The sequence below is a fragment of the Dipodomys merriami genome, unplaced genomic scaffold (assembly GCF_024711535.1).
Source record: "Dipodomys merriami isolate MVZ:Mamm:240054 unplaced genomic scaffold, mDipMer1.0.p SCAF_134, whole genome shotgun sequence".
NCBI classification, from domain to species: domain Eukaryota; kingdom Metazoa; phylum Chordata; class Mammalia; order Rodentia; family Heteromyidae; genus Dipodomys; species Dipodomys merriami.
In genome coordinates this window covers 3,359,282-3,482,196 of record NW_027202649.1, presented here as the reverse complement: position 1 = coordinate 3,482,196, position 122,915 = coordinate 3,359,282, and the positions used below count along the sequence as shown (strand labels likewise).

At 53.1% G+C, this 122,915-nt stretch overlaps 8 protein-coding genes and 2 long non-coding RNA genes across 15 annotated transcripts; 6 read left to right on the top strand and 4 right to left on the bottom strand.

Annotated features, from left to right (window-relative positions):
- Positions 1 to 3,837: 3,837 nt before the first annotated feature.
- LOC138825112 (uncharacterized) lies at positions 3,838 to 12,443 on the bottom strand. Its single transcript, XR_011371343.1, has 3 exons — positions 12,345 to 12,443; positions 7,729 to 7,916; positions 3,838 to 4,221 (listed from the first exon to the last, which is right to left on the bottom strand). It is a non-coding gene; the product is annotated as an uncharacterized lncRNA (long non-coding RNA).
- A 5,058-nt stretch (positions 12,444 to 17,501) lies between these two features.
- On the top strand, positions 17,502 to 29,433 carry LOC138825111 (uncharacterized). Of its 2 annotated transcripts, none has more exons than XR_011371342.1 (4): positions 17,502 to 17,593; positions 25,444 to 25,549; positions 26,832 to 26,923; positions 28,309 to 29,433. It is a non-coding gene; the product is annotated as an uncharacterized lncRNA (long non-coding RNA). The 2 variants fall into 2 exon arrangements; XR_011371341.1 differs by having other exon boundaries at positions 27,983 to 29,432.
- Positions 29,434 to 31,151: 1,718 nt separating this feature from the next.
- LOC138825109 (probable D-lactate dehydrogenase, mitochondrial) lies at positions 31,152 to 36,655 on the bottom strand. The gene is made up of 11 exons (XM_070019512.1): positions 36,525 to 36,655; positions 36,321 to 36,433; positions 35,866 to 36,007; positions 35,632 to 35,773; positions 35,362 to 35,521; positions 34,531 to 34,730; positions 34,300 to 34,428; positions 34,096 to 34,223; positions 33,401 to 33,491; positions 33,202 to 33,313; positions 31,152 to 33,112 (listed from the first exon to the last, which is right to left on the bottom strand). Exons 1-11 carry the CDS (start codon positions 36,591 to 36,593, stop codon positions 32,947 to 32,949), a joined length of 1,452 nt encoding a protein of 483 aa, XP_069875613.1. The 5' UTR covers positions 36,594 to 36,655; the 3' UTR covers positions 31,152 to 32,946.
- Positions 36,656 to 41,356: 4,701 nt separating this feature from the next.
- LOC138825108 (zinc finger protein 1 homolog) lies at positions 41,357 to 52,550 on the top strand. Of its 3 annotated transcripts, XM_070019509.1 has the most exons (5): positions 41,357 to 41,454; positions 41,926 to 42,022; positions 43,331 to 43,397; positions 47,389 to 47,515; positions 50,281 to 52,550. In XM_070019509.1, exons 2-5 carry the CDS (start codon positions 41,976 to 41,978, stop codon positions 51,357 to 51,359), a joined length of 1,320 nt encoding a protein of 439 aa, XP_069875610.1. In that variant the 5' UTR covers positions 41,357 to 41,454; positions 41,926 to 41,975; the 3' UTR covers positions 51,360 to 52,550. The 3 variants fall into 3 exon arrangements, with proteins under 3 accessions (XP_069875610.1, XP_069875611.1, XP_069875612.1); XM_070019510.1 differs by lacking the exon at positions 41,926 to 42,022; XM_070019511.1 differs by lacking the exon at positions 41,357 to 41,454 and having other exon boundaries at positions 41,882 to 41,973.
- Positions 52,551 to 57,909: 5,359 nt separating this feature from the next.
- On the bottom strand, positions 57,910 to 62,036 carry LOC138825084 (chymotrypsinogen B). Its single transcript, XM_070019456.1, has 7 exons — positions 61,928 to 62,036; positions 60,099 to 60,202; positions 59,938 to 60,017; positions 59,752 to 59,830; positions 59,424 to 59,604; positions 58,430 to 58,563; positions 57,910 to 58,101 (listed from the first exon to the last, which is right to left on the bottom strand). Exons 1-7 carry the CDS (start codon positions 61,977 to 61,979, stop codon positions 57,940 to 57,942), a joined length of 792 nt encoding a protein of 263 aa, XP_069875557.1. The 5' UTR covers positions 61,980 to 62,036; the 3' UTR covers positions 57,910 to 57,939.
- Positions 62,037 to 67,750: 5,714 nt separating this feature from the next.
- LOC138825083 (chymotrypsinogen B-like) lies at positions 67,751 to 70,633 on the top strand. The gene is made up of 8 exons (XM_070019455.1): positions 67,751 to 67,814; positions 68,789 to 68,872; positions 69,021 to 69,124; positions 69,219 to 69,295; positions 69,375 to 69,453; positions 69,562 to 69,742; positions 69,832 to 69,965; positions 70,420 to 70,633. Exons 1-8 carry the CDS (start codon positions 67,751 to 67,753, stop codon positions 70,579 to 70,581), a joined length of 885 nt encoding a protein of 294 aa, XP_069875556.1. The 3' UTR covers positions 70,582 to 70,633.
- A 4,413-nt stretch (positions 70,634 to 75,046) lies between these two features.
- Positions 75,047 to 77,645, top strand: LOC138825088 (chymotrypsinogen B-like). Its single transcript, XM_070019460.1, has 7 exons — positions 75,047 to 75,263; positions 76,026 to 76,129; positions 76,225 to 76,304; positions 76,391 to 76,469; positions 76,578 to 76,761; positions 76,851 to 76,984; positions 77,442 to 77,645. The coding sequence occupies exons 1-7, from the start codon at positions 75,047 to 75,049 to the stop codon at positions 77,601 to 77,603; spliced, it is 960 nt and encodes a 319-aa protein (XP_069875561.1). The 3' UTR covers positions 77,604 to 77,645.
- Positions 77,646 to 81,357: 3,712 nt separating this feature from the next.
- On the top strand, positions 81,358 to 82,918 carry LOC138825087 (chymotrypsinogen B-like). Its single transcript, XM_070019459.1, has 6 exons — positions 81,358 to 81,372; positions 81,463 to 81,542; positions 81,629 to 81,707; positions 81,816 to 81,993; positions 82,085 to 82,218; positions 82,689 to 82,918. Exons 1-6 carry the CDS (start codon positions 81,358 to 81,360, stop codon positions 82,848 to 82,850), a joined length of 648 nt encoding a protein of 215 aa, XP_069875560.1. The 3' UTR covers positions 82,851 to 82,918.
- Positions 82,919 to 84,951: 2,033 nt separating this feature from the next.
- LOC138825082 (chymotrypsinogen B-like) lies at positions 84,952 to 87,820 on the top strand. The gene is made up of 7 exons (XM_070019454.1): positions 84,952 to 85,015; positions 86,202 to 86,305; positions 86,379 to 86,458; positions 86,544 to 86,619; positions 86,728 to 86,908; positions 87,005 to 87,138; positions 87,592 to 87,820. The coding sequence occupies exons 1-7, from the start codon at positions 84,952 to 84,954 to the stop codon at positions 87,775 to 87,777; spliced, it is 825 nt and encodes a 274-aa protein (XP_069875555.1). The 3' UTR covers positions 87,778 to 87,820.
- Positions 87,821 to 89,078: 1,258 nt separating this feature from the next.
- On the bottom strand, positions 89,079 to 121,876 carry LOC138825107 (breast cancer anti-estrogen resistance protein 1-like). 3 transcript variants are annotated; one of them, XM_070019506.1, is made up of 7 exons: positions 121,719 to 121,876; positions 98,701 to 99,333; positions 93,278 to 93,439; positions 93,062 to 93,178; positions 91,715 to 92,809; positions 91,368 to 91,457; positions 89,079 to 89,961 (listed from the first exon to the last, which is right to left on the bottom strand). In XM_070019506.1, exons 1-7 carry the CDS (start codon positions 121,728 to 121,730, stop codon positions 89,449 to 89,451), a joined length of 2,622 nt encoding a protein of 873 aa, XP_069875607.1. In that variant the 5' UTR covers positions 121,731 to 121,876; the 3' UTR covers positions 89,079 to 89,448. The 3 variants fall into 3 exon arrangements, with proteins under 3 accessions (XP_069875607.1, XP_069875609.1, XP_069875608.1); XM_070019508.1 differs by having other exon boundaries at positions 93,062 to 93,148; XM_070019507.1 differs by lacking the exon at positions 121,719 to 121,876 and adding an exon at positions 107,839 to 107,976.
- Positions 121,877 to 122,915: the final 1,039 nt, after the last annotated feature.

The window sequence follows — 122,915 nt, the reverse complement described above, 5'->3', positions numbered from 1 at the left end:
TATATTTTGTTTTTAGACATGTCTCGCTGTGTAGCCCAGGAAGGCTTAAGTTTGAGATCCTCCTGCTTCAGCCTCCAGAGTGAACGTTGGCATTAGAGGCATGTATGACCATGATCAGCAAAGTCCAAGAGAGTAAAGCCTTTAAAGATTTTTTAAAATCTGTTTTTCTGCCAGGGCCTACCACAATTATTAGGAGATGCTAAAAACACTTGGTAATCAGGGTAAATAATTGTTCAGAGTCAGGTCGACCAGATGTCCCTTCTGGATTTGCAGTCCACCAGATGGCCCATTAGGCAGCCAGCCCAGAGAACCAATAGCATAGGGGACCTTGATGTTTACCAGAGGTTGGCAGGGCAGTGAGGCCTGCTTCTTTCCATTCTTACACCAATAGCCTGAATGGCCACAGCAAACACTTAACAATTCCATAAGCTTTCATGCCCTCCTAGCCACTCCTTAGGCCAGAGTGGGATTTCTAAAATACAAGCCATCAGAATTGTGTAATGTACAATGTTTCTGGAATGATTTATAAACCATCTGTGCGGCTTACCAAGCCCCTACCATATCAGATCCCTGCTTTACCGCTTTCACTTCTATGAGTTTTGCTACTCTAACCTGTCAACATTTCTAAAAAGGAAAAAAGCATTAAAAAAATGGAAATCAAGGCCAGGCTTCTTTTACAATTGTCAGTTTTTTTTAATTATTATTATTATCAATGAGCTTTTATTCCTATTCCCATTATCCTCTGGAACCTCCCTCTAATACATGGAATTGAGTTAATACTGTTTTATTCATGGCATCCTATTGTGTTCTGTCAGGCTGCTCTCCGTTTCATTTTTTTTTTTTTTTTTTTTTGCTGGTAATGGGGCCTAAACTCTGGGCCTGGGTGCTGTCCCTCAGCTCTTCAGCTCAAGGCTAGTGCTCTACCACCTGAGCCATAGCACCACTTCTGGGCTTCAGACATGCAAGGCAAGCAGTCTACCATTGAGTCACTTTCCCAGCCCCTGTGTGTATATATTTTTAAATTAAGTAAGTGACTTCCAATTCTTTTATTTGTTTGTTTTTCTTACTTAACTCTGTTCCTCTTTCCTGTATATAACGTGGTCCATTGCTTATGCCTGCTCCTGGTAGGTGTACTAGGTCCACTGTATTGTTTTATAGTGTACATGCTCTATCTGGAATCTGCCCATTCACCATTTGGACTGCCTGACATGATGCTGAGACAAATGTCTTTTACTGTCTTCTGATTGACCTAGATGAGTTTTTCTTTGGGAAGGAACCTAGATGTGGGGTAGAGTATAGACCAGTGAACTTCCTAAGACCATGTTCCCTGAGGACTAAGATCATATAACTTGTCTTCCCATAAATGTTAAACAGTTGCTTCAGATATACCAGCTTTCAGCCTGGCTCTAGAATTTTATAGTGATACCATTCAGAGAAGAGAGAAAAAGGCTGGGATTTTATTGTTAAATCCTATATTTTATTTGTTTGAAAATTACCATAATAAAAGGGAGTTTTAAAAAGGAAATTTATCAGGCTGCTAAAGCATTCAGAAGTTTCCATTGTCCAGGATATGGCTGTGCGGTTCCCTTCCATTCTGTGTCCTGGGTAGAAAGCGCAGGTCACCCTTCTTCTGGCTGCACTGGGGACACTTCCGGTGGGCTGGGGTGGGGAGCAGTAGATGGAGAGGCCCCACTTGCTATTGTTTGCTGGAGGAATGAGAAACTACAGGTTCTTCTGCCCAGTGTGACTTGATTTAGAATGGGGCAGAGGCTGATCTTTTTCCTGCCCTCCAGTACTGTCAAGTCCTTCCCAGGTGATAACCAAAACAGATCCCTTCACACCCACAACCCAGCCTGGTGGCAGGGGCACTGAGGTCACAGTCTGGGCACATGCACATGTGATTATCTGTACCCTTTATCAAAATCCCAGGTGGCAGGAAGCAGCATGACCACAGTGGATTCTTAACTGCCACTCTGAGCATGCTTCCCTTGTCCTACTTAACCCTCACCAGGGTGTGGCAGTTGCTGAAACCTTGAGTGGTAGAACAGGCAGCCTCTTCAGGGAATGGACTCAAACAGCAGACTGATATAGACTTAATGTGTTTTCTCCCTCCAGTTGTACCGCTAGCCTTTCCCCCACAGTTCCACAAGTATGATATTCATTCATCTAACATGTTTTCAAGAGCCTCAGACATGCCAGGCTCTGGGGGGCAACAGGCAGCAGGTGCAGCAGTGGTAAGAGGAAAATAAAACTGATGGGTGGGAGCTGAGGGTTGAGAGTGGGGGATTTTCTAGATAGGTTGACTAAGCGAGTATCAGAGAGAGGCCAAAAAGCAGGTGTGACATTGGTAGGGAGTGGGCAGGCGGGGGAAAAGGGTCATCTTTCACATGTTGCTGAGTGTTCAAGAGTGACTTTAGCCAGACATGCTATAATCCTGGCTACTCTGGAGGCAGCGATTGGGAGAAGCATGTTTTAAGGCCAGTGTGGGCAAAAAACTAGCAAAACCTTCATCTCAGCAATTTAGGCATGGTGGTTTGTCTGTAACCCCAGCTAGGGGGAGACATAGGTGGAAGAATAGTGGTCTAAGGCAAGCCTAAGCCAAAAATACAAGACTATTTGAGAAATAAAGCAAAAAAGGTTTTGTGAGGGCTGGGATATAGCTTGGTGGCAATAACAAAAAAAAAAGGTTTTCTTTTTAAAGGTTTGTAAGTGTGGCTCAAATGGCAGAGCACTTGCCTAGCAATTACAAGGCCCTGAGTCCAAATTAAATTTAGGATGCTATTATATAGAGGTCACCAATGAATAATGGTGAAGGAGATTTGGAGGATTAGAATAGGTTAAAGAGGGACTGGAAGAAAAGAAGCAAGATGAACAGCAGTGCTTTGGGTGCTTGATTGTAAATGAGGCTAGAGGTGTAGGTGAGATTGAGAGCATAGGTGTAAGGTGGGGAATGGCTCATGTGCACTGATTCCTTAGACAGGGCAATGTGTTTAATGGAACATCTTGTAAATGCCCCTCTTACATGCTTTAGCAAGTATTAAATGACCTTAATTGTGAAAAGTAGGGCCCTAGAGACCTGTTTCAGTGTTCTTCCTTCTTCTGTCAAGGAAAATGTGTTTTAATCTTCTACCTATAATCTTCCTCTCATTATAACACTGGTTCTGGACTTTGGGACTGTAAGCCTCTAGACCTTTTGGACAATCTAAATCTGTGGACCCATACCCCTAAAAAGACATATGTGACTGAGAACTTGACAGTATTTCTGGAGGTTGATCCTGAGTCCATCTCCGGAGGATCCAGGTCAAGAAGCCTGGTATTCATTGCATCACTAGTTAGCTGCTGAAGGCTTTGAAAAGCAAGAAAGAATGAAAGCTCTCTGGCTATTTGTTTCCTCCTCCCTAATGGCTCATTAGTTCACCAAGAGTAAAAGTTATATTTAATGTTTAGACATATTTCATTATCACTTAATAGGTAGAATAAGTATTAATGGACAGACTGACTGAGTTGTTTATCCTACCTGAATGTGGTTACTAGCTACAGTTTCTAGTGGTGCATGCCCTGAGTGATTGACTGTTTGTGCCCCACCTCTAACTCACGTCACAGCCTTGATCCCCAGTGGGACCTTTGGGAGGTAATTGGCTTTAGATATTCTGGTTATGGTGGAGTACCCATAATGGATTGTGCCCTCAAAAGAAGAAATGATAAAAAAAAAAAAGAAGAAATGATAGCACTTTGCACCGATTAAGGACACAGCAGGAAGGCAGTTGTCTGTGTTAGGTTTTTAAAGAGATAGCCGAGTAAGAACAGCACCAGCACTCACGTGGTATTCAGGTAAGGGGTAGGTTTATTCAGTAGACCTGCTGGGACCAGGCAAGGTTGGCACTCCACGTGGCTGGGAAAGGCCTGGGAATGAGAGAGAGCTGGGAAAGAGAGGAAAGAGCTAGAAAAGAGCAGAGAGAACAGAGAGAGAGCAGAGAGAGCTAGAAAAGAGCAGAGAGAGAGCAGAGAGGAACAGAGAGAGCAAGTCTGGGCCTGGGCTAGCCCTTATTTAGGGTATGGGCGGAGAAAGGTGTGGCCAAATCAAATTCAGATGTGACCTCAGCGGATGCAGATGTGACCTCTTCCAGGTGTCCCAGTTGCCTAGGTAACGCAGGTACTGGGTGGATACTTTGCTGCGAGGAGAGTGGAGTCTGCTAGCCATCCAGGAGCGGACCTTACAGTCTGCAAATCAGAAAGAAGATACCACATTTGCCTGCATTTTGGTCTTAGACTTCTCTACCTCCAGGCTGTAAGATGAAAATGTTTTTAAAACAATCTATCTGCAGCCCAAACTGACCAAGATACCTTGGTTCATAATTATTAACAGGACCGAGGAACCTCAACTATTCCTCCTTTTTAACTCTGGTCCTTTGAAAGAATAATTGTATTTCCTGTAACACTTTGTGTTAGTTTTTTCTATTGTTGCTGTAAAAAATGACCACAAATTCAACAGCACATATGTTTTCTTACATTTTGGAGATAAAAAGCCTAAAATAGGTACAGTGGTCCATATGCGTAAATCTAGCTACTCGGGAAGCTAAGATTGGGAGGATCACAACCTGAGACCATTCTAGATGCTAGGTAGATAGGTAAGTAGGTGGATACAAGAGAGAGAGAGAGATTCTCCTCCCGTTTTAAGAGTTTTAATTGGGGTTGGGAAGGTGGCTCAGTGGTAGAGTGCTTACCTTACATGCATGAGGCCCTGGGTTTGATTCTTCAGCACCACACAAGCAGAAAAAGCCGGAAGTGGGGCTGGGCTGACTCTCAAGTGGTAGAGCGCTAGCCTTCAGCTGAAGAGCTGAGGGACAGCGCCCAGGCCCAGCGTTCAGGCCCCACGACCGACCAAAAAAATTTTTTTAATTTATCTGCATAGTCCTTTTTTCTATGTAAGGAGACATGTATAGATTTTGGATATTGGGATATGGACAGTTTGGAAGGAGGGCTTTATTCTGCCTATCACACATTGGTTTAGCTATGTATACACATGGTCTAATTTCATGGTTAGGTTGGTAAAAAATATTCCTGTTTTACAGAGGACAAAATGGAAGGTCAGGATGGTGAAGTGAGTGACTGTCCTTTGGCTTTATTATTCATGACCAGAGAGACAGCACTTGAACACTAGAATTCTGAACTCATTTGTGTGCCATAGTGTTCTATCTGGATACTTATGTTTTAAATTGTTTCCATGCATTTCAGTAAGTGGCATTTGTTGATATTTATGTTCTTTAAGCCAATATTCTGAGAAGTTTATGTGCTGACTTGAAATAGGGAAATATCAAAATCAATGTAAAACTAGTCTTCGTGTGAATGCGGGGAAGACATTTCAAGCATATGTAGTTCTCTTACTTCATAAGCATGTGCTTGTAAGGTCCAGTACAGAGGCTACTTTGGCTTAATGTTTTGTCTACTGACAAATGCTTAATTGATGTCACTCATATCACAAACATTGTGCTTTCTGAGCAGATTACTTATCATTCAGAATCCCTTGACCTTGGATCATTTAAAAACTTTCAAGGTGACCTCAGGGTCCTGCTTCCATGTTAGCTTTCCACCCTCCTTGCTCCCATTTTTACCTACTAGATTCATGTCATCTGAGCCAGAGTGGGGGGAAAGCAATAAAGCAGTATACTTCACCTTAGTAGAGCCTATGCACTATTTTGGGAGCATAGAGTTCATGATCCTTCTTCTTTGTGCTTTGTGTACAGAGAGTCTCCAGGAAATTCCTTTGGACCTTTGAGTCAGTACCTTGTAGCTCTATAGGGTCTTTGCATTTTTTTCTCAGTGATCATCTTAGTTGTAGGTGACAGAAAAGCAAGGCTGAAGCATGGGGGCCTTTTTGCTTCCGCATAGTTCCCTTTGATAGGTTGATCGCTGCCCTGCTGTTGAGCTTTGAAAGCAACTCCAGACTACTCTTTTTTTGGCTTCTTCTTCTTCTTCTTTTTTAGATGCCATTTCAGGCCACAGTTGTGTCCTACAGGACTGTGTCATCTGAGTTCTTGCCTCTACTTCAGTGTTGGAGGTACAACTGTGCAGAGGTTGCTCTGATGTAGAAGAGGCCAGTCTAGATCCAAGCACAAAGCCAAACCTGCAGTGTTGCTGTGTGCCAGGGCCCAAGCTTGAGCTGATAGTTTCTGTGAAATTAATATTGCAGCATGTGCTCTGCAACCTGGGATTGTATATAGTGGGAGCTGTGGACCTCCAGAGACATAAAGGCCGGCATTAATCTTTGACATTAATCTTTGTTTAGTTGTAACATACAGGCCAATCGTTTTATTCCATAAGAGCAGTTGCTTGAATATGAGTGCAGTTGTCCAATTGCTAGTGAATCAGATACTATGCTTAACATAATCTAATAAAGTATTCAAGCATATTCTTTTTCATCAGTGAAAAATTCCAATCAGCTAGTGGGAACTCACAAATGAACTAGTAGTTCTATGTAGTTGTCTTTGTCCCTTTTCTTTTCTAATGCTCCTTTGTTCCTCCAAACTGACATACACACCTGCATGTGTGCGCATGCGTGCACAATATAAAAAAAAGGTCTACATAAAGATTAGGTTTTTTAACTATATTAATAAAGATCCAAGGACTTGGAATACATTTTATATACAGTGGAGAAGCAAGTGTACTGCAGGGCAATTCCTAAGCCAATCCTGTTTCTTTGGGGAATTCTCTTGGGGGGAACCTGCTACGAATGAGGCTCAACCTGCAAGGTGGGTATTCTGCTCCAGCATTTGCCCCACCCTCCCAACTGGGAGAAATGATACTGCTTTCTATTGTAATGAAGAAACAGTCTACAGATATTACAGATCTGATAACTGCATTTTTTGCTCAGAGACCAGTTTTTATTGTTGCCTTGGGTACTTTGTTTTAATTTTTTGAGATGAGCTAGCCATTGGCCCTACTCTTTGCTGCTGATTTTATATGGCATACGCTGGGGAATTGAGCTCATTCTTAAGAGGATTCTCAGACATGGCCCAGACACCAGCACTTGTGAGTTGTGAGTTATGGGGTCCAAAGAGCATAGGTGTGTGGTATGTTGGGGACTGACGTGGGAGGTGGGACGGTCAGGTGAGAGAAGAATGTGGTATCCAGCTGAATAACTGAGCACTTCTGGCCACGCATGTCTATCCTGATTGCCTATCTGTAGGTAATCCCTAATGGCTAAGAACTAGAAGAAATTCTGGCTGGAGATTTGCATACAGTCTTTCTCCTTTAACAGATGTTCTATTCTTTAAATAAGATACCTCCAAAACGCAAGTCAACTGTTCCCCCTGAAGACTTTACAACATACTTTTTGGTGGTAGTTGGAAACCCCTAAACCTGCCTGATCATGGTAGCCAGGTGACAAGGAACTATAAATCAACATTGGGAACTTGATTGACACACTTCCACCTTCTTTTCTAAAATTTTTTAAATTATCTTTAAGTGGTTGCACAAAGAAGTTCCCATTCTACAAAACAGTATATGAGTACAAAGTGTCTGACAACATTGTCACCCATTGTTCCTAACCCACCCCTTCTCTCACTTTTCTTTTCTTCTTCTTCTTTTTTAATCATTTCCATCTTCTTAAACCTGCTTAGGCTCATGCCATCAGATCATCCTGCCCTTGTCCCTACCTCTCATTCTCTCCCTCCTAAGGAACCCCTTGTCCCTGGAAGAAATGGGTTAGAATGTCAAAACGAAAATTACCAATGAGTTGCTTGAGCTCCTGCTGCTGACAGATGCTTTTCTTGTTCTTCACACTGCTGGAATGCTGGACTTGCAGCCTGGACTTGCCATGCAGCAGGGCAGGTTTGAGTAATGGGACTCTTCAGTGCACATGAAGGGTGTATTCCTTCCCTTTGTTCCCAGCTGAAGCAGCTCCCATCGAGCCTGTTCTGGTTTACAGCAAATAAACAGGAATAACTTTATTGGGCATGTGATTGAGTCTGCTCAAGTATGTGTTTTTCTTTTTTTTTTTTTTGGGTCCGGTCGTGGGGCCTGAATTCTGGGCCTGGGTGCTATCCCTCAGCTCTTCAGCTCAAGGCTAGCACTCTACCACTTGAGCCATAGCGCCACTTCTGGCTTTTTTCTTTTTGCTTATGTGGTGCTGAGGAATTGAACCCAGGGCCTCTGGCATGCAAGGCAAGCACTCTACCACTGAGCCACCTTCCCAGCCCCAAGTATGTGTTTTTCATATATTCATTGGTTCTAAGCCATACGCATCTTAGAATTTAACAGCTCAAAAATCTGGATGCAAATGGGCACTGGTGGCTCATACCTGTAATCCTAACTACTCAGGAGGCTGTGATCTTGAGGATCATGGTTTGAAGCCAGCCTAGGCAGGAAAAGTCCATGTGCCTTCTTATCTCCAATTAATTAGCCACTAAAAAAGCCAGAAATGGGACTGTGGCTCAAGTTGTAGAGCACCAAGATTGAGCACAAAAGCTCAGGGACCTTGCCCAGGCCCTGGACTGGCACACAAACTAACACAAAATAGGATGTGCTGCACACAATCACATCTTAAAGTTATTATTAGTAGGTATTTCCCTCCTTTCTCTAAGGTTCATAATGAAGGTTCATAATGGTGCTTCTTACAAGTGATGGCATTTTAGAGTCCAGAGATAGTTTTTCACTTTTTATGTGAAGATACTGGAAATTTCCCTGAATAAACAGATTTACCATCAAGGCTCACTGATTCAAGCAGTATTGATGCAGCCAGTAAGAGGGTCACCCCACATTTTATATGACCGTACCCATTTGTGAATTCATCTTTGGGCTTTAAAGCATTTCTAGGCTAGACAGAGCACTACACAGATACTACTCTACTACATAACATGTGCAAGTCTACTAGAATGACAATACTTTTTTTGTTTTGTTTTTCTGACTCCAGGATTGGCTCCTGGAGTCAGGATCGATTCTTTCAGACCAGGCAGTACAGGATCCACAAACAGCAAAAATAGGTCGGGGGTGGAATCTAGTTTGTTTATAGAGAATGGAGATTGCTCCTGAAAGATTCTGCATAGTAGATAAAAATTTGGAATCCCAACCCCCAAAGGAAGAAAATAACTAAACACAGTATGTTAGATTATCAATATGGAACACAGACATTAAAAATGTGAATTATTGTTGCTCCAAGGAAGTATGTATACTGAAAAAGCAGAACACTGAAGCAGATGAAATTTTGAGATGATAGTGGCTAGAACACATGTCTATCTCTTTGATTCCCAATGCCAACTATTTACTTCTTTTTTTTTTTCTTTTTGGGTCCGGTCCTGGGGCCTGAACTCTGGGCCTGGGCGCTGTCCCTCAGCTCTTCAGCTCAAGGCTAGCGCTCTACCACTTGAGCCACAGCGCTACTTCCGGCTTTTTTCTTTTTGCTTATGTGGTGCTGAGGAATCAAACCCAGGGCTCAGGCATGCAAGGCAAGCGCTCTACCACGGAGCCACCTTCCCAGCCCTATTTACTTCTTTTGAGTTAAGCAGAGGACAGGCAGGCAGGCAGGGCCCAGAGAGAGTTACTCCAGAGCCAGGTAGGTGCTGGTGGCTGATGCCTATAATTCTACCTACTCAAGAGGCTGAGGTCTGAGGGTTGCAATTCAAAGCTAGCCCAGGCAGGAAAGTCTGAGACTTATCTCCAATTAAGCAGTAAAGAGCTGGAAGTGGAGCTTTGATTCAAGTAGTAGCCTTGAATGAAAAAGCTAAGGGATAGCACTCAGGCCCCAGGATCAATGTGTGTGTGTACGCATGCTTGCACACACGCACACACACACACACAGAATGCTAAGAGAAGCTATGGAGAAGAGATACTTGAAATATAAGGAGCTGGGGTACCAGAGGAAGAAAAAGTTAGAGGGAAGGTATCAGACAAAGATAGTCTAGGACTAGGTTATAATGTAGTAATAACACCCCAAAGCTCAAGAGCTTAACTCAGTGCATTTTCCCCATGTTACAGGGGTGACTGCCTACTCTTGACAGTTGTCACTCAGGAATCCAAACTAACAAAAGCTTTTTCTCACCACTTGCTTCCCTAATCACTTGCAGCATTGCAAGTGTAGCCTGGTGACTCACAGCACTGGCTTCTGCTCACATTTAATTGGCTAAAAGCAAATCCCAAATCCATCCTTAACTTCAAAGAGCAAGCAAGCACAGTTGTACTATATACTAGTAGAAGAAAAGCTAGAAATAATTGGTAACAATCATGACAGCATTAGGAGAAATATCAAAACATAAAATGTCTCTAAAGAGGAAGAAGACCTGAGTCTGCATACTGAAAGGTAAAAGTCATCTCTAAGCATATCCTGGTGATATTTCTGAACATTTAGAATGAAGAGAAATATCAGGTTCTCGTGCCAAACAAGTAAATCATTTACAAAGAAAAATAAATCACATTGAACCCAGTTTTCCTATATGTTACCCCAAGAATCTAGAAGATGGTGAAATTTCATCTATGGTCCCCTAAGGATAAAAGAAATGCAAAAAGCAAGGCATCTATATGGCTTTGAGTAGAAGAAAGGTACTTCAGTGTATGTAAGGATTCGAAGTGTGATCTCTCTGACAACTGTTTTTACATTAGCTAGCACCTACTTTCTGCCCACGTCTTCACAACAAGCTCACATCTTGACACAGTCCAGTGTTTCATTAAGAAAATTTCCAGTATTCGCAAAAGTCAAGAGAGTTTGTGTGTTTCAACTCAGCTATCTTTAAAAGCTTCAGCAGTTCAATATTTGTTTCCAGGTTGTTTTTTCTTGGTGAGGATGTTCAGTGAAGCCTCTCTTCTGAAGTTTTTGTTTGATGAATATCACATAGACATGCATATATATAATCTAAACAATCGCCTAGATATAGAACATTTTCATCACCTTAGGAAGTTCTCACGTCACCTCCTTAGTCAATTTGTGCTTCCGATCCCAGCTCCTAGAGACTCTTTTCTGATTTTTCCTACAGTCTATTTGTTTTGCCTTTCCAAGGACTTCCTCTAATTGGAATCCTGCAGTGTGTTCTTTGTGTCCATTTGGTATGCATTTAATGTTCATCCATGTTGCACATGTCCCTAGCTCATTGCCTTTTACTGCTGATTGATTTTATATTCTATGAATGTACCAGTTTCTTTGTCCACCCTGTTAATGGACATTTGGGCTGTTGCCAATTTTTGCTTGCTATAAATAAAGCCATGATAAACAGTCTCGTAAATGTCTACTTGTAAACATGTGTTTTCATTGAAGGGGGTGGCGATAAATATATAGATGAGAAATTGCTTCGGTCATAGGCTAGGTATGATGGTTTTATATGGAACTAACTTGACCTTCTCCCAAATTATGTGAGTTACTTTACAGTTCTGCACTCTCACCAACCCTTGATATTGCCAGTCTTTCACATGTTATTGTTTGGTGTTTTAATGTATAAAGATATTAGTCAGAATTCTTAAAGAAACAAACTCCCGACTAAGATATGACTCAAGTGGTAGATCACCAGCTGGGAGAGAAAAAGCGTAGTGAAGACCATGAGAGGCACCTGAGTTCAAGCCAGAGTACCACCACAAAGAAAAAGAAAAGAAACAAAACTCCATGCATGTATATAAATGTGTTGTAGTTGATTGTAAGGAATTAACACACGTGATTATGGAGGCTGAGAAATCCCACAATGTGTGATAGGAAAGCCAGCGAAATATTAACCACAGTCCGAGTGAAAGCCTGATTAGGATTGATAATAGCATTTTTCTTATTTCAAGGGTAGGAGAAGTCTAGTCTCGGAGTTCAAGCACCAGAGGAAGAATGAAATCTCACTTAGCCTACCTACTTTGGGGAGGGCAGTGTGCTTTGTATGGAATACTAATCCTGGTGGTAATTTTTCTGGAAACACCCTTACAGACACACCCAGAAAAGTATTTAACCAAATAACCTATGATTCCTATCACCCAGTCATAGAACTGCAGGGGCCTTGTCCAAAAAAGAGGTTTTAAAGAAGTTAAAAACCAGAGCTCCTAGACTTTAACCTGGTCCAGAATATTCTCCAGGAGACACTGACTCATACCTTAGATTAGCAGTTGGTAAATTGTATATTGATTTTTAGTTGAGAGAGTCAGATAAGGTAGACAGAATATACCCGTGTCTTTGTGAGTGAAGACTATGATACCTGCAGCACAGAAATGTCGGACTCTGTTAACTCTTAAGACTATTTATAATAAATTCCATGTAGTAAATTCATTGAGTCAACTGGGAACTGACTGGTAGGGATGGAACCACGGTGGTGCTCACCAGACTCCTGGCTACATCACTTTTCTCCCCCTAGACTGGAGGCCCCACCTAGGTGGGAGGTTCCCTTTACCTGGTTACTTCTTTTGATTCCTCCACCTTTAGGTGATCCCAGAGACAGCAGAACTGGGGCAGCCGTTAAAATAGCGCACATTAGCATTGGGAGGGAGGGAAAGGGAGAGCCAGGAGAGAAACTGGAGCAACAGGAAGCTTGTACATGGTCCTGCCCAGGAAATCAGGTCTTAAAGGAGAAGTCTTGCAGTTTTAGCAATTGAGGCATGCATCTGTCCCCAGAGTATGAAAACTCTTAACTTACATTGATAAATGGTGTAGTGGATTGGGAGGGTTCTTATAACTCGATTGCCCCCACCTTCCTGACCTTGTGAGTGGTCCTCTTTGACCTGGACCTGAAAGGTGTCACTGGTAGTGGGTGCAGGCTTGTCTTGTCTTCTCTGGTCTCTGGTGGGCGGCTGAATAACAAAGGATTCTCCACTTAAGCAAGGTTCTTATTAGAAGCCAGGAAGCAGCTAGGCTCTGGCTGTAGAAACAGCTGTACCAACAACAAGAGAAGGGACTGAGGAAAATCCCAAGAGCACAGGTGACTGCTCCCCCTACCTGTGGGTATGTGGGGCAGAATCTGGCCTCAGATGCAGTTGGGGAGAGTCTTGAGAAATCCACCTGTGGCTCTCTCTGGAAAGAAAATCATGCTTCTCTTACCTACTCTGCTCAAGTACTGCTGAGGCCTCTGAGGAAATCATGTGGTCAGGATGATTCTGCAGACCTTTGGTTTATCTTGTTTGCAGAGCTGACTTTTATTTGGTTCAAACTTCTTTCCAAACTGGAAATAAAATTCCCTAGAAATGTTAACCTTCAGGCAGTTCATAAATATCATAGTATTTATAATTCCTTAGGGCTTTTGATGCTCAATAGAGACTGAACAATTTCAAGAAAAGATGGGGACAGTAGAGTAATAGAATCCTTCCTGATCATCGGAAGACCTTTCAGGAAAGGTGGGGGCATCTTACCTCTTGCTCTTTATTTTCCATTTAAAGGTCATTGGCAAACTCAGCACCTTATAACTAGTGCTGTAGAACTCTTGTTGCTTGCTTAAGTTGAAGAAAACTATCCTTTGTTTCCTATGGCATTATCTAGAAACATGGGTTCTGTGGAAGAAATGCTGGGACAAGATAAAAGTTTTGAAATGAGTTTTGTATATGTGTGTGTATGTGTGTACATGAGTGTGCATATGCCAGTCCTGGGGTTTGAACTTAGCCTGGGCACTGTCTCTTTGCTTTTTGCTTAAGACTAGCACCCTTCCACTTGAGCCACAGCTCTACTTCAAGTGTTATTTGACGGTTAATTGGAGGTAAGAGTTTCATGGACTTTCTTGCCTGGGCTAGCTTTGAACCTGGATGTTCAGGACTCTGCCTCCTAAACAGCTTGGATAACAGGCATGAACCAGCAAATATATGTTTTTGGTTGTTTCTTGTTTTTGTCGGTCATGGGCCTGAACTCTGAGCCTGGGTACTGTCCCTCAGCTCTTCAGCTCAAGGCTAGTGCTCTACCATTTGAGCTACAATGCCACTTTCTGCTTTTACTGCTTATGTGGTGCTAAGGAATTGAACCCAGGGCGTCATGCATGAAAGGTAAGCACTCTACCACTGAGCCACCTTCCCAGCCCCAAATATATGTATTTTTAAAAGACCTGTATGTGTGATCTTTTTGCCATGTGCTTCCAGTGCTTGTCAGCTGGTAGCACATGGTTCAGGTTCCCTGATGTCCTGTGCTATCTCTGGCTCCCTTAGCTGCCTTAACTTAAACAACTTACCTGAGCTTTTGAGGGCTTAGTGTCTTTATAATGCTTATGATAATTCCTACCTTGTATTTATATTGTGATCATTGAGAAGGTGTGTAAACACAGTGGCTGCCCATACAAATGAGTCCGTAAATGCAAACTATCTTTTATTATCATTGGCAAGAGGAAATGCTTGCCATGCTTCTAGCCATGCAGTTAGTCATGCACCATGTTCAAAGAAACAGCATGGATTCCAGCAACTATGGCTGCTGGCTACCCCCAACACAATTTGCATGGCCTGAGACTGATGTGCTCATGCTCACAGTCCTATCAGTGTATCCCCCTAATCTTTTGTCCACTTAAGTCCTTCCTGTACCCCTTGTGTTCCTTCCTCCCCGGTGACTACTCCCAAACTCGATGAGTATGCTACCACTTTATTCAGTTCCCTTCATTTCAAGAGTGCTTTCAGCAGGCACCGGTAGCTCATGCCTGTAATCCTAGCTACTCAGGAGGCTGAGATCTGAGGATCATGGTTCAAAGCCAGCCTGGTCTAGAAAGTCCATAAGACTCTTACCTCCAATTAACCACCAGAAAACTGGAAGTGGTGCTGTAGCTCAAATGGTAGAGCACTAGCCTTGAGCTGAAGAGCTGAGGAATAGCACCCAGGCCCAGAGTTCAATCCCCACGACCGACCAGGAAAAAAGTGCTTTCATGTTTCTTATCTCATGTAACCTTTGCAAGAAAGAGTAAGGTTAATTCTCCCTCTTCCTCCCCGCTCCCATTTCAAGTGAGGAACCTGTGGTGCAGGGGTGGGTAACATCCTGCCATCATCTTGCCATTTCTCATTCACTTAATAAATGGCCCCTGAATTATTTTGTGTGAGATTTTACAAAGGAGTGCAAAACAAAGGCAACCAGAGTCACTGACCCTACTTCAGTTCAAATGCAGCTCTCCACTGCCATGGTGCTGTTTCCTCTCCAGAGGTAACAGCTCTTTCTCAGAGCCAACTTTTTCTTCTCTCATGAAAAGGTCTTTAGTCTGGGAGCTGGGAAATTCTGGGCCAGGCCTGGATGCGCGCACGGATGCACGCTAGTCCTAAAGCTTGAACTCAGGACTTGACCTTCTGTTGTTCAGTGATAGTGTTTTGTCATTTGAGCCTTCAGCATTTTCTGTAATTAATAATCTCTTAGACTTTTCGGGCTGGGCTGGTTTCAAACCACAATCCTCAGATCTCAGCCTCCTGAGTAGCCAGAATTACAGTTGTGAGCCACTAGTACCCTGCGGTGACATTTCCTTTCTAGACCTCCTTTTGGGTGGCCTACTTGCCAGCACCTGAGCTGTAACTCAACCCCTTCTGCACTCAAGGAATCCCCTGGGAATTCAAGGGAGTGAATGGTGCTATTATAGGGATAACCTTGAATTTGTTCTGAGTTATCAGGAAAGGTACACACACAGCACAAAAAGTGGAAGGCTTTTTCTGGTAACAGATTACCTGAATATCTTACAGGGAACAAAACATGCTTGAGCTGGAGCTGAACACCTATCTGTACTGCTACAGCCCAGCCCTTGAGTTGAGTATAAGAAAGGAAAAATGGTGTGAATGCACAGGGACTTAGGTTAGACCCAAGAGCAACTTCATTCTTCCAAGAGCAACTTCATTTTTCATCTCTCCATCTTGTGTGGCACTGGATCTGTACATTTCTAAACTGAGCTAGAAAATAATCAGACTGGTGAATTTTAGATCCAGTTATGCCAGACAGTCAAAGATAGAACACCCCACCTCATCCTCAAGTTTCTTTGCAGTCTTCTGGTTTCGTTACTGACAGACTTGTTACAAAGGCCTTTTCTCAAAGTTTGGGCTTCCTGGGCTGAGAATGTAGCTTAGTGGTTGAGTGCTTGCCTAGTACGCATGAAGCCCTGGGTTCGATTCCTCAGTAAACAGAAAAAGCTGGAAGTAGTACTGTGGCTGAAGTGGCATAGTGTTAGCCTTGAGCAAAAGAAGCTCAGGGACAGTGCCCAGGCCCTGAGTTCAAGCCCCAAGACTGGCAAAAAAAAAAAAAAAAAAAAAAAGGTTTTGATTTCCTGGTTTCCAGAGTTGGGACATTTCTAAGACTTTCCAGTTGGGATGTTCAGAGTGCCAAGAATCTTTCAGGAAAGGAGTAGGAGGGAGTGGGGACAATGCCATAGAGCATCTGTCTTTAAACAGGTCCTATGTCTTATGTGTTTGCCCTATAGTTTAAAGCAATATCATTGAGAAAAAGAATTTAAAGACTTTAAGTCATCCAGCCACAGCTTTCCATACAGATTAGCAGGCAGCCACATGCGAGATACTGGGGAAGGTGTGAATGCTTCTGTACCCAGAGTGGCACCAGTGGCCCCTGAACACTTGGCCATTTATCTGTTCCATAAGAAATGTTATGGACCATCATTACTATTGTCAAATAAAACTGTGTCTAGAAAACTTGACGGACAATTTAAAGAGTGAAATCTGCTCAGCAGTCGTTGGATGTTAGGAAGTACAGACCAGGAAGGTAAAAATCATTGCCACAAGAGAAAGCAGCTGTGATATGTACAAAGTGATACAGACAAATCAATAACTTTTTAACAGCCAATAGATCTTTTGGGTAGACTTTATATGGAAAAGAATTGATTTATTTGAAAAATCATCTCAATAAAAACAAAATGGAAAAAATTGATACTAGTTCATTTTGTGTTTATATATATATATGCAAATATATTTTTTAATATATCAAGGGATTAGGTTTGCTTAATAGATTTCAACTCAGAAATTTTTCACTCAGACTCACTAGTCCCGATACAGTGCTGATGAAGCTCTTTGGGTACATGAGTCCAAACCTTTTGGGGGATAAAATGGCAGATCATGAGACCCTGTGTTCTGTTTACCTGGCACCTTGAATCAGCTGTTTCACGTAGTGACTTTTGGGAGCACTCTGGAGGGCCACCAACTGCTCTTAACACTTCTCAAAGACAGCTTCCATAGCCCTTGGGTGAGGGATGAAGGTACTTCCTGGTTTGGTGGATGAGACTCTTGTCTCTAATCAACTACCAAAGCAGCTGGAAGTAGAGCTGTGGCTCAAGTGGTAGAACTCTGGCCTTGAGGGGGGGAAAAAAGAGCTTAAGGATAGTGCACAGGCCCTGAGTTCAAGCCTCAGGACTGAAAAACTCATGTCAGGTATCAGTGCCCTCTAAAGGGGTTATCGGGGGTATGTGGCAAGGAAAGCCTTAGTGAAAGCTGTCCCCCAAATGCAAACAAAGCCTCAAGGACTTATGAAGAGAAGTCAGGTCTAGGTCCGTTCACGTTGCCATTGTGTACAGTGGCTGACTCCACACATGGTCATCAAAGAGTGGGTCGATATTTATGGTGGATATTTGGATTTGGAGAAGATATTTACCGTTTTCCTCTCTTTCAGGTTTCAAGTGCCCCATTTGCTCCAAGTCTGTGGCTTCTGATGAGATGGAAATGCACTTTATAATGTGTCTGAGCAAACCTCGCCTCTCCTACAATGGTAAGGGCTGGGCCTCACCAGCCTCCTGTATCAGTCAAGGGAACCAGCGGGGGGGGGGGGGGCACGACCCTTCACCTGGGGGCAGGACAGGGTACTACAGTATCAGCCACCTTCCATCAGAAGTGTCTGTGTAGTGCGAAGGAACCCGCTATTCCAGGGATCCTGGGAGCTATTCTGAGGAGCACAAGTCAGAATTAGCAGAGACGTGGACCAAGGATCATGTCCACAGAAATGGGAATTCTCTCTGCTACTGAGTCCCTTGCCCAAACCCCTCCTACAGTCCATTTCATGGACTATAGTTTGGAGGTGCCCATTGCCTCATCTGCTACTACAGTAGGCCCAAGATAGCGAGAATAACCCTGTGAGCTGGCAGAGGGGTCCAGGAGGAAGTACCTTCTCCCACACCACTACAGACCCTCTTTGCTCTACAATTCCATGACAGAATTCGAGGGATGGAGTTCAGTCCGTCTTACCCTTTAGGGACTAGGGACTGGAGGCTGCCTCAGACCTGAGCCTTGACTACAGCAGAGGGTAGGGCCTGGGGATTTTGTGACACTCAGACCCCCTAATATGGTGTCTCTGAGGAGAAAATGAATGTCAGCATCTACCTTTTTTTTTTTGTGCCAGTTCTGGGGCTTGAACTCAGGGCCTAGGCACTGTCCCTGAGCTTCATTAGCTCAAGGCTACCACTTGAGTCATAGCGCCACTTATGACTGAGGAATCAAACCCAGAGCTTCATGCATGCTAGGCAAGCACTACTAAGCCACATTCCCAGCCTCTAACTGGTGTCCTTTGAGCAAGGATTTACGAGTCCACTGATCTAAGTTCAAAACCTTCCTCTACCACTCATTGACTATAATCTTAGACAAGTTACTAACCTTAGTAGAGCCTGTTTTCTGATCCACAAAGTGGGAATGGCAATCCCTATGGATAAAACCTTTTAGAGCCTGGCAGTCAGTGCTTATGAAGGGACAGCTGTCCTAGGTCAGGCAAGGCATCAGTAGGCTGCTGGGGTCACTAGTTTCCCATTCTTAGGTTCTTAGATGTTTAAACTTCAAGCTACATTTGTCAAAGAACTGCATCTTCTAAAAGAACAGGCTATGGATCAGAGGGGGTGCTCTCCTGCCCCCAGTACAGGCCCAGCTTCTTGAATTAAAGTCAGAGTGGGACCTAGGAAAAGACTTCCAAGAGACTGAGGACTTATTTCCTGCCCCCATCTTATGATAGACTTCCTGGGGGACACTCTCATGACATTGTATGTGTCCTTTCCACACACAGACTAGGAAGATTTCTGATTCCAGGATGATCCTGGGATTTGACAAGTCTGATCCTCTTGGTTCTCTTAAAAACATACCCTACTACAGATTAAGTATCCCGTATCTGAAATGCTTGGAACCAGAGGTGTAATGATTGTAGAACATTCACATAGGTATTACCAGATAAGCATCTAATTCTAGAATTGAAAATCCAAAATCTGACACTCTTTGAATGTCATGTTACCACTCAAAAAATTTCAGGGGGGCTGGGAAGGTGGCTCAGTGAGGTAGAGCGCTTGCCTTGCATGCCTGAGGCCCTGGGTTCGATTCCTCAGCACCACATAAGCAAAAAGAAAAAAGCCGGAAGTGGCGCTATGGCTCAAGTGGTAGAGCCCTAGCCTTGAGCTGAAGAGTTGAGGGACAGCGCCCAGGCCCCGAGTTCAGGCCCCATGACCGGACCCCCCCAAAAAAATAATAATTTCAGGGGCCAGAAACATAGCTTAGTAGTATAGTGCTTATGTAGTGTGTGTAAGACCCTGGATTTGATCTCCAACACCAAAAAAAAATAGTTGATTTTGAAGTGTTTTAGACTAGAGATGCTCCTTTCATATTTTTGAATCCCTTCCTTACTTTCTTGGCTAAAAGATTCTAGTTGCCAGAAGTCAACTACCTACTTATACTGGTACATACTGTCTGATAACCTTTGCTCAGGTTGGGCAGCTATAGGGCTCACATGGCCCTGTCTGTATTCCAGTGATGCTTTTCCTGTTACATCCTACCTGGTGTCCAGAATCTCCTTTCCTCCCCAGAAGGCAGCCTTTTCTCTTTTCCCGTGGTGTGTGTGGGGGGGGGGGGGGTGGGGATTGATGGCTGCCAGGCCTCTGGACTTGCTGTTACCTGACCCTGGGGATCACATGATCATTGTCCCCACTGACCATCTCTTCTTGGGACCATGGAGAGAGAGAAGTCTCCCTGGTGTCTCATAGCCTCCAATGCTGTATTCACTTCAGCCCTCAATGTGTTGAGACTTTATGAGGCCCTTTTTGTCCTCTGGGTTGCTGGGGAGAGCTCTCTGTAGACACTGCCTTCGCTGTCATAAGAGCACAAAGGAGCTTCAGACGGGACTCGGCCTGAGAGAACTTAGCTCTTGGAGTCATCGGAGAGAAATTTACAGGAGCTGCTGTGGGGGACAAAGTAACCTCAGGGCCACCCTGGGCCAGGAGTCACCCACACCGATATACAGAATGGGAAAGGTGAAGGTCTCCAGCTCTTTTCCCAGAGAACTTCCCATGACAGCCCAAAGTGTCCCCGGGTCCTCTTCCGTACCAACACTTGTGTGTCTGGAGCTGCTGATCCTCCCTACCAGCAGGCCGGGTGAGGGTCCTGTAGAGGAAGGGCAGGCTGGCTATCTGAGATACAGCCATTACTATTGTTGAATTGTTTCTCATTTTCCCCTCAACCTCTGCTTGAAAAGGGGTGGGGTGTTCTAGGTTCTAGCAAAGGCCAGTCTTGGGTTTTTCTTTTATTTTTTGTTTTTGCCTGTCCTGGGGCTTGAACTCTGGGCCTGGGCACTGTCTCAGAGCTTCTTTTGCTCAAGGCAGGTGCTCTGCCACTTGAGCCACAGCACTACTTCCAGCTTTTTTGAGTAGTTTCTTGAAGATATGAGTCTCATGGAGTTTCCTGCCTGGGCTAGCTTTGAGCCACAATCCTCAGATCTCAGCCTCCTGAGAAGCTAGGATTATAGGCATGAGCCACTGGCACCCAGCTTCAAAGGCCAGTCTTTACCACCAGAGGCAGAGAGGCTACTCATCTCCAGTTTTGTTGTGGGTGAAGTTTGTCTTAAAGTGCCTTTAGAATCAATGTCTGGCCCCTCTGTTCACATGATTCATATGGAAAGGAGGCTTTGGTGGTGTGAACTCCTCATAACCAGTTTTCATTTTTGTCTAAAGACACCTAAACCTTCCTAGTAACAGGGCAGCATTTGCCAGCTGGTAGGAGGATACACTCCTGTGGAGTGGAGTCTTCCAGGCAAATCCAGGGTCTGTTCTAGTTCAGATAGAGCACAAGACCCTCTGGGTCACAGGCCAAAGCTTCCAAGTCAGGAGCTTTAGGTTTATTTTGGTTTTTGAGTCTTCTCCTTTTTATTTTTTATTGTTATTATAAAGGTAATCGGGGTTTGTTTTGATTTTGTTAGTAACATGTTCTACCCACAATTCCTCAAGATTCCAACATCGTGGGCTTCACATTACTTTTGTACTTTAAGGGGGGGAAAAAAAAACCTTAACAAAGGCCTGAAGGAAAGTTAATGAAGTCTCTGAGGTATGAGCTCTCAGACTCTGGAAAGAGGACAAGGTGAAGCCTACTCAGATGTTGGGGAGGTTCTGTTTCCTTGTGAAGTCAGTCACTTGAAGGCTAAGGATGTAGCTCATAGTAGAGAACCTGCCTAGAATGTCCAAGGGGCTCAATTCCAGCACCATTAAAAAAACAGTCACTGTAACTTTTGGTCCCTGTGCATGTGTGCATACACATGCACGTGTGCACACACACACATACCTTTCACAATTGCTGGCACCAATTGGAGAAAATTTTAGAAAATGTGTAATGGTTGAATAAGTTGAAATTTAGTTAACCATCAAAGAAAAAAAGTAGAAACTTCCTAAATGAGGCAGATAGAAAGTAGTATTTTTCTTATTATAAGGGCTGGCCTGAGCAGAAGGTTGGAAGGCCTCCAGTAGCTGCCTGCCAGATTTTTTTTCTTTACTTAGAAAAAGCAAGACCGGTTTAACTGGCTCAGCCAATGCAACCAGAGCATGTAGCACTCCCAGACACATACTGGCTAGGAGGCTTGTGGATATGGGGGTGGGGGGAGTTAGACCCAAAGAACTTAACTTTTAGACCCCTTATCCTTCTGACCTTCCTGGCAGCCCTGAACCTAGGACTTCTGAAGGTGAGGGTGCTGTGCTTGTGCAGGAGAGAGGAAAGGAGATGGGCGCCCTCTGGGTAAATGGGTGGATAGCTTCCATGGGCCTTTTACCAACTCTCCCCGTTCAGCATCTCTGTGGCCCTGAGATTCATGGAATTAGCCTTGAAAAATATGCACATAAATTCTGACTGCCCAATTACTTGACTTAGCAGAGTCCTGGGGTGGAGATTTAATCTTTGTTCTGACAGAAGAGACTTCTGACACTATGGGGTTGACAGAAAGTTTAGGGGTGCTGTTCCAAGACTCCTCTGAACTGGGAGAATCTGGTGGGGCTGATGGTTTTCTGCTTCAGGATACCCCCACCCCCTTATCTCTGTTCTAGAGTACAGGTTTATGTCTCGCTTCTTGACTCAAGTTGCCCTCCTTCTCCTCTATGCCAAAGGTAACTGCCTCATCTTCAGGGTTCTGGAAATTCTAAATGTTCTATAAGCTTTAAAGGAAAGGAACCTGGCTTCCTTAACCACAAAAAGCCTCCTGGTAGAGCCAGTCCACCCTGAGCCAGACACCTGGACAAACAAACAGGTCCTCCTGTAGAAGTCCTGTGTCTTTTGCTCTTAGAGCTTTCATGGTTGGGATGGATGTGCCCTCCCTTTCTCAGGCCTGGGTAGCTGAATCTTGGCTGGAGAGTTGGCCCAGCCCCAAGTGGGGCTTTGCCCAGAGCTATTGTTAGCTGCTGGAGCAGTGGCTGAAGTCTGGCAGCTGTGGAGGTGTCTGTCCTAAGTCTCCCTCTACTAAGGGTGAGGGGAGCAACAGGGAGGGGGTCCTTACCCAGGGTTCCTAGCCACTGCTGACCCAACTGTACTTATTGCCAGATTAGCCACCACTGGGTGTGAGGAGTGGGAGGGAGGCCTACAGGGACTCAGTGCCAGTGGTAAAACCAGAAACTGTGGCCAGAGGAGAGGGCACTAGGGTAGCTGTAGGGAGTTGGACAACTCAGGTCCGTGCTTCAGTTGGCAGACCCCTGGGCTGTCCTTATAGCAGCCCAACTCCACAAAACAATTAGATTGCACATCACAGTCTTAGGATGCTGGGATGGGTTACAGCTGGCAGGGGATACCCTCTGCTTAGGATCTCTCCTTTGTCTGGAGAGTAGAGCTCCCCAGCTTTCCTAAGGAGGAAGCCACAAAATCTGGCACTAGTATTGCTGGCTTGTCCTGTCCCCCAGCAGATGCCAGCAGCTTTGTACTTGCTGAAGCGGCGCTCCTCTCTTGCACCTAAGTTGGCCATGAGGCCAGGGACTCCATTGTGTGCTCGGGGTTCTTCTTCCTCTGGCTTCTCTCTTCTCCTTACTGCCACGGGGCCCGAGGGGAATGAATGTGTATGCTCCCACACTTCACTGCCGACTCAGAGCTGGCCGTCAGACTTCCCTCCCAGCCAGTTAGTAGAAGCGTGTCTTTGGGTGCTTCCCCTCGAGTCCTGTGCTACCAGCAGCCCTGCGAGTCCCTAGGGGAATTGGTTATATGAGCTCTCTTGGGGCAACCAGGCCCTGGCATGCCAAACTGCTTCTCAGGCTGCCTTATCCACTCAGCATCTGGGTACCTCCACCTCCACCCCCACAGCCCTGCACGCTTCACAAAAAGGGAACATTTGAAGCAATCTGTGAGATGTGTGGTGGTTTTCAGCCCCAGAGTAAGAAGAGAAGTGAAAGAAGTAGGCAAGGAGTCTATCTGGAAGGAGTCTTGGCCACTTAGCAGCTACATGAGTTTACCCAAAGGCCCCACTCTGGATTTTTAGGATTTCCTGGAACATGTGAAGTTCTTGGCATATCGCTGGCCCAGAGCAATGGGGACGCTGCACCTCTTCTGACAATAGCAGTAGACTGCAGAAGTATGCCCTCACCTCCACCCCAGCTCATCCCAACATCACACTTGAATGAGTCCAGAGGGCTTTGCCTGCTGCCTGGTTGGTCCATAGTCTGGCTAGAGGGACAGACAATGGCACCATCTAGTTTGCACATGCACATACACATACCCCAAGCCAGGCCAGCCCCTCCTCTGGGCAGACATTGATTGTCTTTGCACATAGTATCAAGAAGATTGGAAGCAGCTTGATAAGCAGCAAAAAAAAAAAAGCAGACCCGAAGACTACTTTGATCTACTTTGTTCCTGCATTTCTCATTATCCAGCATTTATTGAGACCCCCTCCCATCCTGGGTTCTGAGCTTGCCAAGGGGTGCTTGAATCCATCTGCAGTGGGGCCTTAACATGTGCTGGCTCAGAGTCCTTGACTTTGTATTTCTCCTTCACCCCTCCAGAGCTTCCTTCTAGCAGTGGGCTCCGCGCCCATGTTAGACGAGGGCGGAAGTCTGATGCATAGCCAGACTCCATATCTAGCCCCCAGATACCTGGGAACTGCTGATTCCCAGAGCTCTGGGAAGGAAGTTTTACTCAGCTCACACCCAGCCCACCTCTTGTTGGCCTTTTGTGGTGGAAGAATGCTGCTTCCTAGGTGCTGGGCTAGATGTGGGCATTGTCGGTTCCCTCACGTGGTCCAACTCCAAGTCTCTCCCACTATACCCGGGGGCCTCCATGTGGCCTTCTGCAGCCTCATTCCCAGTGGATGGTGCTCCCCCCTCATGGCAGGGCAGCTGCACACTTCTTCCCATCAGCATCCTGACCCAGGCTGCTTGGGAAAGCACAGAAAATCACTCGTGAAATGACTAGGAAAGGCTGTGTAACTGACAGGTGTACAAGTCTTGAAGGCCTGGAACTTCTAGGAAAATGACTCACCCTTTTGTCCCCTGCCTCTCCCTGCATTGTGAAGAGAGAGGAGACTTAGGTCTAGTCCTGCTGAGGAAGAAAGCCGCCCTTCAGCTGAATCTCCATTTCTGCCTCCCCTGTCCCCAAATCTGTCGCCTCTGGAGGCCATGGGGGTTGTGGCCGGACAGATAGCCTATGGGGAATGAACACAGCCGGTCAGAGAGGCTGTGCTGTTTGGATCCAGAGGAGTCTTAATGTGTCAGAGGCTCAGAGATGCCTTACCCATTTGTTAGAGGAAAGCGAGGGGAAACCCGGCTCCCCTGCCGCACAGGAAGCTGTTCCCTGTCAATGATGCCGCTGCGCTCTGAGTCCCGAGGGGTGCAGGAAAGAGCACACGGGCTGCAGCCTGTCAGGGTGGGATGCCCAAGACTGAGAGCAAGGACGAAATGACTAAGAATGTCTATAGGTTGACTTCACTCTCAAAACTAGGCCAGCTTTCCTCCTGCTTCTATATTTGATCATGAAAAGTAAAGCAATATTGAAAGCAACGTACGGTAAACATCTACATATCCGCCACCGGCGACCTCCTCATGCCATCTACCAAGAGACCCCTCGTGCCCTTTCAGTGCATTTCGGAGTAAAATGAAAGTTGCAGTCTGCTCTTGCCTCGAGCAGTGTTCCTGGTATATGTATATATTTAGGGGAAAGTCTACATGAAGAAAACTGCTTGCATCGTGCTGCCTTTTTTGGGTCCCATGTGGGGTACATGTATCTTGACTCCATGGGGTAAAGCCAAAGGGTCTTAAGGTGAAGGTCTTTTTCAGGCTTCCATGTCATCCACCTAGTTCCTAGACCTGTGTCTGCTCTGTGTCCCCTCCTGCCTAGTCCTCTTTCCCTGTCTCCCTGTCTCAGATGATGTGCTGACTAAAGATGCGGGTGAATGCGTGATCTGCCTGGAGGAGCTGCTTCAGGGGGACACGATAGCCAGACTGCCCTGCCTGTGCATCTATCACAAAAGGTACGAGGACCTGGCGGGGTGGCACCTCCTAAGGATAGACCTCCGGCGCCAGCCATCTGGTCTCCTCTGACCATAGGATGGCCTCTTAGGGGCACAGTATATCCAACTGTGCTGACAGGGGGTTTAAGCATCCCAAGGGCAAGACATAGGTGAAGCCAGAGGTCCAGCTCTGCTTCATGGAGCCCCACAGGTCGGAGGTCCTCAGGATCCCACCTGGAGCTTGGCTGTTCTTCCTCCATGAGCCCCTTGCTCCAAAGGGTAAGAGAGGCAATGTGGAGGGTGTCCTTGTGTCTTGTTTGCCCTTCTCCCCGGAGGAGCAAGAGGCAGCAAGAGCCGCTACCTGTAGGCACACACTGCTAAAATTAGCAGGGCCAAGATTTGTCCTCGGCCTCCAGGAGGAACCTTGTTCTTGTTCCCAACTGGAAAGAAGACACCTCCTTGCCCGGACAGGAGGACACTCCGTGCTCCTGTGGCCACCACCTGCTCTCTCCTCCTCAAGCTCAGCACTGCTGCCTGGCACCACAGGCTTTTCCCAGCGCAACCTGGGGCCACTGGTCTACAGGACAGTGGCCGTGCCTGGGCACAACTGGTCTAGAGAACTGATTCTTAGTCTGGAGGTGTCCTGGGGGCGGGGGGCACTAACCAGAGATAGGAGAAAAAAAATACCTTGGGCCTGAGGCAACATATGCAGATGATCTGAGTTGATGTTTGAAAATGCCCAGATGTTAGTTTACAAATTCTGGTCTCTGTCTTGGGGCAATTACTGTTCTTTCTCTGGTGCAGACAGTTCTCTTCAAACACTAGGGAGCCGGACTTTACTGCAAGCCCCTCCTTGGCTCACTTACGCAGCAATGTCAGAGCTCAAGGGCCTGGGCACCTTTCACCTGCGTAGCCAAGCGTGGTAGACTCGGAAGGCGTGCCCTGGGAAGGGAGCCATCTAGCTGCTCTCTTAACCCAGGAGGAGGCTTTCATAGGACCCCACAGCCAGGAATCAAACCAGCCTCCCAAGTGCTCACCAACTCCCTCGCTTTCTCCCTAGTAGCGACTGGTTAGCTTCCTGCACAAGGACCTCAAGGCTACTCATCCTTCCTACAGTGCCAGATCCCCCTGAGCCTGTACCGGCCGCCCTCCCCCCTTCTCCCTGCTGCAGAAAGCGGGCAGGGTGGTTTTCCCCTGGGGTCCTTTCAGGAGAGACTTTGAAAACCCTCTCCCAAGTCTGACACTGGAGAGCCCCAGTGGCAGGAGCTAAAGTAGTTCCTCTGGCACCCCTTCTGACCCACAGCTGCATAGACTCATGGTTTGAAGTGAACAGATCTTGTCCGGAACACCCTGCGGACTGACCCTGCCAGGCTTGCTTGCCGACTCCTCTCAAAGGTGAGCCCATACCTGAGCAGACTCAGGCTCGGGGTCAGGTTGCTGAGGGCCTGCTGGTGGGGAAGCGGGGCTGCTCTGACGCGCTTCTCTGAGGGAAAGCAGGAAGAGCAGAGGGAAGGACAGTGATTTATATCCAGAAGTGGAAGGATCTTCTGTGATAGGATAAACATGCCCGCAGAAGAGGTGGAATTAGTTGGGGAAAGACCAGTGTATCCAAACATCTAAAGCAAATCTCCCTGAGGAAGCTTGGGAAGCAGATGAGCCTTTAGCTGGGCACTGGGTTTACAGCCAGATAGGCGCATTCTCCCTCACCTCTCAGAGTCCGCTTCTCTGGATCATTTCCTGTCGCCTTACGGACATGCACTCATTGAATAGCCTGTGGGATCTGTGCGTTGTCCGACACAGAGGCTGGCCAGCACTCATTTCACAGCTGCTTTTTCCCCTGCAGGCCGCCTCCCTCACTCCGCTTGCAGAGGACTCTCAGGCCTCCAAGCCAGACTTGGCCCCTCTGTCCCATAGGACAGGGCCCTGATTGCAGCAGACCAGGCCACACCCTCCTCCCAATCCCGCCATTTCTTCCCAGGGTACTTTTACTGCTGGCGCTGGCTGCACTCTCCTGCCCCTCGCCCTACCTGTTCCTTCTAAGTTCTGGGCTAACATTTTTTTTTTTTTTTTTTTTTTTTTGGTCGGTCATGGGGCTTGAACTCTGGGCCTGGGCGCTGTCCCTCAGCTCTTCAGCTCAAGGCGAGCACTCTACCACTTGAGCTACAGCGCCACTTCCGGTTTTCTGGTGGTTTATTGGAGATAGGAGTCTCACGGTCTTTCCTGCCCGGGCTGGCTTTGAACCGCGATTCTCAGATCTCAGCCTCCTGAGTAGCTAGGATTACAAGCGTGAGCCACCGGCGCCCAGCTTAACATTTTCTTTTTTTAAACAAACACAAGCTCCAGGAAAGGAAAAAAAAAAAAAAAAAAAGCTTATTTCTACCTCCTTATCTCACAACCAAAGGGTTTGGGGGCCTGTTTTCTTTCTGCTCTCTCTATTTTGTTTTCTTTTGTTAGGTTTATTTTATTTATTCCAAGTAAATGCCCAGAACAGCTGATGATGTCAGACAAACCGGGGACACTTGCTCTTTTTACCTTCACCTCAAAATCTGATGGCATGGGGAGAAGAAAAAGCAAGGGCGAGAGTGAGGCAGAGGGAGTGGAGCCTGGCGCATGGCGCGGGCCAAATTCCCAGCATGATGCTTGGCTTCTGGGGGACCTGCCTGGACCGAACCACAGACACCCCGCCAGCCTGCCCTCGGGGGGACGTGCTGCTGCCACCAAGGGATGCAGCAGTGGCCTCAGCCAGACGGAGCACAGCTGACTTCTTCTGACTCATACAGGGACAGACAGCCCCTGTTCCTGGGAGGAGGCTCCTCGGACACTGGACAGAGCTGAGCTTGGGACCCCCAGAAGGAACAGGGCACCCCTTCTGCACTGACTTCCAGAAATCGGTCCTCCTTCCTCCTCGAGGACACCCAGTCAGATGAGAGCGAGTCTGAGAGAAGAGTGAATCTACTGGTATCCTTCCCCTCACCCTCCACCCAGGAGGGAAAAGGGCATTTTCTTTTTTCACCTTTGAAAAGTGTGTGGGTCTGTCTTCAAAGTGTTTACAAAAAAAAAAATTATATAAAAAAAAGTCTAGTGTCGACTGGTGTTTTCCCTCGTGATGTTTACAGATTGCTGTTTGCTGCCCAGCTGTAACCCACTCAGTGACAGATCACACATAGCCATGTCCTCGCTGCCAGCCCGACGGCAGGCGGCACAGTCCCTTCCTTTGCCCAGCGCCCCACTTGGCTCTCTGCATCACCAACCTCTCTACCTTGAGAGTTTGGGGTTGTTTTTTGGTTTTGTTTTTCCATATTTGTTTTCTGGCTTAGTTTTGCACTTTTCTCCCCTAAGAATCCTGATAGCCACATGATTTCATTGCCAAAAACAGAACCAACAGCTGACCAGCCAGGATTTTCTCCCGCCCCCTTCCCACGTCTTCCCCTTTTTTGCCTCCTGGTTCCGGTCAGTTCAGAGGATTTAACAATCACAAGTGTACTGCAAAAATGTCTGAACATTCTTCTTAGGTCCTTACGGATTTTTCCCCCCCAGAAAACTTAAAACAGACAAGCAAAAGACTTTACTAAAGAAACATGTACCACTACCCGTTTTCAGGCTCTCTGAGAACATTCTAGCCATTGATGTTCATACGTGGCATCAGCCCATACAAGATAGGTTTCTGTATTTATATATTAAAACACACAAAAAAAACTTATTATAAAATGTTTAAAAAAATGTTCAAAGCTTGGGAGAAAACCTTCATTAGTCAAGGTGTTTTGATATGGTATTAAAATAATGTCTAACAAAAGATGCACTGTGTGATTTTATTTTAATGTAGTACTGCTATACAAGTGAAAAATGGGGGGCAAGGCCCATGCCCCCTCCCCCCCCCACACCTACCTCCTTAGCATCTTTTCAGCTGCCTGCAAGGTGCAGCAGTACCACTCATCCAGCCGTACCTGGGCAGAAGGAAGCGGTGGTTCAGGTGTGCATCCTACATGCTGACTTAAGCATTGTGGAAGCCACTTGCCATCATCTGTGGAGTGATCATGATGGAACTTTTCTGGAGAGATCTGCAGGGCAAAGAACTTGCCACCACTGGAGAATGTGGGTTCCCCACACACACACCAGGTGCCAGCACAGCCCCTCTCTTGAAGCCTCTGCTTCCTGTGCCATGTTCTGCTCTGCCTGCCTGTTGCTCTGTCAGGCCTTCTCATCCAAGTGCTGACTCATGGGCGGCATGCTTCTCTGAGGCCTAGGAAGAGGCCTGGGTTTGGAGCTGAGCCAGCTCAGAGCCCTTGAACCAGAACCAGCTACTCAAGCTCTCAAAAGTTGGCAAACAGCAGCCTGGGCCAGAAGCTCAGGGCAGGGGGTAGCAGTACATGCCTGGCCTGTCTCAGAGCCAAGCTCCAGAAGCTGCATTCTAGGGCCTCCTACAGAACCAGCTAAGGAAAGCTGAAGGGAGAAGACTCCACACCTCTAGCCTGACCCTTCCCAGGCCTGCTTCTGCTGTGGCCTCGGGGCCCAAGTCCACCAGACCCACAAGTCTGGACTGAGCTGCCACCAGGGCCTCTGGATCTTGAGTCTCTTTCCCACCTCACTTACTCTGTACAAGGGTATTCATTGCAAGCCAGTGGGCAAGGCCGGAGACATGGTCAAAGAACTGAAGAAACAGGTTTGGGGGCCTGGGTGTCGGACCTGCCTGAAGTAAAAACCCAGGAACACTGCTGTCAGAACATGGGCCCCTCTGCGTGTGGACTCTCTGCTTGGAAGAAGGAATGATCCCCGGGGATACAGCTTTATTCATCTGCTTTCAGATTCCACGTGTGTGAAGTGGGGACAAAATCATGCAACCCAGAGGCCATCATGAAGGTCAAGATTGGCCCTGAAGACCTGGCACATGTGCAGTGGGCTTCCTTGGAGCTTTGTCACTGCAAAGGGCACTGTTCTATTCACAGCAACTCCTGCTTCTGCCTAGCAACTGTGTCTCCCTGTTCTATATTTAATTCCACCAGCAAAAGTGGCGGGGCAGGGCCCAGCTCTGAAGGAAATCTCCTTGTCTGACCCTGGGCCTGGAATCCGAGGCTGTGTGCGCCCACCTTGGTAGCAAGGACCTGGCAGTGCCATGGTTGAGCCTAGTGATTGGGAGCTGGGTGGGACAAAGCTGAGGCCCACACTGGGTGCTATTCCAGGCTCTCAGGGACGGTGTTCATCTCCACCCCCGGGGACTTCGGTTCCCACCTGGCACACGACAGCCCTCTGCTGGTTGCTGTCTTCTGAATTCGTATCCAGGTTGCCAAGCGCTGGTATGGGGGTGGGGCAGGGTTTGTCTGGGCTTCCCAAGTGGAGCTGGTATCTGTCACTCCATCCAGAAAGCATCTCTCCAGAATCTTGTGTTCCCTCCCCTCCCCCACCTTTGTGAGAGCGGAGAGACAAAGGTGGGTTCAGCTCCTCCACCAGGGGGCCCAGCATGCTTTCCTGGACACAAGCCCTCTGGAAACCATTCATGTAACAGCCATTTATAAGAGTGTGGAAAGTCATAGAAGAATGCTCTTATTCTAAGGAGATAGTGAATGATTTTGAGACATGTATAATCTGAATCCCAGTTTGTTTCCCCCCAAACAACGCACAAAGCAAGTAAGGCAAAAAATATCTGTTGTTGAACCTTCACAGAACAATGTGCTGGTTATTTCAAATGTTCTGTATGTTTAGAATTTTTCTTAATAAAAGAAACTGTTAGGAAATGGCATTTTCTGAACGAATTCTAGCTGCCAGGTACTGGAAGGCACATCAACTTGGGACAGCCTCTGCTCAGTTGCCATGGTGGGCCGGGGGAAGGGGCTACACTATGCTTGGAAGGGGAAGGGGGCTGTTTACAGGGTGAGGCTGGACCAATAGTTGGATTGTTCATTTCCTGCAGTGGCTTGGGAGAGGGCTGATGATTGCCACCAAAATCCTTGGCATATCCCAGCCTCAAGCACAGGTCACTGTCACTGTTGTCTGAGAGTACCCAGAGATGGGATCCCAGGAACTGAAGTTGGATTGAGAAAGCCACAGGAAGCTGCCTCCCCTCAGAGCCAAAGGGGGAGAGTGGGGAGGGGATTCTAGAGAAAGCCTGGGCTCTCCAGATTCTGGAGGCTGCTGCTGCTCACTTGCTCTGGCTCCCGCATCCCTTGCCTAGCCCCTTTCCTTAGGGGGCAAGAGGCCCAGGGTGGGAGAGAGGAACAGCTCTGTGAGCTCCTGGGACCTGCAAGGGGTGGAGGATTTAGAAGCTGGCCATACACCCCCATCCTGGGAGGTGAGAAGACTAGGGATTGGAGTTACAGGATGTAGACAGAAGAGCTTTGGGCAGCTGTGGCCCAGAGCAGATGGTGTCAGGCGCCCTCTTGTGGGCATAGTAGAAACAACTGCCAAGTTACTCTAGATGGGCTCTGACTTGGGGGATCCCGAGACAGGCAGGCTGCATGGTGGACTGAACTTAACTTTGAGGGCAAAAGCTGGTAATGTCATCCATTGCAACGTGGAGAGGTGTGGCACAAGGAGGAGGATCTCATTTCTATTTCTAATGAAGCAGCAGCTTCCAGAATGCGTTTGATATTCTAAGGCCTCGTGGGGAGGCTGCCAAAAAACAACCAACCAACAAAACCCCACCAAGGGCAGGGGTTCAGCCTGAGACCACCATCTTCCCCAAGCTTGTGTAAATCAGAGGACAAGGCTCAAAACAGTGGGCAAAAGTCAGTACCTGAAGAGGAGAGAGTGGCTATGTAGGTTCTACCTACTGCTCCCCAGACATGACAAGTAGAGTACAGATTAACCTGGGAGAGGGCGGGGGGAAAGGAAGAGCTCCTCATTCCAGGAAAGGAGTATTCCTGTCCAGTGTAGGATGAAGGATCCTGGGCCTAGTGGTGAGGAGGCCGCTGGAGAGGGGTGTGATCTTAGTCTTCAGGTGACATCCCTCCAAGCCAGGACGGGATATGTAAGAGCAGAGAGGAGCTGGGTGTCAGTGGCTCACACCTGTAATCAGAGCTACTCAGGAGGCTGAGATCTGAGGACCATAAAGGCAGCAAAGCCAGTGAGATTTCAATAAATCACCAAAAAGCCAGAAGTGAAGCTGTGGCTCAAGGGATAAAGTGCTAACCTTGAGGGAAAAAACTCAGGGACAGTACGCAGGCCCTGAGTTCAAGCCCTAGTACAGGCAAAAAAAAAAACCAGTTAAGCATCCTGGGCCATCCACTGAACCAAAGATGTCTGAGGGCAGCAAGAGGAGTGGGGAGGGGCTCACTTTGTCTCCCTCTGACTTTAGGCCCTTGCTATACAAGATCAGCTGACAGCATACCCACTGTCCATCCTTTGCAGAATTGGAGGCTTAAAGGAAACTTCCAGAACAAGGGCTCTGTGGTCTGGAGGCTTGTAGGCCAAGCATTTGAAGCTTCTCACAGCACCTTGCCTGGGTTCATGAGGCCGAGGGGGTCCAGGGTAACCTTGAGCTGCCGCATGGTCTCCAGGGCCACAGCACCAACTTCTTCCTGAAGCAGCTGCCGCTTGCCCATGCCAATGCCATGCTCCCCGGTGCATGTCCCGTGGAGTGCCAGTGCCCTCCTGGAATGCCATGAGAGAGGGCTCTCAGCGACCTCATCTCCGACTCCCTTTGCCTTCCCTCCATTCTCCTTCCCCAGCTCAGCCCCTACCTGCCCAGCCCTTCGGCAAAGACTTTGACTCGATGGAGCTCCTCAGCATCATCTGGGTGGATCATCAGGATGCAGTGGAAGTTGCCATCACCCACATGCCCAAGAATGGCTCCTGGGGGCCCAGAGGATAGAGCTGCCATTGGCCCAGGCACTCGGCAGCTCTAGTGCTTCCCTCAGTACAACGGTGAGTGGGCAGAACCTGTGAGTCCTGAGACTTTCAGCTCCTCCTTGGCCTGCACCAGGATCTCAGGCAGCCGGGAAATGGGCACACACACGTCCGTGGAATAGCCCTGAGTCAGAGGACAGCCCAGTGAGTTTCTTCCCATCACCTATTGCCTGCCTGAAGTTAAAGGACCACTGTGATCAAAGTTAAGGATGGGACGGAGGGTCTAGCTTCAGCTCTTGATTTCACAGAAGTAAACAGCCTGCTCTTCTCCAGATGACTGGCCTGGGTGTGTGCCCCATACCTTGCTAGCCCAAGCCTTCAATCTTACCCTGGATCCCCAGCCTCAACCATGTGCAAATCCCCTGCACCCTACACTACTGAATCAGCATGCCCTGCCTGGAGTCCAGCCTTCCTGTCAAGCCTTCCTTTCCAGGTTGTGTGAACTTCTTCTTTTCCACCAAGATTCCTTCCCTGTCTTTCCAATTGCTAAGAGAGCCCAGAGTGAGGCTTTCTGTGAGGACTCCCAAGCATTAGGACAATTCCAATCTCTCTCTAGACAGCATTTGAGAAGCAGCTGGGTAAGGACAATCTGTAGTCTGGATTCTGATGCCCAGCCCAGTTCTAGGGGGCCTCAGCCCACTGTTCTATATATACTGGAGGGTGGTGGGTTGAGGAAAGGGTTTATGGCCCAAGTGCAGACCCCCACTTCATTCCAGTCCCAGGCTTACCTTGCAGCCAGGAGACACAGCCAGGAGTGCATACCAGATATTATGGCGTGCTGTCCAAAGCTGTTTGCGTGCCTCAGCCTCATGGGCCCAGGAGAACTGGGAGCCTCCGTTGTCTTGAGTGATTGCCTCTGCAGTGGGAGGAGACAGGTTGACCTGGGGCTTGACACCAAGGTGAGCCGCACAACCCTACCCTCTCCAGCACACCTGCCCGCTGCCGTTGCTCTTCCAGTGCCTGCTGGGAGCCGTGGAACTCCAGGAAGAGTGTGGGAGCCACAGGATAGTTCAGTTTGCTGTATCTGTTGCAGGCATCCATTGCGACATCATCCAGGAACTCTGAGACCCGGAAAAGGGATGGCCGAGATGAAGCCAGGCCTTGAGACTTGAGACAGGGGCCTCTTCTGTGGACCCCACCTCCACTGCCAGCCCCTGGCTCACCAATGCGGGCCACAGGCACTGCCGCCTGGAGGATCTGCACAGTGCTGTCCACTGCAGCCTGGACACTGGGGAAAGCACAGGTGGCGGCTACCGTGGCCTCAGGGGCAGGATGCAGGCGCAGGGTGGCAGATGTGATGAGGCCCAGTGTCCCCTCAGAGCCCACAAAGAGCCCTGTGAGGTTGTAGCCGGCTGCACTCTTCCTGCACACCAGGGACACAAGGTAGCTGAGTGCCCTGGCCCAAGTCCTGGGAAATGACTGCCCAGAGGTTTGACCCCCAAGGCGCCATGTCTGGGCTGGCCCTTCCCAGACCCCAGTTGCCATCATAGAACTTGCTGTTTCCCAGCCCCTGTCCACCCCACCTAAATCTGTGTGTGTGTGTGTGTGTGTGTGTGTGTGTGTGTGTGTGTGTGTCTGTCTGTGTGTCTGTCTGTCTGTCTGTCTGTGTGTCTGTCTGTGTGTCTGTCTATCTGTCTGTCTGTCCTGCAGATTGAACTCAAGGCCTGGTGCTGTCCTATTTTGTTGTTGTTGTTGTTTGTTCAAGGCCCGCAAAGGCTCTACCACTTGAGCCATGGCTCCACTTTCAGCTTTTGGGTGGTTAATTGGAGATAAAGAGCCTCATGGACTTTCCTGCCTGGGCTGGCTTTGAACTGGGATCCTTAGACTCGGCCTCCTGAGTAGCTAGGATTATAGGCCAGAGGCACCGGCCCAGGCTCCTTATCAGCCTTATGAGGGGTGAGCAAACGCCAGGATCAGCAGTGGCCCCTGGCAAGTATGGCCCATCCATACGGGAGTGGGCTCTGGGAAGCAGGCCCAGGGCAGCGGGCACTCACCGGAAATGGCGCCCTTGCCCCGCAGTGTGGAGCAGCCGGCCATCAGGCAGCACCACCTCCAGGTTGAGCACGTTGTCCCGCATGGTACCATAGCGCACGGCGTTAGTGCCCGAGGCTCCGGTGGCAGCCATGCCGCAGAGAGAGGCATCTGCACCTGGGTCTGGAGGGCAGACCGCTGGGGAGGGCAGCCGGGGGCCCAGCCCAGCCCCCAGCGAGCCCGGGGAGGGTGCGGGGGACCGGGAGACGGGCAGGGAAAGGTAGCCGGCATACCCACGGGGAACCAGAGGCCGGTGTCGCGCAGGTGAGCGTTGAGGGCCTTTCGGGTGACCCCGGGCTCCACCACCACCGAGAAGTCCTCTGGGTTCAGCTCGGTGATCCGGTCCATGTGGGTGAGGTTCACGCACACACCGCCCTGGGGGCAGGCGGGTCGGGATGACTCGGGTCCCAGCCCAGGCCTCAGGAGGGGCGGGCGCCCCCCGGCCCCCCCGACCCCCTCCCCCGTACCTGCACGGCGCAGACGCCCCCCTCCAGGCCGGTGCCCGTGCCGAAAGGGACCATGGGCACGCGCTGGCTGTAGCACAGGGCTGCCAGCCGGCTGACCTGCTCCGCGCTCTGGGGCCACACCACGGCATCGGGGGGTTGGCACCTAGGGGCCGGTACCCAGGTCAGGTCCCCGCAGGGGCACAGAACGCCTGAACTCTGGGCTGGGCGCTGTCCCGCAGCTCTCCAGCTCAAGGCCCGCGCTCCACCGCTTGAGCCACAGCGCCACTTCCAGTTCTCTGGTTTCCCGGACTCTCCTGCCCGGGCTGGCTTTGAACCACGATCCTGACAGATCTCAGCCTCCTGAGTAGCCACCGGCGCACACCTTTCTGCAGGGAGCACCCCAAAACAGCCGCCGAGGGGCGCGGCCCAGGACTGCCCTCGCCGCCCCCAGCCCCGGGTCCCCGGGTCTCGGGTACCTGTGCACAGACTCGTCTTGCCCGTGGTGCTCGCGGACGGCGGCAGCAGTGGACACGTGGGGGTCCCCCACAACTATCTTCAGAGCCTCCACGAAGCTCGGGCTGAGCTGGCCCTGCAGGGGAGAGACGGTGTCACAGGAAGGGGGGCTCCACCCCCGCGGGTCAGGCATCTCAGGACCCTGGGAAACTCGGGACCCGCCCAACCTGCGACCCCCGGGAGCAGTAGCCCCTCCGGGGGAACAGCCCCCAGGTGGCGGCCCGGAGCCAGGCCATGGCCGGTTGGCAGCCGGGTTCGCAGTCCGGCAGCCGGGTTCGCAGTCCGCGGAGGGCCGGTGACCAACACGGCCGCCTGGCTCCGCCCCTGGCTGCGCGCCGGAGCCTGTTTAAGGTGGTGCGAGTTTAAGGTGCCCCCCCCCCCCCCACTCCGCAGACAGATCTCGCTGGGTCAGGGACAGCTGGGACGCCAAGGTCAACACCAGCTTTGGTGGCTGGTGGGGTACGGGGGGGAGTCCTGGGCCGTGTCCCTCTGCAGCTGTTTTGGGGTGCTCCATGAAGAAAGGTGTTCTTTGGCCGGGTGCCTGTAATCCTCGCTACTCAGGAGGCTGAGATCTGAGGATCATGGTTCAAAGCCAGCCTGGGCAGGAAAGTGTGAGACTCTCCAATTAACCAACAGAAAACTAGAAATGGTGCTGTGGCTCCAGTGGCTGGCCTTGAGGGACAGCACTCAGGCTGAGTTCAAGCCTCACGGCCAACAACAACAACAAAAAAGCTCTTAAGAGGCTAAATCTCATATTTAACATAACCACAGTAACTATTTTTCATCTGGTAGAGAAATAAGGTGATGCACAAATCTTTTTTTGTGTGTTGTTGTTGTTGTTGTTGTTTCTGGTGCCAGACCTGGGGCTTGAACTCAGAGCCCTGGCTCTGTCCCTGGGCTTTCTTCCTCGAGGCTAGCACTCTACCACTTGAGCCATACCTCCACTTCCAGTCTTTTTAGGTGCTTAATTTGCAATGAGAGTCTCATAGACTTTCCTGCCCAGGCTGGCTTTGAACAGAGATCCTCAGATCTTAGTCTCCTAAGTAGCTAAGATTATGGGGTGAGCCATATATATATTTTTTAATATTGTTGATTCTTAGGCCCACATCCCTCCTTGAACTCAGTAATGTTTAGATGACCAGCACCTGCTGAAGAAGGATGTCATAATAGTTGTCTGACTTGCGTTAATATATTGTAATATCAAAAACAAATTTACAGCTGGACATAATGGTATACACCCTTATTTCTAGCACTCAGGAGGCAGAGAGAGTAGGATTGTGAGTTCTGGGCTAGCCTGGGCTATACAGGAAAACAATCTCAAAAAAAACTGTATCAGCCATGCACTAGTGGCACATACCTGTAATTCTAGCTACTCAGAAGGCTGAGATCTGAGGATCCCAGCTTCCAGCCCTAGCAGAAAAGTCTGTAAGACTCATCTCCAATTAACCTACAAAAAGCCAGCCAGAAGTGGAGATGTAATTCAAGTGGTATAGCACCAGCCTTAAACAGAAAAAAGCCAAGCAAGAGTGTGAGCCCCTGAGTTCAAGCCCCAGAACCAGCAGAACAAAAAGTGCTATGTCAGCTATTACTTTATTGAAAACAACACAACTCAGTGGCTTGACACTGTAAACATTCACTCTGGTTCATGGGTCCACAGGTCAGATAGATCCTTCCATTCTTGGCTAGATTATTATCCTGCAGGGATAATGTTCACCTGGAGGCCTATATCACTCAGAGAGTTTATACTCACAATGTTATTTATGGAAGCAATGAGTAAAAGGATAAACAGACATGATAAGAGCCATATATTGGAATGTTAGCCTCAGAAGGAAGGGAAATCCTGATGCAAGCTACAACGTGGTGAACTGGTGAACCGTAGGGAGCTTATACTAAGTGAAATAAGCCAGTCACATAAAGGCAAATATACTATATTGGTTCCATTTATGTATGGTACTTAAAGTAGCCAAAAACCATACAGGCCATTGAGTATGATAGTGCCACCTGTAATGCCATCACTCAGAAGGCTAGGCAGCAGGATCCCAAATACCAGGCCAATCTGGACTATGGAAAAAAAGCCAACTGGCTCATGTCTATGATCCTAGCTATTCAGGAAGAAGCTGAGATTTGAGGATTGCAGTTAAAGCCAGATAAATCAGAGACCCTTATCTCCGATTAACCAGCAAAAAGCCAGAAATAGAGGTGTAACTCAAGTGGCAGAGCACCAGGCTTGAGTGAAAAAGTGAAGTGAGAGTGTAAGGCCCTGAATTCAAATTCCAGTACTAGCAAAAAAAAATCCTTTGAAAACTTGATGAAGAGAAGGGAATCACTGCTAGTGGAAAGTAAGCGTGTTCGAAGAGAAGTAACATTCAACATGCTAAGAAAAAGAGCAGACAACCACTAGCGTTCAGTGTAGATGATGGAGAAAAGGGCACTGTGAAATCCTAGTAGAAAAAAAAATAGAAAAAGTAAAAAGGAGCATTTCAGTAAAATACACACTATTTTTCTTTTTAAAAAATATAATTTTAGGGCTGGGAAGGTGGCTCAGTGATAGAGTGCTTGCCTTGCATGCCTGAGGCCCTGGGTTCGATTCCTCAGCACCACATAAGCAAAAAGAAAAAAGCCGGGAGTGGCACTGTGGCTCAAGTGGTAGAGCGCTAGCCTTGAGCTGAAGAGCTGAGGGACAGCGCCCAGGCCCAGAGTTCAGGCCCCACAACCGGACCTCCCCCCCAAAAAATATAATATAATATAATATATATATATATATATAATTTTATTGTTGTTGTTAAGATGCACTGAGGAGCCAGGCACTGGTGGCTCATGCCTGTAATCCTAGCTACTCAGGAGGCTGAGATCTGAGGATCGCAGTTCAAAGCCAGCCCGGGCAGGAAAGTCCGTGAGACTCTTATCTCCAATAAACCACTTGAAAACCGGAAGTGGCGCTGTGGCTCAAGTGGTAGAACACTAGCCTTGAGCTGAAGAGCTGAGGGACAGTGCTCAGGCCCAGAGTTCAAGCCCCATGACTGACAAAAAAAAAAAAAAAAAAAGATGCACAGAGGAGTTACCATTTCAGAGGAGTCATTTCTGCAAGAGGTTCTCCCCCTCCCTCCAAGATTGAGTCTTTCTTTCTTTTAATGGGAAGGTAGTGTTTATGTTTAATTATGTTCATGAGAATGAAAAAGTTCTGGAGATGGATGATTGGGGTGGTTGTGCAGCAAAACACTGTGTTTTAAAAAAATATCTTTTTTTTTTCTTTATTCCTAAGGGAAAGTAATAGAAAATAGCATAGTTTTGAAATTTCGAAAATTCTTTAGAAACACTGTCCACATACAAAGTACTTAATAGTGTTATGCATAAAATGGTTAGAAGAATGTGTGTGTGTGTGTGTGTGTGTGTGTGTGTGTGTGTGTGTGTGTGTGTGTGTGTGTGTGTGTGTGTGTGTGTGCATGTTGTAGGGTTCTCATCTGTACATTTCAGGGCTTAGTCTCTTGAAAATATTCACAGTTTTTACAAAGTAGAGCACACTTTCCATATTTTCATATGTGTGATTTCTATTATTTTCTCAATTAATTAGACCCCTTCCCCCGTGTAGTTAGTAAACATCATTTTCAATGTCTCTTCAGTCTTACACACCTATCATCACATTACTTACCTCTGCTGAAAGCTTCTAAGATGTTTCTAATATTAAGGACTGGGCTGTGGCTCAAGTGGTAGAGTGGCTGCCTTGCCTAGAATATTTCCAGTGTTTTGCCACATAAATGGGTAAGTGAGGTGCATTCTTGTATACATATCTTTTTTTTTAAATGCACTAGGTAGGAAGTGGTGCTGTGGCTCAAGTGGTAAAGTGCTAGCCTTGAGCTGAAGAGCCCAGGGACTGTGCCCAAGCCCAAGGTTCAAACCCCACAACTGAAAAAAAAATTCAGACATATAAATGAGTTGGGTATATACAACAGTGGAAGGAAGATTATGCTGTTCTAAGAAGAAGTGAACTATCAAACCATAAAAAATGATATGGAGAAAACTTAAATGCATATTGAAAGAACATTACTGTCAAAAAATGTCTAAGGTTGGGGATGTGCCTTAGTGGTAGAGTGCTTACCTAGCATGCATGAAGCCCTGGGTTCGATTCCTCAGTACCACATAAACAGAAAAAGCCAGAAGTGGTGCTGTGGCTCAAGTGGTAGAGTGCTCACCTTGAGCTGAAGGACAGCGCCCAGGCCCAGAGTTCAGGCCCCACAACTGACAAAAAGAAAAAAGAAAAAAAAAATTATGTGAGTGACATTGTCTAAAAGAGAAATATATGCATTGCTTTAATTGTGAAATGTTAACCCTTCTGCACAACACTTTAATAAAAACAATGAAATCGTATTAAAAACTAGGAATTACACAATTATGTTCGGAAAGGTAATACTTGCCTTCTTGGGCGTATTTTTTTGTTTTGTTTTGTTTACTTTGGGGGGGGGGGTCCGGTTGTGGGGCCTGAACTCTGGGCCTGGGCGCTGTCCCTCAGCTCTTCAGCTCAAGACTAGCGCTCTACTACTTGAGCCACAGCGCCACTTCCAGCTTTTTTCTTTTTGCTTATGTGGTGCTGAGGAATCGAACCCAGGGCCTCAGGCATGCAAGGCAAGTGCTCTACCACTGAGCCACCTTCCAAGCCCCCTTGGGCGTATTTTCATAACGAATAGATTACTTGTGTGTGTGGGGGTGTGTGGGGGGGGGAGGTTGTTTTTTTTTTTGAGACTCACTTTAGAGAAAGAAATGGGCGGCAATTCACCACCCCTACTGAGAGAAATAAACATTTCGGGCCAAGATGGTCTTTGAGCTCATTCCACCCTCTAGACTTTGTAGAGCGTCCCTAACGGTGCAGCTCGGAGGCTTGTGGGAAATGTAGTTCCGCGGCCAACAGGACGCCGCTGCGAGGACCCTGGGCGCGCAGCCCTGACGTCTGCGCATGTGCGGCGCGCCGAGCGGCGTCTCCCCTCCCTCCCCCCCCACCCCAGGCTGAGAGTGGGTGACGAGACCCCCTCGTCCGCGCGTCCTCGCTGCCCCACGCCGTGGCCCAGAGCCGCGGAACCACGAGCTGAAGCCCTGCCCTTCCAGGTAGGAAAAGATGCTATCAGGAGGCTTGACGTGGCCTGCGGCCCAGGGGCCAGAGATGACGGGTGGGTTCCTGCCCGGGCGGGTGGGAGCCCAAACTTCGGTTGCAACCACGGAGGCGACGTCCGGGGCCGCCCTGGTCCTCCTCCGGGCGGAGCCCACGGGGTGGGCCTCGCGGCGGTACGGGGACGGCGGCGTGGGCGCGGGCGGCGGCCGGGCCTCCCGGCCTCCCTTTGTCAGGAGACGAGCCTGCGACCCACGGTGAGGCTCCGCGGCCGCACGGGAACGAGCCCGGAAGTCCCGGGGCGCGCACGCGGCCGGACCTGCGGGGCGGGGCGGGGCGGGGGCGGGGCCTGCCGCGCTGGGCCCCGCCCCGCGAGCCACCTGCCGCAGCCTGGTGCCTCTCCAGGTTGGAGGGGAAGCCTCCGCAATCCTCCAGAGGCGCAGTGAGCTGGAGCCCCGCTCTGTCCACAGGGTTTCCGGTCGTGTCTTCTAATCTTCACATCCAGCCAGTGTCTTCCGGTATGGTCATCGCTAGAAGGGCTCAGAAGGGGGAAGTGATTCACCTGAGGTCAGCCAGCCAGCTGCCACTTCATGTTACCTGACAGCGAATTGTTTTTCCTTTTGTCTTTTGTCTTGGCCTACTGGTGGTTTTCATACGTTTGAAATTTTCTCCCTGGGTGAATTCGCTGTTTACTCCTTATAGGGCACCCTGAAGACTATAAACAACTTTGTGATTTTACAAGTTTTCCCATGGACTGGGAGTATAGGCAGAGAACTTGCCTAGCATGGAAGAGGCCTTGCGTTTGATGTAGCATGGAAGCCAAGAAGGTTTCCTAGGATTCAAAAGTTTGGAAACTTTGGAACCAATTGCATTCTTTTTAGACGGTTAGCTTATTGTTGTTGTTGTTTTATTATTATTTTGTCAGTTGTGGGCTTGAGAACTCGGCCTGGGCACTGTTCCCAGAGCTCTGTTGCTCAAGGCTCATGCTCTACCACTTTGACCCACAATGCCACTTCTGGTTTATTGAGTGGTTAATTGGAGATTAGAGTCTCATGGGAACTTTTCTGCCCAGGCTGGCTTTGAACTGTGGTCCATAGATCTCAGCCTCCTGAGTAGTTAGGATTATAGTTATGAACCACCTGCACTTGACTGACTGTTAACTTTTATTGTGATTCTATTAATGGTTACATTAAGGGTACTATTAAGTCATTTCAGAGAGGCTGAACTTTAGTCCTGTTCTAGGTGTCAACCCAATAAAAGGCAGTGGGGAAGCATTTTTTTCTCTCTGTGTCTCTGTCTGTCTGTCTGTCTGTGGCAGTGGGGAAGCATTTTCTTCTCTCTGTGTCTCTGTCTGTCTCTCTCTCTCTCTCTCTCTGGCATTTGGCCTGGGGTTTGAGCTCATGAATTGGGTGCTGTCCTTGAGCTGTTTTGCTCACTTGAACTACAGTTTCCACTTTTTTTTGGTGATTAATTGGAGACAAGAGTCTCATGGAGGGCTGGGAAGGTGGCTCAGTGGTAGTGTGCTTGCCTTGTATGCATGAGGCTCTCGGTTTGATTCCTCAGCACCATATAAAGCAGGAAAGGCTGGAAGTGGCACCATGGTTCAAGGGGTAGGGTGCTCGCCTTGAGCTAAAGAGCTGAGGGACAGCGCCAAAAAAAGAAAAAAAGAGTCTCATGGAGTTTCCTGCTTGGGCTGGCTTTGAACTGCAATCCAATCAGCCTCCTGATTAGCGAGGATTAGACATGAGCCCCTAGTGCCCAGTTTAGGAATTATTATTTTGTCAGATAGTATGTAGAGATTTCTAAAACAAACATTGATGAATATGAGGCAGGTCAGTTCTTCAATAACATGCCTTCCTTTTTCTTCTGTTCCAGTTCTGTCTTCATAGTTCTCTGTCTTTACACCCAAACTGCAGAAATGAACAAAATGAGCAAATCCCAGGTGAGTTGTTTATTCCCTCTTTTTTAAAAAATATTGCATTTGTGGAAACTTACGTGGATCAAAAAATGAGGTAGAGGGCTGGGAAGTTGGCTCAGTGGTAGAGCACTTGCCTTGCATGCCTGAGGCCCTGGGTTCGATTCCTCAGCACCACATAAGCAAAAAGAAAAAAGCCGGAAGTGGCGCTGTGGCTCAAGTGGTAGAGCACTAGCCTTGAGCTGAAGAGCTGAGGGACAGTGCTCAGGCCCAGAGTTCAGGCCCCACAACCGGAAAAAAAAAAAATAAAAAAATAAAAAAATGAGGTAGAAAAGTATGAACCAGTTAGACGTAAGGAAAACACTAAAATAAGTGGTTGATGCCAGCCGTTGGGTATCCTTGCTTCTGTCTGTTAGGCCGTTTTCACTGGTGGACGGCAGCGTCTCACTGTGATTTGCAGGACCCTGATAGCCTGTAACGTTGAACATCTTTTCATGATTATTTGCCATCTGTACATCATCTCTGGTGAAGTGTCTGTTCACAATTTTTTGCCCATTACTTAATTGTTTATTTTCTTATTTTGAGCTTTCAGAGTTATTTGTATATTTAGATGCTAATGATTGTTTTTCAAAATTTTTCCCCAGTCTGGGGTTTGTCTTTATAGTCTTTGCTTTGTTGTCTGTGTTGGCCTGGCACCAAGATCCTCCCAATCTCAGTGCCTCAATCTAATGTAGCTGGGATGGTAGGCATGTACCACTACACTTGGCTGTCTGTTGAGAAGGGTCTCACACACTCCAATTGTCAGCCTCCCATGAAGAGAGGATCGCACGCTTGAGCCACCTGGCTTAGGGTATTTTAAATACTTTTTTTCCCCTCAAGTTATAGTAGATGGTATTTTTTTTTTTTTTTTTTTTGGGTCCGGTCATGGGGCCTGAACTCTGGGCCTGGGCGCTATCCCTCAGCTCTTCAGCTCAAGGTTAGCGCTCTACCACTTGAGCCATAGCGCCACTTCCGGCTTTTTTTTATTGCTTATGTGGTGCTGGGGAATCGAACCCAGGGCCTCAGGCATGCAAGGCAAGTGCTTTACCACTGAGCCACCTTCCCAGCCCCAGTAGATGGTATTAGAGAAAAGAAATAACTCAGGTATTGCTGGTGATAGCTTTGCTGGTAGCAATCTGACAATACTTACCAAGCAAACCTAGAGAAGTCTAGCTGTGTCTAAATATTTTTCACATGAGTGTTCAAGTCTCCAGGAGAAGATGAGCAGAGTAAAATCTCTGGTCGTAGTTTAGCTCCAGCTTCCCGAGTTTGCAGCAGCTCATTTGGGGAAGTCATTGGCAAGGTCATAAGAAACATATGGAAACATAAGGCTCAGCACAGTTGGTCCATCTGGCAGGTCAAAGTGTGGCTCGAGTATTGGGTGTCTGACAGGAATGTAATTAGAGGGAGTGGGATGCTCTGTATTTTCTGCTTGGTTTACTGCCACCTCTCAAGAGTGGATGAGAGCAATACACTTTTGTGGGGGGAATGAATATCTTCATCTGCTCCAAGGCAGCCTGTTGTGGTGGGAGACAGATGTGAGCACGGTGTTCAACATAAAGCAACCCGAGTGCAGACAGAATCTGGCTGAGGCTTGCCCCGCATCTGCCCTCGGGTGAGGAGGAGGAGCATAGAGGCAGCAAGTGGCCTTTTCTTTTAACTTTGTGTTCTCGACTCACTTCCTACTTGAACTGATTCTGAAGTTCAGACCCACATGCCACAGACTGTATCATGGTTGTCAGAGGCATTATTTTCTTCCAGTGTTATGACACAGAAAATGCAAATGCACAGCCATTAAAACATGATAGTAAAGTGCACCTTGGTACCACATGAGTGAGCTAAGAGGACTGAATTTGATCTAAAGTGCAGTAACTTCCCACCTGGGAGGGGAACTCAAAGCGAAACCTGGGTGCCTGCCTTCCCAGTGCTCTACATGCCCAACCTACCTGTAAATGTGTCAGGACATTCCCCCCCTCCCCTCCGTACCAGGGTTTGAACTCATGACCTATGCTTGCTTATTAGGCTAGTACTTTACCACTTAGCCACACCTCTAGCCCAGCACTTTACTGGTTATTTTGGAGATGGAGTCTCCCAGACTTTTCTGCCTGAGTTGGCTTTGAATCTCGATCCTCAGATCTCAGCCTCCTGAGTAGCTGTTTCCAGGCTTGAGTCACCAGTGCCCTGTTGTTACAGTGTCTAACTTGGTAACAGACCTCAGATGCCTGCTTTTGAATAACCGTGTTCCAGTTTATGCTAGAAGTAATTTGATGTGATTAGAGAATTACCATTTTTCCTTCTCCTTTTTTTTTTTTTTTTGTCATGGGGCTGAACTCTGGGCCTGGGCTCTGCCCCTCAGCTCTTTAGCTCAAGGCAAGTGCTCTACCACTTGAGCCATAGTGCCACCTCTGGTTTTCTGGTATTTTATTGAGATAAAGAGTCTCACGGGGGGGGCTAGGAAGGTGGCTCAGTGGTAGAGCGCTTGCCTTTCATGCCTGAGGCCCTGAGCACCACATAAGCAAAAAGAAAAAAGCCGGAAGTGGCGCTGTGGTTCAAGTGGTAGAGCTAAGAACTGTGGGACAGCGCCCAGGCCCAGAGTTCAGGCCCCATGACCGGACCCCAAAAAAAAAAAAAGTCTCATGGACTGGCTTTGAACCACGGTCCTCAGATCTCAGTCTCCTTAGTAGCTAGAATTACAGGCGTGAGCCACCGGTGCCCTGCCCATTCTTCCTTCTCTTACACTTTTTATTTTTTACTTTTGGCAGATCCTGGAGCTTGAACTCAGGGCCTGGGCTCTGTCCTTGAGTTTTTGTGCTCAAGGTTAGTGCTTTACCACTTGAGCCACAGCTCCACTTCCAGCTTTTATTGTAGTGTAGTGGAGACAAAGTCTCAGGGACTTTCCTGCTGTGGTTGGCTTCAGACCACAGTCCTCAGATCTCAGTCTCCTGAGTAACTAAGATTACAGACGTGAGCCACTGGCACCTGGCTCTCTTGGAAACTCTTTGTAGGCATTTCTTTTTTTTTTTTTCTTTTTTTTTTTTTTTTTGGTCCGGTAGTGGGGCCTGAACTCTGGGCCTGGGCACTGTCCCTCAGCTCTTCAGCTCAAGGCTAGTGCTCTACCACTTGAGCCACAGCGCCACTTCCGGCTTTTTTCTTTTTGCTTATGTGGTGCTGAGGAATCGAACCCAGGGCCTCAGGCATGCAAGGCAAGTGCTCTACCACTGAGCCACCTTCCCAGCCCTGTAGGCATTTCTTGTAGCTCTCTTATATTAAGTTCTGTTTGCCCTTCTCATGCTGTTGTTCTTTGGAGATTACTGTATTATGGGAGTGCATTAGGTACGTTCTTTCTAACTTTTTATGTGTTTTTCCTACATGTGGTATATACTGAATATTATTCTTTACGGGATTCATACTTGTCCTTCTCCTGCTTCTGCTACTGTGCTGGCTGTTATTTCATGACATGACTAAAATTTGTGACCAGTAAAGCCAGTCTCTCACCTTCGGAGTGAGGAGGGGTTTTGTGGCATCCAATAAGGGAGTCATATTACAAGAATGTTGTTGGAGTTCTATTTAGGTCTTGATCTTTGTCCGTTTCTGACTTCATGTTAAATCGATGGCTCATACTTGTAATCCTAACTACTTAGGAGGCTGAGATCTGAGGATCATGTTTTGAAGCCAGCCGGAGCAGGAAAGTCAGTGAGACTCTTATGTCTAATTAACCACCAAAAAGCCAGAATTGGAGGTGTGGGTCAAGTGGTAGAGTGCTAGCCTTGAGTACAAAAGCCCAGGGACAGTGGCCAGATCCTAAATTCAAGCCCCAGGATCCATGCATGTTAAATTAACTCCTGTAAGATATACATTTGAAGGACTCTAGGTTTCCACTCTCAGCCTCCCGAGTGCTGGGATTACTGGCATGCACTACCATGGCTGCTTTACTGTGTCCTTTCCGCACCACCTCAGATTGAAGCATGTGTCATTTCAGGGCTCGGTTTCGTTCACGGACGTCACTGTGGACTTCAGCCAGGAGGAGTGGGAGCGCCTGGACCCCTCGCAGAGGATCCTCTATATGGATGTGATGTTGGAGAACTACAGCAACTTGCTGTCCGTGGGTAAGCGTGGCCCTGGGCGTCGCTCCCTGTCTGCCAGGCAGCACTCTGTCCTTTCTCAGCTACCAAAAACCAGGAGCTTCAGAATTACTGAGTGTTGGCCTGTGTCTTCGCGTGTTGAGGCTGAGTGAATCCAGCCTCTGGAGTTCTACCTTCTTTATTCACCAACTGCTTAGATAGCAGGAACCAAAGTACGTGTGATTGGAACAACAAAAAGCTGTGGATAGTGTAGTTAAAATGACCAACACAGGCTGGTCCATGGCTCACGCCTTTATCCTAGCTGCTCAGGAGGCTGAGATCTAAGGATCACAGTTCAAAGCCAGCCCAGGCAGGAAACTGTGAGACTCTTATCGCCAGTAAACCACTCAAAACCAGAAGTAGCGCTGTGGCTCAAGTGGTAGTACGCTCACCTTGCGCTGAAGAGCTGAGGGACAGCATCCAGGCCCAGAGTTCAAGCCCCATGAATGATAAAAAAAAAAAAAAAAAAAGAATGATCAGCTCAGAACTTTCTAGGGATGATCTGAAAACAAGGGAAATGAGAGAAACTGTAGAAATGATATCGGATATCACTTAGGAGCAAGTTGGTATCTTCAAAATATTTTCTAGAATGTAGTTTGTGGCAAAGTGTAGTGGTGCATGCCTGTAATCCTAGCTACTCAGGAGGTGGAGGTCAGGAGGACTGCAGTTCAGCCCAGGCAAAACATTAGTGAGAGTGGTGCTGTAGCTCAAGTGGTAGAGCTCTCGCCTTGAGCTGAAGGGCTGAGGGACAGCGCCCAGGCCCAGAGTTCAGGCCCCACGACCGACAAAAAAAAAAAAAAAAAAATTTTACAAATATATATGTTCAGCCGGGCGCTGGTGGCTCACGCCTGTAATCCTAGCTACTCAGGAGGCTGAGATCTGAGGATCACGGTTCAAAGCCAGCCCGGGCAGGAAAGACCGTGAGACTCCTATCTCCAATAAACCACCAGAAAATCGGAAGTGGCGCTGTAGCTCAAGTGGTAGAGTGCTCGCCTTGAGCTGAAGAGCTGAGGGACAACGCCCAGGCCCAGAGTTCAAGCCCCACGACCGACAAAAAAAAAAAAAAAAACATTAGTGAGATCTCATCTCAACAAACAAGGCAGGAGTGATGCTTCACACCTGTATTCCCAGTTACACAGAAGGCTTAGTCATGGTCTCAAGCCAGCCATGGGCAAATGTGAAACTCTACTAGAAAAGTAGAAGCAGGGGCTGGGAAGGTGGCTCAGTGGTACAGCGCTTGCCTTGCATGCCTGAGGCCCTGGGTTCGATTCCTCAGCACCACATAAGCAAAAAGAAAAAAGCCAGAAGTGGCGCTGTGGCTCAAATGGTAGAGCACTAGCCTTGAGCTGAAGAGCTGAGGGACAGTGCCCAGGCCCAGAGTTCAGGCCCCACGACCGGACCCAAAAAAAAAAGTAGAAGCAAAATATGCTCTGTAGAGCACCTGCCTAGCAGGTGTTAAGCTCTGAGTTCAAACTCTAGTACTACAAAATAGAAAAAAATTAGTTTTAAAATCCCAACATCTTCAGAGGCCGCTGAAGACAGAAGGCCTTTGCTGTTCGTGGCCATGCCTCCAAATGTCTGTCTGTCCTTGCTCAACTTTCTTCCCTGCTGCAGATACTTAACTTGGCGTGATGAGATACTCTTTTTTCTTCTCTTTTTTTCTTGCCAGTACTAGGGCTTGAATTCAGGGCCTGGTTGCTCTCCCTGAGCCTCTTTGTGCTCAAGGGTAGTGCTGTACCACTTGAGTCACAGATCCACTTCCAGCTTTTTCTGAGTAGTTTATTTATCCACTTCCCTGGGCTGGCTTCAAATGGTGATCCTCAGATCACAACCTCCTGAGTAGCTAGGATTATAGGCGTGAGCAGTGGCGCCTGGCTTTGTGAGCTGCTCTTTAGTAGTATTTTTTGGCTTGTCAGAATAGTGACTTTCATGTTTTAGCTCATGGGAATTGGTTGAGATGAGCAGAGGTTTAAAAAAGGGGAAAGAGCCAACATATGTGCAATTAACGCGGGTCCCACCACAACGGGGTAGCCCCGCACCAGTCACTAACCCTCACCCGCCCAGCGACTCCCACTTCACATCTCCACTGCTTACTCTCTTGGTCTCTGTGCCGTTCCACGTCCCTGAAGACACCTAAGTCCTGCCATCCCTGGAGTCGCCAGTCTTTCTATGTCCCCGGCCTGCCCAGTTCAACCCAGGGCCTTGCTCATACCCTCAGCCCCTTTTTATTTTTTATTTTTTATTTTTTTTTGGGGTCTGGTCGTGGGGCCTGAATTCTGGGCCTGGGCGCTGTCCCTCAGCTCTTCAGCTCAAGGCTAGCGCTCTACCACCTGAGCCATAGCGCCACTTCCGGCTTTTTTTTGTTTTTGTTTTTGCTTATGTGGTGCTGAGGAATCGAACCCAGGGCCTCAGGCATGCAAGGCAAGCACTCTACCACTGAGCCACCTTCCCAGCCCCCCCTTTTTATTTTTTAATTTTGTTTTTTATCCACTGTAAGGTCGTTTTGTCATCTGGCAATGCTATATATGTCCATTGTCAGTTTCTCCTTTTTTTTTTTTTTTTTTTTTGCCACAACCTTGTATGTTTTTGTCTTTTCAAAGTTTAAGAGCAAGAAAAAGATGGCACCAGGGATGTTTTCGTGGTGGGAGGGAGCTATTCATCTGATAGATCAGAAAGATAGACTGTTCACGGAGACTCCACTGTGAAATGGTGAGGGGCTGACTAGTGCGTTTCTTTGTGCTCCATCCTAGAAGTGTGGAAGGCTGATGAGCAGATGGAGGGGGACCCCAAAACCCCAGACGAGCAGGCAAGGCAGTTTCTAATCCTCAAGAACCAAACCCCAGTGGAAGAAAGGGGTTACCTCTTTGCAAAAACATTTCATCTGAACACGGACAGTGTGTCTTTGAGCCAAGTGCCCTATAAATACAGTGGATATGAAAAGGCTGCGCCGTGTCGCGCGGACCCGCTTCGGGACCGGAGCTATGTGGGCAAGGAGGACGATGAGTGCAGCGGTTTTGGAAAATCACTCCTCCGTCTGAAGCAAGAGAAACCCCAGTCTGCGGCAGAATATGCAGAATATAATAAAAGCACCAAAGCCCTCAGCCCTAAGGAAGTGATTTTTAAGCATCAGAAAATGAAAAACTTGGTTCAGCCGTTCGTTTGCAATTACTGTGACAAGACCTTCTCGTTTAAGTCGCTCCTCGTTAGTCATAAGAGAATCCACACTGGGGAGAAGCCCTATGAGTGCAACGTGTGCCAGAAGACCTTCTCCCACAAGGCGAACCTCATCAAGCACCAGAGAATCCACACCGGGGAGAAGCCCTTCGAGTGCCCCGAGTGTGGAAAGGCGTTCACCCACCAGTCCAACCTCATCGTGCACCAGAGGGCGCACATGGAGAAGAAGCCCTACGGGTGCGGAGAGTGCGGCAAGACCTTCGCCCAGAAGTTCGAGCTCACCACACACCAGAGGATTCACACCGGAGAGCGGCCCTACGAGTGCAGCGAGTGTGCAAAGACCTTCTTCAAGAAGTCCAACCTCATTATCCACCAGAAGATTCACACGGGGGAGAAGCGCTACGAGTGCAGCGAGTGCGGCAAGTCCTTCATCCAGAACTCGCAGCTCATCATCCACACGCGGACTCACACCGGGGAGAAGCCCTACGAGTGCACCGAGTGCGGCAAGACCTTCAGCCAGAGGTCCACCCTGCGGCTGCACCTGCGCATCCACACCGGGGAGAAGCCCTACGAGTGCGCCGACTGCGGCAAGGCCTTCAGCAGGAAGTCCCGCCTCAGCGTCCACCAGAGGCTGCACGCGGGGGACAGACCCTGATGCCGCGGTGGCTCTTCCGGGGGAGGGGCTGGAGGGTCATGGGAGCGCATGCTGGCCGGCAGTCTCCATTGAAAAGACGGGAAGATAGGACCCCGGGAGAACACAGCCTCTTGGGAAGCGAGGAGTGCACGCCACTGCACATCATGCGGACAGCTGCGGAATTGTTCTCTACAGTGCTGGGGATGGACACCAGGGTCCATGTGTGTGTGTGCTCTACCACCGAGCTGCAGCCAGCCCATAGGGAGCTTCTTAAAGTCCCTGAGAAGTAAGTAGCACAAACATGTACAGACAGTACCCTAGAGATCTTTTTTTTTTTTTTTTCCTGCCAGTCCTGGGGCTTGAACTCAGGACCTGAACACTGTCCCTGAGCTGCTTTTGCTCAAGGTGAGTGTACTACCACTTGAGCCACAGTGCCACTTCTGTCTTTTTTGAGTAGTTTATTGTAGGTAAGAAAGAGTCTCATAGAGTTTCCTGCCCAGGCTGGCTTTGAACTACTGTCCTCAGATCTCAGCCTCCTAAATAGCTAGGATTGCAGGCGTGAGCCACCGGCACCCGGTTCTACCCTGGAAATTTATGTGGGAATATTCCACGAAACACACATCATGTTTTAAATTTACGTATGTGAAGTTACTGGGAGTTTGAAACATTTGTCTTGGCAATCATTAGGGCACATCAAACAAGATTTTCCACATTAAACATGACTTTCGGTACCTTTCCCACCTGCTATGCATTCCAAAAGGAATAGATGTAGCAAGGAGCCTGCTCCTCCTGCTCGCTTCTGTGACCATCATCACTGCATGGCCTCTCCACTAAAGAAGTGACAGTTTGGCAGAGTCTCAACCTGCGTCCAGGTTTGAAGATTTTTCTAGAAGATTTATACAAAGATGCAAGTGTGAGGTAAGGAAGAGGAACATGATGGAGGAGGCAATATGAACTGCGTTTCTCGACTCGCACTACAAGATACGAGTGTGCAGTGTAGACAGAACGCCGCATGCGTCATGACCTTGTTCCTGACTTACAGGTGCATGTCTTACCAAAAGATTACGTAGCCCAGAAAATAAACAAAACTATTTTTTGTGGGTTTCCCTGTTTCTTTTCATATTTTGATTGTCTTGTTTAAAAAAAAAATGGTAGAGTGCTCACTGATGTTACATTTCAGAGATATTAAAGAAAAAACTTATTTTAAGGAAACTCAGTATTGCATTTTAAATTTCTATGTGCATAATTCATTTTAGAAATGAGCAGAATCCTGCGGTTTGAAGGAGGTGTTTGGTCCTGCTTGGTGTGTGTCACTCTGTCCTGTACCATCCACACTTCACATGTGGCTGCCTAGAAATGTCCCCAGACCAAGAGAACGACATTACTGTTATTTCTGCACAACTGAAAGATTGCCTTTGTAGACGATGTCAGAAGCACAAATTCTGCTTTTACCTGGCAGCCACAAATAGTGCATTAGTATGATGGTACCTGGCAAGCTACTGGCTTCTTACTGTCAAAGGTCATTGGCGGACTATATGAATGGGAGCCATTTTCTGGGGACATTTTCCAGGGCAGCCACAGCCCACTGGGTCTAAGTTACAGTCTCACCTATTAAAGGAAAACAGCAGTTTCGTACACTGCTGTTGAAGTGTAAATTGTGACAGCCTCCTTAGGAAATACTGTGATTCTGTGTCAACATGAAGAACACAGTCTTCAAACCAGGTGCGTCACTCCTGGGAATCTGTTTCTAAGAAAAAAAAATAATAAAGTGCCAGTACATGAGATTTTATGTTTATCAATGTATATTGTAGTATTTTTGGTAAATACAAAAAAAACCCCAATATTAGAATAATGAACAAATTGTGGTAGAATGTATCACAGCTGAAAGGTATTCTATTGCAAAGAATATAATGTGGAGAGAACGCTCCGTCAAATGGGGAGGCCCTCTGAGAATATACCATTTTTGTAAAATAAATATCTAAACTCCTATGTATCTGTATCTGATTCGTGGGCCGGGGAAACAGTACCTTCTGTGTGTCCCCTCGAACTCACCTCAGCCTCTCAGACCACTCCCGCAGGCCCTCCACCAATCCAGACCAGTGGAAGGACGGAATGGCTGGGAGAGCAAAGGCATGAGCACCCAGAGAAGCTGTCCTGGGAGCCAGACAGGAAGTGCTCCCAGAGCCCTGTGACCACTGACCTCTGGAAAGGTCTGCTAAGACGGCGAAGCCTGGCAGAGAGCTACTATGAAGAACGCGGGACTGAGGTAGGGAAGGAAATGAAAGACAAGCCTCGCCCGCTGCTTTTCAGCACCCAACTTCCAGTGTCGTCCTGAGCCCAGCCACAGGTAAGGGTAGGGGACGAGGGATAAGGCAGGGCCGAGGAGGAGGGAGGAACCACCGGGGGCAGCAGTCAGCACCTCCATCCCGTTCTCACGGACTATGTCATCTCTCCCTCATGTCCATAGTAATGTCTTCACGTGCCCAGAACTACCTATCTGAAACTCAGTGGCTGCAGGCACGGTTCAAGTGGTAGAGATCTTACCCAGCAAGTGTTCAAACCCCAGCTCTAGGAAAAGGAAAAAGACCCTGGAATTTCATTTCCTGTACTACACACACACACACACACACCTGGAATTTCATTTCCTGTATTACACACACACACACACACATGAATAGTGAAAAACCAACCCAAAACCCTATTAGCTAGGTCTCAAAGCACAGTCACAGCTTTGAGAGACTCTTGGATCCCCAACATAATGAGACCCACTTTTGAAAGAAAATGCCACTATTACCCACCCCCCAATTTGAACTGTATTAAATTTGCACCAAAAGTGTCATATTTTAACATATAGATACAGATGAATGTAAACTAAGTAGGTAGGATAATTATTCACAGCCAGTTAACATTAGCAGCCCGCTGTGGCGTGACTCATTTTCGACTGAGTTCACAATTTCCCAGAAATAAAGGGCAACAACCACAGAGGAGCTAATTTGAGAAGACATGCATGCGACTGATAAATCTCCAACATAGACAAACCAAAACAGATTGCTCGACACTGGTGGCTCAGCCTATAATTCTTAACTACTCGGGATACTAAGAGCCTAGAAATCACTTTGAATCCAGTGGTGCCATAGAAGTCTGTGAGATCCTGTAAGCAGGATCTCACAGAGAGAGGCTGGCGGTGTAGCTCAAATGATAGAGCACCCGCCACACAAGCAAGCAAAAGGTTCATGAGACTACATCTCAACCAATAGCTGTACAAAGTTGTTCATTGCCATCATCCCAGATACGTAGAAGCCTAGGGGGAGGAAGAGGGTCTAAGTAAGACAGCTGTGCACAAAGCTAGACTCCATTGTTAAAGCAAAAGGGAGTTGGGGTGCTGCTCAGTGGTGGAGTCCGTGCTAGCAAGGGTGAGGCTCTGAGTTTAAACTTCAATGTGAAACATAGCTAAAATATTTATTAAATATAGAGATAATAATATATTGGGGTAAATACATGAAAACATTTACCTATTTTGCCTATTTGTTCCTGGTTTGACAGTGATGGATTAGAACAAATGGGCTCTGCAGTTTTTATGTAGACCACCAGGTGGCAGTCTTAGCTCAGGACTGCCTGTGGTACCAGGCCCCAGACCCAGAGACATGTCAGCCCTGTGTGTGTTTTAGTCTGTTTAAAAGTGGTTCTCTCCCCCTGAGCTGGGAATTAAAGGACTAAATGCTTAATGTTGGTTTTTCTTTATCTAGTGCTAGGGATGGGACACTGATAAGTGCTTTTTTTTTTTTTTTTTTTTTTTTTTTGGTCATGGGGCTTGAACTCGGCCTGGGCACTGTCCCTCAACTCTTCAGCTCAAGGCTAGTGCTCTACCAGTTGAGCCACAGTGCCATTTCCGGCATTTTCTGCTTATATGGTGCTGAGGGATTGAACCCAGGGCCTCCTGCATGCAAGGCAAGTACTCTACCACTGAGCCACCTTCCCAGCTCATTTATTTCTTCCTCCTCCTCCTCCTCCTCCTCCTCCTCCTCCTCCTCCTCCTCCTCCTCCTCCTCCTCCTCCTCCTCCTCCTCCTCCTCCTCCTCCTCCTCCTCCTCCTCCTCCTCCTCCTCCTCCTCCTTCTTCGCTTTTCAGCTCAAGGCTAGCGCTCTACTACTTAAGTCACAGTATCACTTATGACAAGTGATCTTAAATAACAACTAGTAAAGCTGGGTGCCAATGGCTCACACCTGTAATGTTAGCTGCTCAGGAGGCTGAGATCTGAGAATCAAGGTTCAAAGCCAGCCTGGGCAGGAAAGGTCCATGAAACTCTTATCTCCAATAAACCACCAGAAGGCTGGGCACTGGTGGCTCATGCCTATAGTCCTAGCTACTCAGGAGACTGAGATCTGAGGATTGTGGTTCAAAGCCAGCCCGGGCAGGAAAGACTGTGAGACTCTTATCTCCATTAAACCACTCAGAAAACTGGAAGTGGTACTGTTGCTCAAGTGGTAGAGTGCTAGCCTTGAGCTGAAGAGCTGAGAGACAGCACCCAGGTCCAGAGTTCAAGTCCCACGACCGACATACACACACACCAGAAAATGGCGCTGTGGCTCAAGTGATAGAGCCCTAGCCTTGAGCTGAAGAGCTGAGGGACAACACCCAGGCCCAGAGTTCAAGCCACATGATTGGAAAAAAAAAAAGCAACTAGTAAACAATCCAGTAGCCTATTAAAATGATAAGAATGATTTGTTTATGCAAGGTTGACTCAATCTGAGAAGCTCAATGTAATAATAGAATCAAGGAAGAAAATTGATCATCTCAATTAATGTAAAAGGCTCTTGGTCAAAATCCACCAGCATTTCTTGGAAAAAAGTGCTCAGGGGGCTGGGAAGGTGGCTCAGTGGTAGAGTGCTTGCCTTGCATGCATGAGGCTGTAGGTTCAATTCATCAGCACCACATAAGCAGAAAAAGCTGGAAGTGGCACTGTGGCTCAAGTGGTAGAGTGTTAGCCTTGAGCTGAAGAGCTGAGGGACAGTGCCCAGGCCCAGAGTTTGGGCCCCACAACTGACAAAAAATTTATTAAAATATAAGTAAATTAAATAAATAGTGCCCAGAAGCAGGTGCTGGTGGCTCACTCCTGTATCCTAGCTACTCAGCAGACAGATCCCAGTTCAAAGCCAACCTGGGCAGAAAAGCCCATGAGATTCTGATCTCCAATTAACCACCAAAAAGCCGTAAGTGGAGCTGTGGCACTTAGTCTTGAGCAAAAAAGCTCCCAAGTCCTGAGTTCAAGCCCTAGTACTGGCACCAAACACACACACACACACAAAACCAAAATCTCTTTAAACCTACAATTTAATGATCCTAAAACACAAAAACAAAATGAAGTGAGTCCCTGTTAGACGATGATAGGAACAAAATCATTATCTTAAAAATCGGGAAAGGAAAAAAAATGCTTTCAAAATTAGTTTTTTTTTTTTTGGGGGGGGGTCTGGTCGTGGGACCTGAACTATGGGCTTGGGCGCTGTCCCTCAGCTCTTCAGCTCAAGGCTAGCACTCTACCACTTGAGCCACAGCTCCACTCCTGGCTTTTTTCTTTTTGCTTATGTGGTGCTGAGGAATCGAACCCAGGGCCTCAGGCATGCAAGGCAAGCGCTCTACCACTGAGCCACCTTCCCAGCCTGGCTTTCAAAATTAGTGAAGAGAAAAATCTTCAGCCTGCCTGTTCTCGGTGAGTAGTACCACTGGTATTTAAATGAGAGATTGGTGGGGGGTAGGGGGCATTTGTATGGAAGAGTTTGGCAATGGAAGTATTTGGGAGAACGAGTGAGAATGGACGCCACGTTTGCCATCCTTTAAAGAATTCAGTGCCCCACTGCACAGCAGCACCCCCTGCTGGCTGTAAAAGGGTAGAGGGTGACCAAAGGCAGCCTCGGATCCAGATCCAACTCAGCCATGGCAGAAAGGCCAGAAGAGGGCAGGGTAGAGTGGAGCCGCTGGCAGGTGCTGGCTTGGGGATTTCCAAGTTGGACTGCTACGTGCAAGGCGTGGGGTCTGAGGCTCACCTGGGGCTCTTGGCTGCGGGATGCTAAGGTAGAGCAGGGTGCCCGGAACGTGTGCCTGGAAGGCTGACTTGGGGCTAACTACAGAGCTTGCTGAAGGATTATTGCCTTCCAGAAAGTTCCATGGGTCAAGCTGGCTTTAGCAGGTAGGGCCTGAATTCAGGTCTGGGGTGAAGATAAGAAGCTAAGCTTCCTAGGAAAGATTCTCGGGATCTGCAGCCTGGGAATGACTTTTTATGGGGGGGAGGGCAATCCTGGGGCTTGAACTCGGGGCCTGGGCCCTGTTCTTGTGCTTTTGCTGAAGGCTAGTGCTTTACCACTTGAGCCACAGCGCCACTTCTGGCTTTTTTGTGTGGTTTATATGGTGCTGAGGAATTGAACCCAGGGCTTCATGCATGCTAGGCAAGCACTCTACCATTGAGCCACAGTCCCAGCCCTGGGAACCACAACTCAATAGCTTGGGCCCCAGGTTTTTTGGGGCCACACCAAGAGACACAGGAAGCATTTCTGAATAGATGATTTTTATTGGAGCTTCTCGGAGTGGGGGAGCAGGAGCCACGGACTCAGTTGGCCGCCAGGATCTGCTGCACCCAGGGCATGAGCTCAGTGACCCGTGAATACACGGCGGGGGTGGAGGTGGAGCAGGTGCCGCTGCCCCAGGACACGATGCCCACCAGGGTCCAGGCCCCGTCCTTCTGACACACCAGGGGGCCTCCGGAGTCGCCCTGCGGGGAGAGGGGAGAGGACTCCTCAGGACCCAGGACATCCTGCAGCGCGCAGGGAGGGCGCGGAGCGCTGACAAACGCGGGCCCAGGGACCCGACGTGGGGTCGGTGGCCAGCTCTGCCATCTACCCTGCGGGGACCTGGCCGGTGGCCCTCTCTAAGCCTGGCCGTGGCCTCTGCCCTGCGCAGCCCAGCACCAGGCTGGGACAACTGGTCTCCCTCCCCAGTGAGTGGAGAGGAGTGGGGTCAGGGAGCCCAGGGCTCTGGGGGGCAATGTGGAGATGACCAGGGAAGGGCCAGCCGCGGGTGGGTGGGGCACGCGACCATACCATGCAGGAGGAGACGCCACTGGCGCCTGCGCAGATCATGGAGTCCTTGATCTTGGCGCCCCAGAACTTCTTGCATTCGGCGGTGGACAGGAGGGGCAGGGTGGCCTGCTGCAGCTTTTCGGGGGTCTTGGTGGCTGCAGGGACAGAGGACGGGGTCAGGGCCCCTGTTATTCAGCCCTTCCCGCCCCCCAGTGGAGAAGAGATCAGACCATGCCCGGGGACACCCAACTGTCAGGTCCACCCCCGGGCAGGGTACACTGTACCCACACCTGTCCCCGCAGCCCAGCCCCACGGCCTCTGTGTGGAGCCGGGCCTGGCGGGGGGGGGGGGCGTGGGGAGTGTGGAGAGGGGGCAAGGTGGATGGAGACCAGCCTCCTCCCTCCTTCCCTTTCTGTCTCCATCTGTTAATGAACAGAAAGCTAGAGGCCCCTGAGAGAATCCAGATCGGGAAGAAAATGAGGCGCAAGAAGGTGAGCTGGGCCCCACTTAGGTGCCAAATCAGACGGAGCCCCTGGGCTTAGGGGTGTGCGACCCCCTGGTCCTTCCTGAGGGGGAGACTCCGCCCTGTAGCTGTGCCATCGATAGGCCTTCCTGTGGCGAGTCTGTCCTTAGTCACTCTCGTTTTTCTTTCTTTTTAAATCAGAGCTGAGAATCAAATGGTCAGCAAGTGGGCAGGGCAAGTTGACCCCCTGGTGCTGGAAGGAATGCCACTGCTCCCGGCACACGCCATCATCCCAATGGATCTGGTGGTGGACAAGTACTGTGCCACCAACTTTACATCCTGGACCTTTGGGTTTTTTTTTTCCCTAAGACAAAGGCTTTCTAAGTAGCCCAGGCTGGTCTAGAACTGTGATCCTTCTGCTTGTGCCTCTCTGGTGTTGAGATTCAAGGCCTGGGCCATCACGCCCCACTTCATTTTTAAGAATGTTGAGATTCAGACCAGGCAGCCCAGCCCAACGACCAGCCGGGCTCGGGAAAGGCGGCCACTGCTCACCGCTGTACTTGGTCTTTCCCCAGCCCGTGGTGACGCACTGGGTCCCGGCCGGGAAGTCTTCGTCCTCACTGGGCAGGCACACGGCCGACACGGTGCTGGAGAAGCGGGCGGGTGTGGCCAGCTTCAGCAGCGTGATGTCATTCTGGATGGTGAAGAAGTTGAACTTGGGGTTCTTGAAAACCTGTGGGTAAGGACCAGAGCCCCAGGTTAGGTCGTGTGTGTTTCTGGGGGCCAAGCTCCTTTCCTGAGGCCAGCCCTAGCTCCACGTGTCCTGTGCCTGCTCCCCAACTTCTGGGCTGAGAGCCTGGGTGGGGAGCAGCGCAAATACCTTTGCGATCTTCAGGACCTGGATGTCCTCCTGGTCGGAGCCCTGGTCAAATTCCCCAGCCACCACGAGGTCGGACGTCCTGGGCATCGAGACGGGGGGGGGGGGGTGAGGAGGGGGAGGGGGCTTGCTCCCCTCCCCGACCCCCACTGAGCTGCACGCGGAGCCCCCAGGCTGCCCGGGACTCACTTGACCCCACAGTGGGCAGCGGTGACCACCCAGTCCTCGCTGATCAGGGAGCCCCCGCAGAAGTGGAAGCCATTTGATTGCTGGGGAGGAAGCAGGGGTCAGTCACATCCCCACTTAGCACCCCACGCTGACCGCCCCCCTTCCCAGGAGCTCGCCCTCACCTGCAGGGACACCTGCCAGGGCCAGGAGCCAGGGACAGCGTCCTCCCCATTGACGATCCTGGACAGGCCACTGAGCACCGGGTGGATGGCGGGCACCCCGCAGCCTGGTGGGAGGATTGGGGTGAAGGATGGCTGTCACTCAGAACTGCCACTGCAGAATTCGTGGTCCTACCTCAGACTAGCTCAGCACCCTCCCCCCCACCATAATGATGGGCCACTTCTTCTAGAAGCTTCCCCTGGCTTCCCTCTGCTCTCCAGACTCAAGGCCATCCCACTCACAGCCCGCAGACCCCCGTCATCCTGGGACGCAGAGAAACATGGCCGTCCCCAGCCAGGCCTGCTTCCAAGCTAGCCATTTCTTGGACAGTTCTAATCTTAGGAGCCGTTTGTTGTGTAAAGTCTTGGTGTCTTGTTCATTTAATAAACCAAGACTTTGATTTCACAGCATAAAACCAATAGTGAACCAAGCGAGGCAGGTGACCTGCGCATGCCCAGGACGCTTGCTGACTCAGCAAGCTCTCCTCCCACGTGGTCTTCACAATTGGGCAGCAGGGGTGAGGGGCAGCCCAGCCACTTCCGGGGTCCCTCTCCCCTGCTCCAGGCTCCTCACTGAAAACTGGTGTTGCCAAATGGAGCATTATTTTTTATAATAGCAAAAAATAAAATAGTAGTGTATTCACACTCCCGAGCACACTCAAGCAACATGGATAACGCTAATAAGACGTGAGTGGAAAACAGTGGAAAACTGCAGACATGGAGAGAAGCGTGGGTAGATGGATTTATAAATATGAAGTATATTTGTATAAACAGAGTAGAAATGACATTTAGTGAGCTCAGAACAGGGAAGAGGGCTTTTGTGCTGCGGTCCCCAGATCTCAGCCTCCTGAGTAGCTAAGATTACAGGCATGAGCCCCTGACACCCAGCTTCATGGAGACTTTTATGCCTGGGTTGGCTTTGATCCTTAGATCTCAGTCTCCTGAGTAACTAGATTACAGGTGTGAGCCACCAGGGTCTGGCTTCTTTCCTTCTTTTAAAAAATAGAACATGGACTGGGAAGGTGGCTCAGTGGTAGAATGCTTAAACCACATAAGCAGAAAAAAAAGCCAGAAGTGGCACTGTGGCTCAAGTGGTAGAGTGCCAGCCTTGAGCTGAAGAGCTGAGGGACAGCGTCCAGGCCCAGAGTTCAGTCCCCACGACTGGACCCCCCCCCCAAAAAAAAATAGAACACAAGCCGAGTGCAGGTGGCTCATGCCTGTAATTCTAGCTACTCGGAGACTGAGATCTGATGATCACAGTTCAAAGCCAGCCCTGGCAGGAAAGTCCATGAGACTCTTGTCTCGAATAAACCACTCAGAAAACTGGAAGTGGTGCTACGGTTCAAGTGGTAGAGTGCTCGTCTTGAGCTGAAGAGCTGAGGGACAGCACCCAGGCCCAGAGTTCAAGCCCCACAACCAACAACAAAAAGAATAGAACACAAAATGCTTAGCAGGTGGTCAGCACACACACACACACACACACTCCTGGATCCTGGATGAAGATCTTGGGGAAACCTGCCCCCACTATTCTTACCCTGCCTGCAGTTCCCAACCTCAGACACTTCGGGAACCACCGACCAGGCTTTTCCATGCTCAGAGCAGGGCCTGCAGGCTCAGAAAGTCCTAGAAGGCCTCCTGTCATCTCAGGCAGCCTGTGGCAGGTGATGCCCGGGAGGCAGGGAAAGGGGCTCAGCTCCCACTCAGGACGGGGCCCGTCGGCTCCTCTGATGGGGCCTGGCTTGGGGGGTGGGGGGTCCACAGGGCCCAGCCTCTCCCCAGATGCCAACACTCACCAAAGGCAGCCTCCACAAGGGCAAAGCAGGACAGAAGCCACAGGAATGCCATGGTGTTGTGGTCAGGGAGAATGAGTTGTACCTGCTCTGGGACCCTTTTTATGTCCCAGTGTGTCCCCCAAACCCTGCCCCATTCCTTCTGGCTCTAGCCAACCAGAAAGGCCAAGAGCCACCCTCCCTGTTCCCCAGAGGCCTTGGGAGATAAGTGGCTGCCAGGCCTATAACACCTCAGCCCCCTGGGAAAAGAGCAGCTGCTTGGCCATACCACCAACCGCAAACACTGGCCACACCCAGCACCCCAGGGTACGGTGGGCCAGGCTGGGCCAGGCCGGGCCAGGCCCAGGGTTCGAGCCTGGCCCAGTCCTGCTCAGGCAGCCTTCGCTGGGCATGGGGTGGGGGACCCAGCTTCCTCAAGCCACAGGAGGGTTTTCAGCCCCTGGTTAAAGGCAATCCCACTGCAGGGTGCCAAGGCACCCAGCTGCTGGTGGCTAGGAGCCCCAGAATTCTTCCTGGTGTCGGCTCAGGATCATGAAGGCAGGCTGCAGGTTTTCTGTAAAAAAATGGAGTCAATCTCAAAGCAAAGGTCGCTCAGGCACTGATGATTATCCAGAGCATTGCTGTGCCTTCGTACAAAGCGGAAGTTCCTTATCCACTGGCGCTGTGACTCCAGCCACAAGCTGACGCAGAGAACGCACTCCTTCCACATTCCCTCCATCACCGCGGCCCCATGAAACAAGACGGGTGTGTGGGGTGCGCTGGCAGGAAGTGGAGGCCCAGGGAATTCTCTGCAACCTGCCCAAGGTCCCTCCACTCCCATAGTCAGACACTGCTCCAGGCGGAGACCCCAGCACACAGAGGGCCCCTGGCGCTGGTGACAGATGTGGACACCAAACCAAGAGAATACACACAATGAAGCGCAGGCAGCCTATGGATACCCACAGCAGGGTGTGCTTCTCCACTTCTCCACTAGAGGCGCTGTGAGCCCCCCCCGGGGGCCAGGCCTTGACAGAGAGCCACTGAAGGGGAGCTAGGTCTCCATCAAAGGCTCTGGGCTGGAAAAGGGTCCCAGCGAGCAGAGCCGAGACACTGGGCTTGTTAAAACACAACTGTTGCGTGTGGTACACATACACAATGGGATTTTACTCGCTCATTAGAAAGAATAAGATCCTGTCATTTGTAGGGAAATGGATGGACCTAGAGCAATGTTTAGTGAGGTAAGCCAAGCTCAGAGACACAGGGCGCCTGTATCCCTTACATGTGGAGGCTAGATCTAAAATATCACTGGACCTCAACTCTGTACACCACTCAAGGCATTTGCACACGGACGAAAGGAGGGTACCAGTAGCAGAGGGACCCAAAGGTATAATTCTCCTGAACATACAAAATATTATTTAGCCAAACAAATTCCAGGATATGAAAACATGGGTTATTTTATGTTGGTGGTGGTGGTGGTGTTTGGGATGGGGTGGGCTTTTCCCTTTCTTCCTTCCTGCCTTCCTTCCTGCCTTCCTGCCTTCCTGCCTTCCTTCCCCCCCCCCCCCTCCTCTTTTTGGTCATGGGCTTGAACTCTAGGCCTGGGCACTGTCCTTCAGCCCTTTAGCTCAAGGTGAGTGCTCTACCACTTGAACCACAGCACCACTTCCAGTTTTCTGGTGGTTAATTGGAGATAGGAGTCTTAAGGACTTTCCTGCCTGTGTTAGCTTTGAATCGTGATCCTCAGCTCTCAGCCTCCTTTGTAGCTAGGATTACAGGTGTGTACCACTGGTGCCCTGCTTTCCTGTTTTGTAAGGGAGAACAAGGAGAGGTGTAGAAAGGGAGGGAGGAAGGGTGAACAAATGCGATCATGGGGGGCTGGGAAGGTGGCTCAGTGGTAGAACACTTGCCTTGCATGCATGAGGCCCTGGGTTCAATTCCTCAGCACCACATAAGCAAAAAGAAAAAAGCCGGAAGTGGCGCTGTGGCTCAAGTGGTAGAGCACTAGCCTTGAGCTGAAGAGCTGAGGGACAGTGCCCAGGCCCAGAGTTCAGGCCCCACGACCGGACGCAAAAAAAAGAATTAACTAAGAAATTCGATCATGGTATTCATGATACAGTGGAAAACAAGCTCTGCCACTTGTAGGAGGGACGGGAGGGGAGACATTGTCCAATAAGAGATATGCGTTACCTCACTTAGGAAATGGTAACCTTAGTAATATATAAAATTATATTTTTAAAAACAAACACTCGGAGCTGTGGCTCAAAGCAAAACACTAGGCTTGAGCAAACGAGCTCAGAGACAGCACCCAGGCCCTGAGTTCAAGCCCCATGACCAACCGACCAGCCAACCAACACCCTGATGTTGCCGCATGCTGCTGGCTCATTCCTATCATCGGACCTCCTCGGGAGGCTGAGCCCTGAGGACACTCTTAGGTTGAGCTGGGACGCGGTGCTCCGGTCCCTTCCATGGCCCCCGGGGGAGTGGAGCACCTGCGGGCAGTGGAACAGCCTCTCCAGCTGTGTGCGTTCCCGCAGCTCGGCCCTGCGGCAGCCAGCTGGGGCTTCCCATGGCCACACGTCATGGAGGGAGCGAGGGGCGGGCCACCGCCTCGCACCTGCCGCTTCAGTAACAGACCCGCAACACCTGCCCCGCCGCCTGCAGCCCCGACTTCACTCCTCTCCCTGACTTCACTCCTCTCCCCGACTTCACTCCTCTCCCGTCACAGGGGCCTCCGAAGGGACCTGAGACGCCAGGGCTTGCAGCCGCCTCTTCACCTCCTCCAGAGACGCCTCGGCTGTTCCCAAAGTTCCCTCCCTCCCTCCCTCCCTCCCTCCCTCCCTCCTTTCCATTTTCCCTCTGTCTTCTTTCTTTCTTTTCTTTCTTTTTTTGGATCCAGTCGTGGGGCCTGAACTCTGGGCCTGGGCGCTGTCCCTCAGCTCTTCAGCTCAAGGCTAGCGCTCTACCACTTGAACCACAGTGCCACTTCCAGCTTTTTTTCTTTTTGCTTATGTGGTGCTGAGGAATCGAACCCAGGGCCTCATGCATGCAAGGCAAGCGCTCTATCACTGAGCCACCTTCCCAGCCCCTTCTCTTTCTTTCTTTCTTTCTTTCTTTCTTTCTTTCTTTCTTTCTTTCTTTCTTTCTTTCTTTCTTTCTTTCTTCCTTCCTTCCTTCCTTTTCCTTTCTTTCTTTCTCTTCCTTCCTTTCTTCCTTCCTTCCTCCCTTCCTTCCATTTTCCCCCTTTTTCTTCCTCACTCCCTTGCTACTTTCTTCCTTCTTTCCTTTCTTCTACACTGCCCCCCCCCCCAGTCCCATTGTACAGGTACCTAGAGCCTCTTGTCCTCACTTGGCTGTTTTGCTGAAGGCTGATGCTCAACCAATTGAACCACAGCTCCAAATCTTGCTTTTTTGTATGTTCATTGGAGTCTTGCCACCATTCCTGCCCTGGCTGGCTACAAACCTTCATCCTCCCCTCTCAATCTCCTCAGTACCCGGTATTGGTAATGTCCCCTTAAGAGTGGGCCTCCTGGTCTTGCTGTCCATGATAAGAAATAAATTATTATAACCGAGAGTGAGGGAATGGTGATATTGTCCAAAAAGAAAGGTGATCTTGACTTGACATGTAACTAAATGCTCAGCACATCACCTCTACAATAAAAATTTAAAAATATAACTTCATAGCTGGTGGTGATGTATGTTTGATCTTTTTTTACTTGTTTTTATTTTATTTTTGCTTGCTTGTTTGTTTGCCAGGCTTGGGGCTTGAATTAGGGATCAGGGCACTGTACCAACATGAGCTTTTTCTCCCCAAGGCCAGTGTTCTACCACTTTGAACTACAATGTCATTTCTGGTTTTCTGGTGGTTAATTGGAGATAGGAATCTCACAAACTTTCCTGCCTGGGCTGGCTTTGAACCGTGGTACACAGATCTCAACAGCCTGAGTAGCTAGGATTCTAGGCATAAGTGAACAGAGCCTGGCTTATATTTGATCTTTCTTTCTTTTTTCTTTTCTTTTTTTTTTTTTTTCTGGTTGTGGGACTTGAACTCTGGGCCTGGGTGCTGTCCCTCAGCTCTTCAACTCAGCTCAAGGTGAGCGCTCTACCACTTGAGCCACAGCACCACTTCCAGTTTTCTGGTGGTTAATTGAAGATAAGTTTCTTGACTACTTTTCTGCCCAGGCTGGCTTTGAACTGTGGCGGAGGGGGTGGGCTAAGAAATTGACGAGGTAGGGAGGAAAGGGATGGCAGGGGAAAAACAAAGGAGGGGGTAACAATGCTTGATAGGAAATGGACTCATTACCTTGTCCATGTAACTGTAACCCCTCTGTACAGTATCTTTACAATAAAAAATAGATATTTAAAAAAATTCCCACTCCTTCCTGCAGTGCAGGCTTGCTACATGGGGGGCTGGTGAACTTGGTCTCTTCCAGGAGGGGCCTGGTGAGCGCTGCTTACATGATGAGCTCACTCGTGCAGAGTGGTTTCATTCAGGCAGGACACCGAGTGTTCAGTGCTCTGATTTCCTGCCTAACACATGTGGCCTACTCTCTGTCCTTAGACCATCTTCTAAAATGAGCCAAGGCCAGGAACAGACAAGGAGTTCCAGTAAGACAAATGTCCCCAGGCTCTGGTGGCTCACACCTCTAATTCCAGCTAATCAGGAGCCTGAGCTCTGAGGATCAGGGTTTGAAGCCAGCCAGGGCAAGAAAGTCTGTGAGACTCTTATAGCTCCAACTAACTACTAAAAAGCCACAAGTGGGGCTATGGCTCAAGGAGTAGAATGCTAGCTTTGGGCAAAATAGAACAAAACAAAACGTAGAAACAGTGCCCAGTGTCCAGTCCTCCAGGCCAAGTCTCAGAATTGGAACCAAAAATATGAAAATAAAAAAAGAAAAACAAAAAGAAACATCAGAAAAGGTGAACGGCCCAAGGCTGCGCCACTGTCTGATACTAAAACCTGTGCTCCAACCAGCACATTGTCACCATGAAGGGACAATAAAAGCTGTCAGGGGAGATCAAGCCCATCACCACGGGAGCCTCTCATCCTGCACCTGACAGCAACCCAAATCACTCCCAGTTCCACAACTGCCAGGAAACAACCCACTTTGTCAACCAAAGCAAGAACCAGGTTTGCCTGGACCCCTGCAATCACTTGATCCAGACTCCTTCAGCAATTACAGGTGGATATAACACTTATGGGGTGATAAATCAATCATCAGGTGATATAACAAGACCCCCTGGCTGGTCCATGCACCGCGCTGGGCCCAGGATGCCATGTGCCACAGGGGAAGGGAAGCTGCTCAGCGCAGGAGCCCTTGGCCCTTCCAGCTGCTCTGCCCACACCCACATGGCTACAACACGCCTGGAGCGGAGTCCTCTCTGAGCCTTCTGGGCCTCCATCCTCAGCACTGCCCCCACACCAGGCCTCCCCCCTGAGCCTCTGCCTGGAGGGAAGGCCTGCTCCTCCAGCTGCACAGGGCTTCTGGAAGAAACACAACAACTCTGTCCAGGGTCCTAGGGCACCCCGAGACCACAGCCTCTACCAGTGTGGGGCTCAGCTGTGAGTCCATAGACTCAGCCTACCCGGGCAGCAGGGCTGTAGCACACAGCTATGGGGCCAGGGCTGCTGTTCAGCCCCGTCGTGGCCCTGAGCCCTTGGCCTGGAGCTCAGCCGTGGACGGCAGCTGTGTCCATCCCAGGCTCCCGCGCTGCCCTGCCTGGCACACGCTGCCCACTGGACACGCGCCCAGAAAAGGGCTTCTCCACTCAAGGTCTCAGATAACAGCGGGCGCCGTGGTATATAGCAGGAGCCCGGCAGGTAACACGCAGCTGTGTGGCGGCGGCACCATGCTGGGCCTCTGGCTCCTGGGCTGCTGGGCTGTCTTGGGCGCTGCCTTCGCTGGGCAGGAAGGTTGGTTCCCCTCACCCTGGTCTGCGCTCCGTGTAGCTGGGCACCTTGCTGTGAGCGGGAGCGAGTCCCTGTCCGCTTCCCCCTCACTGGCCTCACAGCTGCAGGGGGCGTTGGGAGAAAGACACAGGTCCCAGCTCCCCCTGCTCCCCAGACCCCCTGAGACCCTGGCAGCCGGGCCCTCTGCATCGCTGCGCAGCGGTCTGTGTCCTGTGGAGGAGGCGGCGATGCGGCCGTGCGGGGCACAGGGACAGACTGAAGGGGCAGTGGCGGCTCGGCCCCCTCAGCCCTGCCTGCACAAGCCTGAGGGTTTTGCTTTGTTTTCTCCTTTTTTATGTTCATCCTTCAGGGCCTAGTCTCTGTCTCTGAGTTTTTTTGTTTTTTTGGTCAGCCGTGGGGCTTGAACTCTGGGCCTGGACGCTGTCCCTCAGCTCTTCAGCTCAAGGCTAGTGTTCTACCACTTGAGCCACAGCACCACTTCCAGCTTTTTCTGCTTATGTGGTGCTGAGGAATCGAACCCAGGGCCTCATGCATGGGAGGCGAACACTCTACCACTGAGCCACCTTCCCAGCCCCTGGCTCTGAGTTGTTTTTACTAAAGGCCAGCACTCTACCACAGCTCCACTTTGGGCTTTTTTTGGTGGTTAATTGGAGAGTAGAGTCTCGAGGGCTGTCTCCTGACGCTGGCTTTGAACCGTGGTCATCAGCTCTCAGTCTGTTGAGTGTCTAGGATCACAGATGTGGGCACTAGAAGCTTGTCCTTTTACAGCTCTTAGTTCTCCTCTGTCCCCGGAATGGAGCAGCGCTTGGTCCGCTCATTTGTCACAGCCTCACACCAACTCTGGCAGGGTGGCGGCTGCGCCCCACCGTGCTGATGGGGAAACTGAGACTGAGCTGCATGGCTGAACTAGGCAGCCATGGGTCCTGCTGACCGCCTCGCCTGCTGCATGTCTGTGTGTGTGTGTATTTGTCTGGAAGGGGAGCTGAGCGGGGCGCAAGAATCTGAGTTCTCTGACCAGGATCCTGCTCGCCTCACACTGAGCTGCAAATGTGGGATACCAGGTTTGTGGGGGGGGGCAGGGGGCAGGGTGAAGGCAAGGGAGGAGCCAGCCGGGGTCCCCCAAGGGTGAGAGGAGACAGGAGGTGGGAGGGGAGGAGACCTGGTGGGGTCCCAGTGCCCACTTTGGCTGTCACCTCCTTGTGTCCCCAGGCTGCGGGATCCCTGCCATCCCTCCTGAGGTCAGTGGGCTGTCCAGGGTGGTCAATGGGGAGGACGCTGTCCCTGGCTCCTGGCCCTGGCAGGTGTCCATTCAGGTGAGAGGGGGTGCTGGGCGTGGGGGCAGTGTGGGTGGCAGTCAGCATGGGGTGCTGTCCTGGTGGAATTGTGACAGTCCCTTCTTCTTCCCAGTATGCAGGCTTCCACTTCTGCGGTGGCGCCCTGATCAGCGAGGAATGGGTGGTCACTGCTGCCCACTGTGGGGTCACGTGAGTCCTGTGGGCTCTAGAGGGCAAAGGAGGGGAACAGCCTCTCTCCCATCTCACCCCTACCTGTGTCCATGTGTAGGACAGATGACAAGGTGGTGGTGGGGGCGTTTAACCTGGATCCTGATGAGGAGGGCGTCCAGGTCTTGGACATTGCAGAGGTAGCCTGGCCTGCTGGACGGACCCCCAGGGAAGGAGTTGGTCCCCAGAAGATGGCAGAGCCTGGGCTCCTCCCTGGGTCTCACTTGGGGCTCGGTTCTCCTCCACAGGTGTTCAATAACCCCCATGCCAGTATAGAGCCTGTGCACAATGACATCGCGCTGCTGAAGCTGGCCACCCCGGCCCGCTTCACCGACACTGTGTCCGCCGTGTGTCTGGCCTGTGACGAGGCTGACTTCCCGCCAGGGACTGAGTGCGTCATCACAGGCTGGGGCCAGACCCAATACGACGGTGAGCAGCTTGTCCGGGGCTGGTGGGCCTGGGAGCTGCCAGGCTGGGCAGGGCCGTGGCACTGACCTCGCCCTCCGCTGCCCTTCCAGACTATCAAAGAGCACCCACGCTGCAGCAGGCCATGCTGCCCCTTGTGTCCACTCCCGTCTGTAAGGAGATCTGGGGCGACCTGGTCACCGATGACATGATCTGCGCTGGAAGCGATGGGACCTCCCCTTGCATGGTGCGGCCTCCTGGGCTCTGCCCACACTGTCCCCCCTCTCTAGACATGGCTGCCCGAGTACGGGGTGAGGGCTGAGGGGGAGGGAGGCAGGGGCAGTGTGTCAGCCGCGATGGTGTCAGGTCCCCGTGAGCGTGTGCGTGGCGGCTGCGGGAGGTGAGCCGCGCAGCCTGGACAGGGCCCGGGCAGAGCCGAGGCTGAGCCGCAGCCGCGCTGCCCCGCGCAGCCCGCCCTCCTGCGCCCCCTGCACGCACTCAGCCGCACTGACTTCTGTCACACAATGGCCCAGACTTCCAGAAAGTTCAACCCACAGCAGCTGCTGAAACCCTCCACAACCCACCCAGAAAGCAGGCAGAGGTGTCCTGGGTCAGGCCGTGGGCTGGCCTCTGGGCGCATGCGCAGGGGCCGGGTTGCCCGGGCTACGACAAAACCAGAGCCTGTTTCCCTCTCCCTGCAGGGCGACTCTGGCGGCCCCCTGGTGTGCAAGAAGGGGGGAGTGTGGACCCAGGTGGGCATCGTGTCCTGGGGCAGCGGATTCTGCCCTGGGGACACCCCCGCTGTGTTCACCCGCATCACTGCGGTCCTGGATTGGGTGAAGCAGATCCTGAAGGAAAACTGAGCCACAGAGCTGCTCCCTGCTCCCTCTTGCCCTGCCTCCCACCAAACCTCAATAAACATTCATGAGTGTTGTCTGGCTTTGGTTTGGGGGCCACTCAGCTGGCCCAGACCGGGTTTGGGTGTCTCTGGGGAACCCCTCTGGTCCCTTTCCCATCATTTGCGCTCCAGCTCCCTCGAGGGTGGTCAGAAAAACACAGGGAGGTGAAATGGGGGAAACACAGGTGTCAGGGTGTGGATGTGTGGGTGATGGCGGCCTGGCCTCCCCTCCCAGCCCCGGCCTGGAGGCAGCCGCTGGCGGCCGCACGCATGCTCAGAGCGCTGCCATGGGAGCAGCAGGCGGGAGGCGCCGCGCACGCACCTGTGGGTTTGGGGTTCTTCCCCACGGTGGCAGCTCCACGGCTGCCTCCTTCCCAGGCCCCTGCAGAGCCCCAGCCCGAGACACACGGCCCCCTCAGCCCAAGGACGGGCCAGAGGGCTCTGGCCAGGGGAGGCCAACGCCAGGGCGTGCTCTGCGCGGTGTCTGCGATCGTGTGATCGTGTGCAGGGGCCGCAGCTCTGCTGGGAGGAGGCGCAGCCATCCAGGAGCCTGAGTCACCCCCCCCCCCCATGGCCCAGTGTAGGTCAATGAGGCGCGCAGGCTTAGGGAGGCCTAAGCTCTGCAGCCAGAAGGAAGCTTCTGGAACCTGCAGGCTGCAGACAAGCTGCTCCCAGGCTATCCCACGCCACAGCCAGGACGGCGATGTGCCAGTCACAGCCCTGCCCTCCTCCCAGCCAGGCCAAGCCTTCGTGCACGTGGGGACTGACCCACCAGCCAGTGCCTGGGGGTACGCCTGCCCTCCCCCCAGCCCTGTTCCCCTCCCAGGAGGTCAGGCGTCTGACCTTGGCTCTGGCCAGGATGCTGTGTGGGTGCTGCAGGTCACTTTGAGAGGGAGCAGGGCCACAGCTGGGGCTCGGTCCTCACCCTCGGGGCCGCAAGCACTTTCCCTGGCCTGGCTGGCTTTTTCCTTCTTCAAGTAATACGTCGTCATTACACATCCTGACTGCTATCAAAAGCCAGCCTTGCCGGGCGCTGGTGGCTCACGCCTGTAATCCTAGCTACTCAGGAGGCTGAGATCTGAGGATCGCGGTTCAAAGCCAGCCCGGGCAGGAGAGACCGTGAGACTCCTATCTCCAATAAACCACCAGAAAACCGGAAGTGGCGCTGTAGCTCAAGTGGTAGAGCGCTCGCCTTGAGCTGAAGAGCTGAGGGACAGCGCCCAGGCCCAGAGTTCAAGCCCCACGACCGACAAAAAAAAAAAAAAAAAAAAAAGCCAGCCTTGCAGCATGGTGCCAGCAGCCCCAGCCTGTACGCCTCGCCACCAGCCTTAGACCTGTGGATTGTGCAGCAAAGCCAGCCTGGCCGGGAAGCCCACCAGACGCACACTGCCAATTAACGACCCCTCAAACAGGAAGCCGAAGTCTGGAAGTGGAGCTGTGACCCAGGGGGTAAAGCCTTGAGCCAAAGCAGCACAGGACAGCGACCAGGCCCGAGTCCCGGAATGGGGGGGGAGGGGGGGCAGAAATCAGCAATGCCTGCTCCCGCCTCGCTTGTGGGCCCTGCCCAGCCCGCCCGGTCCCTCCACTCGCCGCCCCACTGCCTGTCACAACTGTGTACAAAGCCTGGGCCGCCGAGGACACGGCCGCGGCACAGCTGGGCCGCCCAGCCTGCGGGAGGCGGGCCTCTCCCGGCCAGCTGCGGGTTCCCAGGGCCTCCTATCAGCCGGGAGGAGGCAGGGGCGGGGCCACGGCGCGGGGCGGGGCCACGGCGCGGGGCGGGGCCACGGCGCGGGGCGGGGCCACGTGAAGGGGTGGGTGAAGGAGGGGTGGGGCCACGGCGCGGGGCGGGGCCACAGCGTGGGGGCGCGGCCAGGTGAAGGGGTGGGTGATGGAGGGGCGGGGCCACGGCGCAGGGCGGGGCCACTTAAAGGGGTGGGTGAGGGACGGGTGGGGCCACGGCTCGGGGGCGGAGCCACACGGAGGGTTGTGGGTGAGGGAGGGGCGGGGACACTGTGTGTCTCGGGGCGTGGTCACCGGAATGGGCGTGGGGACCGCTTCTGCTCCTGTCCCTCCCATCCCAGGCCCTGGAGCACCTTCCCCAGGCTGCTCCTCACTCAGACCCTGCCCTCCCCCCACTCCCTGCTGCTGCTGCTGCTGCTGCTGCTTCCTTCGGGGCCCTTGGCTCCTCCAGGGCCACTGGGGTCTCTGAAGTGGCCTCTTCCCTCCTCCGGAAATGCCTCGACCAATGTCAAAACTGAGATTTTTCTCAGTAGTTTCTTTCTTTCCTTCTTCTTTTCCTTCCTCCTTTCCTTTCCCTTCTCTCATTCCTTCGTGGCTTCCTTCTTTCCTTTATTCCCATGTTTCTCCCTCGTTATCTGCTTTCCTCCTTCTTTCCTTCCTTCCTTTTTCCTTTCCTTTCTTGTGTGTCTGTGTGTGTGCACATACACAGACTCTGTCACCTCATTGGAATTTTCCACTCAAGGATGGTAACTCTACCACTTGAGCCACAGCTTCACTTCTGGCTTTTTTGCCCCCTATTTGGAAATAACAGTCTCTCAAGTCTCTCAGACATTCCTGCCCTGGCTGGCTTCAAACCTTGATCCTCACATGGCATTCTCCAGAGTATATTGTGTTGTTTATGTCCCCTTAAAATTAGACTTCATGAGCCAAACACCGGTGGCTCCTATCTGTCATCCTAGCTACTCAGGAGGCCGAGATCTGAAGATCATGGTTCAAAGCCATCCTGAGCAAGAAAGTCTGTGAGTCTTATCTCCAATTAACGACCAAAATCTCAGAAGTGGCTCTGTGGTTGAAGTGGTAGAGCGCTAGCCTTGAGCTGGAGAGCCGAGGGACAGCGCCCAGGCCCAGAGTTCTCACCCCTCCCCAAAACAAATAGACCTCTTGTCCTTGGTGTCAGTAATAGTAAATATGATTATTATAACTTCTTAGCTGGTGGTGATGTATGTTTGATCTTTAAAATCAAAATACTTTAAGCTGCAAGCTTGCTACACGGGGGAGTGGTATCCTTGGTCTTCCAGGAGGGGCCTGGTGGCTGCTGCTTGACAGAAGGAACTCACTCCTGCATGGTTTCATTCAGACAGAACACCATATGTTCAGTGCTCTGCTTTCCTGCCTAACACATGTGGCCCGCTCTGTGTCCTTAGACCATCTTCTAAAATGAAGATAAGTAGCTCAAGAAAAACAAACGCATCGGGACTCTGGTGACTAATGCCTGTGGCTCTAGCTACTCAGGAGGCTGAGATCAGAGGATTGAAATTCTACACCAGCTCTGGCAGAAAAGTCATGACACTCTTAGCTCCAATAAACTATTAAAAAGCAAGAAGTGAGGCAGTGGCTAAAATAGTAGGACACGAGACTTGAGGAGGGAAAAAAACAAATGAACAAACCATGTAGGTTCATTGTCCAGGACTGGAATTCAAGCCCTACAAGAAGAACAAAAATAGAAAATCAAGAAAGAGAAACAGATCAGAGCAAGTCAATGGCCCAAGGCCACACTGCTGTCTGACACTGAAATTTGTGCTAGAAGCAGCATACTGGTCACCATGCAGGGAAATTAAAAGCAGCCAGAGGAGATCAAGCCCTGCTCGTCTAAGGGGCGCTGGTCCTGCACCTGACAACCTCACCCAAAATGTTTCCCAGTTCCACAACTGCCAGGAAACAATCCACCCGGTCAACCAAAGCAAGACACAGGTTTCCCTGCACCCCTGCAATCACTTGATCCAGACTCCTTCAGCAATTACAGGTGGATATAACACTTACGGGGTGGTAAAACATTCATCAGGTGATATAACAAGACCCCCTGGCTGGTCCATGCACCACGCTGGGCCCAGGATGCCATGTGCCACAGGGGAAGGGAAGCTGCTCAGCGCAGGAGCCCTTGGCCCTTCCAGCTGCTCTGCCCACACCCACATGGCTACAACACGCCTGGAGCGGAGTCCTCTCTGAGCCTTCTGGGCCTCCATCCTCAGCACTGCCCCCACACCAGGCCTCCCCCCTGAGCCTCTGCCTGGAGGGAAGGCCTGCTCCTCCAGCTGCACAGGGCTTCTGGAAGAAACACAACAACTCTGTCCAGGGTCCTAGGGCACCCCAAGACCACAGCCTCTACCAGTGTGGGGCTCAGCTGTGAGTCCATAGACTCAGCCTACCCGGGCAGCAGGGCTGTAGCTCACAGCTATGGGGCCAGGGCTGCTGTTCAGCCCCGTCGTGGCCCTGAGCCCTTGGCCTGGAGCTCAGCCGTGGACGGCAGCTGTGTCCATCCCAGGCTCCCGCGCTGCCCTGCCTGGCACACGCTGCCCACTGGACACGCGCCCAGAAAAGGGCTTCTCCACTCAAGGTCTCAGATAACAGCGGGCGCCGTGGTATATAGCAGGAGCCCGGCAGGTAACACGCAGCTGTGTGGCGGCGGCACCATGCTGGGCCTCTGGCTCCTGGGCTGCTGGGCTGTCTTGGGCGCTGCCTTCGCTGGGCAGGAAGGTTGGTTCCCCTCACCCCGTTCTGCGCTCCGTGTAGCTGTGAGCGGGAGCGAGTCCCTGTCCTCTTCCCCCTCACTGGCCTCACAGCTGCAGGGGGTGTTGGGAGAAAGACACAGGTCCCAGCTCCCCCTGCTCCCCAGACCCCCTGTACCCCGTACCCCGTGCGAGGCACAGGGACAGACTGAAGGGGCAGTGGCGGCTCAGCCCCCTCAGCCCTGCCTGCCCAAGCCTGGGGGGGGGGGTTATCTTGTTTTGTTTCATTTTCCGTTTTTATATTCATCCTTCAGGGCCAAGCTTCTGTTTCTGAGGTTTTTTAAAAATCAAGTTTCTTTTTACTTCTGACTTTTTTTGGTGGTTAATTGGAGAGTAGAGTCCCGAGGGCTGTCTCCTGAGGCTGGCTTTGAACCGTGGTCGTCAGCTCTCAGTCTGTTGAGTGTCTAGGATCACAGATGTGAGCACTAGAAGCTTGTCCTTTTACAGCTCTTAGTTCTCCTCTGTCCCCGGAATGGAGCAGCGCTTGGTCCGCTCATTTGTCACAGCCTCACACCAACTCTGGCAGGGTGGCGGCTGCGCCCCACTGTGCTGATGGGGAAACTGAGACTGAGCTGCGTGGCTGAACTAGGCAGCCATGGGTCCTGCTGACCGCCTCGCGTGCTGCATGTCTGTGTGTGTTTTTGTTTGTGTTTGTCTGGAAGGGGAGCTGAGTGGGGCGCAAGAATCTGAGTTCTCTGACCAGGATCCTGCTCGCCTCACACTGAGCTGCACTTGTGGGATACCAGGTTTGTGGGGGGGCAGGGGGCAGGGTGAAGGGAAGGGAGGAGCCAGCCGGGGTCCCCCAAGGGTGAGAGGAGACAGGAGGTGGGAGGGGGGGAGACCTGATTGGTCCACTTTGGCTGTCACCTCCTTGTGTCCCCAGGCTGCGGGATCCCCGCCATCCCTCCTGAGGTCAGTGGGCTGTCCAGGGTGGTCAATGGGGAGGACGCTGTCCCTGGCTCCTGGCCCTGGCAGGTGTCCATTCAGGTGAGAGGGGGTGCTGGGCGTGGGGGCAGTGTGGGTGGCAGTCAGCATGGGGTGCTGTCCTGGTGGAATTGTGACAGTCCCTTTTTTTTCCCCAGTATGAAGACAGCTTCCACTTCTGCGGTGGCGCCCTGATCAGCGAGGAATGGGTGCTCACTGCTGCCCACTGTGGGGTCATGTAAGGCTGGCAGCCTGCGCTCTCTGTAGAGCAGAGGAGGGGAGCAGCCTCTCTCCCATCTCACCCCTACCTGTCTCCATGCCTAGGCCAGGTGACAAGGTGGTGGCGGGGGCGTTTAACCTGGATTCTGATGAGAAGGATGTCCAGGTCTTGGACGTTGCAGAGGTAGCCAGGCCTGCTGGACAGACCCCCAGGGAAGGAGTTGGTCCCCAGAAGATGGCAGAGCCTGGGCTCCTCCTTGGGCCTCACTTGGGACTCTGTTCTCCTCCACAGGTGTTCAGTAAACCTGGTAAAGTGTACAGTAAACCTGTACCCAATGACATCGCGCTGCTGAAGCTGGCCACCCCGGCCTGCTTCACCGACACTGTGTCCGCCGTGTGCCTGGCCTGTGACGAGGCTGACTTCCCGCCAGGGACACCGTGCGTCATCACAGGCTGGGGCCAGACCCAATACGACGGTGAGCAGCTTGTCTGGGGCTGGTGGGGCTGGGAGCTGCCAGGCTGGGCAGGGCCGTGGCACTGACCTCGCCCTCCGCTGCCCTTCCAGACCATCAAAGAGCACCCACGCTGCGGCAGGCCGTGCTGCCCCTCGTGTCCACTCCCGACTGTCGGAAGTACTGGGGTGATAACGTCACCGATGACATGATCTGCGCTGGAGGCAACGGGACCTCCCCTTGCATTGTGCGGAATCCTGGGCTCTGCCCACACTGTCCCCCCTCTCTCTCTAGACATGGCTGCCCGAGTACGGGGTGAGGGCTGAGGGGGAGGGAGGCAGGTGCAGTGTGTCAGCCGCGATGGTGTCAGGTCCCCGTGAGCGTGTGCGTGGCGGCTGCGGGCGGTGAGCCGCGCAGCCTGGACAGGGCCCGGGCAGAGCCGAGGCTGAGCCGCAGCCGCGCTGCCCCGCGCAGCCCGCCCTCCTGCGGCCCTGCACGCACTCAGCCGCACTGACTTCTGTCACACAATGGCCCAGACTTCCAGAAAGTTCAACCCACAGCAGCTGCTGAAACCCTCCACAACCCACCCAGAAAGCAGGCAGAGGTGTCCTGGGTCAGGCCGTGGGCTGGCCTCTGGGAGCATGCGCAGAGGCCGGGTTGCCTGGGCTACGACAAAACCAGAGCCTGTTTCCCTCTCCCTGCAGGGCGACTCTGGCGGTGCCCTGGTGTGCGAGAAGGGGGGAGTGTGGAGCCAGGTGGGCATCGTGTCCTGGGGCAGCGACTTCTGCTGTACGGACACTCCCGCTGTGTTCACCCGCATCACTGCGGTCCTGGATTGGGTGAAGCAGACCCTGGAGGAAAACTGAGCCACAGAGCTGCTCCCTGCTCCCTCTTGCCCTCCCCCGACCCCCAAGCCTCAATAAACCCAGAAACATTCATCAATGTTGTCTGGTTTTGGTTTGGGGGCCACTGAGCTGAAGGAGACCTGGTGGTGGGGTCTCTGGCAGAATCCCTCTAGTCCCCTTCCCATCAGCTGGCTGGTCAGAAGCACACAGGCACAGGAAATGGGGAAAAACATGGGTGGAAAGCTGTGGTGTTTGGGGCCAGGGAGGCCTGGCCTCCCCTCCCAGCCCCAGCCTGGAGGCAGCGGCTGGCAGCCGCACGCATGCTCAGAGCGCTGCCATGGGAGCAGCAGGCGGGAGGCGCTGCGCACGCACCTGTGAGTTTGGGGTTCTTCCCCACGGTGGCACACGGCGGCCCCCTCAGCCCAAGGAGGGGCCAGAGGCCAACGCCAGGGCGTGCTCTGCGCGGTGTCTGCGATCGTGTGATCGTGTGCAGGGGCCGCAGCTCTGCTGGGAGGAGGCGCAGCCATCCAGGAGCCTGGGTCACCACCCCCCCCATGGCCCAGTGAGGAGCAGGAACAAGGCCAGGAGCACACCCAGCACCTCAGGCCCCGCATGGGCCCCAGCTCTGCAGCCCAGCTCTGCCCGCCCTCTCCACCCCTCTCTGCTCTGGGGAAGTCAGGGGACTCACCTCCCAGCCCACATCTTGGATTCCTCCGGAAGGGACCCCCTTCCCCTGCCACCCGGCATCGCTCCACTCACCGCCCACCGCCTGTCACAACTACATACAAAGCCTGGGCCGCAGAGGCCGCCCAGCCTGCGGGCGCTGGCCAGACTCTCACGGCCAGCTGCGGGTTCCCAGGATGTCCAGTCAGGGAGGAGGGAGGGGCGGGGCCACCGCCTCTGCCCCTGTCCCTCCTGTCCCAGCCCCTGTACGCAGACCTTCCCCAGGCAGCTCCTCACTCCGCCCTGCCCTGCGCTCTCCCCTCACCCTGGCCGCTGGACTTCCAGGGGGACTTGACTTCCCGGGCCACAGGCGTCTCCAAAGGGACGCGGACGCCAGTGCTTGCTGCTGCCCCTTCACCTCCAGAGAGGCCTTGGCTGTTCCCAAAGCTGTTTTTACCTTCTCCTTTTCTTTCTTCTTCTCTTTCTTTCTTCTTTCCTTCCCTCCTTCCTTTTCCCGTTCTTTCTTCATTTCCCTCTTCCTCCTTCCCTCCCTCCCTTTTTCCTTCCTTTCTTTGCTTTTCTTTCTTTTCTTGTTCTCTCTCCGTGTGTGTGTGTGTGTGTGTGTGTGTGTCTGTGTCTGTGTCTGTGTGTAGGGGGGGGCCTACATTTGCCTTTCATTTGGCTTTTCCTACAATGCTGGTGCTCTACCACTTGAGCCACAGCTTCACTTTTGGAGTTTTTGCAAAGCCCTGGCTGGCTTCGAAGCTTAATCCTCACATCTCAGTCTCCTGAGTACACGGTGGTGTTAAATGTCCCCTTAAGAGTGGATCTTCTACCCATTGCAACAATGAGATGCACAAGTTGTTATGTTGAAAAACGAACTTTACAATTTTGGGGGGGGAGGATGGGGGGGAGGATACGAAGGGACAGGAAGGGGAAACAAAGCAGGAGGCTACAATGCTTGATAAGAAATGTGCTCATTATCTTACCCATGTAATTGTAACCCCTCTGTACAGTATTTTCACAATAAAAATATATTAAAAATAAAAAAAATTCTCACCAGGCCAAAAAAAAAAAAAAAAAAAGAGTGGACCTTCTGACTTTAGTGTCAAAAATAGTAAATAAAATTATTATGACTTCCGAAATGGTGATGATCTATAGTAGATCTTTAAAAACAAACTACTTTCCCATTCCTTCCCCTGGTGCAGGCTTGCTACACCGGGGACTGGTGTCCTTGGTCTCTTCCAGGAGGGGCCTGGTGAGCGCTGCTTACACGATGAGCTCACTCGTGCAGAGTGGTTTCATTCAGGCAGGACACCTAGTGTTCAGTGCTCTGATTTCCTGCCTAACACACGTGGCCTACTCTCTGTTCTTAGACCATCTTCTAAAATGAGCCAAGCCCAGGAACAGACAAGGAGTTCCAGTAAGACAAATGTCCCCAGGCTCTGGTGGTTCATGCCTGTAATCTCAGCTAATCAGGAGCCTGAGATTTGAGGAAAGAAGGTTTGTTGGACTCTTAGACCATAGCCACTGCTAGTCTGGGGCTCAGCTGTGAGTCCATAGACTCAGCCTACCCGGGCAGCAGGGCTGTAGCACACAGCTATGGGGCCAGGGCTGCTGTTCAGCCCCGTCGTGGCCCTGAGCCCTTGGCCTGGAGTTCAGCCGTGGACGGCAGCTGTGTCCATCCCAGGCTCCCGCGCTGCCCTGCCTGGCACACGCTGCCCACTGGACACGCGCCCAGAAAAGGGCTTCTCCACTCAAGGTCTCAGATAACAGCGGGCGCCGTGGTATATAGCAGGAGCCCGGCAGGTAACACGCAGCTGTGTGGCGGCGGCACCATGCTGGGCCTCTGGCTCCTGGGCTGCTGGGCTGTCTTGGGCGCTGCCTTCGCTGGGCAGGAAGGTTGGTTCCCCTCACCCCGTTCTGCGCTCCGTGTAGCTGGGCACAGACTGAAGGGACTTGATGGCTTGGGCCCTTCAACTCTTGCCCTTTGGAAACGTGTCATGTCGTGTGTGTGTGTGTGTGTGTGTGTGTGTGTGTGTGTGTGTGTGTGTGTGTGTGTGTGTGTTGTCCTGGAGCTTGAACTTGGGCCTACTGCTCTTGCTGAGTTTTTTCCTCAAGGCTAGCACTCTACCACATGAGCAAAAGCTCCACCTTTGGCTTTTTTTGTGTTGTTTGGTGGTCAATTGGAGACAAGTGATTCATAATCTTTGCTGCCCAGGCTGGCTTTGAACCATGATCCTCAGATCTCAGCCTCCTGAGCAGCTAGGATTACAGTCATGAACCACTGGTATCTGCTACAAACTTGTACTTTTAAAGGCCTATTTACATCTGGGCTTCAGTGACTCATGCCTGTAATCCTAGCTACTCATGAAGCTGAGATCTGAGGATCATGGTTCAAAGCCAGCCTGGGCATGGAAGTCCATGAGACTCTTATGTCCAATAAACCACCAGAAAACCAGAAGTGGTGGTGTGGGTCCCGTGGTAGAGTGCTTCCTTTGAGCTGAAGAGTGCAGGGACAGCGCCCAAGCCTAGAGTTCAAGACCCACAACTGACCCCCCCCCACAAGAAAAAGTCTGTTTACTTAGTGCCTATACTGTCCCCGGAATGGAGCAGCGCTTGGTCCGCTCATTTGTCACAGCCTCATACCAACTCTGGCAGGGTGGCAGCTGCGCCCCACCGTGCTGATGGGGAATCTGAGACTGAGCTGCGTGGCTGAACTAGGCAGCCATGGGTCCTGCTGACCGCCTCGCCTGCTGCATGTTTGTTTGTGTTTTTGTTTGTATTTGTCTGGAAGGGGAGCTGAGCGGGGCGCAAGAATCTGAGTTCTCTGACCAGGATCCTGCTCGCCTCACACTGAGCTGCACCTGTGGGATACCAGGTTTGTGGGGGGGGGGGCAGGGCGAAGGGAAGGGAGGAGCCAGCCGGGATCCCCAAGGGTGAGAGGAGACTGGAGGTGGGAGGAGGGGAGACCTGGCGGGGTCCCAGTGCCCACTTTGACTGTCACCTCCTTGTGTCCCCAGGCTGCGGGATCCCTGCCATCCCTCCTCAGCTCAGTGGCCTGCCCAGGGTCATCGGCGGGGAGGACGCTGTCCCTGGATCCTGGCCGTGGATGGTGTCCCTGAGGGTGAGAGGGGGTGCTGGGCGTGGGGGCAGTGTGGTGTGGTCAGCACGGGGTGCTTTCCTGGTGGAAGTGACTGTCTTTCTTCTCGCACAGATCCCAGGTGACGTTCACTCCTGCGCGGGCGTGTTGATCAGCGAGGAATGGGTGCTCACTGCCGCCCACTGTATGCTCGAGTAAGGCTGGCAGCCCGGGCTCTCTGGAGGGCGGAAGAGGGGAGCAGACACTCTCCCACCTCACCCCTACTTGTCTCCATGTCTAGGCCAGTTGAAAAGGTGGTGGCGGGGGTGTTTAACCTGAACGCCAATGGGCAGAATGTCCAGGTGTTGACGATTGCACAGGTAACCTGGCCTGCTGGACAGGCCCCCAGGGAAGGTCAGGGTCCCCGGATGTCCACAGATTGTCGGCTCCTCTGTGGGCCTCACTTGGAGCTCTGTTCTTGGCTACAGGCGTTCGTTCATCCCAATGCCAGCGTAATTCCTGTGCACGATGACATCGCGCTGCTGAAGCTGGCCACCCCGGCCCTCTTCACTGACGAAGTGTCTGCCTTGTGTCTGGCCTGTGACGAGGCTGACTTCCCGCCAGGGACCGCGTGCGTCATCACAGGCTGGGGCCACAGGCACTACAGTGAGCAGCCTGCCCGGCGGGCTGACGGGGTGGGCGCTGCCAGGCACGGCAGGGCGCCGGGCACCGACCACTCACTCCTCCGCCCTTGTAGACACTGAGAATTCACCCACGCTGCGGCAGGCCGTGCTGCCCCTCGTGTCCACTCCCGACTGTCGGAAGTACTGGGGTGATGACATCACCGATGACATGATCTGCGCCGGCGGCAACGGGACCGGCCCTTGCATGGTGCGGCCTCCTGGGCTCTGCCCACACTGTCCCCCCTCTCTCTCCAGACATGGCTGCCCGAGTACGGGGTGAGGGCTGAGGGGGAGGGAGGCAGGTGCAGTGTGTCAGCCGCGATGGTGTCAGGTCCCCGTGAGCGTGTGCGTGGCGGCTGCGGGAGGTGAGCCGCGCGGCCTGGACAGGGCCCGGGCAGAGCCGAGGCTGAGCCGCAGCCGCGCTGCCCCGCGCAGCCCGCCCTCCTGCGGCCCTGCACGCACTCAGCAGCACTGACTTCTGTCACACAATGGCCCAGACTTCCAGAAAGTTCAACCCACAGCAGCTGCTGAAACCCTCCACAACCCACCCAGAAAGCAGGCAGAGGTGTCCTGGGTCAGGCCGTGGGCTGGCCTCTGGGCGCATGCGCAGGGGCCGGGCTGCCCGGGCTACGACAAAACCGGAGCCTCCTTTTCTTTTTTCTTTTATTTTCCCTACAGAATGACTCTGGCGGCCCCCTGGTGTGCGAGAAGGGGGGAGTGTGGACCCAGGTGGGCATCGTGTCCTGGGGCAGCCGTGAATGTGACGCCAGCATGCCCGCTGTGTTCACCCGCATCACTGCGCACCTCCCCTGGGTGAAGCAGACCCTGGCGGAAAACTGAGCCACAGAGCTGCTCTGTGCTTGCTCTTGCCCTGCCTCCCCCCTCCCCAAGCCTCAATAAACCCACGACCTGCCATCAGTGTTGTCTGGCTTTTGTTTGAGGGTCACCTTTGTTCCTGAACTTGAACCTTCACTGAGCTAGAGTGAACTGGGCCAGACACGGTCGTGGGGGTCTCTGGGAGAACCCCTCGAGTCCCCTTCCCATCAGCTGGCTGGTCAGAAGCACACAGGCACAGGAAATGGGGAAAAACATGGGTGGAAAGCTGTGGTGTTTGGGGCCAGGGCGGCCTGGCCTCCCCTCCCAGCCCCAGCCTGGAGGCAGCCGCTGGCGGCCGCACGCATGCTCAGAGCGCTGCCATGGGAGCAGCAGGCGGGAGGCGCCGCGCACGCACCTGTGGGTTTGGGGTTCTTCCCCACGGTGGCAGCTCCACGGCTGCCTCCTTCCCAGGCCCCTGCAGAGCCCCAGCCCGAGACACACGGCCCCCTCAGCCCAAGGACGGGCAGAGGGCTCTGGCCAGGGGAGGCCAACGCCAGGGCGTGCTCTGCGCGGTGTCTGCGATCGTGTGATCGTGTGCAGGGGCCGCAGCTCTGCTGGGAGGAGGTGCAGGCATCCAGGAGCCCAGTGAGGAGCAGGACAAGGCCAGGAGCACACCGGGGACCGCAGGCCCTGCATGGCTGACCGCTGCTCTCCAGCCCCTGGCTCACCCCACTCACCGCCCTGAAGTCCACGAGCCGCAGAGGGCGGAGCCTCGGCGGCCCCAGCCCGGCCTCGCCTCTGTCCCGACCTCAGGAGGTCGCTCCCCTCTTCAACTTTTATTAGGGGTAGACTACTCAGGCCAGGATGGGAAATCCTCAGGAAAGCAGCTCCCCGGGCTTCTCTCAGGTGCGCCGGCGCCAGCCGCTCACGGCCAGCTGTGGGTTCCCAGGCCCTCCTGTGTGTGTGTGTGGGGGGGTGACAGGGTGGGTCTCCTGGCAATGGTGGAACTGAGGGAGGAATTTGCGGTTGTCAGATGCATGGTGGCCGATGCGTTGTTTCTAGCACAGCTGTCACTGTCAGAAAGGTATGCAAACTCAGGCCGCTCACTTTCTCTGATCTGTTTATTTCTCTTTTCTCTTTTTGTTCCAGTCCTGGGATTTGAACTCTGGAATGAATTGGACACTATACTTACACTGTTTTTTGTTGTTGTTGTAGTTTGATCTGGTTCATGGCTAGTGCTCTACCACTTGAGCCACAATTCCACTTCTGGCTTTTTAGTAGTTAATTGGAGATAAAAGTCCCATGGATTTCATGAGTTTCATGATCCTCAGATCTCAGCCTCCTAGGTAGCTTGGATTACAGGTGTGAGCTACTGGTGCCTGTACCACGAGACTCTTATCTCCAATTAATCACTAAAAAACCGGAAGTGGCACTGTGGCTCAAGTGGTAGAGTGCTAGCCTTGAGCTGAAGAGCTGAGGGACAGTGCCTAGACCCAGAGTTCAAGCCCCATGACTGACCCAAAACAAAACAAACAAAATGGAGGGGGTGGGTGGGAAAAGAGAGAAAGAAAACAAGGAGAATGAAAAGGCAACTTTTCAAACAGCCAAGGCCTCTCTGGAGGAGATGAAGAGGCAATGCAAGCAATGGCGTCTCAGGTTCCTTCAGAGACCCCTGTGGCCCTGGAAAAGTCCAGTCCCTGGGCAGCAGCCAGGGGGAGGGGAGAGTGCAGGGGCTGAGTGAGGAGCAGCCGTGGAGCCTATAGGGGAAGGGAACCAGCTTAGTACAGGAACACTTGGCCCTTTGAACTTCTCTGCCCACAGCTCAGATGGCTAGAGCACACCTTGAGTGTGTTCAACCTACCCGGGCAGCAGGGCTGTAGCTCATAGCTATGGGGCCAGGGCTGCTGTTCAGCCCCGTCGTGGCCCTGAGCCCTTGGCCTGGAGCTCAGCCGTGGACGGCAGCTGTGTCCATCCCAGGCTCCCGCGCTGCCCTGCCTGGCACACGCTGCCCACTGGACACGCGCCCAGAAAAGGGCTTCTCCACTCAAGGTCTCAGATAACAGCGGGCGCCGTGGTATATAGCAGGAGCCCGGCAGGTAACACGCAGCTGTGTGGCGGCGGCACCATGCTGGGCCTCTGGCTCCTGGGCTGCTGGGCTGTCTTGGGCGCTGCCTTCGCTGGGCAGGAAGGTTGGTTCCCTTCACCCCGTTCTGCGCTCCGTGTAGCTGGGCACCTTGCTGTGAGCGGGAGCGAGTCCCTGTCCGCTTCCCCCTCACTGGCCTCACAGCTGCAGAGGGCGTTGGGAGAAAGACACAGGTCCCAGCTCCCCCTGCTCCCCAGACCCCCTGAGACCCTGGCAGCCGGGCCCTCTGCATCGCTGCGCAGCCGGTCTGTGTCCTGTGGAGGAGGCGGCGATGCGGCCGTGCGGGGCACAGCCCTGCCTGCCCAAGCCTGACTTTTTTTTTTTTTTTTTTTTTTTCTGTTGTTAGTCCTGGAACTCAGGGCCTGGGTACTGTGTCTGAGCTTTTTTGCTCAAGGTTAACATTCCACCACATGAGCAACTACTTCACTTCTGGGGTTTTTTGTTTTTGGTGGTTAATTGGAGATTAAAGTCTCAAGGATTGTCTCCTCAGGCTGGCTTTGAACCATGGTCTCAGATCTCTGCTTCCTGAGTAGCCAGGACTATGAATGTAAGCCAGCAGCTGGTCCTTTTTTCTTGGGGCTTGAACTCTGGGCCTAGGTGCTGTCCCTGAGCTCTTCAACTCAAGAAAAGCACTCTACCACTTGAGACACAGCACCACTTCCTGTTTTCTGGTGGTTTATTGGAGATGAGTCTCATGGACTTTCCTGCCCAGGCTGGCTTCAAACCCCGATCCTCCAATCTCAGCCTCCCGAGTAGCTAGGATTACAGGCGTGAGCCACTGGTGCCCGGTGAAGCTTGTCCTTTTAAAGCTCTATTTATTCAGTGCCTTCTCGGTCCCAGGAATGGAGCAAGCACTTGGTCGATCATTCGTCGCAGCCCTCACAGTGGCGCCCCCAGGGTGCTGATGGGGAAACTGAGATTCTGAGCTGTGTGATTAAGCTAGGCAGCCATGGGACCCTGCTGACCGCCGCACCTCCTCCTGTTGGGTTTTTCCTTGGAAAGAGAGCTGAGTGGGGCGCAAGCATCTGAGCCTCCCACGGGGGCCTGCGCCCACCACACTGAGCTGTGGGATACCGGTTTGTGGGGAAGGGGGGAGTCAGGCTGACTTTTCAGAGAGGGAAAGGGAGGAGCAAGCTGAGGTCCCCCAAGGGTGAGAGGAGACTGGAGATGGGAGGTGAGACCTGGCGGGGTCCCCAGTGCCCACTTTGACTGTCACCTCGTGGCTCCCCCAGGCTGCGGGATCCCCGCCATCCCTCCTGAGCTCAGTGGCCTGTCCAGGGTGGTCGGTGGGGAGGACGCTGTCCCTGGCTCCTGGCCCTGGATGGTGTACATTCAGGTGAGGGGGGATTGTGGGCAGCGTGGGGTGCTGTCCCGGTGGGAATTGTGATGGTCCCCTTTTACTTCTCCAGTACAAAGATGGCATCTACTTCTGCGGTGGCGCCCTGATCAGTGAGGAATGGGTGGTCACTGCTGCCCACTGTATGGTCACGTGAGTCCTGGGCGGCCTGGGGCTTCATAGGGTTGCAGGGAGCAGGCCGCTTTCCCGTCTCACCCCTACCTGTGTCCATGTGTAGGACAGCTGACAAGGTGGTGGCGGGGGTGTTTAACCTGGATTCTGATGAGGACGTCCAGGTTTTGGACATTGCAGAGGTAGCCTGGCCTGCTGGACGGACCCCCAGGGAAGGAGTTGGTCCCCAGAAGATGGCAGAGCCTGGGCTCCTCCCTGGGTCTCACTTGGGGCTCGGTTCTCCTCCACAGGTGTTCAATAACCCCCATGCCAGTATAGAGCCTGTGCACAATGACATCGCGCTGCTGAAGCTGGCCACCCCGGCCCGCTTCACCGACACTGTGTCTGCCGTGTGCCTGGCCTGTGACGAGGCTGACTTCCCGCCAGGGACACCGTGCGTCATCACAGGCTGGGGCCAGACGCTCTTGCCCAGTGAGCATCCCTTCCACTGGGCTGATCGGGGTGGGAGCTGCCAGGTTGGGGGGAGAGGGGCATGCGCACTGACCACTCACTCCGCTGCCCTTCTAGACCCGGAGAGTTGGTACAAGCTGCGGCAGGCCGTGCTGCCCCTCGTGTCCACTCCCGACTGTCGGAAGTACTGGGGTGATGACGTCACCGATGACATGATCTGCGCCGGCGGCAACGGGACCGGCCCTTGCATGGTGCGGCCTCCTGGGCTCTGCCCACACTGTCCCCCCTCTCTAGACATGGCTGCCCGAGTACGGGGTGAGGGCTGAGGGGGAGGGAGGCAGGTGCAGTGTGTCAGCCGCGATGGTGTCAGATCCCCGTGAGCGTGTGCGTGGCGGCTGCGGGAGGTGAGCCGCGCAGCCTGGACAGGGCCCGGGCAGAGCCGAGGCTGAGCCGCAGCCGCGCTGCCCCGCGCAGCCCGCCCTCCTGCGGCCCTGCACGCACTCAGCCGCACTGACTTCTGTCACACAATGGCCCAGACTTCCAGAAAGTTCAACCCACAGCAGCTGCTGAAACCCTCCACAACCCACCCAGAAAGCAGGCAGAGGTGTCCTGGGTCAGGCCGTGGGCTGGCCTCTGGGCGCATGCGCAGGGGCCGGGCTGCCCGGGCTACGACAAAACCAGAGCCTGTTTCCCTCTCCCTGCAGGGCGACTCTGGCGGCCCCCTGGTGTGCGAGAAGGGGGGAGTGTGGAGCCAGGTGGGCATCGTGTCCTGGGGCAGCCGTGAATGTGACGCCAGCATGCCTGCTGTGTTCACCCGCATCACTGCGCTCCTCCCCTGGGTGAAGCAGACCCTGGAGGAAAACAGCCTCAGAGCTGCTCTGAACCTCTGAATTCCTTCTTGCCCTGCTCCCCACCAAGCCTCAACAGATTCATTAACACCCATCAGTGTGGTCTGGCTTTTGTTTGGGGGCCTCTCCCGTTCCTGAACGTGGACCACTGGGCTGGGCCAACCTGGGAGGTGGGGATCTCGGGGAGAGGCCCCCCAGCCCTTCTCCCATCACGCGGCTGGTCAGAAGCACACAGGCACATGAAACAAAGAAAAACATAGGTGTCAGGTGTGGGTGTGTGGGCGATGGCGGCCTGGCCTCCCCTCCCAGCCCTGGCCTGGAGGCAGCCGCTGGCGGCCGCACGCATGCTCAGAGCGCTGCCATGGGAGCAGCAGGCGGTGAGGCGCCGCGCACGCACCTGAGTTTGGGGTTCTTCCCCACGGTGGCAGCTCCACGGCTGCCTCCTTCCCAGGCCCCTGCAGAGCCCCAGCCCGAGACACACGGCCCCCTCAGCCCAAGGACGGGCAGAGGGCTCTGGCTAGGGGAGGCCAACGCCAGGGCGTGCTCTGTGCGGTGTCTGCGATCGTGTGCAGGGGCCGCAGCTCTGCTGGGAGGAGGCGCAGCCATCCAGGAGCCTGAGTCACCCCCCCCCCTCGTGGCCCAGTGAGGAGCAGGAACAAGGCCAGGAGCACACCCAGGACCTCGGGAGCAGACACAGCCGGCCCAGCCGCGTCCTAGGACTGGGCTCAGAGGGTGCACAGCTGCTGCCCACTGTGGGTGGATGAGGCGGGCAGGCTTAGGGAGGCCTAAGCCGTGCAGCCAGAAGGAAGCGTCTGGAACCTGCAGGCTGCAGACAAGCTGCTCCCAGGCTATCCCACGCCACAGCCAGGACGGCGATGTGCCAGTCACAAAGCCTTCGTGCACGTGGAGACTGACCCACCAGCCAGTGCCTGGGGCACACTACTTCCCTGTACCCCCAGGAGGCCTGTCGCCTCCCTAGAAGAGCCAACCTATGGAGGCCATGGCCTCTGACTGTGGCTCTGGCCAGTGTGCTGCCGGTCCCCGGGGCAGGGCGGGGGCGGGGTCACAGCGGAGGCCCAACCAGCTCTGGGCATGAGAGAGGCCAGGAGGTACCGGCTCTGTCCTCAGTGCTCACAGCATCTCTCCCAGACCTATCTTTTTTCCTCCTTCTTCAAGTGCTAAGTCGTCCTAACGTGTACTGACAGGTACAACGGTCTGAGACCTGAGGATTGTGGTGCAAAGGCAGTCTGGGCAGGAAGGTCCACCAGACTCTGACTGCTAAAGAACTACACCTCAGAGAAAGCTGGCAGTAAAGCTGACAGGCAAGTGGTAGAGCAAAAGCCTTGAGCAGGAGAAGATCGCTTTCCTCCCCAACTTTTATTAGGTGTCGACTATCTGTGGCAGGATTAGAAATCCGTAAGGAAAACAGTTCCGTTGGCTTCTCTCTGAGTGCTGCCCAGCCTGTCCCGGAGCCCGGGGCCCCGCGGCCAGTGCGGGGCCCGTGCGCGGCCCTCTGGGCTCAGCACGTGCTCGGTGCCCGCTGCAGCCCGGAGGAGGCGCCGCCCACCGCCTGTCACAACTATGTACAAAGCCTGCACCGCCGAGGCCACGGGGTCTGCGGCGCGGCGGGGCTGCCCGGCCCCAAGCGCGTGGGACGCTGGCCGGCCTCTCCCGGTGGGTGCCTCCCTGCCTCCATGTCCACATCGTGTGCGCTCAGGCGGCTGCCAGCTGGCCCAGCACCCGGCGGAACTGCTGGGTGCTGTGGCCCAGCTCCTTGACCCTGTCCACCATGTCCTGGGCCGCCGAGGGCGAGGGGTACTGCAGGGCCGCGGCCTTGGTGGTGGCCACGATGGCCCGCAGCAGGTCGCAGAGCAGGTTGCTGTAGTGCGTCACCTGGCTGCGCACGTCGGCCGCCTTGGCCTGCCGGGACAGCGTGTCCCCGATGAACACCAGCTTGTGGGCACTGAGGATGACGAACTTGCTGTGTGCCACGAAGATCTTGGGCGGCTGGTTGGTGGCCACGGCGGTGAAGAAGGCCTCCACGGCATCGGTCAGCGTGGTCAGGTTGGCCTCACACTGTTCCAGGTAGAAGAGCAGCAGCTGCCGGTCCGAGGGTCCTAGGCCGCCTGTCCGGCCTGGGGCCAGGGGCTGGGCGGGCGTCCAGCCAGCCAGGTCATGGTCTATGGGCCGAGACACCTCCTGCTCCAGCCGCTCAAACTGCTTCAGCTGGGGAAGCCGGGGGAAGCACGGTTAGGCTGTGGGCCCACGGACATAGGCCCAGCACACTGCTCCCCAAGCTCAAAGTGGGGTAACGGGACCAAGGGGTGAAAATGTGCTGCAAGACTACGGGAGGACACAGGACATGTCTACTTCTTAAAGCTACAGGCAGCCCAATTCGCTCTACACTTTGAACGTTTGTTGCTATTCCCACGCGCCACTCATTGACTTTCCACAGAGCTCCCATGAGGCATGTGTCTACACTGCCAGCCTTGCGGGGAGTGGGGAGTGTGGGGGGGGAACCCCCCTTTGTGGCCAGGGCTCAGGGAGGGACAGGCTCTGTCCCCTCCCTTCCACCTCTGCCCCAGGGAAGGGAGGAAGGGAAGCTAGCCGGGCAGTGTTGCTTTGTATTACTCTGAATTCCTTCATAACGGGAATGAATCACTCGGTGTTTTTCAGAATTACCCCTTTCCTATCCTAGGAAATGACTCAAAACATGAAGCAAACTCTTCAAACAGGGCACCAGTATCTAGAATAAGGAAAACTGGGCACTATGGAAACAATTCAACAATAGATATTATATGGCCTTTGAAAAGAATTTATGAAGAACGTTGAACGCTGGGGAAAACGCTGGAGACGAAGGCAGTGATTCCCAAGACTTAGCGCAGGCACGCGGCGGCCCCGATGGCAGGCGCTGGCTGGTGGAAGGCCGTGTGTACACTGCTCTATGTTCTCTAGGTCTAGAATTACCCTGATAAGAACCTAATTGTAAGCCGGGCGCTGGTGGCTCACGCCTGTAATCCTAGCTACTCAGGAGGCTGAGATCTGAGGATCGCGGTTCAAAGCCAGCCCGGGCAGGAGAGACCATGAGACTCCTATCTCCAATAAACCACCAGAAAACCGGAAGTGGCGCTGTAGCTCAAGTGGTAGAGCGCTCGCCTTGAGCTGAAGAGCTGAGGGACAACGCCCAGGCCCAGAGTTCAAGCCCCACGACCGACAAAAAAAAAAAAAAAAAGAACCTAATTGTAACTATTTACTGCAGACCTGGGACTTGAGTCCAGGGCTTCAGGCATGCTAGTCAAGTGTACTACCACTGACCTGCAGGCCCAGCCTTCGGGTAATAACCGCTAAGATAAACAGGATCAGGCCAGGTGTGCAGCGGCACACTCATAGTACCTCAGCTGCCTGGGGCAGGAGGTGACTTGACCCAGGAGTTTGAGACCTGCCTCGTGTGGTAGAGTTCCTGCTGAGCAAGTGGGAGGCCCTGAGTTCAAACCCAGTACTGGGGGGATGGAGATGATCATGAAGTTGGGAAGTGACTGGCAGGAATCTGCCCCGGCAGGTTGGAACCACCATTCCGGGAGAAGCCGGCTCTCTGGTCCAGGGCCCCCCCCCCAGCGAGGCTGGGCCCTCACCTGCTGCAGCTCCAGCTGGCCTTTCCCCTGCCGCATGATGTTGCCCTTCTCCAGCAGCTCCTTTTGGGTCTTCTCAAACTCTTCCTTCCCCTGGAAGGGAGAACAAGGGCTAAACTAAAAAGGCCAGCAGGTTGGTGGGATGCAAAGCCCAGGGAGTCCGCCAGGTGGCGCTGAATGTCCATGCACCCTCAAGCCTGGCCACCGCATTTGACCACCATGGATGGAGGGTCCCACCCCTCCCTCTAGGAGAGCCCTGTGGGGGGCGGAGGGGGCAGGGGAGAGGCTCCGGGGTTCCTGCGACATGAGAGGCGGTCGGGGCCTGTGTCCTGGCCGGTGTGGGCACCCACCTGCAGGTGGACGTAGTCATAATCCTCCATCCAGCCCCCCTCGCTGTTCTCGTACTGCCCATCTGGAGAGTCCTGAGAGGTGAACTTGGGGGGAGAGGGCAGTGGTCGCGACTGGATGCTGCTGGCCTTGTCAGTGGGGTTGGGGTGTGGGGAGCCCCCCCCCTCTGGCCCTGAGGCAGAGGCTTTGGTCCGTCTGAAGAGCAGTGAGGCATTGCCATGCAAGAAGGAGGCCAGCTGCTTGGCGTCCTCAGGCACAGCCCGCGAGCAGGCCACAAGGCGGTCCAGGTCTTCGAGGGTCAACCCGGGGCCTCCTCGGCCACTGTCCAGGACCTGCCCGTGGGCCACCAGTGTCTGGTACACGTCTTCCATCTTCTGCAGCTGCCGGCTAAGCTTGGCATGCAGGGTGCGGTCAGAAGTGTGGGTGGCGTTGCTTACGGCGCTGCGGGAAAACTCCAGTAGCTCGTGGACGGCGCCCTGGACCGCCACCACGGCCGCCCGCAGGTCCTGCACGGGCGGCTCCTGGGGCTCGGGGGTGCTCCGCCGGCCCCCAGCCCCGCCGGCGCTGCCCGCCAGGTCCAAAAGGCGGGCTATGGTGGCACTCACACTCTGCTGCAGCCGTGCCAGGGACTCCACCGCAACTTCCAGCTCCAGGGGCTCCCGGCCTGGCACAGCTGCCTCCAAGGATGACGCCGACTGGCTGCTGCGGGTGCTGCCCGTGCTGGAGGCCGACAGGCGCTTGGCGTCGGCGGGGGCCTCCCGCTCGGCCGGTGGGGGCACAGCGTACACGCCGTCATCACCCACGCCGTCAGCCCCCTCAGGGGCAAGCGCCCGGTCACGGGGCACGTCATACAGGGCGCCTGGGCCCGGCCGCCGCAAGCCCGGGGGCACATCGTAGAGGTCGGGAGCAGGGGGCGGCACGTCGTACACGTCCTCGGCGGGCGGGGGGTCCTGAGGCGGGGCGGCGAGGATCAGCGGGTGGCGGGCCGGGTCGAAGGGCTTGGCCTTGGCGAAGGCAGGGGGCACGTCATAGGTCTCCTCCCGCTGCAGCGGCCCATCCGGCACGTCCTTGCTCACCGACGGGGGAACATCATACACCTGGGGGACCAAATGGGGTCAAGGCTGCCGCCTAGGAGCCAGAGCGGAAGGGACCCAGCCCACGGAGATGCCACGCGTCGTGACGTCACGCCAAGGGCCAGATGCCTCCACGCCTGTGCCTGTCTGCTGCCCTGTGCGGGGCGCGGGGCGCTCACGGACGCTGCGCCAACTGCGGCCGCTCGAGGGGCTCTGAGCTCAACCATCCGCTGCCCCCTCCCCAACCCTGCGGCCCAGCACGGGCACACTGCTCACCGCATGGTGACTGGCTGCGGGCAGGCCCTTCTCCACGCTGGGGGGCACGTCGTACACGTCCAGCAATGCGTCTCGGCCGGTAGGACCCTTGACAGCCATGGGAGGTGTGTCATACACCTGGGGGAGGGACGGGCTAGTGACACCAGGTCCAGGAAGACTCCAGGGCACCTACTCAGCTCCCAGAGGGCCACGCTCCCGCCTAAGCCCCACACCCACCTCTTGGCCATACTGGCTGGGAAGCAGCCCGCGGACAGGGGGCACGTCGTAGATGTCCTGGGGCCCCGGGGCCAGCAGGTGGCGTGGGATGTCGTACTCGTCCTGCTCTGGCTGTGAGGCCTCGTACACGTAGCTCTGGCCCACTCGCGTGGGCACCACCACCTGGAGGCAAACCGCGGCGTTTCTAGCAGCCCTCGCGCATGCACGTGTGCGTCTGGGGCCCAGTGGCCCTCCGGGAAGCCACGCGATGCGGCTCCGGTTCTCATTCCCTGAGCATCCTCAGCCCTTCCGTGGTGAGACACCCCTAGCATACTACACCTTTAGGTTTTATTCCCAGCTAACTGGCTTTAGGCTAAGAACCAAGAAGTTTCTATGGCTGAATGATCCAGAAGGTTCTAGCCCTCACATTCTGATGGGGGTGGAATATGAGTAGAATGGCAGTGGGCAGGCGGGGTGAGGTCAAGGCCTCCTTCCTGTGGGCATCCCGGCTGCCCCTCCCCAGGGCCTGCACTGGCAAGTGCCTACAGATGCAGGTATGGAAGCCCACGGGACCAGAGGTGGCCTGGCAGGGCCCAGGGCTCTGCCCTCGGATGCTGACCCGGTCGGGCCCCTGCTGTCCTCATGCCAGTGCCCAGCCTGGAAGGGCGGGCACGCAGGCAGCCCTTCCTGAAGGACTCTCCAGCCAGGCCTGGCGGCCTCCGCAGCCTCCCCCAACAGGGCTCCCAGTACTCGTCACAGAAAGGCCTTTTGTTCCCTAATCAAAGGGGACGTCTGGGACAGGATTGACTGGGGCCCTACCCCCACACACCCTCCCTCAAGTTCGAAGGCTCCAGAACCCTGCCCAGGCCCCACCCCCTCCCACACCCCCGGGGGGGGGGCACTGGCGGCCCCAGGCCTGGCAAAGCTCTAGGCAGTCAAGCTGAGCTGGGCCAGCTGGGCTCCTCCGGGCATCTCCGACCAGCCAGCGGAGCAGTGGGCCTCCTCCGTGGGGGTTCCCGCCCTCCCGCACCAGTGTGCACCAGTGTCTGGGGGCGGAGTTGCAGCAGCCCCTCCAGACTCATCTCCTTCCTTGTGCCTCAGACTTGAGTCTCTTCCAGTGCTATTTTTAGGTGCTGGAACCTTCCAACAGCAGGCAGGAAGGGGCTGGGGGGCTGGAGGGACGTGGCAGGTTGGCTGGGCCTTGAGGCAGGGCCCCTTGGCCTCCTAGGTGGGGACCAGCTCCACAAGGCTGGCGAGCGAGGGCTGTGCCCAACTTCCTGCCAGCTCCCCGGCCAGGCAGGTGGGGCCTGGGAAACGCGGCCGCCCCAGCCCCTCAGGCCCTGCTGCTGCCATACAACAGCGAGGGCTGGACGCACAGCCAGAGACAGCTAGGGACCCGACCCCACACCCACACCCCACCCCAGCGCCAACGGGCAGTCTGTCACTCCTACCGCAGAGTCAGGTGACAGCAAGCAGCCATACTGGCTAGCAAACATTTCTTGTTAGAAAAACAGAGTAGGCTGCCATCAGGGAGTTCATTAGGGAAATGGACTCTCCAGAGAGCTGCTGAGCTCTGCTAATCACAGGCCACCCTGCTCTGCACCTGACGCCCCATTAGCAGGGCCTGGAGAGCCCTGGGGTGGGGGTGGGGATACTCCCTGACACCTACAAATCCTCCCACCCTGGAGAACACAGTACATGGTCCACAACGCAGTGCCAGTCACACACACAAAGAGCCCAGGTTGGCAGGAGAGGGCTGCTCTCCCCTCAGAAACACGCCCCAGCGGTTGAGTCCTGGGCAGAGCTGAAACTCCGGAGTGGCCTGGCAGGGACAGAGCGAGGCCCCAGGCAGCAGGCCGCAGCGGAGAGCGCAGAGCGCGGAGACAAGAGCAGCCCTCAGGCAGCACCAGCACTAGCTTCCACCCCCTGAAAAATGGACGGAATGCCTTGACCGGGGCCAGCTCTCGGCTCCGGCGTACCAGTCCCACCTCCCACCCCAATCTAGGAGTCTCATTTTTCTTCTCTGGAAATCAAGTGTGTGCCATGAGAGTATCCTGGGGTCTGTGCATGGGGACCTGCCTGCAAGGCGGTAAGAGCACCCACACGAGGATGGTACAACGGAGGCTGCGCTGCGCGCCCTCCACGCCAGAGGCTGGGGCTCCGCATGCGCGCCTTTCACAGATGTGGCCCCTCTGTGTCTCTGAGAGGCTCAGAAGGCCACGTGGCCTGCAGTGGCCGTGACTGCTCTGCCCGGCCACACACCACAAGGTGCTGCAGCTAGGGTCTGCTGCCACCTGGCTCCGGCCCTGATACCCACCTCTTTGTTTTCTGAGCACTAGGGCCCCTCTACCCACCCACAGGCCTGGCCTGATCAGGAATGACCCCAACTTAGTGTCTTCAGTTTCAGACATCCCAGGTGAGGAGCTTTGACGCTTATGAAGGCAGGACTTTGATATCTGAGCACTGATCACACACAGAGATGTTTACTGCTATTTAGTTTATAGTAGAAACATGAGTGACCAGAGACCACTTAGTGCCTGCTTCTGAGGGAGGCGGAGGCACGGTAAAGCTAGGGCCAACCAGGCCAAATGGCTCAGGAAGAAATTTTAGTAACGAGAAAATGCTTCTGATCTGTAGCCCTGGATTTACTACTTTAAAATGCAAAAGTACACGGACAAATCTGTAAAAGACAAAGAGAGGATGTGCTAGACGAAATACGCCAAAATTTCCCAATCATTACCCTTGATTGGGAATTTCATCTCTAGGCTTTCTCATACATTCTGCATTCTCTACAGCAAACAAGCATTGCTTTCACGGCAATCAAGGCTGCCCAGGCCAGGAGTGAGGAGGCGGCTCAGGGCACTGTCCCCTTCCTGAGCCCTCAGGCAGGTCAGGGCCCCTAGAGCACAAGCCCAAGTAGCTCCACCATGCGTTGACACAGCAGCGGGAGCGGGGCCCCAGGTGGAGAGCCCCCCCTGCTTCCTTCTCATCCCATGCCTGCCCCAACTTCCCGCTGAACCAGGACAAAGGCTTGGGGCAAGGGAGGCGGGGTGGGAGGACGAGCTGGAAGTATGGGCCACGGAGGTGGGTGTGTGCACGCACACTTGTCTGGGTGCCGTGCGCGTGTGGAGGGGTGCATGTGAAGGGGATGGACTGCATTGTCCCGGGGCTCCCTGGCCAAGCACTGCTCTGATGCCAAACAGCAAAGCTGAGCCCTCCAGGGCCCTGCTCCACCCCAGCTGCCCAGGGTCAGCATGGCAGGCTCTGGCCAGCTGACTGGCTAGATAGCTAAAGGTGCAGAGAAGGCAAGAATGGAGGGGTGGCCCAGGGTCCCCCAGGTTCATGAACTCTGGCCAGGCCCTCGGTTGGCAGGAATGGAGTTACTCTATGTGTTTACTTGCTACCTAGCTGGTACTAGGTGAAGTGCTTACCTTAGCCCGAGCAGCTCTGAGAACAGAGGCTCAAAGCTATCTATGGCTGAGATCTGAGGATCATGGTTCAAAGCCAGCCTAAGCAAGAAAGTCCATGAAGGGCTGGGAAGGTGGCTCAGTGGTAGAGCGCTTGCCTTGCATGCATGAGGCCCTGGGTTCGATTCCTCAGCACCACATAAGCAAAAAGAAAAAAGCCGGAAGTGGTGTTGTGGCTCAAGTGGTAGAGGGCTAGCCTTGAGCTGAAGAGCTGAGGGACAGTGCCCAGGCCCAGAGTTCAGGACCCACGACCGGACCAAAAAAAAAAAAAAAAAAAAGAAAGTCCATGAAACTCTTATCTCCAATTAATCACCAAAAAGACTGAAGTGGAGCTGCAGTGGGAGTGTTAAGTCTTGAGCAAAAAAGCAAGGACAGTGGCCAGGCCCTCCCTGAGTTCAAACCCACGACTGACCAAAAAAAAAAAAAGCTATGGCTGAGTGTCTTGGACACAGTCTTCCTAGACACAGGTGGGCTCTGGACTGGACAAGGCGAGAACATGAGGCTGGACCCCTGGAAGGCTGACTGACGTCAGACTTCTTAAAGGATGGCTGCAAACACCGGGCTACCTAGCAAAGCTCTACTGTGCAGCCCCCTGTGCTTGGCTAGGTGAAGCAGGATTGCTTTCTGTCAACAGGAGATAAGTAACAAATGTAGCCCCCAGAGAAGTTAGAAAAAAATGCAATCTTTGTCTCTTCCTCTTTTCCTGCCTACCAAAAAGAGACATGGTGGCTGGAGCACATGCAGCACCCTATTGGTCCTGGCATGTTCACCTCCAGACGTGGGTTATGTAAAATAAATGTTTCTGTTGCCCAAGGCATGCTCTCCTAATGGACCTGCTGCCCTCCTGATATGTATGTGTTGCTGTAAGTATGGATAGATGGCTGTAGACATTTATGGATGGATGGCTGTATGTATGGACAGATAGATAGATAGATAGATAGATAGATAGATAGATAGATAGATAGATAGATAGATAGATAGATAGATGGATGGATGGATGATTGACGGATGGATGAACTGTATTGGCATTTGAGCTCAGGGCCTCAAACTTGAGGTAAGATACTCTTACTACTTGAGCCATTCCACCAGCTTCTTTTTGTCTTGTTTCCAAGACACTTTATGCTCAGGCTGGCTTAGACTGTAATCCTTCTATCTGTGCTTTGCTGAATTGCAGAGATGACGTGTACCATCACCATGCCCAGCCATTAGTAGACATGGCTTTCAAACTTTGTATGTGTACCTACGTTAGCCTCAAACTGTGATCCCCTAACCTCTACCTGCCAAGAAGCTAGGATTACAGGTGTGAGTCACCATGCTTGGCTAACTTCTTCCCTTTTGATGTTGTGGGGCTTGAACTCTGGGACCTGGGTGCTGTTCTTGAGCTCTTTTGCTCAAGGCTAGTGTTCTACCACTTTGAACCCAACTCCCCTTCCAGCTTTTGAGAGGTTAATTGGAGATACGAGTCTCACTGGGACTTTTCTGCCTGGTCTAGCTTTGAACTGCAATCTTCATATCTCAGCCTCCTGAGTAGCTGGGATTACAGGCATGAGCCACCAGCACCTGGGTATTTCTTCCCTTTAAATACCACCACCAACCTTATACCCTCTTTTACCTGGGCTATCTGACTGGGTCTGGGCTGTGCTCTCTGCTCTGGTCAGAATGATTGTAACCTACTCAAAACTCAGTACCCTCAGAACAGCATCTAGCTCTCCGGTGGACACCAGATCCCTCTGGAACCTGTCCCAGCCTGCTCTGGCTTCACCTGCCAATCCTGTAGGACGCTTCTCCATGTCTCTTGGCTGTCATAGCTTGATGTCTTCCATTCTCCCTCATCTGCTGCATCAGATGAACAAATTCCCCAAACATGCAAAACCACTGCTGGAGTGTGGGGACCCAGAGGTGTCTGGGCTCTACTGTGCCCAGAAACCAGGGCCTGGGCTAACGCTGTGGGTAGCACAGCTCTGCCAGTGGCCTTACCTTTGCTGGTGGCTTCATCCCTTCCCAGCTGCGGGTGTCCATGGATGGTGGGACCTGGTAGATGTCATTCCCTAGGCCAGCTGAAGGTGGCACTTGGTAAATGTCTTGAGCGGGACTTCCAGGCCCTGGGGGTACCTGGTAGAGGTCTGTGGCTCCACTGGGAAATGGGTGGTGAGGCGTCTGCTTTGAGAACGTGGATGTCTGCTTGGCTGGAGGTGACTGGAACTGCGGGCTGGGCCCAGGGGTTTGGTAGAGGCCTTGCTGAGCCTTGCCTGGACTGGGTACCAGGTAGACGCTGTCAGGTTGGGGCTGGTACGTAGCAGGGAGCATGGGTGAGTACTGGGAAGCCTGGGGAGGTGTGGCATGCAGGCCCTGCGGGAGGCCGGGCTGGGACTGAGCTGCTGTGGCAGGTGGGCCTGGGCCAGGTCCTGCTGGTTTCTTATCGTACATGCCAACCAGAATCTTGAGGCGGTTCCCAGGCACAATGCCCTGCCGTCCGTGCAGCGAGCAGAGCCACCAGCCATCCAGGCCCTGCGTGTCCCGCTCCAGCACTGTCATGATGTCGCCCTTGCGGAAGGAGAGTTCGTCTGGAGACTCAGCCACGTTGTCATAGAGGGCTTTGGCCAGCACATTCTGGGGAGAGAGGACACAGTGAGGGGAGGGGCAGTACCAGGACTCACCCAGTCCCCCGCTCTGGGATCAGAGGCACCTGGATTTGCCTTTGGAAGAGGAGCTCAAATCAGTCATCACACAGGCCCAGCTGACCCGGCATGCCTCCACTGTGCTACAGGAACCCTCAACACCCTCCCCCTAAGGCAGCAGCCACCATTAATACCTCCGAGAGGACTTTCCAGATGTTCCTAAAGACTACTCCTGTAGTCACATGGCAGCAATCACCAGGGATGGTGGTGGTAATATAACCACCAGGTTACAAGAGACGGCAAGTGATTAGCTCAGGAGATACAAGAATAAAGTCTGCCAAAAGTTACAGCTTCTTAGGATAAAAAATACTGAGAGAAGCTGGGCGTTGGTAGCTCATGCCTGTAATCCTAGCGACTCAGGAGGCTGAGATCTGAGAATTGCATTTCAAAGACAACCCGGGCAAGAACGACCATGAGACTCTTATCTCCAATTACCCACCAGAAAACTGGAAGTGGCACTGTGGCTCCAGTGGTAGAGCACTAGCCTTGAGCTGAAGAGCTCAGGGACAGTGCCCAGGCCGAGTTCAAGACCCATGACCAACAACAACAACAAAACAACCAGAGAATATATTTGTTTCAGTCTTTCTATCAAAGGCCAGTAATTAATGGGGAAATTTCACTTTCCCTTAAGGCTGAGAAGCAACCAGGATGCTCTCCCTACTCCAACCCCAGAGGCCAGACCCCTGCTGCCCTGGTCACTGAAACGTACCAGGAAGAAGAAAATGACAGGGGGGAGGAGGGAGATTGCACACATTGCATTGATACAAATTGTCTTCAGACCATATATGATCATATGTAAGCTCACAAACTGGAAGAATGAGTAACTGATGAGAAAGGTCCGAGCAAGGATCAATCATGTAACAAAAACTACAAGTTATCTGGGAAAGTGCTCAAATAACAACCGCAAAAACCACCAAGAGCGGGGCGCTGGTGGCTCACGCCTGTAATCCTAGCTACTCAGGAGGCTGAGATCTGAGGATCGCGGTTCAAAGCCAGCCCGGGTACGAGAGACTGTGAGACTCCTATTTCCAATAAACCACCAGAAAACTGGAAGTGGCGCTGTAGCTCAAGTGCTAGAGTGCTCGCCTTGAGCTGAAGGGCTGAGGGGCAGCGCCCAGGCCCAGAGTTCAAGCCCCACGACCGACAAAAACAAAACAAAACAACAACAACAAAAAAAAAAAACACCAAGGAGAAAGTGCCGAAGTTCTGTCAAAGACCTAGAAGAAAAACTTAAAAGAAAAATTGTCCAGGTATTATGGCTCATACCTATCATTCTAGCTACTAGGAAGGCAGAGATTGGGAGTATCAGGGTTTGAGGCTATTAGTGTAAAAAGTTAAACAAAAAGCCAGATGCCTCATGCCTGTAATTGTAGCTACTTAGGAGGCTGAGATCTGAGAATCCTGGTTCAGTGCCAGCCAGGGAGGAAAAGTCCATGAGACTCTTATCTCCAATAAACCACCAGAAAATTGGGAATGGTACTGTGACTTAAGTGGTAGAGCACTCACCTTGAGCTGAAGAGCTGAGGGACAGCACCTAGGCCCAAAGTTCAAATCCCACAACTGACCCCCCCCTGAAACAAAACATAAAACCTTATCTCAAACTAAAGCAAAAATAACTGGAGGTATGGCTCAAGTGACATTGCCTGCCCAGCAAGCAGAGTCCCAGATCCTCAGTTCAACTCCTAGTACAGATGGGGGGACAGGGAGGAGAGAAAGAGAAAGAGAGAGAGAGAGAACACATGTGTGTGCAATGTACTAAGACCATGGTGGGATGACTTAACACGGTTAAAATTCATTTGCCCAGCCAGGTGCTAGTGGCTCAGGCCTGTAATCCTAGCTACTCAGGAAGAACTGAGATCTGAGGACTGCAGGTCAAAGACAACCCAGGCAGGAACGTGTGTCCATGAGACTCTTATCTCCAACTAGCCACCAGAAAACCAGAAGTGGAGCTGTAGCTCAAAGTGGTGGATGCTAGCCTTTAGCAGAAAAACTCAGAGACAGCACCCAGGCCTGAGTTCAAGACCTACAACCAACAACAACGACAAAGAAATTCATTTGCCCAGGCTTTCTTAGTGTAGTATTCCTCCTTTATCCAAGCATAAAGTTTTGTTTTCTCTAGCTTCAGTCAGATATCATGGCCAACCATGGTATAAAGATATTAAACAGAAATTCCAGAAATAATCCTTAAGTTTTAAATCGTGCACAGTTCTGAGAAGTATGTCATCGTACCCCAGAAGAATCGTTCCTCTGTCCCGTGTATTCTTACAGCATATAATACTATTCATGTCCGAGAGTCCTAATAGCTATTGCAGCCTCATGTTGAATTCAGGTAATTCAATTTTACTTACTAATGCCCCAAGTGTATAGCAGAAGCTATAAAGTGCTTCTTTTGTGGCGGGGGAGGGGAAGGAATCTAGATCTTGAACTCAAGGCCTGGGCACACTGTTCCTGAGCTTATTTTTGCTTAGTCATCTTGTGCAAGGTCCAGGCAAAACAAAACAACAAAAAAAAAAAAATCTGAGACTATCTCCAAATAACCAGCAAAAGAAGGAAAAACTAGAAGAGAGAGGGAGGGGTAACAATGTCCAAAAAAACCTTAACTCTTTACCTGATGTATGTAACTGTAACCCCTCTGTATATCACCTTGATAGTAACAATACAAAGAAAAAGAAAAAGAAAAAAAGCTAGGTGTGTCTCAAGTAGTAGAGTACCAGCTGAGCAAACAAGCTGAACAAGCAAGAGGCCAGAGTTCAAACCTTCTATCAGCAGCAACAACAAAAGCACTGAAGAACCTAGGTGTGATCATAGCCACCTATAATCCCAGCTAAGACCGTTTAGGGAACATAATACACAGCCAGACTGACTCAAAACGAAACAAAGCCTAAAACTGACTTAATTTAAATTAAGCTCAATAAAACATTTGAAATTTTAAAATGGGGAAGAGATCAAAGATCACTGGTAATGTTCAAGATGATAGAGGAGTCTGCTTTCTTTTCTTGTTTGGCAGAATCTCTCAACTGAGCACCTCTTATTTTGGGCTTGAAAAAGAAAATGCATGTCCAGAAAAAGCAAGCACTGGATCACCTCACAGGTCATAAAGCAGGAGGGGACAGAGGTTAGAGGATCAGGCAGGCCTAGAGGCCAGAGCCCAGGAGGAAGAGGCAGGGGCAGACACTGGCTAGGACCCACCAAGGTCTCAAGGCCCCCATCCCCAAGCTCCCAGCAAGAAAAGTAAATTTCCCAAATATGGTCTGCAGCTTGCCTCCAGCAATCACATCCCCACAGGGGGCGGGACACCAGCCCATCCTCACTCAGTGACCCCAGAACGCAGCGCTGCCTGGCCCCGTCCCCCAGTCCCGGTGACCACAGGAAGTGCCAGCACAGTGAGTCACCGAAGAATTCCCCTCCAGCCAAGTCAGAGGCTAGGAGTGAAGAGGGGCCTGCCTCTCTTTGGACTGAAGTGAGTACAGGCTGGCAGAGAGGCCCCACAGGGCAGAGCCAGGCCCTCGGGGCAGGTCACGGGGGGGGGGGGGGGGTGTTCCAGGCTGCTGGTCTCCTGGCTGGCCAGGTGAGTCCCTCAGGCTGCCGCCCACAATTACAGCATGAGCTCACTCCGTGTGTGCGCGTGCGTGCCGCACAACAGTCCAGTCCGGAGCAGCTGGAGCCAGGCGGGAAGCACCTCTAGGACTGGGCACGTGGCATCAAGTGCCTGGCACCAGCTGCTCCCCGGCCTGCGTCAGAGTCCCCGTGGCAGCCACTACCCTTCCTGGCCTGAGTCCTGGGCACTGCTGGTGCCTGACCTACCAACTGCTTGGGCTGCCCACGCACCACCCTTTCGGTCTCTGCCTTGCCAGGACCACGCAGTTCCTTCCTTCTCTCAAATCCGGAACAGCAGGCTCAGCCCCAGACCTGGCTCCCACTCTCCCTCCCTCCCACAGCTGTGTGGCCTTGAGCAAGTCCCTTCATCTCTGGCCAACCAGAGCCCTAGATGGCAGCCCTGGTCTCACAGGGCTGTTCTTGTGTTTAAGACTCAGATATTGTAGGTCTAAGCTCAACAAAACCACCTATGAGCGTTCAGCCCCATTGTAATGGAAAAGACAACAAACAAGATGTGCACCGGGGAGGATGTGGCCAGCAGTAGAGCACTTGCTTGGCACTTGGAATGGGGCACCAGGTCTGATTTACGGTAATTATAGGCGGGGTACAAATGGCTCCTACTTGTAATTCTAGCTACATAGAAGGCTAACATCTGGAGGATCAGCCATTCAAGGCTAGCCAGGGCAGAAAAATTCACTAGACTTCATTTTCCAAAATAAACAGCAAAAAGCAGTGTTAGAGGTATGGTTCAATTGGTGGAGTGCCAGCCCAGCAAGTGGGAGGCTCTGAGTTCAAACCCCAGTATTGGAGGAAGGGAGGGAGATGCTCAGAGCAAGTGCTTGGCGACAAGGCCCCAGCCAGGCTTGCTCCAAACATGCCGGGCTTTGCGCACAGGAGCTGACAGGCTGCCCCACGGGCTCTGCCTGGCTCTGAGAATGACTCTTCTTGTGTCATGGGGCCCCCTCATGCCAGAACCACACCCTGAAGAGCAGCAAAAGAGTGCTGCACCCATCTGATGGTTATTCAATTCTTCTAAGCCTTGCCAGCTGCCTCACAAAACCCTGGAAGTTCTGTGGAGTGCCCACAGAACTGGGGGCAGGCTAAAGAGTAGAGGGCAAGTCAGTGGCAGGGAGAGCTGAGGGGGGAAGATATTCCTCAGCTTCCACTCCACAGAGTTTCCAGCAGGGCCAGACTGGGCCAACTGTGGAGGAGTCTGCAGTCCACTGGCCACAGAAGCCTCTGCAGGAAGCATGTTCTCAACACTCACAAGCCAGCCCCAAGAGAGCTAGGCGAGCAGTCAAGGAAATGGACAATGTCAAAGGGGCCGGTTCCTAACAATAACCACAGTGCATTTACCCCAGACCAAAGACAGGGCCCTCCTCCAAAGTCATCAGCTCACTTAACCCTGAGTGACCGCAGGAGACATGAGGCTCACGACTCAGCCAGGATGGAAGAGGCAAGAAACAAGGGAGGCAGATCTGGGGTTGGGAGGTAGTGGAGGCTGCGATTCCTGGGGTAATGCTTAGGTTCACAGAACCCATGAATGGAAATTTCACAGGCCTTCCCCACCCTGCCTTATTCCTACTCCAACACATACACACCCAAGGGTGCCCACCCAGAATACAGAGCCTTAAACACAGCGGGCACTCAGCAAACACTGGCTCCCTTCATACGCACAACCACTGCAAACGTGGGCCAAGTTTATTTCTGGGATATTTTGTTCGCTAGCCCCAAAGAACCGCTGGTGGCCATGGATATAGAGCCAATGAGTATGTGCCCATAATGACCCTCACTCCTGTAGGCCTATGTGCAGCCAGAGCTACTAGCTGACATCCTGATCATACCTTGTTCTGACTGACCCAGCAGGATCCAAGGGTGCAGATGTCCAGAGTAGACCTGAGACAAGTCAGCCTTAGCAGCATCCTCCCCCTACACTCGTATGGACAATTGAGCAGCCAGAGTCTGGGTTCGGTCCCCAAGGGGAGCCTGGCTTCTCTGCCTGCCTGCCTGCCCGCCCACCTGCCTGCCTGCCTCAGGAGTATGTGAGGTCTTGGGACACAGCAGGGTCAATGTGCTGGTCCTTGGTTCCACGTTTGAGACTGAGCCAGAGGAAAGGCCTGTGGAGCGAAGGAATGGAAAGGAAAGCCACCTGTGAGGTGATCATTTCCAGGGACATCCTGCACAAGCATGCTCTGACCTTGGCTACAGCAGCCATGACAAATGACCTTGGTCCAGGGCCAGCCAAGAGCCAGAGCAAATCCCTGACAATCTACTCTACAACCCTGCCCCAACTCCTGACCAAGTGTCACAGGCACTGTCCTGGGGAGGCTGGGCAGAGAAGTGCCACGAAGAGGACCTGCAGAACTCTATCTACTCAGGAGCTATCCTTTTCCAATCCCAGGATCCTGATGGAGGATTGTGAGAGATCTTTTTCAGTGGACTGGCTCAAGTTCACTTTTATGATGTGGTATCTTGTCAGAGACACCAGGCTCAGAGAAGATGATCCTTTATTTAGGGAGAGAACCAGACCAGGATACAGTAAACCCTCATTCCCAACGTGGTCTTCATGAAGGGGTCAGCAGAAAAGACAATAGGAACTTCACTCAGTACAGTCTCAAGCTTCTCCATCTTCACATCTAAAGCCCTCTGGAGTTCTGCCACTCTCTCTCTCTCTCTCTCTCTTTTTTTTTGGGGGTCTGGTCGTGAGGCCTGAACTCTGGGCCTGGGCGCTGTCCCTCAGCTCTTCAGCTCAAGGCTAGCGCTCTACCACTTGAGCCACAGTGCCACTTCCAGCTTTTTTTTCTTTTTGCTTATGTGGTGCTGAGGAATTGAACCCAGGGCCTCAGGCATGCAAGGCAAGCACTCTATCAATGAGCCACCTTCCCAGCCCAAGCTCTGCCACTCTCTAGTCCTGATACCTTTCAGTAGGTCATAAGGCCTAAAGTGAGGTCTTTCGGTTTAAAAAAATTACCAAACCCTGTGATTTCTAGGGTGTTCCATGGAGATGGGCCCTGCCCCTCAATCTTCAGAACTTCTTCCACCCAAGCCTGACTATGGCCCATTTCTTACCTAGTAGTAGGAAGGAGGGGTGTTAGGAGAACAAAACACAACTGGGATCCTCCCAATGCTCAGAACAGGATGGAGAACAGTGTTTCACCTTCGTCCATGTCCCTTATCTGACCCGGAGAAAGTGAGGCATGACCAATACCTTCGATGAAGAATGATCACTGCCCTGTGACTGCCATACCCCAAATCTGACTTTCCTATGACCTCTTCCAGGATGCTTCCAGGGAGCTGACCTCCCTTGCTGGACAGCTTGGGCTGAGGAGGAGCTGTCCAGGCCCAGGAGAAAAGAATGATGGGACTTCCTGAAAGAATAATGGGTGCTAGGAGAGGGCCACAAAGGCCCAGCCTTACAGCCAAAGGGTCCATCAAGTTAACAGTCCCTCAGAGCCCTGAGTTCCTGGCAAGGAGCGAAGACATACATGGAGTAACCCATGGAGACCAGGTTCTGGACCCAGTTCAGGAAAACTGTCTCTATGCCTCAGTCTTCTCATCTATACTCTCCATCTAAGTGCAGTGAGAGGTAGGCTATCTCAGGAGTCTTTTTCCTGGACAAACAGGAGGCTGCCCTAACCTCAATCCCTTGGCTAGCTAGAGAGATGGTGCAGCCCAACGGAACTCACACTCTCACTCCCAACAACCAGTAATGCCCAGTAACGCCTGAGGCTCCAGTTCTCCTCCCCCTAACTGAAAGTGACTTTCCTGGCAGAACCTGCCATTACCCTGCCCTGCCTCCACCCAGCTCCAACGGACTCCTTCCTTGCACAGGGCTGGCCAGAGGCAGATGCCAGTGCCAGAAGGTGTGCCAGCACCTACTCCCCAAGGGCGTTCTCACCTACACGCTCCCCCTGCACCCAGCCTGATCCTCAGACACATACTTGCTCCTAATCATCCCGCGGAGGGGACGGTGAGGCAACCTCACCTGGCTGAACGTGGCAAGGAACAGATGACGCACGAACGTTCTGTGAAGGAGAGCACGCCACACCAAACTTCAGGTCAGGAGAGCCTCTAGGCTGAACCTTTCCTCGCCACGAGGGTGCGGAAAAAGACAACCTGTAGCCCTAGGAGATTCTCACCCCCAGCATCCCCGCGCGCCAAACCACCCAGGCTTCCCACCCGCCTGCCTCAGCCCGCTAGTCTCAGCTTTCCCGACCCGCACAAGGCGGCCCTGGGTTCCGCCTCAGCAGTGAGCTGCAAGGCGCTGGGCCACGGAAGCCAAACCAGACACCCAGCTCCGGGGGCTGCCGGGCCAGGAGCACCCGACGTGCACCCCAAATCCCGTCAGTGCGCCACACCCTCCCGCGAGCCAGCGCGCCCAGCGGGGCCGGCGCGGCCCGGGTCCCCCGGCCCCCGGCGCTGGGCGGCCCGGCTGCGCCCCGCTCCCGGAATCCACCGGAATCCAGCGCCGGCGGGCGGGCGGTGAATCATTCACGCCGACTTCCCCTGCTCGACCCTAACACCCAGTCGGGGTACGGGGTACTCGGCCGGCCTCCTCCCGGCCCGGGAGGCCCTCGCGACCTCCAGCGACTCTGCACCCCTCCGGTCGGGGACACCGAGGCTCCCAAGGTCACACGCAGCCAGCGGCCGGCGCGGGGGGCAGCGGGCCACCCGCCAGCAACTTTCCCGGGTCCAGGAACTTTGCTGTCGTCGCCGAGGAACGCAGTCCCGGCGCAGCCGGCAGTTCCCAGGACCCGCGGGTCCCGCAGGAAATGCCACTGGCTTAACCCTTCCAGCCCGGGGTGGGCAGCCGCCGCGCGGGCCCGCCCCACGCACTCACCAGGTAGTTCATGGTGTCTCGCGGCCTGGGGCCTGGCTCCCCGCGGGCGCACACCCGGCCACCCGGGCCGCGCGGACTCGGAGCTCCGAGCGCGCCGTGGCAGCCCGGGCCGCGACTCCCGGTCTGGACGCCTCCGCCACCCAGAGCCAGTCCCACCGCGCCCCTCCCGCCGCCGCTGCCGCCGCCGCCGGAGCCGGCGGACTGGCCCAGCCAAGCTCCCGGCATGCCCGGCCTCGCGCGTCCATAGGCCGCCGCAGATCCCCATGCAAATGAGCCGCGGTCCGGGGTGCGTGCACACGCGCACGCGCACACGCCATGGGACAGCCCCTACCTCAGGGCGGGAGGTCTCCGCCCGCCGGCAACCGGCCTTCAGCACGGGATATCCCTTTTCCTGCACGCAGTCGTCGTTTCCCACCGCGGCCGCGAGCGTGCCCCTCTCCGGCCACACCGCGCCTCCACTTTGGGAACACTAGATTGCCTTTCCACTGCCCTGCGGCTCCCATCTCCCCCACAGAACCCGCTGGCCTCAAGTTGACTTCTGCCTTCCCCACCTGTCAACCCCTCGACTCAGATCTGAATTTAGAGGGGGACCACACAGCGGTGAGGCCCAGGCGCCCCGAAGCAGTCTCAGTCCCCCGCCCCCCATTCTGAGTCGGCCCAGACCAGTCCAGGTCTAAAACTGTTCAGTGTATTCCCTGCACCTGCTCCAACCCGTCTACTTCAGCAATCTGTGTGTGTCTGTGTGTGTGTGAGAGAGAGAGAGAGAGAGAATATGAATGTGTGTGCACATGTGTGCACGCACATGTTGAGAATGAGGGAGAAGAAAAAGCCATCCCAGGGAAACTGGACAATTACCTGGCTCTCCTAAGCTCCACCCCCCGCCCTACACACACACACACACACACACACACACACACACACACACACACACACCTGGCTCTCCTAAGCTCCACCCCCCGCCCTACACACACACACACACACACACCCACACACACCTGGCTCTCCTAAGCTCCACCCCCCGCCCTACACACACACACACACACACACACACACACACACACACACACACAGAGCTTGCTAAGTTGCAGGTCAGTGACTGCCACCCCAGGCAGCAAATCGGGGCGCCAGAGTTTGAGTACAGCCCCCACACAGGGAAATGCAGGGAGAACTGAGCTAGAACCTGCTCCAAACCCTCAACAGTCAGCAATCCTGAGCTCCTTGAGCATTCATTGTCAGTCAACTTCCAACACCAGGGAAGCAATGGAGGAGACGGGGCTTCACTCAGCAGAGAGCTCCCAGGAATGACCTAGGCTATACACACAAGGCCCACCTACTCAACTCCTCCATTTGACAGGCAGCTGTCACTCGCCCACAGTCCTGGGTCAGATGTTTCACAGGGCATGCTCTCTCCCACTCTAGAGGGTCCTTTCTCATCTGCAAAATACAGGACTAGCCAGCACAAACCTTCTGGAAAAATGTTTAGAACAGAGCCTTAGGTCGCAAGTCTCCTGAAAAGCCAGGCATTTGCATTTCCCCCCACTCTGGCTTAGAAAAAGCACTTGGGTAGAACTCACAGCATGGGGTAAATAAGGAGCTGTGACAACTAGACAATACTTGTACCCTCCCCAAGACTAGCCCTCCATGTCACCCACACACAGTCCACTCCCCACTGAAGAAGAGCGCAGCCTGGAACATCTCCTGCTGGTCCCTAGGCACTGTATCCCCTCCTGCCCCCTTTCCTTTCCCCTCCCAGCCAGCTACCAACCCTTCGGCCTGGAGCGAGTGGCCAGCATGTGAGGCTTCCGGGAACAGGACTGAACCAAATGATCTATGTACAAGTGTCTGCCTGGGTTGGGGGCTGAGGGAAGTCCTCAACTGTCCCTGGGTCTCTACTTCTGAGAGGAGCAGGGACATAAAAAGGCTGGTGCCCAGTTCCTTCTAGCTCACCAAAAGAGGGCACTACAGAAAAGGGGTTGGTTAGGACCTTGGGAATGGGAGACCTCTCCCGAGCAGTTAAAGTGACACTGGGGGTGGGGCTGCTGTGGGAAGAAGAGGAGGAGGAGGAGGAGGAGGCGGCGGCAGTGGGGCAGTGGGGGAGGGGAACTGGGCTCAGGCGCAGGCATTTCAAAAATTTGCTCCTTTTCCACTTAAACACCGCTCCCCCCCCCCAAGCCTGTGCCTCCTAGAATGGTATTTCCGCTTTGGAAATAAGGCCCCAGAACTGACACCCCACTGTGTTGGGGGGGGATACCCTCCCAGGCTGGTGGAGGAGGGGCACTCACTAGGATCTGGCTGAGAGAGATCAGGAAGACAAATCCTCACCCCAAGCCAGGCCAGCCTCAGGGCCCGGCAGCTGCAGCTGCCAAGGAGGGCCGACAGGGACGCCAGTGCCCTGGTCCAGCACAGCCTGGGCACTGCGCTGGGCCAGATGCACCTACAGCAATCCTGCATGATGGGCTCAGCACGGGCCCCATTTTACAGACTAGGAGACAAACCCAGTTCATGGGCCCTTTCCCCATCTCATACCCCCCAGACACAGGAGGACAGAGCTAGCAGCAGGGGAGGGAGGACCGTGAAGCTGCCAGACCTCAGCCACGCTGGTTACTCTGCAGCAGGAAGGGGACTAGGGACAAGGGACAGTTCAGGCTAAAAGCGAAAGGCTCCTGTCATACTCAGGGGCGATAAGCGACGAAGAGCTGAGATGCAAGTCCCTCCTCCCCCAGACAAAACTACACACTCAGCACTGGGAGCTGGCACCTCACCATGCCCCACTGGTGTGGTGAGAAGGGAATGCGGTGTTTAGTGAGTGGGACCTCAGAAGTGGCTCTGAGGGAGGAAATGGGAGGCTGCCCCAGTCTCAGGAATATAGTGGTCAATTGTGTGTGCCTACAAGCACACACAGGAATGCAGGTGTCCACACAGGTGTGCAGGTGTCCACACAGGTGTGCAGGTACCCACATCCAAGTGCAGGTACACCCGCAGGACTGCAGATACCCACAAAGGTGTGAGGAACACACACAGGCATGCAGGTACCCACACAGGTGTGCAGGTGTCCACACATGTAGGTGGGTAGGATTGAAGGCACCCACACACAGGTGGGTGCGGGCCATCCACAGTGGGTCTGGCAGAATGGGGAGAAGGCGCAGCTGAAGCCGGGTGGGATGGGGGGTTGCTGAAGGATGGGAGGAAGCATAAACACGACAGGGGCACCGGGCTCTCCTGCACAGTTGTCAGTCCTCCCAGGAGTGGCCTGGCACCTCCTACCAGGCTGAGGATGAACTCAGGCTTGCACCTGTCCCTGGGGCCTAGCATAGTCATTCACAGTGGGCCATTAAAGTGTCCCCTGCTGCTCCTACTAGACCCTAGGTAGGCAGAAAACCCTGGGGCAGGGCTTGTGCCCTGGGCTTTCTGATTCTGAGCCTTAGCTTCAGTATAGATCCAGTGCACAACAAAGCTATTCTCTTTTGAGGGGGGGGGTGTGCGCGTGCGCACACACGCGAGCGCACTACTACTGGGCCTTGAACTCAAGGCCTTGAACTCTCACTTGGCCTTTTCCATTCAAAGCTGGCATTCTACCACCTGAACCACACTTCCACTTCCAGCTTTTTTGCTGGTTAACTGAAAATAAGTCTCTCAGCTTTGTCTGCACAGGCTGACTTCAAACCTAGATCCTCAGATCTCAGCCTCCTGATCAGTTAGGATTATAGGCGTGCCCAACTAGAACTATTCTTTATTTTTCTTTTGCCAGTCCTAGGGCTTGAACTCAGTCCCTGAGCTTCTCTGTGCTCAAGGCTAGCCCTCTACCACTTGAGCTATAGCACCACTTCCGGCTTTTTCTGTTTATGAGGTACAAAGGAATTGAACCCAGGGCTTCATGCTTGCTAGGCAGGCACTCTACCACTAATCTACATTCCCAGCCCTAGACCTATTCTTGTTTGATGCCCAAAAATGTCCACTGCAGCATTTTCAAGAGTAAAAAAGGAGCAGCATAATGTAAATACCCAATCTTGTGGGATTGGTAGGCCTGAACTCTGGGCCTGGGTGCTGTCCCTCAGCTCTTCAGCTCAAGGCTAGCACTCAACCACTTGAGCCACAGCACCACTTTTGGTTTTTTTCTGCTTATGTGGTACTAAGGAATTGAACCCAGGGCTTCATGCATGCAAGGCAAGCACTCTACCACTGAGCCACCTTCCCAGCCCTAAAGGCCATTTTCAAAGACCGAAATCATGCAGGAAAGCTACGACTGAGTGGGAAGAGCAGGCGTGAGACGCCGGCACACGGCTTCTTCTCCTGAGCGGGCTTTCCAGCAACATGAGGGTGGGCTGGCTGGCCGGCTTGTAGCTGGCTATGGGAGTGGCAGCAGGACAGGATTTCCTAAGGCCGGAGGTAAGTACTTGTGGGAACAGGAAGACCCCATGTCTCTGGAAGGCCACTGGCGTTGTCATCTGTCTTCTGGGCCATCCATTGAAGTGGCAGCCTCAAAACCTGGGTGAGAATACAGGGCCCCTTGTGGATCCTCCACACTGCCCTGGGAATCAGAATGGAAATACACTACCCAGTTGCAGAGGACAGTGCCGGGGCCAGCTCATACTGCCAGGAAGTGGCAGAGCTCACATCCCTAACTGCCCATCCAGAGACCCAGGCGTGCACCCAGAATTTTCTTTTGGGGGGAGAGAGTGACAAGCTACACAGAGCTTTCCCATCAACCTGCTTTCCAAGCCGGAGTGACCAATGAGACAGTTTGTCATCACAGTAGTGACTGAGGAAGGTGGGTGAGCCTTACCACGTAGAGACAAATTCCTCCTGCAGTCACGTCATTCAGCACGACTGATGCCTTAGGCCTATCACCAGAGACTTGGATGGGGTAGGACTGGGATAGAGCTGCACAGGAAGGAGTTGCCAATGCCCTGAGGAATGCTAGGCACAAACTGACTCAGATCCCCTGTACCCCAGACCCAGGCCGGGGGCCCAAGAAATCAGTACCCCACACGGCTCCCCCTTCTCCCTTGAGGTGTATATCTTCAGTTATTTCCATTGGTTTTCCTAGTATGGAAGAGTAGTGCAGAGGCCCCAGCTAAAGGCAACAAGACACCTAGACCCTGACAGAGGCTCTTGACCCCAGCCCAGGAGGCCACCTAAGGCCTTGTCTTCTCTGCTGACTCTGAGGTCAGGTCCTCGTATCCTTGCCTCTCATCAGCCCTTCAGAACTCCAAGGAGGAGCTGGGCTGGCAGAAGTAATGGACAAGGGGGGGGAGGAATAGGGAGGGAGAGAGAATAAGAAAGAGAGAGAGAGAGAGAGAGAGAATTCCAGGCCTCAGAGAGAAAGTTCTGTGGCTACCTCTGCTCCAGTCTCAGGCTGGGTGGGCAGGGACAGGGCGTGGTCAAGAGGCCTCCCCAGCCAGGCCATATGCTCCTGCCTCTCCCATGGCAACCAGCTCCAGCAGATCAGGCAGAAGGGGGTGACTTCACATGCCATCTGCTGCCCGCCCCTTGGCCATGTCCATAAAACACAGGTGCCTATGCTCAGCGGTACACATAGAGGGGCAGAAGAGTACCGCCAGCCTCTGCGAGGGTCTGCAAGTCAGTGCGTCAGCAGAGTCTGGGGTCAGCAGGGTCTGGGGCCTGAGGACCCTGGGATGGAGTGCAGGAAAGAGTGGAGAAGAGAAGTTTCCTCCTTGGACAAGAGCATGGCCATCCCACCTGAGCCTGCTCCAGCCTACAGAGTCGGGCTTTGTTTGCCCCAGACATCCAGGCCAAGGCCTCACCCAGGCTGAGTTCTCAGACAGGAGCAGGCATTAGTGATTCCAGCTGGCCCTGGGACTGCCAGCCAGTCACTGCACCTCAGTGTGCACAGCTGGTGAAGGCTCAGCTAGCGGCCTGGCCTGGCCTGGCCTGAGGCTGTCAGATGGCACATGCAGGCTGTACTGCACCAGGGCATCCTGGTGCCCACTGCCAGCAGCACAGCCACCCAGCACTTAGTCACAGTGCAGACCCATCCTGTTGCACACCTCATCCCAGGGCGCAAGTGGGCCCATCTCAGCCTACCTCTCAGCAAGCCCTTCCTCCTCTCCTCATCCTCGGCAAAGACACCCCTTCTTCAGTGCTCCAGAGTCCCTTCCTCCCCCCAAACCTTATCTGACGCTCTAGGACAAAACCTTTGGAGAGTTGTTACCCCTAGATCCACAGTCGATGCTGAGAGTGGACAGGGTCTCTCCCCCACACATGGGGGTGGCTACTTGTGGGGTCTACCTATATCATCCACCCCTACAGAATGCATGCCAGGTGCCCTACCAGAAAACTGCTGTGGGTGTGGGGCACAAACAGGTAATCCCGCCCATCAGCAGTGAGAAGGCCTTGGAGAGGGATAAAGCAGGAGGAGGAGGATGGAGCGGGTGCTGACCTGCAAGGTGCTTAGGGGCTCTCAGGTTTGGGGGCTCTCTGAGGCGTGGGGGCTCTCTGAGGAGGTGGCATTTGAGCACAAATGTGAATCTTGCTCAGGCTCTTTATGCAGAAAAACAACACAGACAGGCAAGCAGTGTTCAGCTCCTTCCTTCGGTGTGAAGAGCTGGAACAGCAGAGGCCTTAGGGGCCTAGGCACCCAAGGAGTAGCTGACAACTCATCTCCTCTCCTGGTTTCTTAAGAGGTGTTTCTTAAGAGGTTTGGGGCTCCAGAGTTGAAGTAGAAATAGCCAGGTGTGTCTGCCTGGTAAGGTGTTTAGGTGGAGGGCCAGCCTGTGCTGGGGAGGGAAGGAGGGCAGGATTCCAGGCTCCATCCTCTTTCTCCTCCTGTTTTTCGGAAACATTCCAGCCAGAATCTCTGGGCTAGACAGGAGAAATAGTACGTCAACAGCCTAACCCACTGGGTGCCAGTGGCTCACACCTGTAATCCTAACTACTCAGAAGGCTGAGATCTGAGGATCACAGTTCAAAGCCAGCCTGGGCAGGAAAGGCTCTGAGACTCTATCTCCAATAAACCACCAGAAAACCAGAAGTGGTACTGTGCTTCAAGTGGTAGAACGCCAGAGTTCAAGCCAGACAACCGACAGAAAGAAAGAAAGAAAGAAAAAACCCTCATCCAATGACATATTTAACATCTATGTTTCATGATATGTAAAAAACCTACTGCATTAAAGATCTCAACAGATGTAAAGCACAGAAGAAAATGATGAATGGCCATATGTACTATTTTGGAATTTAAAACAAAAACCAAAGCAAAAATGAGCACACAACCCACAGATGCTGCAATTCTAAACCTACCACATTACTCTTTTGCCCTGGCTGTCAGGGAGCTTAAGGTAAAATTTTGTTTATTTATTTACTTATTTAGTGCCGCTCCTGGGGTTTGAACTCAGGGCTTGGCCACTGTCTCTGGGCTTTTGTCCTCAAGGCTAGTGCTCTACCACTTTTTTGATGTTTAATTAGAGATAAGAATCCTGCCCTTGCTAGCTTTGAACCTTGATTCTCAGATCTTAGCCTCCTAAGTAGCTACTGTTACAGACATGAGCCACTAGCACCTGGCTTTTAAGGTTAATATTTTTTTTTTGTCAGTCATGAGGCTTGAACTCTGGGCTTGGGCGCTGTCCCTCAGCTCTTCAACTCAAGGCTCGCACTCTACCACTTGAGCCACAGAACTACTTCTGGTTTTCTGAATGGTTTATTGGAGATAAGAGTCTTACCACCTTTCCTGCCAGGGCTGGCTTGGAACTGCGACCCTCAGATCTCAGCCTCCTGAGTAGCTAGGATTACAGGCATGAGCCACAGGCTCCAAGCTTAAGGTTAATTTTTTTTTTTTTTTTTTTGTCAGTCGTGGGGCTTGAACTCTGGGCCTGGACGCTTTCCCTGACCTCTTCAGCTCAAGGCAAGCACTCTACCTCTTGAGCCAGTTCCGGTTTTTCTAGTGGTTTATTGGAGATCAGTCTCATGGACTTTTCTGCCCAGGCTGGCTTTGAACCGTGATCCTCAGATCTCAGCCTCCTAAGTAGCTAGGATTACAGGCATGAGCTACGGGTGCCTGGCAAGGTTAAATTTTTATGCCTACTTATCCAAGGCTTTCTGAAATATTTTTTCCTTCCCATACATTACTAAGCTTTCAATCTTTTGATGATCCAAGACTATCCGTATCTTCCACTTCAAATCCTTCTTGGAATTTGGCAAGGATGAAATAACAGATTAGAATTATGGGAAAGCCCTGTTAGCCTCTAAAACTCCCTAGAAAAGAAATTAAGTACCTGTGATTACCTCTCCTGTCAGAGCAGGCATGTTTGTGTACTGAGTCCCTAACCTGTCCCTTTTTGTCTTGGAGAGAGGAAGGCAATGCCCCAGTAAACAATGAATAAGAGTGAGACAAAGAACCAGCCGGGTTTGGCTAGGATGCAAGGAAAGCAAGCAGCTGTGACAAAGCCGCAGCCAGGCATCAAGGCTGGGAGGTGGAGATGCGGAGACGAGCCTTGAGGGCAGGGTGACAAAGCCACATCAAGGCCACAAGCTCCGAGGTGGAGATGCGGAGACGAGCCTTGAGGCAGGGTGACAAAGCCACATCAAGGCTTGGAAGCAGTGATGGGGACAGGAGCCTGGAGGCAGGAAAGGGGCACACTGCCTCTGGGCATACCACCTCAGCCCTAGGTGGGAAATCAGAGTTCTGAAGTGCCACCTCCTCCCTCCCTCTGCTCACTGCACAACCTTGAGCTCCCTCCCTGAAGGGGCCATGATGGCTGGAGTGATTGTGGGGTGATGGGGGGTCGGAGCCCAGGCTGCTGCAGGTCATGCCTGAGGACCAGGTGTACCACCCGTGGGGGGGGTTATTGTCCCTTGCCCAGCTCTGCTCTGCCCCTGGCCTGCCCAGATCTCCAACTGGCTTGGGATACAGGGGTGTATGAGGAGTGGCAGCTATAGCCCCACCAGGCTTAATTAAGTAGGGGTGAGGAGGTCCCTGTCAGGGGCTCACACCTGTAATCCGAGCTACTCAGAAAGGTGAGATCTGAGGATGGAGGTTTGAAACCAGCCTAGGCAGGTCAGTATGAGACTCTTACTTCTAATTAACCATTACAAAAACTGGAAGTGGAGCTGTGGCTCAAATGGAACAGCACAAGACCTGATAAAAAAAAAAAAAAATATATATATATATATATATATATATATATATATATATATATATATAAAAAGCTCAGTAACAGTGTCCAGGCCCTGAGTTCAAGTCCCAGGACTGGCACTAAAGAAAAAAAAGAGAGAAAGAGGGGGGAGGGGTGTCAGTCTGTTGCTAGAGCTGGGCCGGGGGGCGGGCCATCCCGTTCCTAAGGCCTTGGTGAGAACCACACACTAACCACGAAGAAAACGCCACTGGAGGCAGGTGGGCGGAGCCTCAGAGGACCCAGCCGGAGGAGCCCCTCCTTGTCCTGTGCAGGAATCAGGATTGGGTGGAAAAGGTGACACTCTCACAACAGCAGCCGCTAGGAGAACCTCTTCCTACCACCGTCTCCCCAAACTCCAGGCCCACTGCTGAAGACACCCCAGAGCCCAGATGAGGGAGCGGAGACGCACAGTCAGCACTGCTTCAGAGCGCTTGCTCCCCACCTCCGCACAGACCTCCTGCAGCAGCCGCTGGACTCTCAGCTGCTCAGGGGTCAGCGCCTGCCATGCCCATGCGGGCCTCACCCCCTCAGCAGGCGGTTCAGCAAAAACGGGGAGGCAAGCGGTGGGGGCAGGGGAAGATGGGTCCTGCGCTGAGCCACTCTGCAGTCTCAGGGGGACCGCCAGCAACCCGATGACCCCATCTTTATTTTCATTTTTTTTTCCATGCTAGTCCTGGGGTTTGAACTCAGCTTGAGTACTCTCCCCCACCTCTCTCTCTCTTTTTTTTTTTTTTGGGGGGGGGTGGAGGTTGGTCATGAGGCCTGAACTCAGGACCTGGGCATGGGAGCTGTCCCTGAGCTCTTTTGCTCAAGGCTAGCACTCTACCACTTTGAGCCACAGCTCTACTTCCAGCTGTTTGGTGGTTAATTGGAGATAATAGTGTCACAGAATTTCCTGCCTGGGATGGCTTCAAACTGTGATCCTCAGATCTCAGCCTCCTGGAGGTGTTTTGTTTTTATCAGTTGTGAGGCTTGAACTCAGGGCCTGGGCACTATCCCTTGGGCCATTCTGGACTCAAGGCTAGTGCTCTACCATTTGAGCCACAGTGCCACTTCTGGTTTTTGAGTGGTTAATTGGAGTTAAGAGTCTCCTTTCGGGCTGGGAAGGTGGCTCAGTGGTAGAGCGTTTGCCTTGCATACCTGAGGCCCTGGGTTCAATTCCTCAGCACCACATAAGCAAAAAGAAAAAAGCCGGAAGTGGCGCTGGGCTCAAGTGGCAGAGCGTTGGCCTTGAGCTGAAGAGCTGAGGGACAGTGCCCAGGCCCAGAGTTCAAGCCCCATGACCGGACCAAAAAAAAAAAAAAAGAGTCTCCTTTCCCAGCTGGCTTCGAACAAGGGTCCTCAGATCTCAGCCTCCTGATCAGCTATACGTAGTTATAGAGCGCCCGGCTATATCCCTTGTTTATTTATTTACTTAGGCATTTTGGTGGTGCTTGGGCTTGAACTCAAGTGTAAGTGCTTGCTAGGTGTGGCTCACCCCCAGCCCTAACCCTACCTTTAAATGCATAGCCATAGATGGGTGGGGGCGTCCCAGTGCTGTCTGGGTGAGCATGAGCCAGAGTAAAGAAGGCCGAGGGCTGTGGATCACTTCCTGCAAAGGGAGGGGAGGCAAAGCCAAGGTCCTGTGGCAGGAAGGGAGCTGAGGACTTCGGACTTGGCTACTTTCCCCACCCTATCCTCTGTGTCCTGTCCGCTGTGGCCTTTCTGCGAGGCCACAGCTGTCTTGGCTAGCTGTGAGCCTCAGGGCAGCCCTGTGTGGCTCCTTGGCCAGCTCTCCCACCCACAATATCAGCTGGCCCAAAGCCAGGCACAGAGGGGACCCCAGGATCACTGGTCAAGGTTCAACCAGGTGCACACCCAGTTCACTGATCTCCACTGGCTACTGCGGGGATTGGTCAAGGCTACACTGACCTGAGCAGTCTAGTTGGCACAGGTCTGGGCGAGCTGCCTGGTCTCTGAGCCCAAGTTGCCTGTCTCAGAGACGTGAACTGAGTTACAAATAAGTGAGCCCCTAGGCTAGATCCCCATCACTAAGTCATGCTTGGAAAACCACAAGCAGTCTCAACCTCTTAGCAGCCTAGGCCAATAGGCTGAAGCCTTTGCAATTAGAGAGGCCAACCAAGCTGATGGCCACCTTATGGCTTTGGATTCAGCCAGGCCTGGTTCCCACCCTGTTCTACCTCGCTCACTGGCCAGATGACACAGGTCCTCGCTGAGCCTGGGAGGCCCAGCCCATGCCCAGCACTCCAGACAAACTCCACACTGATTGACAAGTGCCCCTTCAAAGGACCCACCCCTCCATCCCGGAGCGCAGCAGGGGCTGGACGGGCACTCCCACCTCACAGACAGGAAACAAACCACAGAGGAAAGCTGGGCGCTGGCCTCTGGCCTGACCTGCAGGGCAGCCAGTATCTTGCCACTCTTCAACACTGCCCCACACCAGATCTGAAGTGAGTGACAACCATTTTCAAGTGGGAACTGCAGGCTGGAAGAGACGAGGCAGATCAGCTCTGGACAGCCATCGCCAGAAGTAAGGCAGAGATCAGAGAACAGTCCAGAGTTGCCCTCTACTAGTTGTTCTTCAGCACTGCCTGAGCACCGCTCTTAGCGTTCAGAAGACGGAAAACAGAAAGCCAGGGGCACCATGGTGCCCTCATCCCGGCTCCAGACCCTCCAGGGAGTCCCACCCACCTCAATCTGGCTCAGCCAGCCTCCTCTCCCCCATGTCCCTCTGAAGCATCTTGTAATTTCTGTGGGTCAAAGTGCCTGCGTCAGCTCCGTCCAGGAAAAGCCTGCCCAAATGAATGGGTATGCTTAAAACCCAACCGTGTTCCCCAGCCCCACATAGCAGTGGCCGCTCTGGTTCCAAGAACAAGCATAGACAAGGCGGCTCAACTGGGAAGCTTCCACTGAACCTCTCCAGTACACGAACGCAATTTTCTGCACCAGAAATGAAGTTCTCCTCCTAGCCCACCACCTGAGACACTACCCAGGGCGTCAGGGGAAAGCCGAGTGGTCCAATGGCCCAGCCACCCTCTGCGGAATGTCTGAGAGTTGTGGCCACAAGCTGAAGCTGGCGGTACAGACAGACTAGACCCTCCTACTCTCTCTAATTACAGAGGGGGCCACCGAGTGTCACAGAGCTGAGGACAGCAGCCCATGTCACCCCAGACCCCCCATCCAGAGCACTGCACTGACGAGGCAAGCAAACCAAACCAAACACAGACCTCCCAAATAAAGACCCATTCAGACTCTGATGTGGTCGGAGTGGCATTCTGTTTACTGCCGCCCTGGAGACCCTGGCCCTCTAGCAGGCTTAGGGGTCCCCATCTTATCCCCCGGATCAGTGTCCGAAGGGGCAGGGCTGGTGGGGGCCCTGATGCCTCAGGGCCAAAGAAAATCCAATCCAAACCTTTGTAGTAAAGCAGAACACTGGAGAAGAGAGGCTTGGCAGGCATCTTCCCCTCTTTTCTTTCTAGAGATGAGGCAATTATGCTCTGAACCAGAACAGATGGGGGTTGGGGGCCTCACATCCCCCACCGCCTGGAAGCCCTAATTTTTGCATCTGTAACTCTGCATTACCGCTTCTGGAGGCGGGCAGGAGTGAGGGTCTTTTAATTCTATAATAACAATGCTTTGCACTTACACAGCATCTCGCCTCCAGTTAGTGACACACACACGCCACGGTAGTTCATTAAGAGGCCACTTGCCCTGCCCTGTCTGTTGCACTGAATGGATGGAGACCCTCAGGTGAGGAGCAGCTCCGGAACCCGAGGCCAGGCCAGGCAGGGCTCTGGCCAGTTGCCCTTCTTGTCAGAGGGAAAAGCCCTTGACTCAGCACAGAAACAATGGCTGCGGGCTAGGCTGCAGAGGGTGGGTGGCTCTTCCGGCAGGACACAGTGTGTGGCCGCCCTCCTCAGTCTGTCCGTCTGTAAAGCGGGCTGATCTCTTCAGGTCATCGGGCTCACCGGCCAGCAGGAAGGAAGGGAGACCGGGCAGCCCGGGGCTGTCAGGCCCAAGTGTGGGGCCACTACTCAAGCCTGCTTGCTGGGCCAGGAAGAAGGGGTGTCAGACATCAGAGCAGCCCCCACAGATGGGGTGATGGGGGAAGCTGCTGGGCAGAGGGCCCTGGGGTTCAGAGAGGGAAGAAAACTTCCCAGAAAGTGAGTGGCTCCGTTGGGGGAGGGGGCGCAGCTCCAACAGGTCCCCGCGGTCCCAAGGGAGGGGGCGTCTCCGGGGACGGGCAGGCCCTGCCCCAGGCCCGGCCACCCAGCTGGGGGCCCAAGGGCTCGACGGAGCAGCTAGCGGCGGGGATATTCGAGGGCGCGGCCCCGGCCTCCCAACGCTTACCGGGCGGGGAGTGGGGGGCCGGGGGGACCCCCAGCCGGCCTGGGCCTGGGCTCCCGGGGAGTGACAGGGACCTCTTCCCACTAGGCCTGAGTCCGGGGGAGGGCGGGAGGGGGGCGGCAGGGACCCCCCCCAATACTCCGGACACCAACAAAGACCCAGCCGTGCGGGGGTCCCCCGGGGGACGCCCGCCCGGGCCCGGCCGGGTCTCCCGGAGGAGGACGGCGGGGCGCCCGGGCCGGCGAGGCCGCCTGGGGGAGCCGCCCCCCAACCTGCGCCTCCGCCGGGGGAAAGCGCGGGGCGCGCGCCCGGCCCAGGCCTGCGGCGGGCGGCGGGGTGGCAGCCGGGCGGCGGGGCCGCGGGGCCGGGGTCCCGGGCGGCGGCGGCGGCGGCGGCGGTACTCACCGGCACGGACATGTTGGCCGCCGCTCCCGAGGCCCGGAGGGCAGCTGCGAGGACGGGGGTGGGGGGCGCTCAGGGCTCCGGCCCGCGGCTCGGGTCGACCCGCGCCGCTCACGGGCCGCGGCGCGGGGGCCCGGCGTTCAGGCAGCGGCGGCGGCGGCGGCGGCGGCCCGCGGGGTTGTGCGCGCTCCCGTGCGCGCTCCCGGCCGCCGGACCGTCCGGCCGCTCCTCCGCGCCGCGCATGCGCCGCCCGCGCCGCCCCTCCCCCTCGCGGCTGCTCCGCCGCGGGCCGCGTTAAAGGCGAGGACCCCGGCCCCCAGCATTTTTCTGTCGGCCCAATGCGGCGGCGGGGAGCTTCTGTGCCCACACCTTGACTGTACACTTGCAGGACCGCGTCCGGACAGACCGTTACGAGATCCCATCCGCCCCGCCCAGCCGGTTCTGGAAGCCGGAACCCCCCTCCCTCCATCCCCCCCTCACAGTATTCCCCCCCCCCCCGGCTGCTGCTGGGCGCCGGCCGCGGGGACCCGGCCCAGCCGGGATCCCAGCTCCCTGCGAGCCGGCACGGACCGGGGCGGGGCTTGGCCAGGCCGAGGGCATCCCAGGTCCCCCGGACCGGGGTCCAGGACACCTCTGTCCACCCTAGACGGAGAGGGAGCCTAGGGGTCCTCGGTACCCCGCCCTCCAGCGCTGCCCCGGGCTCCTCCGTCCTCATCCCCAGGATGAGCCGCTCCCGACCACCCCCCCAGCAGACCTGGCTCATCTTTGGAAACCCCCCCCCCCACGGGGAGATCTGGCTTTTTGTACTGGTCTCCTGGTAAGCCCCCTGGCCCCCAATCCTGGGCCACACACCAGCCCCGTGGCATTTCCCGTTCCCAGCCGGTGCTCTACCGCTTGAGCCAGGGCTTCACCGAGTCTGGCTTTTTGGTGGTTGACTGGGGAATCTGGCATAACTTGGCTTCCAACCGTGGTCCTCAGATCTCAGCCTCCTGAGCACCTGCACCTCCCTTTCTGCACCCCAGTTTCTCCAGCTGTTACACACTTGACATGGTGTCCAGAACACCATAGAAGCTCCGCACGCAAGGAGGAGTATTCATGAGTGCCCATCTGGGGGGCGCTGGGAAATATCTCTGTGGGGTGCAAGTGCTCCGGGGTTCATGGACTTGTGTAATGGTTGATGGTCCAACGTGGCTGGAGAAA

What these genes read in the sequence shown, in the direction of transcription:
- LOC138825109 (XM_070019512.1), bottom strand. Translation starts at nt 36,593, where the DNA reads ATGGCCTGGCTCCGGGCCGCCACCTGGGGGCTGTTCCCCCGGAGGGGC. An exon ending in GGGGCGTCTGCGCCGTGCAG is followed by an intron (nt 35,774 to 35,865) that starts GTACGGGGGAGG and finishes GCCTGCCCCCAG; the next exon opens with GGCGGTGTGTGCGTGAACCT. An exon ending in CGGCCTCTGGTTCCCCGTGG is followed by an intron (nt 35,522 to 35,631) that starts GTATGCCGGCTA and finishes TCTGCCCTCCAG; the next exon opens with ACCCAGGTGCAGATGCCTCT.
- LOC138825108 (XM_070019509.1), top strand. Translation starts at nt 41,976, where the DNA reads ATGGTCATCGCTAGAAGGGCTCAGAAGGGGGAAGTGATTCACCTGAG. An exon ending in GGGGAAGTGATTCACCTGAG is followed by an intron (nt 42,023 to 43,330) that starts GTCAGCCAGCCA and finishes CTTCTGTTCCAG; the next exon opens with TTCTGTCTTCATAGTTCTCT. An exon ending in ACAAAATGAGCAAATCCCAG is followed by an intron (nt 43,398 to 47,388) that starts GTGAGTTGTTTA and finishes GTGTCATTTCAG; the next exon opens with GGCTCGGTTTCGTTCACGGA.
- LOC138825084 (XM_070019456.1), bottom strand. Translation starts at nt 61,979, where the DNA reads ATGGCATTCCTGTGGCTTCTGTCCTGCTTTGCCCTTGTGGAGGCTGCC. An exon ending in CCTTGTGGAGGCTGCCTTTG is followed by an intron (nt 60,203 to 61,927) that starts GTGAGTGTTGGC and finishes TCCTCCCACCAG; the next exon opens with GCTGCGGGGTGCCCGCCATC. An exon ending in GTGGCGTCTCCTCCTGCATG is followed by an intron (nt 58,102 to 58,429) that starts GTATGGTCGCGT and finishes CTCTCCCCGCAG; the next exon opens with GGCGACTCCGGAGGCCCCCT.
- LOC138825083 (XM_070019455.1), top strand. Translation starts at nt 67,751, where the DNA reads ATGCTGGGCCTCTGGCTCCTGGGCTGCTGGGCTGTCTTGGGCGCTGCC. An exon ending in CCTGGCAGGTGTCCATTCAG is followed by an intron (nt 69,125 to 69,218) that starts GTGAGAGGGGGT and finishes TCTTCTTCCCAG; the next exon opens with TATGCAGGCTTCCACTTCTG. An exon ending in AGGTCTTGGACATTGCAGAG is followed by an intron (nt 69,454 to 69,561) that starts GTAGCCTGGCCT and finishes TCTCCTCCACAG; the next exon opens with GTGTTCAATAACCCCCATGC.
- LOC138825088 (XM_070019460.1), top strand. Translation starts at nt 75,047, where the DNA reads ATGCTGGGCCTCTGGCTCCTGGGCTGCTGGGCTGTCTTGGGCGCTGCC. An exon ending in CCCCAGACCCCCTGTACCCC is followed by an intron (nt 75,264 to 76,025) that starts GTACCCCGTGCG and finishes TTGTGTCCCCAG; the next exon opens with GCTGCGGGATCCCCGCCATC. An exon ending in GGGCCAGACCCAATACGACG is followed by an intron (nt 76,762 to 76,850) that starts GTGAGCAGCTTG and finishes CTGCCCTTCCAG; the next exon opens with ACCATCAAAGAGCACCCACG.
- LOC138825087 (XM_070019459.1), top strand. An exon ending in AGGTGTTGACGATTGCACAG is followed by an intron (nt 81,708 to 81,815) that starts GTAACCTGGCCT and finishes TCTTGGCTACAG; the next exon opens with GCGTTCGTTCATCCCAATGC. An exon ending in CTGGGGCCACAGGCACTACA is followed by an intron (nt 81,994 to 82,084) that starts GTGAGCAGCCTG and finishes CCGCCCTTGTAG; the next exon opens with ACACTGAGAATTCACCCACG.
- LOC138825082 (XM_070019454.1), top strand. Translation starts at nt 84,952, where the DNA reads ATGCTGGGCCTCTGGCTCCTGGGCTGCTGGGCTGTCTTGGGCGCTGCC. An exon ending in TGCCTTCGCTGGGCAGGAAG is followed by an intron (nt 85,016 to 86,201) that starts GTTGGTTCCCTT and finishes TGGCTCCCCCAG; the next exon opens with GCTGCGGGATCCCCGCCATC. An exon ending in ACGGGACCGGCCCTTGCATG is followed by an intron (nt 87,139 to 87,591) that starts GTGCGGCCTCCT and finishes CTCTCCCTGCAG; the next exon opens with GGCGACTCTGGCGGCCCCCT.
- LOC138825107 (XM_070019506.1), bottom strand. An exon ending in CCAGCCAGTATGGCCAAGAG is followed by an intron (nt 93,179 to 93,277) that starts GTGGGTGTGGGG and finishes TCCCTCCCCCAG; the next exon opens with GTGTATGACACACCTCCCAT. An exon ending in CCGCAGCCAGTCACCATGCG is followed by an intron (nt 92,810 to 93,061) that starts GTGAGCAGTGTG and finishes TTGGTCCCCCAG; the next exon opens with GTGTATGATGTTCCCCCGTC.